Source organism: Drosophila albomicans, chromosome X (assembly GCF_009650485.2).
Source record: "Drosophila albomicans strain 15112-1751.03 chromosome X, ASM965048v2, whole genome shotgun sequence".
NCBI classification, from domain to species: domain Eukaryota; kingdom Metazoa; phylum Arthropoda; class Insecta; order Diptera; family Drosophilidae; genus Drosophila; species Drosophila albomicans.
The window spans coordinates 19,590,181-19,708,520 of NC_047627.2; the positions used below are offsets into that span (position 1 = coordinate 19,590,181).

Sequence of the window (118,340 nt, forward strand, 5' to 3'; positions counted from 1 at the left end):
TTATATACTATAAAAAACATACAAAATTATGCTTCATATATAATTCGCACTTTGGAGTTTGGCAACGAAAAGGCAGAAGAAACTGCAACTCTCTTTCTCTCTCTCTCTCTCTCGTTCCATTTGTCTCATTTATCTGTCTATCTCATTCGTTTCCATACACACACTTAAGCTTAGGACAAAGAAAATGTGTTTTCCTTAGTTGTTTATATATTTTTGGAAATTGAAATTCGCGAAAATTCTCTTTTCAATATTGTGTTCTATTATTATTTTTGTTGTTTGTTGTTTATACATTCAATATACATACATAAATAGTTATACAAATAGCTAGTTACACAGTTATCTAGGAGCTGACCCATTGAGGTCTGCCGCTTACAATTACAAATTGTTTATATCTACTAAATACATACACAGCTATTACACGCACACACACACGCGATCTGGTTCATATAAATGAAACTTTCTATTATTGTAATTATTATTATTAGAGATACTTTTGTTTGGTTGTGTTCACACTTTCGATTTCAAGTTGTTTCGAAGTTGTATTTGTTTTTGTTTTTGTGTTTTTTTTTCTTTTTACTGTTGTTGTTGTTGCGCTAGTTGCTTTGGTGTTTTGCTGTTGTTTAAGTCTCGGCTTTTTGGTAAATTATGGCCCAGGCTAATCGGCTTATAGTCGGTGAATGCCCGTGCCCAAAAAATAAACTATGCAATCGGTTTATCGTCAGATATTCTTTTTTTTTCATAGGCACAATGACTGACGTTCTCTCAAAATACTAATTATATATTAAATGAATTATTTACTTGCAGAATTCATTGCGTATGCTTAATAATACGTTAATTTCTTTGGTAGTTTTCAAATAGTTTTTTGGTTGTGTTGTGTGCACTGGAATATAATTATTACAGACTATAAATTTTGTAAATCATTTTTTGTTTTTTTTGATTATTTTTTTAACTAATTTTCTTTTTTCTTATTTTTTTTGTGTTACACTTGTAATTAATTCAAGTAGTTTGACAAATATTTAAGTCATTTGAGATATTTTCAATTGGTATAAAAAATTAAACTCTCTCTTAAAAAAAAATTGATCGACTCTGCAAGAAAACAAACGACAATGCAAACATATAGCACATGACAAACTGTTAGCTCTATAAGCACTAAAGACAATCATCATCTTCCATAGAGGTGAAGCTATTCCTTTAGATATATTTTCTTTGTTTGTTTCTTGTGCTTTAGTTACTGAGATCTTTTCCGTTTCGATTCTGTTTACCAGACTTCACATTTCTTGGTCGGATTCATGCGTTTGTCGGGCTTACACTGGAATACCTCGGCGAATTCCTTCATATTCGACAGCGTGCCAATAACGCGAAATTGCGACGGTGAATGCGGATCCTTTTCCATTTGCAGCAGATTTGTCTCATCCGTTGTGCTGGAGCACCAAACCTGCAAAACATTAATTCACATTTAAATAATGATATCAAATGTTGCAACACTTTCAAGCTCACCTGGGCAAAGGACACAAAGAAGAGTTGCTCATGCGTTAAATTCAAGCCGGGCAGCCTAAGGACATCTGCATCCTTTTCGGGCTTAGTGCGCAAATAGGCATGATACGCAGCCTTCAGGCCGCCATTGTCAGCAATGTTCTCGCCTACAGAATGTACATGAAATTTCATATTAAATACTAACCTAAATAAAATCACTTCTTAAAACTAATTTCCAAACTCAAAAAAAAACCTGAATTTTGCAATTCAATTGGGTTCCAGAATGTTTGCTTTTGTTTGAGCAATTCGTTACAGAATAGTCAAAAAAGAAATATATATATATATGGTATATCTCCCAAACTTCAATACAAATCATATCATATATTTTTTCCTCTTTATCTCTCATCACTCACCCAATGTCTGTTTGCCATTCAGATTGCGTCCGTTGAGCTTAAAGCCGCTGTATTGTCGAGCTATGCACTCGGATTTCTCATTGAAACGTTCGATACTCTTGGCATCCCACCAACGATTAATATTGCCATATTTGTCATACTCCCGTCCCTGATCATCGAAGGCATGCGTCAGCTCGTGGCCCATCACAACGCCCATGGCACCGAAATTGAGACTCTTGGGATTGTTGATGTCGAAGAACGGTGTCTGCAGAATGCCGGCGGGGAAAACAATTTGATTTTTGGTCGGCGTATAATAAGCATTCACTGTTTGCGGTGTCATGCCCCAATTCGTCTTATTCACTGGCTGATCCAACTTCTTCAGATTGCTCTTCAAATTGTAAATCGCCACTTGGATGTTATTCTCGAAATACGCATCAGCTGTGATATTCAGTTCAGCATATTTCTTATCCAACTCAATCGGATCGAGTATGTAGTCGGGGAAACCGATCATATCTGAGATCTCATTGGCCTTCTCAATGGCGCGCTCACGCGTCTGCTTGTCTACCCAGCTGAGATTTTGTAAATTCATTTTAAAGGCTTCGCGTATCTCGCCGATCATTTGCTCCGCCGCTGGCTTGGATTCGCCATGGAAGGCCTGCCGCACAAATATCGCACCGACTGCAAAGCCAACCACATTGTTCGTATCGGAGACGCAATAGCGCCACACCTCCTCGCCGCCATCGGAGCCCATCAACGCCTTACGCACGCCCTTATACGCATCCCTGAAGGGCTTGGACAAGCAGCTGGTCAGCGTGCGCACTGCCTGCCACGTCAGATAGTTGTTCAGAGTGCTGTGAATGGGTAGAGTGTGGATCAATTATTAAGAAAGTTGTAATATAATAATGTAATAATAATGTAGTAATAATATACTATAATAAGTATTTAAAACTCTTAACCCGATCTCTATTCCTATCCACTCTTTAATATGTATCTTTGATTAACTAAGATTCCTAGTACATTTATTTTTCTATAACTATTTGGTGCAACCCAATGTTGGAGTACCTTAAACTTAGCCTAGTAGTTAGTATAAAAGCTAGATATTTATTGATACTATAAAAAATCACAATGAAAGACTAGCATAAAATGAACAATTTCATGTATATTACTCATTAAAACAACTTAACCCTCTCATGCCAAAGACAACTTGAGCTTGAGGCACTCTTCTCATAAATTGTTTTATCCAAAATACGAGAGGTTCTTAAGTGATTTGTCAGTTAGCAATAATCAAATATCATATGTTATTCAACAAAAACTACAGTACTTATGATTCCTGACATTTTGGTTACGATCAGATAAAAGTTCGCGAAGTTATTAGTTTAAATACTTTAAATACTTTTTTTGAGAAATCTAGTTTATTTTGTACAATATGGTATATTTTGTACCGTATGGTATATTATGAACTTATTCCTATATCAATAAACCACATATAGCACTTGGTATACTTTTAGAATTTTTGTGGTATCTCAATTTGGTGTATTTCAAGCATATTACCGCACTGTTTTGAATTAATTCAAAATAAGGGGCGGGTATTTGACAGACGAGCATACTTGTTTTTAACTTTCTTATCAAAAAATGTGAGGAAGGTAAAGAAAACTTCCCTTGTTAAAAAAGTAAGACAAAATGATAGTCAAGAAGGACCACAAAGTATTTGTACCTTACAAATGAATTCGTTTGTTTACTAACCACAAGTTTTAAGACATCTTCTACTTTAAATAAAACAATTATCTCGGCACTTACTAAACTTATCATTGTATAATAAGCAGCTAGCACTTACATTTTGCCAGCTTCCGTTTGCTGCATGCTCATTATGATGTTGGAGAGATTCTTGAGAAAGTCGGGCGCATAGACGACGACAACTTCGTCGTCGGTGACGCGTCTGTTCACCAACTGCATGGCATTATCGAAGTGATCGGTCCAGTTGAGAAACGGCGCAAGAACATTGAGTTCCTTCAGTTTCATGGGATGATACATTGCCTCCTCGTTGCGTCGATCCTCCATCGGGATGGTGATGTTGGCAAGTTTCTTCTCAAAATTGATGACGCCCTCCATCTGGGCCCGCGCATCCGTCTCATTGGCACCCAAAAGAACACAGATCTTGGTCATGTATTCGATATACTCGCTGAGCACCTTGCGATGAATATCCGTCTTATTGTTGTAATAATCTGCAGTGGGCAACGTGAGGCCACCCTGATCAATCTGTATAACGTGGCGAGTGGAGTTCTTGTCATCTTCGCCAATGGCCCAACCAAACAAACAGTTGAAATTGTATCTGCAATTGAGAGTAATATATATTAATAAAATATACAAAATCATTTATATATCCGCTCTCACTTGTTGTGCAATATTTTGAGTGCACTGCCCAGTTTCCATTTGGTCACATTGTAGCCACTCTGCGTCACATTCCAGCCTCCGATTTTGGTGAGCAAATCATTCATTGGCTTCGCGCCCAGCTTCTCCATGTGCTCATCCACATCCAAGCAGGACTCGTAGTAGACTTTTGCTTTGCGCTCTGTGTTCGATTTGAAACTCTTGGCCGGCTTGTCCAGCACATTGCGTATGATCAGCTGATTCATCTGCTCCAGCTTGCCGAAAGTACCCCACGTTGATTTGCCCTCGGGTATGGGATTGTTTTTGATCCACTGATTGCTGCAACGTAACAAACGATAACGATGTGAACAATTTGTAATAGCCAAAAGGTTAGTTACTTGCTAGTTAATAATATATTAGGTATTTGAAAAGTAAAAACATAAAAAAGTAGCAGGTGAAGTTGACTTTAGGCTAGGGAAAAGCCAATAAAATGGAACGTAAATAATATTTTCATTATAAGTAAAATGGAATTTAATTATTTTTTGTAAAATGTTAATATTGTACCCTCTATTAAACTTATAACAAGAACTCAAACTGAGGCTGATCTGATACTTCAAAGGTGCTATCTCTGATTTATTCTTACATTTTACAAAAGTTTAATTAAACTTTAATTTTGTTGGCTACTTTTTGATGGTTGCAACATAGTTTTTTTTATAGAATATTTAGTTTTTAAGAAAGCATAATTTTGCAAATATTTAAATAAAGTTAACAGATGAAATTGATTTAAAACTTGGCAAGAGCCAATAACAAATAAGAAATTCAAATCGGTATTTATTATAACTAAAACGGTATTTTACGTTTTTAATACTGTTTTTATATTATAAAAGTGCCATATATTATATAATTTTTATTATAGTTATGTAAGTGTTTAATAAAACTTAAATTTTAAACACGTTTTGATGATGGAAAAGTGTTGCAACTACTAACAATTTAGTAATGTCAAATATTTGTTTTAATTAGTCTCTTAAATTGCATTTCCTTATCTTTCCTTCAGTCTCTTTCGTTGTTATTATTAGATAGATTTATTTTCTTATTTATTTCTTACCATGCATATCCATAGAAATCATCGCAGGGATCCACAGTGACATCAATCGACCTTAGAATCTCGCTCGACGCAAATATGCAGTGCTCATTGAGGCAGGGCAACTCATTGGCCGAGAGGCAATCTGCAATGTGATTGAATTGATTAAGGTGATGCCAATTAATTTGATTGTGCGCTTACCTTTCTTGTGGGGCTGCACATGCAACACATGCTTTGTGTTGTCATTTGAGTTATTGGAGAATAAAACACAGAACTGTGTTAAAATCACGATTGCCATCACAAATGTGACAATCAGTAAGAGTTTTTCGGTTTTGTTTCGTGATCGCCAGTTCCATGTTGCCTGTAAATAACAATGAAGTATTATTACAGTGCACTAAAGAAGTAAAGACAGCATATCACATTTAAAAAGAGAATACAGCTTGCACAGAGAAAATAAATAATTATATTGTAAAAACTAGAATAAAAATTCTAAATTTAAGAACTTTTCGATCATTATAGAAAATATTGTAAGCAAAAGATCCATATTGAAAAGTTCTAAAACAGGATTGTCGATTTAAGTTTAACAAAATCTTGTTTTGAGATCGGAAAACTTTTAAAATCCAAAAATTTCTTTTATTTTCTTAAATGTTGTAATTCTCTTACTCTAAAATTATAACATAGTTTTTGATGTTATTGCGGTTAGTTCAACATTTGATATAGATTTGGAAAATTTTTGCTCTAGAATTCATTTTGACTTTAATAATTTTGAAATAAGAGTATAATCTTAAATTTCTTGAATTATCAATAATGAATTATTGCATAAGTTTAATCTTGATTTAAGAATTCATTATCTGCCTTCTATTTTGACATCAATTTAATACGATTTTGTTATTTACTCAACAAGTTATTAAACTATTTGTATTCAAAAGATACAATTTAGTTATGAAAAAATGAGGGTCAATATTTGTACTATTGTGCGTCTTAATTAATTAAAAAAAACCTAGACTACCCTTAACTAATGCCCCTAAAGTAAAAATTACTTATTTATTTATATTGCATTATAAGAACAGCACACAGACTTGATCTAGATTATATAAAGAGGTACTTACATAAAATGATTAATTTATGTATTAAGTAAAAAAAAAAGAGAATTTGCCTAAATTTAAGTTTACCTTTAATATTACAAGACAAGAATCTCATCAACGATTATTTATTTAACAAAATGAATTTCTAAATAAGCGAGTAAAAAATCATATTCTTTAATATATCAGACTATTTTATATTACAATGTCGCACTCTTTAGCACAACATCTGTAACTCAGAGTGCTGCTACGTTTTTTATCTGTATATGGTTCTGTATCTGCAACTGAGTCTGTATCTTTATCTTCATCTGCATCTCCATCTGTTTATTTTGTGCGGCTTCTGCTGCTGTAACTGTCATTGTACTCACCCGCGCCGTATGATAGCGTATCTGCATGCCTGGATGTCCCGACGCCTCGTTCAGCTGAATGCCGCCAATTGAACTTGAATCATCTTCCGTAAATTCGGTCTGTTTGTAGCGTGTCATCTGTGTGGAGAGGCAAAAGATACAGATTGAGATTCAGATTTATGATTCAATGTCAGTCGGTTAGTCGGTTACAATCTGCATTCTGTTAGTCGAGATGCGCAATGATCCAGATTAACATCTGGCAAATACATGTATCTACTTTATACGAGATACATTTTTGTATCTGTATCTACAAATGCATGTGTGTAGTTGGAGGGCGACCTTAATTAAGTCGATTATTATCAGCGTCTCAGTTTCGACTGGCCGGCTTTTGTTGTTGAGCCTTATGTGCACATAAGTAAATCGCAAGTAAGCAAAAACACCAACAAATTTCCATAACAAACAGACGCTTACATTCATTTCTCATTGCTATAGGTATACCTCAAGTATTCTTCTCAGAAAACAACAGAAAAAAATCATAAAAATCTGTTTTCTATTAGAAAAATAAATTATTCTAATTAAAATAAGTTTAAAAAGAATTTCATTAGATTTGAGTTGTGTCAAGGTTTAATTAATTCAAATATTCTCAATTGAATTTAAAACTAAAATCCAATTAGGATTAATTTTACACAATTATTATACATGGATTTCAATTATTTGGTATTTTATTATAACAATTATCTATAATCTCCCATTCTTTCAATCGTTCCCATTTTATTTTTTGCATTGCTTTTATTCACATGGCGAGTGCTGTAAGTGCCTTGCTTATTTGTTTATTGTGGATCTGATAAAAGAGTGAAAGACACAGACTTCTCCACAAAACGCACACATTCGCATATGCGGGAGAATATCAATTTGTAAGTATTATTTGGGCTTTTGTCGGCTAAAGCTTTTTGTTTTGTTTTTTTTTTTTTGAGGCCCTCCACTCGGTTGTGTCTCTTTGTTTGTCTCTCTCTCTCAGGGCCTCAGGGCTAGCGTCTCTACAGCTTGTGCTTTTTCTCACATTTTGTGTTTGCCAACCCCCCGCTCCTCTCTCTGTCTCTTTACTTATTGAATGTGCAGTCTATTCTCCATATGCCGGTCAGCTTTTTTCGGATTTCGCATTTGCTCATGTCAAATATGTGTACTTATTGTTAACGCATTGTTTTTAAAAATTGCTGATCTGCAGTTGATCAGAAAATGTACTTTTATATTATTATTATTATTATTATTATTATTATTATTATTATTATTATTATTATTATTATTATTATTATTATTATTATTATTATTATTATTATTATTATTATTATTATTATTATTATTATTATTATTATTATTATTATTATTATTATTATTATGATTATTATTATTATTATTATTATTATTATTTTTAATACGATTCTTATTATATTCTTATTGAAACCAAGGTTTTCATTACTTATATTTATAAAAACACACACACATCTTTCGTGGTCTCTTTGTTTACATAAACACCAACTTAAATTCTTCTACAGCTAGAAAATGTTTATACATTGCAGACTCATGCAAACGCAGACCAAGAAGTATGAGCAATCGAAACTTTTAATCTCAAAACTATGAAAACTCTAATAATACGCATGTGAATAATATTGCATCTTTGATTATAATTAATAAATATGTTATACATATGCGAGCATATTTCAATATATATATTTATATATGCATGTACATATATATTTATATACATATATTTATTACTGGTGCCATGTAAATTTTGTATAGAACTAGATAGAAACAGAGATATTGCTGACGATTTTATCGCTGTTTGCCCATAAAAATCTGTATGCAAACTGTGCTCGGTTTGATAAGCCAAATATCCAGACACACCCAGACATAGCCACACCACAAACACACACACCGCACACCCACAATACACACACACACAGACACACACACACCTACCGTGCGACAATCGGTGAGCCACATTTTCAGCAATTAGGCGACAGCTACAACAGAATCAACAATGAAAAACGAGCTCGATCAAAAAAAAAATATATATATATACACGATATATATATATTCTCAGTTTATAATTTTTATTTATGGCTGTTGTTGTTGTTGTTGATGATGTTTTCCTTCTTTTTTTGGGTGCAAATGTTTGGCGCGCGTTTTGCGAATTAGATCTTGGGAGTGAACTGAAACTGAAGGGAAGCGAACCAGAGATAAAGCGTTGAACACACAATATCCGATGTTCATCCCATGACCGTTGAATGTGCACTGAATGGGCGCCACGACGATACCGCGTTGTTGCTTCGATACCGATGCTGATGACGCTGATGTCGATGTCGATGCCGATGCCGATGGCGATGCCTTTGGATACTCGCAAACGAAACGAAGTCCGAAACTATAGCAATATGTATATGTATGTATGTATGTATTTATATTTATATTGTAACACATGGCACAAACACGCATACATATCATATACATATGCATGTATTTGTATATTAGCCTCCTGCTCTCGGTTTTCCCGCATTCTAATAGTTCTGCACCATAAGCAAATTAATTGACTCAATTGTGTAGCTGTGTTTGAGCTTCGGTATATACATACATACATATACATATAGATATTGTTATTATTGCTTGCGCCTCCTTGAACTTCAATAAATACTCTCGTAACGCAAAAGAATTGTCATGTCGAATGATCATCATAATATTTGATAAAGCTGCCATTATATTAATTGATGCACCGTAAATCATCTCAACTTTCAATGTGACAGTTAGTAAGCGTCTTTAGTATATACACACATACATATTTAGTATATCTATATACTATTAGCATAGGCTGGCAGTAAAAGCAGCAGGACAACAAATAATGATGTAAGCATATTCAGGCCTCTATTCAATGTACTCAATGAATAAAAATGAAATTGACTGCCCTCACATTTGCAGGCTTAAACCACAAAACATCAGCAAAATAGTTTCGATATAATATTTAAAAATGCTGGTTTATTAATTGATTCATTGATTAATAATTCAGTTATAAAATATTGTGACAAATTTAATTTATTACTAATTGAGTGATTTTTTGATGGCAGATTGATTGAGAAGTTGCTTTGAGAAGTTCATTGTGTAAAGAAGTGTGGTTGATCTGTAGATCAATTATGCATCGATTTTGGTGGTTAAATTATAATTAAGATAAAACAATAAAATAGTAAATGATAATAATATGAAAAACTAAGTATTTGATTATCCGTTTCCGAAATAAAACACACAAGATCGGATTAGTTTTAAACACACTTAGCTTGAATTACGATTGATGTAAAACAAAAAGTAAAAAACTCCAAATTCAAATGTTTCATTTTAAACTATGTGAATAGATTATTATAAATATTAATATAAATAAATATTATAGTTGTTAGATCGTAATCCAAGCCAAGTTTTTCATATTATTGTATATTTTTATTTTTGTTATATTTATTTTCATATAGACTTATAATTTAGTCGCCAAGTTGAACTATTTATATTTGTTTGCTTAAAGTGGTGCTCATCCCCACTGTCTCGCTTAGCCAGTGAGCACTGTATTTATTTTGTATTGACTTACAATATGCTTGCAATCGCCCATCGACCGCATATTTCGAGTAAAGATGAAAACTGTTGCGCAGTTCGTTTTCGTATCGTTTTTTGTTTCTGTTTTTGCGTTCTTCTTTTCGCTGCCAATTCGCTTGTGTGTTTTGTTGGCCACACGGGGTTGCAAGGGCAATAATATTTGCCCAAAAAATTTAGCGCCGACATGCAGCAGCAGAAATGTTTTGAAGCCATGTAAACACACGCGAATCATTTGCCACCCCATCCAATGTAAACAGATATTAAATCGCATTTGGCCGCCCATAAGGCATTCTTTAGACTCTCGATGGGCAAACACACACACACACACACTTAAGCTCCATCGAGTGGCATGCAACATGAAAGACAACGGAAATGAATAATTTAACTTGCAGCACTTGAATGTGATCTGCAGTTGCTCTTAAAGTAGCATTAAGTTATCAAGAAAGCGGTACAATTTGAAATCGAAAAGAGTGTCACAACAAATAGGTGGCGTATACGCAATATTTCATATAAACAAAACAACAACAATATAAACATATTGCTAGCTAGTTTCGCACATCGTTAATAGAACAAATAAGTTTCGTGTTTAATTTTATAATTTATTGGAATTCTTATACTCGATCGATAAAACTTGAGAGCTTTTACTAAAAGGCTAGAAAGTAACAAAAAACTTTTCACAAACAAACAACAATGTCATAATACTAAATAGGAAATATTATAATTCAAATAACACAATAAATATACAAATCATTTAAACATCAAAATAAACATACAAAAAACGGAAATAATGTAATTAAATCATTGTTAAAACATCAGTGTACAACATACACTATATTTGGATATTATCTTAAAGTAGATTGTAATTGAAAACATACGTAAAAAACATAAACCAAAGTGTATTATAGCTTGCAAACATTAAAAAAAAAGAAACATAAACTTGATGGCAACTTAAAAGCCTTCGAAATTATGGTTCATGTGAATAAAAATATATTAAATTATAAAGATCGATATGTTATTGTAATTTAATATTTACTTATTCACATGGAACTGAATTTAAAATGTTTTCAAATTGTTGTTTATATCTAAATTATTATAGAATAATAAGTTTAAATTTGCAATTAAAATGTTTTCCATTAATAAAAATTTACGCAGTGAATATCTGAATATAAATTTGTACTTCAATTATTAAAAAGTAATAAATTGAAATTTGTAATTAATACAAATTTAAGCGGTGAATATTTTTGAGAATACGTAAATCACGCCAATTTGTAACTCAATAGGCATTCAAATTTAATACAAAACTGCGCAGTTAAATTGTAATGAGAAAGAAATGGAAATAGAATTTGTGAAATATTGTATTTCATGAATTTGATAGCTTTCACATCAAACAAACAAATTAGCAGTCCGTCCATAGGTTGTTGGCAAACTGCGCATATTTATCAAAATAGCTGTAAGTATACACAAACTGTGGCGAGCTGCGAACGGGGATGGATGGATTTATGCTGCTAGGGATTATATAGAGGTGGGGAGGAGGAATGTGGGGAGGGGGGAGGAGAGTTTGTTGCCAGGGAATAGAAGTGAAAAATGCAATTTGCAGCACAGCAACAGCAGCTGTTCATGCGCCAAATTGCATTTGAGACAAGTTCAACTTTGGTTGCTATCGCATAATTGTAATCGAAACCGCACGCACACAAACACCCCAAACTTATGTTGCTATCTCTCTCCCATACACACACACACACACACTCTCGGTTAACTGTGGTTGGCTTATGTGACATATGTTAGACATATGTCTTGGATTCGAAATGGCTGCAGGCTCCATTTACAGTGCAGTCCAAGTTACTTGCCTACATTATATGTAGACCAAACGCACTTTATATCGTGAAGGGGAGGAGATGTGGGGGGGGGGGGGGGGGGGGGTCGAGGCTGGGAATATGAGCTGATTAAATTGCGATGCCAATTAAAAATTTCATTTACTGTAAAACTCATTTGCGATATGGGGAGAAAAGGCAACAGCAGTCGATGGCCTGCAGCATTGTTGATATCGCAGTCAACACACACACACACACGCATACGCACATAAAAGAGAGTGAGAGAGAGAGAGAGAGAAAGAAAGCGAGAGAGAGAGCGAGCGCTCTTTGCCTACCTTTGCGCTCATTTTCTTTATGCGCCTGAATAGATGCAATAAACTTTTTTCCCAGCTCGCTGTTGCTGTTTCTCGTCGTTGCTATTGTTGTTGTTTGTCGCCTCTTGTTGTTGTTCTTCAACTACTTCTTCTTCTTCTTCTATTTACTATTGTTTAATGTTGATTATTTGCTGATATACACACACATGGATTTGTGTACATTTTTTGGGAGTTTGGTTTTAACCACTTTTCCGACACTTATTTGTTGCTTTCCATTTTCATTTTCATTTTCGTGTTTATTTTGTTGTGTTTTTGTGCCAAAAGCTGGCCAAAGCACTAATTTAACCTTAGCCACATTCTTGTTTTCTATTATGTTTATAATTTAGCGAATTCGCGTTGGGATCGGAAAAACAAAAATGAAAATTAATCTATTTTCTTATTTTATTTTTGGCAACTGCTTTTTGGCTGCCGCTGTTGGCGCTTGTGCTGCAACTGAAAATTCCACCACCAGAGCCAGCAGATTCAAGCCTCCAGAAGCCAAGTTAGCAGCGGACCGAGCCGAACAATGTCACTATCAAGCCAAAAAGCAATAACACACACACACACACGCACACACACACACAAACACACTCAGATAATGACGGACTGAGTGCGACGATGCTGTGCGAAAAGCTATTGCCATCCGTTGGAAAACCGCAGCATAGAAGAACACAACAAATAAACACACGAACGTAGTAAAAGTCCAAACACACGACACTCTCTCACACACACACACACTCTGTGTCTCTCTCTCTCACACACACACACACCCCTTGACTTTGTTCTGGGAATCGCGCTTGAGGGGGATAAACTTTTCTAGTGGAGTGCTCAAATCGTCACTGCGTTTCTATTGCGCAGCTGCAGTAAAGTGGCAACGCTTAACAGCGCTGCCATATCTATGCTAACAATCTCAACGCCAGATGGCGCCACAGTATTAATTTGCATTTCTTACCCATTTTATTACATTCCTGTGGAAGTAGGCAAATTCGAATGGGAAAATTAAGTCTTCCATAAAGGAAATTCAAGTTACAAAATTTATAAAATATTGTTTCATTTATATATTTAAGTATATTTAAATAAAATATGACATGTTAATGATCTTTAAACGATTTTTAAAGAAATACTTTTGAATATAGAAACAACGCCGACTGTAATCGAGTCTTATTTATTTTTGCTGACAATCAGGTATATACATATATATTTATTTTTGGTATAAAAAATGTTGTATAGTTTTAAAATATGGTTTTCCTGAAAATGAATGTAATACTATGTCAATATACCAAATAAAGCCTTTGGTATATTTTGTATATTTTATGAATTAGGCTATAAATCAAGTGGACACTTAAAAATTGGAATGTTTTCAATTTATTATATACTTAAGTTTATTGCAAAGCGTCGAACAGAACAAGTTCCTAAAATCAATCTTAGTTCTAAATATATGTTAGTGGTAATCCAAAGCTTTATGAATAAGCTTCACTTATTTTTAAAATTGTTTTAGTTCATGTCTTTTCACTGTAAAGTCTATCGCACATATTTTTATTATTTATTTATATTCAATCAGAATCAATCAAATATATAATTTCTATTAATTATAATATTCTTTCTTACATTTTTAAGCAAAATTAATCTTAAATATTCTACAAAGAGTTCATAAGAACATTCAAATAGACACTCAAAAATACTGAAATATTTCCAATAATCTCCATTAAAAGTAAAACTAAATTTATGTGTTCAATATTAAATGAAAAAGTCGATCAGCATAAATTTTAATAGATGCATTTCTCATCCTCATTGTTCGTTGTAATTTTGACAAAACAGAATAATTTTTGTAGTAAATGCAAAAATGTTGTTTAATATTAAGTAAAATCAATATCGTTGGAAAAACACTTCAACACATATTGTAACTTACGTTCGTAGGCAGGTAAATAATAGTCGACCTATTTATTACGCATCTACGAAAACAGCTCAAATGCTGTCATACAATAAACAAATGCATACACATATGTAAATATGGTCGCGACTGTGGCGAAGAAAGCAAACAACATTTTCGTGACCCGTCGACAATTGTTGCATGTGAGTAAAGCCGCAAATATTTGGCTTTTGCTTCGCCTACAACAACGCGAATGCATTGTCTGAGTCTCAGACTCAATTTCGATTTCGATTTGTTGAGTGTGTTGAGCCCAGTCATAAACGAAAAGTGTTAAAAAGTGTTACCCAAAATAAAAGTAAAAGTAATGCTTAATATCAGCTGCCAAAATTAACTCGTATATGAATTTCAAGTAGAGGATCAGAACCCAAACTCGAGAAGTCTCTACAGACGCCTGTTCGAACGCTTCGTCATGCATATCATTAATGAGCCAACAAATTAACGTGTTCTATACCGGAAAAAAACGCTTGTGCTTCTTCACGTAAATTCGTGCAAATTACAAAAAAACACCAACAACAACAGCAACAGTAGCGTCTTACACAAATTTGCGTGTTCTGTATTGCAATAATGCGAATCAACCTCAACAACAACAAAAAAAGTGCTTAAAACAATTTGTAAAAAATCTGATAATTAATCGTCAAGCCGCCGTTGAAATACTCTACAACTTGAATTATTTGCTAAAGCATAATATTTATTTAGATGTTAGTAGCGCACATTTGACTTGAGTAATTCAGCATTTATTCCTTAAATTTTCAATGTTGTTAAATATTTGTAAACACTTTCTTTTACTTCTAAGTTTAGCACCGCGCTTCTCACATTTGTACTTAGTAATTCATGATTTTTTCGCTTAGCTGTTAAATATTTTAACATACTTTAGTTTACTTTTTAATGCAGCATTTAAATGAGTACATTTCAGTTTAGTAATTCATATTTAAAATACTTAATAGTGCTTTACTTCCTTATTTACTTCATTTTATCAGTGATCAGCAAACAACTTTATAAAGAAGTAAAATACTGCTTTATAAACTTTAATTGGTGCTTATTGATAAAATGAAGTATTAAACCTAAAGAAGTTTCAATGCTGTTAAATATTTGTAAACACTTTCATTTACTTCAAAGTTTAGCACATAGCTCCTCACTTTTGTACTTAGTAATTCATGATTTTTCGCTTATTTGAGTATACTTTAGTTTACGTTTGCATTTAGTAATTCATAATTTAAATACTTTATGGTGCTTTACTCTACTTTACTTACTTATTTACTTCATTTTATCAGAGAACAGCAAACAAATTTGTAAAGAAGTAAAATAATGTCAAATATTTTAATGCTTTTTAAACGTTTATTGCTGTTTATTGATAAAATAAAGTATAAGTATAATTAGTTGATTCTATTTTTATACCCGCTACCCATAGGGTAAAAGGGTATTATAACTTTGTGCCGGCAGGAAATGTATGTAACAGGTAGAAGGAGGCATCTCCGACCCTTATAAAGTATATATATTCTTGATCAGCATCAACAGCCGAGACGATCTAGCCATGTCCGTCTGTCCGTCTGTGTGTCTGTCCGTCTGTCCGTATGAACACCTAGATCTCAGAGACTATAAGATATAGAGCTATAATTTTTTTTCGACAGCATTTGTTATGTTTGCACGCAGATCAAGTTTGTTTCAAATTTTTGCCACGCCCACTTCCGCCCCCGCAAATCAAAAAAATCGTATAGCAAGCGTAATTTTGAAGCTAGAATTTTTTGTATATACTATAATTACTATAGTAGTTATGATTCCTGAAAATTTGGTTGCGATCAGATAAAAATTGTCGAAGTTATTAAGGAAATACTTTTGTATGGGCAAAAACGCCTACTTACTTGGGTCTGAGTTGTTTTAGCTGACAATCTGGTATATTGTGCCGTCTATGGTATATTCGATATACCAAACATGTCATTTGGTATATTTTTAGTATTTTTGTAGTATTTTCGCTATATTTTGAAAATGATACCGCAATATTTTGCCTTTATTAAAAATGGGTAGCGGGTATCTCACAGTCGAGCACACTCGACTGTAACTTTCTTACTTGTTTTATATTTTCCCTAACTTTTTATTGAAGTTTGTTAACAAACTCCACGAGATTTATCAAATACCCAAAGTAAGGGCGCCATGAGCAGGTAAACAATTAAAAGCAACAAAAGTAATGATGACTCGCTGACAACAACAAACTCAACAGATCGAGCAAGAGAGAGAAAGAGAAAGAGAGAGAGTGCGAAGAAGCGAGAGAGCACCAAGTCGAGATTTGTGGGGGGAGGGGAGAACTCAGGGCTGACTGTTGTGGGAACCAGTTTAAAACCGTTGACGTGATGCCGCCAGCGAATTAGTTGCAGCTAGTCGGCCAAACCTTAAACATGTCTCAAAGCGATCGTCGGAATTGTGTTGTTGTGATTTGCCTTTTGGCCACACTCTCCCTGGGTGAGTGAGCTCCTTGGATTACCAGTGAACAAACAAAAAAACAAACCGAAATAGCAACAAAAAGAAAACAAACGAAATTCAAACAAAATGCACATTATGTATCCGCAGTGTATGCCCAGGGCACTTGGGGCGGCGGCAACGCAGCCGGCGCTGGCGCCTGGTCCAATTCACAGCCCGGCGGAGCAGCTGGAATGCATCCACCCGGCAGCCTCGGTGGCCAGGATCCACAGATAAGCTACGGCTATGCGGGCGTCGATTCCCGAGGCGGGGCCTACGGCGGAGCTGCCGGCAATGGGGGATACTATGTGAGCGGCACCGACGAGCATGGACGTCCCTTCTCCTACAACGGCGGCGTCGGAGCTGGCGGACAACCGTTGCCCGGACAGCCAGGATATCGCAACTATGGATACTATAACGGATCTGGCGCTTTAGCCGCATCTCTGAGCATGGCTCTGGCCATGGCTTTGCTTGCCTCCAGATCATAGAGTGCATTCTCTATAAGCATCAACAATCATTCTATTTTTTTTTTTAGTGTTTATAAGTTTAATTTATACAAATGAGATACCAAAATTTATTGTGAGTTCTGCAGCAATAAAAACTGAGTTTGTATTAGGCGCTAAGCAAATCGCAAGTTGATTTTATTTGAGCTGCTGCATCATCATTTTTTTTTTTTAATACGCAATAGAAGCGTTGGGCTTTTAGAATTCAATTTGTAATGAAGCCAGGCGCGTGTAATTACAAAGTAATTAATGAAACTGCGAAACTCACTTGGAAGCAAACCTCACGACTATTTTTTTTATTTTGAATACATTAAATTGCAAATCTCTGGGAAGCATATTGCGTTTCTACATTTCCATTAATTCCGAAATGAGTGGCCATTAATTAACGTCAATTTACGAGCACTGCAATAACAATGTGAAACAATTAATGAATAAGAGAATATTTCTACCAGATCATTTGATAAACTCACTAAAATCAAGCTTGAACTTGAACTCTCTACAAAATATAAATTCAGTATTCGCAAACATATAAAAAGTTAACTCGATCACAAGAAAAAAACAATATTGTATTTAAAATATGAAAAAATATTAATGAAATTAAACTAAATACATCAATATTTTTAATATATATGAACAAAAATGGAAGTTAAAACATTAACAAAAATATTTGAATATATAAAACAACTTCTAAAATTTACGTACCATCAAATCGAAATTAAAGCAATAAAAATAATATTTTAAATACATAATAAATCTGCTAAAATATTTGTAAAAAAAAAATGTACATTAAATTAAAATTAAAACCATTACAAAAATATTTCTAATGTATGACACAGCAAAAAAAAATGAAAATTTAATAAAGCACAATTACATTCATCTGAAAATCAATAACAAATTTAAATATAAATAAATAAATGTGTTACATTAAATTGAAGTTAAAACAATGATAAAATATTTGTTATATATAATACAGCATATATACAATAAAAACAATAAAATAAATAGTATTTTTATAATATAATAAGCATTTAAAATAATTTTCAAATAAATTTGCCACATTACAAATAACATACATACAATACATACAATAAAGCTTTTCAAATATATAAATAAATGTGTTCAATTACAATGAAAACAATAATATTTTTAATGAATAATAAAGCATGTAAAGCTCCTAAAATATTTTTTTAAAACGCTCATATATCGAATTGAATTAACATCTTTAAGTAAATGTATTTATGACAGCACTAATCTTTAAATAGAGTAAATATATATGCATAATTAATAAAAACACCAAATTCTTCAGAAATTTGTATTTCATCTCTTTCTAGCTTCTGTTTTCATGCTCGCATTTAAACGCTTTCTTGCCACTTTCCTTTGCAACCGTTCTGTTTCGTTTTAGAACCTGTTTCCTTTTCCAGTTAGCACATTACTCAAATTTCTTCATAAACAAGTTAAAAGCCGCTACAAGTACTGTTTAACAGTTTCGTTTCTAAGCTTTCCTCTTTATTACACTGACTTAAAATCGCTTTAAAACTTCCCATTTAACCTTGAATATTTAGTGAATTTCACCTGCATAGCTTCAACATTTTGCTGAGTTATAAATAGTTTGTAACGCAGTTATTTCCCACGCAGTTGCACAACATAATCGACTGTCAACCACATAAGCGGGTTCGTCATGAGCAACGCCCATTTACAATTGTTATTAGCCCAAAACATGGAAAACATAAAAAAACAAAACAAAAAAAAAAACTAAAAACATTCTAATGTGGCCCAAAGCGTAACTTGTAAACTGTAGCAAACACCTGTAGATTGAGCACGAGCTATATCATCTGACTCACTTGGTTCAGGTTATGAGCTCATCGTAACGAAAATGAAAACAAACGCCCAAAAAATTACTGATACGTTGATTCTCCGTCAGATACACGAGAGCATTTATTTATTCAGATACTAATTGGTGGGCACATCTACTACTCACCTCAATGCGAATACGTAAATGAATCCAAATACGTATGCGAATACGAATACGAATACGACACTGAGTGCTCTAAGTGATTCTGCATACAGTGGGGCAAAACGTTCAAACAACATATAAATAAATAATATTCATATGCACATAGCTGCTAACTTATTGCCTGATCTAATTGGGTTCTCCCAAACTTTTGTGTTTGCTAAAATAGATTAATTATAGATTAATACAACTAGAATTTCTAGAACTTTAATATTAATATTCAATACTTTATCATTTTTATTTTTATACCCGCTACCCATAAGGTAGAAGGGTATTATAACTTTGTGCCGGCAGGAAATGTATGTAACAGGTAGAAGGAGGCATCTCCGACCCTTATAAAGTATATATATTCTAGATCAGCATCAACAGCCGAGACGATCTAGCCATGTCCGTCTGTGTGTCTATCCGTATGAACACCTAGATCTCAGAGACTATAAGAGATAGAGCTATAATTTTTTTTCGACAGCATTTATTATGTTTGCACGCAGATCAAGTTTGTTAAATTTTTGCCACGCCCACTTCCGCCCCCGCAAATCAAAAAAATCGAATAACAATCGTAATTTAAATGCTAGAGTTGAGAATTTTGGTATATATAATAATAATTCTATGAATTGTGATTCCTGAAAATTTGCTTACGATCAGATAAAAATTGAAGTTATCAAAGAAATACTTATTAAGTGTCTTAGTTGCTTTGGCTGACAATCTGGTATATTGTGCCGTCTATGGTATATTTTGAATGCGGTACAATATCGATATACCATATATACCATTTGGTATATTTTTAGTATTTTTGTAGTATATTTAGTATATTTTGAGAATGATACCGCAAAATATATTGCTTTTTTTCAAAATGGGTAGCGGGTATGTCACAGTCGAGCACACTCGACTGTAGCTTTGTTACTTGTTTTTTATTCGTTAGCTTCCCTTCAATAAAATTAAAGTACCCCCGCAATTTATAATTTACAATTTACATTCTATAATTTAAATGTTTAATTACACCTCATTAGTTTTCATTATTTTAGTATAAAAGTTCAACTAAATGCACTTTTTTGTCGACTGTTTAAAGTGTATTAACAACAACACGAATAATATATTAAGCTTGATTGGCAGGACGTTTCTATAGCTAAAAATTCGAGCTTACTTATCTAGTTCATTCCGTTTGCACTCTATTTGCATTGCTGTAACGAGTATCATAAATAAAGACTCAAAAGTGCGAGGCTAGTTAGCCAATAAAATAAACAAAGGTTCTAAAAAAACATTGAAATAAATTTTTATTATCATTCATTTCAAATTTATGAAATTTTATTTTAATGTTTAGTGTTAGCAGCTTGAAATGTAATTTTATTCAAATTTGTAATAATATCTCTAAATACCTGAAATGATTTTTTATTTTTTATTGATTTTGATTTATAAAGTAGATAAACCAGTACTGCAATAAAGTGCTATAACAACATATTTTAGGGGAAATAAATAATTTTATTTTAGAGACCACTGTGCGTACTTGCATAGTACTTGACAAAGCCTGTCGGAGGTAATTGGCCTGCTGTTGTTTGTTGTGAGAACATGAAAATGAATTGTTGACTTTCTTTAAATATGAATAAGTAATTTGCCTAAGCATGAGAACATGCCACCAAGTAGCAACAACAACAACAACAACAACAGCAAACAACAAATGCTGATGCGATTAACTTAATTGCGGTCGCAGCTAATTTCAGTTAAGAGACTCGCAAAAGATTTTGTGGTTTCGCTATGCGTCAGTCGACCCGAGCTCATCAATGTCAAGTTATGCCCCGCCCCGCTCCGCCCCAGCACAGGCCCGCCCCCGCTACTCCATAGATACATACGTGCAACAAGTTCAGATCTACGTGTATTGGATGTTTATCAAGCCTTCAAGCTAGACCGCCGCGGAACTTTGTTGTGGGCGTGCGTGACTGACGATGTGTTAATTCACTTGCAGCTGGAACTCCAACTGCGACTGCGATTGCGACTGCGGTTGTGGCCAAATACAAATAGATTCCCTAGGTCGTGTGAACTTGACTTGGCTGCCAACTGCACTCAAGGTTGTGTGTGTTTCATGTCTATCACATCGAAACAGATTACGAGCGCTACTCGAAATTGCTGCTAATCAATTTGCCAACGCGATTGAGATAAACACTTCAAACTGATTTAATTCGAAATTCATTGCATAAATAATTGAAATTACTATTAGATCATGTTTTGTATCATGAATGCAAAATAAACGACGCGTCGCTCAAATTTGCATTGCACACGCTGTAAAATTTTATGAATTCAACAAAGTTCATTTAGCTATTAAATTTGCAATTAATTATTCATTATTGTTGGCATTAACTTGGGTTCCTCTCTTTCTCTCTTACCCACAATCATCTCACCTTTTTGTTGTAACTTGTTTAACGAAATGTGGAATACAGCGAACAGATGATGAACGATATTATACAACTTAATGTTTAGAGTCCTGTTAATAAAAAACTATTATAAAGAGCCCTTTATTTCCACAGGTTTGAAATCTATGGATTGGCGACAAAAAAAAAAGATATGAAGTTAGCAAATTCAAAACATGTCAAATTTTAGCTTCAGAGCAAAGGGAAAGTCGTTTATAAAGGCTAAATTCTGATTGTATCGAATAGTAACAAAACGATTTGAATCTTATTTTCGCCAGTTGATAACCCTTTTAAAAGTAAATTGATTGAATTTAAGCTCGGACAAGAAATTCTGCCACAAATCCAGTAACTTATTTGCTAATTTAGTGGCGCCATCTATCGTTCATTCGGTATCACAAAATATTCATTTTTTGTGGCATACTTCAAGGCTGGCATAATTTACATCTTCGGTCTTTCCGCTTGCTGCTCACTTCTGTTCACCTGGTATTTCAACTACTTCACGTGTCAGTTTCTAAGCAAAAATATTTCCGATGGTTGTACAAGTTGCTTAGTAGCGCCATCTATGGACAAGTTGCGCTCTCTAGTATTGTGTACTTGGGCAAAAAAATACAATTATTTGTCTAATAAACAATATTTTGATTTTTATTGACCATTTTGCGTGTTATGATTTTTGTTAATTGCTAAATGTGTTACTTTTCGCTTTTCAGCATATGTAAAAACATTTCATTGCTGAAGACATTACCGAAAAAAAAAAACATTGTTGTGTGTGATTTAAACAGAAGATCGCTTTTGAACTCATTGTGTTAAATTGGGTAATTTGGGGTGAGTTTCAAGATACCCCGTCGTAAATGGGCAGCATAAAAATTCAACTTGATTACATACATAATATAATAATTATACAATAATATAGAATTTGCAGCAGTATATATACTTTCTATATACTAGAATATGCATTTAACTACTATTTTCTTTTCTTTCTTTTTTTTTGTTTTGTTTCATGTTGGGGGAAATTGGAAACAAATTACACAGAAAATTTTTGAACATTTATTCTTCGTTAATGTTAATGACAATGGAAAAGGGGAGAGTAAAGGAGAGGGGCGGGGCGGGGTGCGGGCTGTTTGTGGGGAAACAAACATTTGATTTTAGTTTCATTTTGGCTACATGCTAGTACAATTAATTAATTGATAACATTCGTTTCAAAAACCATAAAATTTTGTTCATTTACTCATTTGTTGTTGTTACGTTACATTTTGTAGATTGGTATTTTCTTTGTTTTTTTATTTATTTTTCATATTACTTTTGTTCAGGCATCCTTTGTGTGTGTGTGTGTGTGAGTGTGTGTTGTAGTGTATATTTTGTATGTTGAATGTATCCAGCTTGTAGCGTTCGTTATTCATTTGCAGATCAAACGAAACATTATCAAAAAAAAAAAAAAAAAAATACATCTGACTATTATACAAATATATGTATGTGTTTTTTTACTCTTTTACTGTTTACTGTTGTTGTTGTTGTTGTTGTTCCATCGTCTATAGAAATATATATGTGTATGTGTATATAGTGTTGTATATGTATGCATATGTATTGTAGACTTGTCCAGCATGCTACTCTGGCCCAATATATGTTGCAAGTGTTTCTCTGTGTGTGTGTGTGTCTGTATAGTATATACATATATACCTATGTATATATGGGGTATACGATGTCGTACAAATATAATTCGTGATTTATTATTTTACTTGTATTTTATATCTTTTCTTATTTTTGTTTTTGGCTAGTTTCTTGCTCTCTGTATACCACCTCTCAATGTTGTAATTGAATTGTTTTTATCCTGCATCTGTGTTTGCGCATACATTCCCGTTTATCCCCCAAATCCCCCCCACCGACAAACCTATCGCATTACCCATTACCATTCCCTATATATGGTCCGAGTTGTAAACTGTCTTTTTATTTCGTTTTTTTTTTGATTTTGATATATAAGTTTTGTTTGTATTTTTGGTATACATGTTTCATATGTTTCTGCTATGCTCCCTATATACTTACTTATGTATACTTTATATGTACGTATGTATGTATGTATGTGTGTGTGTATTTGTATGTGTGAGTGTGTGTGGGTGAACGTGTTTAATTTGCTTCTTCTTCGGATGTTCCTCTTTCACACATACACACACACTCGATTATTCGAGTATTCGCTTCACTACGCTCTCTAACGCTCTACATATAGCACTTGACACGCCTACTTTAGCCCCCTACATGCTTATATGTAATATGTACGTGTATATGTTTGCTTGTCTTTTTTTTATTTTTTATTATGCTTCCTACTAAGTTTCTTGGCACACCTTCAACTAGCTCAAATCGTATACAATCGAAATAAAATAAGCAGCCCAAAAGTATGCAACACAATTTTACATAAAAAAAATTCCAGTTATGAGAAGACTTCGTTGATATTCCTGAACAGTATCAATTTAGCAATTTAACACGATCTATGAAATATTATTAAAAAAAAAAGGATTTATATTTCTGAACTGCAATCATTATTCAACCTATAATTAAATTTACTGGAAGTTTCAAAATTTATAACATTTCTTGTGATATTTGTGTTTGGCTCAAAGTTAAAAAAATATAAGAGAAAAATCTTTTTTGTTTTCTCTTTACCAAACAAAATAAATCAACTAAAAAAAAGAGTCTGTAAGAGTGTTCGATTAAAATGGATTTTTATTATGGGCTTTTCTTTTAATATCATAAAAAAAGAATTTAGTAAAAAATAATAATGATCATATTAATAATAATAATAATAATAATAATAATATATATAATATATAGATAATACACTGTATATATGTATGTGTTGGTTGTGTTCTGTGTGTGTGTGTGTGTGTTTTTGTTTTGTGTTTTTAAATTAAGTGCATAAATTAATTTGTATTTGGTATAAAACAAATGATTCTCAATTGCTTACTAACTAAAAACGCTAAGCATTACAATTAAATAATATAGTTAAAGTACTTCTTGTTAATGTATGTGACTTGTAGTTGTTGTTGTTTTGTTTTCTTTTGTTTTTCTCTCGATTGTTTATTAAGGATTTTTGTTATGCAACTTAAAGATAGTGCTTCAATTATGTTAAGAATATATATGTATATATATTTATATTTATATATGTATTTATACATAATTATATATATAAAAAAAACTGTTTAGTATATGTACTTAATTTGGTCTAAATCATATGTGTGTATAAAAAAAAACTATGAATAATTTGTTGCAGAAATCAAATTTCTCAAAGTATTTTGCTCAACATAAACTAAAAAAAAAAAAAAACAGGAAAAAAATTAAATATATTTTGCAAACATGCTTAAGGTTTTTCTTCTTTTCTCTTTCTCTCTTCTTTCTCTTTCTCTATTCCGTTCTATTATTTCTTTCTTTTTTTCACTTGCGTGGTTTTTCTTTTACTTTTATTTATTTTTTTTGCTTACAAAAACTAACAACAAAAAAACCAACAGCGCGTAGAATTGTGTTAAGTTTTTTCTTTTTCTCTTCTATTTTTCCTCCTCCTCTTTCTTTTTCCCTCTCTTTCTGTGGATTTTAACAACGATTTGTTGATTCTCCAATTTTAGCAGAGCGTGTGCGCAAAGTTGATTTGCCTGAGCATTAATTTTGTGGAGTAGTATTCAGTTGAAATTGAAATTCAAATTGAAGTTGAAATGAAATCGAATTGAAACTAAGAATAACAAACAAAAAAAAAAAGGTAGAATAAAATAATTGAGAGATGAAACTTAAGATTGTTGACTAAACTCAATAATAAATACATTTAACTTAATAACAAATTATGCGTGTGTGTGTGTGTGTGTGTTGGGGTGTATTTTTTGTTTTTGTTGTTTTTTTTGGGTGTGCGTTGGGCGCATAATAAATAATAAATTATGTAAATTACAATTACATATACAATGTAAATCCGTTTCTTGCATTTCCTTAACTATCATTTCGCATTTTCTTTTGCCCTCTTCCCATTTTGGTCGTGTGTGTGTGAGTGTGTGTTTGTGTGTGTAGGTGTTGCTTTTGTCTTTGTTGGTTTAGCATCGATTGATCTAATCCTCTGTCGCCTCTTAAAAGCTAATGAAGCATACGTATCCTAAGTTTTCCATTTTGTTTTTCTGCTTCCACTTTTCTTGCCTCGTCATCGTCTTCGTCATGACCGTCATCATCATCTCTTGTTATCTCTATCTCCAGTTGCATTTCCGTTCCCATTCCCATTCCTATACCCAATCCAATTTCTTTGTGCTGTTGCTGCGGTTGTTGTTGTTGCGATTGTTGTTTGGCTCGGCGCTAGCTGCACACGAGCGCATTCTTTTGGGGCAACTTGAGCAGGCGACGCGTCCGGAACTCGTAGGCACGACGACAGAACATCACCAGCTCCGGATTAGTGTGATCGGGCACGGTGCGCACCGTGTAACAATTTGCCGTATTGCTGCGACGCGGCACAATGCTCACATCCTCCACATCCTCTTCGGCCGCTCGCAGACGTCGACGATATCTAGATTGAAAGTACATTTTAGATTTGATATGCATTCCATTTTTAATTTGCAATCTTCACTCACCTGCAGTACTCGCTAAAGGTCAGCACGTAGCACTTATCCTCGATGCAGGCCACCGAATTGTGATCCCGATGCCGTGAGGCGTACACCTCATCGGGGCAATCGTTACGCTGTCGTCCCTGATCCGTGTGCTCTGGTCGATAGTACCACAGCAGCGACATCATCATCTCGCCTGCAAAATGGAGATGGCATGATTAGAAAATACTTATAAAAACTTTATAACAATTTAAGCAATGATTTAAACTAACGGCTTAGTAACAATTGAAATACTTAAAACTATTAACTTACTATCAAATAATAAAAAACAAAGCTTAGATATATTTCAATAAGTTACTCTTTATGCCTAAAAAAAAGTTCTACACTAAAACGAATAACACTAATCTGAGCTGAAAGCCTTCCATCTTTTCCTTTCTGTACCTTAAATTACAACTATAAGAATGCAGCAAATATGTACTATATGTATGTAAAATCAATAAATTGAACTTGCAAGACAAATCAACAAATATACAACAAAGATTAGGCACCCTACAGAATAGCGAATACAACAAATTTATTTAGTTTTAAGTTTCATAAAACTTGGTCTAATAAATATACGAATTTTAAATATTCATAACAACAATTTCAGCATAATAAAGTGTTTCAGCTGACTACAATAATGACAATACTGGAAAATCTGCGTAAACAAAATATGTTGAACCCGAAATATTTGTATTTGTTCTAAGAAACTATTATTGTTAATAATTATACAAAACAATATAATAACTAAAAGAAGGGAGTGCTAGCAACTAAGGCCATCAACTCGACAGTTGTTCTAAGAAACTATCACTGACCAATACAATATAAATATAAGATTTTGAATTAGAATTTAGAGAGCCTAGTTTGCATAGGTTCTGGCAGAACAGCAAAAAGAATTGACTTATTATCTGGGAGCTTAGCACTAAATTTAAAATCCCTAAAATAGTCAGTCGAGTCGCAATCGCACGATGTTGTTCAATTTTTGATTTCTTCTTTTCAATATACTTTAGTTAACTGTGCTTGGCAAATTATCAAATATTTGCATGTGTTTTCATATTATTTATAATACAACCTCAACAATTTCTTAAATTGCCGAAATTTAAGTCGTTCCCGGAAGGGTTAATAAGCAGATAAGCGGACAGACAGACAATAGTAAATTTTGCTGCTGTAGAGCAGCTTTTAACTTTAGCTTTTAAAATAGATTTGCTGATGATGTGATGTGTGGCACAGTACAGTACACGGCAGCTTACCATCCTCGGGATTCTGCCAGAGATGCGCCACCTTGGCGACATAGGGCAGCTCGTTGTCCTCGTTCGCCTTGAGCAGCACACAATCGCGGGTCCTGATGATGTCGCCCTCAACATGTCGCATCGCTGGATAACAAGTGCGCAACACCAAAGGATCATCGCTCTAAAATAGAGAGAGAGAGAGAGTAAAGCAATTAGTATGCAAAATTCAAATTCAAATTGACATTGGGATGAACTTACATTGAGAAAGACGGCGCCTTGGAACGCTTTGCCCTCCCACATCCAGCCGTTGTTCCACTTTGGCACCACATTGGCCCGTGTTGCCGGCGGCTGCGTCTCGTCTAGCTCGTTGCTGACGCCTCCGGGTCGCTGTCGCTGCTTCTTGCGATTGCCAAATTTGCAACGCGAACGCGCGCGTTTTGTGTGCGTTGTTGCATGCGCTTGGCGTGCTGTTGTTGCTGTTGCTGTTGCAGCTGTTGATGTGGGCGTTGGCGTGGTTGTGGGCATGGTCGCATTTGTTAACATGCACTCGAGCGGCGTTTGAGGCACCAGGAACTTGTGTTGCTCATCGGAATGTTGCTGAGGCGGCGTGTTTGCTGCTGTGGTTGCTGCTGTTGCGGTTGCTGCTGCTGTTGCAGTTCTCGTTGTTGTTGTTGCATCAGCTACTGGCACTGTGGGCGTGGCACTGCCTTTTTGCGCCTGCAAATCGGCCGTTTGATACTCATTGTTGTTGGTCTCAGCAGCAGTTATTGTTGCTGTCGCTGCTGTGCTGGTAGCAACTGTTGTTGCTGCTGCTGTTGCTGCTGCAGACTTGCGGCCCTTGGCTGTTGTAGGTTTGCTCTTCGCCTTGACCTTTGCTGGCTGCTTACGCGCCTTCTTGGCCGGCGGCGCTTCCGCGCCAGCTGAGGTAGTAGACTGTTGCTGTTGTTGCTGCTGAGTGGTTGCTGCTGCTGTTGCTGTTGCCTGCAGCGTTGCTAACGTCACGCTTGCCAGCGGCTTTTTCGTCTCCGACTTGGAACGTTTCTCGGCCAGCGGCAACGTTGCTGTCGTCGTCACCGCCAACAACGGCGATGGTGTTGCTGGCGCATAAAGTTGCTTGTTGGCTGCGCCGCTGCTGCCGCTGACATTGCCACTGCTGCTGCTGCTGGTGCTGTTCAATTCGGGATCACTGAAGTAGCCACGCGTCAGCTGCGTGTCCAGACTGCCCAGCAGATGCAGCGATGCAATCGCCTGCTTACGTGGTCGCACACGCTTCGGCGACGCACTCGGCGAACAGCCGCTGGGCAGCCCCAATGTCGAGGTTGATTGCTCGCAGATGTCGCTGGTGCCAATGGCCACCGTTGCCATCGTTGTTGCCATCGTCTGTTGTGCCGCATGTGTTGCCTGCTGCTGTTGTTGCTGCTGTTGCTGTTGTTGCAAGTGTTGCTCGCGTCGCTGTGCGCGTAGTCGCTGCTGTTGTCGCTGTGTTAGCACCAATTGGCGACGCTTCACATACTTGGCTTGCGTGCGTCCGTAGCGACGCACAAATTTGCGACCTGGACACAAATAATTCTTTGGCTCCGCCTGCTTGATGAGACTCTTGTAGCTGTGCGTTTTGCTTTTGGTTGCTCCCGTTGCCGTCGCTGTTGCTGCTGTTGTCGACGTTGACGACAGCAAATTGAGACGCTGCTTAACAATGCCATTGCTGTTGGTGTTGTTGCCATTGCTGTTGTCGTCGGTCGCATTGCTGTTGCTGCTGGCAACTGTTGCTTCCAGCTCCGCTTCGGGTTCGGTTTTGATTGTTGGCTTCAGATCGTGCAGCTTGCTGATATGTGTGTTGCATGTTGCTGTTGTCTCAGCTACTGCTGCTGCTGCCGCTATGGCTGCTGTTGCTACCGCTGCTGTGGCTGTTGCTGCTGCTGTTGCATCTTCGTGCTCGATTTTGATTTTGGTCTCTGGTTTTGTTTCCGTTTCCGCTTTGATTTCCGCTTTAAGTACAAAAGGCAATTGTGGCTCTGCTTCTGCTTGCTTCGTCAGTTGCAATTGCAGCTGCAACAGTTGCTGCTGCTGCTGTTGTTGCTGCTGCTGCTGCTGCTGGGCTGCATAGACCATCTCTCTGGCCATGCTTTTGCCAATACGCGCTTTACGTGGCATCACGCTTGCCACCATCGGCGGCGGCGGCGTGCTGCCCGTTAAATCATACGATTCAATATCTTTGGCAACGCGTTGCTCTCGCTCCGCTTCCAGATCCAGAGGTTCTGTGTCCTGCTCCTCCAGCAACTTGTCATCGCTGGCGCAATAGCTTTCGGGCGGCGTTGGCGGCGGCATCACGTGTGCCTCGTATTGCATTTTGGTCGTGTGATTGTTGCTGTTGCCATTGCCATTGCCGTTGCCGTTGTCGACGTCGCTCGACGTTTTCAGCTCGGTTTTCACCAGCATTTGGCACTGTGTGCCAATGTTGTTCGTTGCCGTTGGTGTTGTTGTTGTGCCAGCTGTTGCCGTTGTTGTTGTTGTTTTTGTTGTTGTCGCCAGTGTGGCGAACGTTGTTGTTGTGTTGCTTGCAACACGCATATTCATGTTGCTGTTATTCACCTTTGTGTTGTTGTTATCAGTGTCGTTGTTGTTGTTTATGATATTATTGTTGTTGTTGGTGCCATTTTTAACTGGGCCCCTACTGGTAGTCAGCGTTGTTGATGTCGTCGACGATGTTGCTGCTGCTGTTGTTGTTGCTGTTGCTGCTGTAATGTGGCTGGTGGCTGTCAATGTGTTGCTGCTCTCGCTGCTCGTATTGCTGCCAAACACAGGCATGTTGCTGCTGTTGCTGCTGCTGCTGTTGCTCGTAGTACTCAGCATCAAACTGTTGCTCGTCTTGTGTGAGAAACTGTTGCTGTTGTTGCTGTTGCTGCTGTTGCTGCTGCTGTTGCTACCAATATGAGGCCCAGTATGGACGTTTTTTGGACACGACTGTTGCATTGGACATGGGCACTGTGGCGGATATTCTGGAAAACAAACCAAAAATGTGAAAGAATATTTAATAACTTGTTGCAATTCGATGATTGAAATGTGTACGAGTATTTTCAGTCACGCGATTAGATTATACTCTATACGTCTAGATCCGATCCGATATTCGGAAAGTTATCTTAACAAACAAACCAAAAACCAACTGGCGTGATACTTTCTAATCACTTAAAGCCGCGCGTATCTTAATCAAATTCTCAAATAATACTGTTGCTGTCTTACTTTATTATATATAATATTTTTATTCCTTTTAAGTCAAAAAGGGAAATAAGCACTTTAAAGCTATAAATTTGGAATTACCAAATCTGCATACTTCTGAAGAATCAGAGTTTAAGTGAAATATTTTTAATATGTTCGAAATTACTCGTCAATCGATGTCTCTATTCAACTGAAGTGCTCACTTATTCAAATGCTTATCGCTGGCAAATAATAAAGTTTATGCGCCACAATCATGAAACTTGCTATCAACAACTCAGTGCATAGAATAAACACACACACAAACAAATAAATAAAGCACAAATGTGGCGCTAAGATAAGTTCAATATTTGCAATATAAAAAAAAATGGTTTGTTAATATTTGGAAATTTACTTCAGTTGCAACAAAATTACAAATACCGTTAGATGCCTAATTGCTTAAACTAAAAGCTATAGTCGAGTTTCAATAAAAGCGAAACAGTGTGGTATTTTTTTAAATATACCAACAAATTACTAGCATATAAAAATAACTATATTTGGTGTATCGATAAACTACTACATTCAAAATATACAATGTCAAGTTAATATTCCTTAAAAATAATTCAATATACAAAAGGCTATATTTGGTATATCAATAAACTACTATATTTTAAATATACCGCAGTAAATCTACCTAAAGAATACTAAAATATACTAAAAATTTATTTGGTATATCTATATATTATCTACTATATACTACTACATTCAAAATATAGCATGCCAAATTAATCTTTCTAAAAATACTAAATTATACCAAAGGCATAATTTGGTATATTGATAAACTACCACATTCAAAGAATACCACAGCATATCAATGTACCTAAAAAATATTAAATTATACGAATGTCATTATTTGGTATATCGATATACCTAACTGTAAATTAATATTCCTACTAAATACTAAAATGTACTTATAGCTATATTTGGTATATCGATATACTACTACATTAAAAATATACCATCCCAAATTAATCTTTCTAAAAATACTAAATTATATATTCAAAATATACCACAGCATATCAATGTACCTAAAAATGTCATTATTTGGTATATCGATATACTGTACTGTCAAATAATATTGCTACAAAATACTAAAATGTACCCTATAGCCAATATTTGGTATATCGATATACTACGACATTCAAAATATACTGTACCAAATTAATACTTAAAATATACCAAAGTCTATATTTAGTATATCAATATACTACCAATCTCAAAATATACCATAGGATAAAAATATACCAGATTGTCAACTTTTCAACTTAAAACATTTACTGGCTAGTGTGTGCATGAGACATGGATCCGACTGGGGGAGTAAGAACCATACTTTTGCTTACCCATATAAGGGTAAATTAATATTCCTACAAAATACTAAAATGTACCAATAGCTATATTTGGTATATCGATATTATTCGATTCATAATATACCATAACAAATTAATCCACCTAAACAATACCTAAAATATACCAAAATCTATATTTAGTATATCAATATACTACCAATCTCAAAATATACCATAGGATAAAAAATATACCAGATTGTCAACTTATCAACTTAAAACATTTACTGGCTAGTGTGTGCATGAGACATGGATCCGACTGGGGGAGTAAGAACCATACTTTTGTTTACCCATATAAGGGTAAATTAATATTCCTACAAAATACTAAAATGTACCAATAGCTATATTTGGTATATGGATATACTACTGCATTCATAATATACCATACCAAATTAATCCACGTAAATAATATTAAAATATACCAAAGTCTATATTTAGTATATCAATATACTACCAATCTCAAAATATATTGTACCATAGGATAAAAAATACTATATACCAGATTGTGAACTAAAGCGAAACGAATTTATATACAAACTTTTCAACTTAAAACATTTACTGGCTAGTGTGTGCATGAGACATGGATCCGACTGGGGGAGTAAGAACCATACTTTTGCTTACCCATATAAGGGTAAATTAATATTCCTACAAAATACTAAAATGTACCAATAGCTATATTTGGTATATCGATATTATTCGATTCATAATATACCATAACAAATTAATCCACCTAAACAATACCTAAAATATACCAAAATCTATATTTAGTATATCAATATACTACCAATCTCAAAATATACCATAGGATAAAAAATATACCAGATTGTCAACTTTACAACTTAAAACATTTACTGGCTAGTGTGTGCATGAGACATGGATCCGACTGGGGGAGTAAGAACCATACTTTTGCTTACCCATATAAGGACCCTGCAGTCCTCGCGTGTAGCACTGTCCGGCGGCACTGCCGCCCCCCGGACTGTAGCCGGCGTAGTAGCTGGGCGGTCCGGGATAATGCTCCAGATGCTGGGGCTGTGGCTGATGCGCTGGCACCAATTGTGTGCCCGCTGGCGCTGATGTTGCCCCAGCTGCGGCTGCTGCTGCTGCTGCGGCGGCAGCGGCTGCCGCGGCGGCTGCAACCGAAACGGGTTGCTGCTGCTGCGATTGCTGTTGTGCTGGCACACCGCTGCCTGGTTGCTGCTGCGATGATGGCGGCTGTTGTTGCTGCTGCTGTGGCGGCGGCTGTTGATCGTAGAGATCGGGTGGCGGCGGATGGCCGGGCGGTGGCGCAGCGTGCTGATAGTAGGGATAGCGACGATAGGCGCCCGGCGGTGGCGGCGGCGGCGGATGGGCAGCCGGATGGCCTTGTGGCGGCGGCGGTCCGCTCTGATACACCTTGCTGGAGAAATAGGGCTGATAGGCGGGCGGCGAATAGCACATGACCTCGCCCGGATACGGTGTATAATAGTTGGGCGGATACGCTGTCGAATAGTGCATCTGTGCTGCATGCATCGAGCGTGGATACGGCACGCCCGGATGTGCGGCTGCCGCAGCTGCTGCAGCTGCAGCCACAGCGCTGGCACCGGAATAAGCTTGTTGCTGCTGCTGTTGCTGTTGTGCTGCCGCTGCTGCTGCTGCTGCCGCTGTGGCTGGATCAACTTCAGCGCTGGCTGCTGCTGCGACGTCTGTGGCAGCGTCTTCAGCTAGCTTCTTAATTGGCTGCTGCTGTTGCTGTTGTTGTTGCGCTGCTGCTGCGGCTGCTGCGGCCGCTGCTGCTGCTGCTGCTGCCGCGGCTGCTGCGGCGGCTGAACCTGCTGGCGGTGGCGGCGGTGGCGCAATAACATGCGGCGAGATCAGCGGACCCGCCGGCTGATAATAGCCTGCAATTAGACAAATCACAAAAAGGATCAACGATTAATATTGTGCTTGCAACTTCTTCAGTAAATTTCAGGTTTTTTTTTTCATTTTTGTGGTTGCTTGTGCCAAGTGAAATGCGGCAACGAAGCATAAAGTGAAAGTTGGTTGGTTGGTTGGTTGGCCAAAAAAAAATAAAATACAAAAAATGTATGTAAGACACCGAAAAAAAAAACCAGTTGAGCGAGCCGCAGCAAGCAGCTGGTCGTGCAACAATCTCAGCCTATCAAACCCTGCGCGAGGCAACCCCCCAAAAAAAGCTCTCCCCTCTGCCCTCGCCACCCGCTTGTGGTTTACCTCGTCCAAGCATGTGGGCCGCATACAGAATGTCGCGAAAATGATGCGCCGCATGTTGTTGCAAGAATGTAAACGACTCGGCAATGTTTGCCGCCAGCGCCTCAGCAGCAGCTGCCTCATCCATGTTCGCCGGCAATGTGGGCATTGCAGCCAGCGGCGATAACGACGATGACGATGAGGAGGATGATGATGATGATGAGGACGATGATGATAATAATGATGAGGCGGATAATGTTGAACGTTCCGTTTCGCAGGTGCCGCTGCTGCTGGTGCTGCCAACACTTGAGCAACGCTGCTGCAGATATTGTTGCTGCTGCTGCTGCTGCTGGTGTTGCTGGTGTTGCTGCTGTGTAATTGTTGGCGGCGAGTGGCGCTGCGTTTTCAGCAATTCACCCGACAGCAGCGTCGGCAGCGACGTCGTCTTTTTTGTGGTTTCTTTTAGGCGCATCGCGTGTATGTGTTTTTTTTTTCTTTTTTTTTTGGTTCTCTTACTTTAATGTTGTATTAAAAATATAGTTTTTTTTTATATGTATATACATATATAATGTTATTTCTTATGTTATGTGTATATATTCCTTGTATATAAGTGTGTATATTTGTTGTATATATGTTTGTTTGTTTTTTTTTTGTTTTTTTTGTAGATTATGTCAACAGGGAAGTTTCATTGTTAAGGCAACTCTTTTTTAGTATATTATTATGTTTTTTACACTCTTTCATTTTTAATTTGATTATAGCATGTTTCTCATTTCATTTCATTTATTCCATTTGCTGCAAAGTAAACAATTTTCGATAAGTTGAGATGTCACACACACACAGACGACGAGAGCCGCTCGTAAAAGTTGCAACATGCTTGTAAAATATTTTCATTTTCGTTTCGAGTTTTTTTTTTTTTTTTTTTTTTTGTTGGTTGTTGTTTGTTTGTTGTCGTAACGCGTTTCACGCGCGTTTCGCGCGCGGTTTTCAATGTGGTTTTGTAGCGTTTTTAAAGCCCGTTTCTCTCGCGAATTTTTGCTGTTGACCTTTTGTTAAAGTGTTTGTTGTTATGTATGTGTGTGCTATGTTGTATATACAAAACCCTCCCGCCGCCGCACCTTCCCCACTCCCGTCAACGTCTTTGTCAACATTGGCAAAATGAATTTTCCGCAACTGGTAAACGAGTGTAAAAGTCACCTGGTTGTCAAATATTTGATCAGCTCACAAAAAGGAAAGAATGCTGTCGATGCTGCCGCTGCTGCTGCACAAAAGACATGGAGCACAAACAGCAAGGGAACAAAAGGGGGCGACAGAGTGTCGGTCAAAGGTTTGGCAAATACATGGAAAGCATATCGGAAAACCACTTGCCGACAGGTGGCGCTACAGTGATGGAGGGGGACAGCAACTGTAATGCAAGTCCTCCTGCATAAATACAGCTACGTACATACATACATACATACGTACACGAGTGTATAGATGTGTGCGTGTGTGTATGTATGTATTTGTGCCATTGACTGGCTTCGCACTCGTCCAACAGCAACAAACAGCTGTCGACTTTTCAGCTCAACCAACTCACTGTTCTCTCTCACTCTCTTTCTCTTTCGTTCGCTCACATGCTGCTGCTCTCTGCATGGAAAAATCGAGAAGTCAAAAACGCACAAGCAGAGAGTGGGGGCAGAACTCCTCCACAAAACAAAAACAACAAAAAGAAACAACAACGTGTCTGTGTTGAAGCGTGTGAACATTGACGCCAAACGCACATCGAACAGTGGATCATTTTCGTTATTAAACACAACAATAATTTTGTATTTAAGAATTCGAAAACATTCATATTTAAACATAAAATAATTTTATTTTAATTAGCATGCTTTTTTTTAGTTAGACAAATTCAGCAAATTTATATCAATTTTAAAACTGATCAATTTAAAATATGCCATCCAAGTATCAACCTTTTGCAGTTCGATTTTTTAAATTTTATAGAATCAAAACATAAAAAAATATACATATGTGCTTATGTATAAAATGTCAAGCTTTTTTAAATTGAAGCAAGTAAGCTAAATATGTAAATGTAGTAACAAAAAAAAGAACCTTGTTTATCAGCATAACAAAAAATTCAACAACATTTTATTGGCGTCCCCTTTTTAACAACATTATTTATCAGCAATAGTTTTCAATCAACTATGTTATTTTTTTGTATTTCGTTCTACATTTACAAGTGCTAAATTTTAACGCGCATATAAAAAATGTATTTATAATTTATATTCTGCGTAGTTTCTCAAGAGTGCTTTTCAAAATTTCACTTATTCAGCAAAGTTTATGTCAATTTTGAGAATACACTTATTTATAATGTTTATCAGCAATAGTTTGCAATCAACTAGTTTCTTTTTTTTTATTGTTGATTTCGTTCGCGATTTAAAAACTGTCGAGTTCAGCATTAAATATTCCAATAAAAGCACATTTCCCATAAAATTTGTCAACATTTAAAACAAAGTTTAACCAACTTGTGAGTGACCAATAAAAATGAGAAAAAAGTTGGCACTGTTTTATTTAATTTATAATTCTTTATCAATTAATCTGTTTGGTATGCAGATTTCATAATTGTTTGCAAAGTGCGTAATAATTATTCCAAGTACTATTATCAAACATTTGCGAATAAATTACTTGGATATCTTAACAGTTGTAGATAAGCTTAGTGTGTTCTATGTTCTGCCAATGACTGCATTTCAATAGAATGTCGAGACACTGTGCAATGGCATGCCTAGCAGCACGTAGACAAGCGCAGACGAAAGAAGCCAGCAACAACAACAACAAGCAGAATAGGAAGAGGAAGAAGAAGTGAGTGCAATGATGACAGCAACAAAAACGTACGCTCACAATTCCTTACTCTCTCGCTTTCTCTCTGACTCTCCGCTCTCCGCTCTCTTTGCTCTGACGTCACCGAACCGATGACATTCGAAATGACAATGATGCTGGCTGGCTGGCTCTGCTGTTGATGCTAATGATGACGTTCTGTCATCAGCGTGTGTTTTATAGACAGAAAAGCTTTTGACGTTTCGAAGCGCATTTACTTAGTTCGCCAAACTCAGTCAAAGGGCAGAGAATGGGAAAGTGTGTGTGTGAGAGAGAGAGAGTAGAATAACTGTAACAGACAAGGAGAGAACATTTTGGTGGTGGTGGTGATGGTGGTGGATAGGGTGAGCTTGTCCTCTGTGGTGGGTTGCTGTTGGGCTGTTAGCTGTTGGGTTGTTGCTGAGTGTTGCTGTCAGGTGTTATTATTTAATGTCGGCGCCTGTCAAATGCAACAAAATTGTATAAGACGCATATAGACAAACAATTTGTCAGAGCTTGCACTTGACCTACAATGCGAACAGACTTCTATGTTTGTGTGTGTGTGTGTGTGTGTGTGTGTGTGTGTGTGTGTGTGTGCGTAGGCAAGAGAAATAGCCAGCAGAGCAGAAGTGAAAGAGTACTACGTGTGGTATACTTGATGTTGTGCGTTGACAACTAGTCGTATGTATAATCGTTGAAGTTTTATCCCTTCTTTTTGTATTTAATCAAATTGAGTGGCAACATTATGGCAAATGCTTCAGCGAACGATTTTAATTTAATTGAAGTCTATTTTATTCACCATACGCTATTTTGCATATAATCGATTCTTGGCTATTAAAAGGTTTGCCAATGCAAATGCAATTTGCATTCGCCAGTGTTGCGCAACGTTTCATAATAAATGTGATTGGATGAGCCTAAAGTGAAGAATTTAAATTTAAATCAAATTTAATTTAAATTTGTTCTTAAATACTGAGCTCTAAATTATTAACTCTTAACAACTTGATTTGCATTTTATGATTATAGTATGGAATTTCTCAGATAGTCCTTAAAGAAGTGTTGTGAAATATTTAAATAATTTCTAGCCATGGCTTAAGCATTTTGTTTTTCCAACATCACTTTATTCAAATCTAGCGAATACTGTGAAACTTTGTTTTAAGATACAGTATTAAATAATTATTGAATATTTTCTAAGTCCTTGAATTGTATTTTTGTCGATTTCAAAAGTGAATTTTATCAATTTTTAAATCACTTTAAATTTAACTTTCATTGTAAATCATTGAGCTAAGTTTTCTAGACACTTTCATTTTTCTAATATCACTTAAAATTCAACTTTTTAAATCATTGTTTCAAATAAAATTTGTATAGCATGAAAATGTACTTAATTTTCATATAATTTCATAGCAGTAAATGATTTCATTTCCAAAAATTTTGGCTTTAAAATGTAGTCAACTATATAAATCAAAGTTTAATATAAAATAAATTTTTCATTTTTATCGTTCTCAAAAGTAAAAGATTTCTTTTTCCAAAAATTTAAGTTTAAAATCGATTTGATATTTATAGTTGACTATATAACATTTTATTTGAAAGATATTTCTATTAAGGAACAATGCGTGCCTATCAATAATATAACTAAAAACGTTTTCCACAATGCATTTAATAAAAATAATTTAATAATGAATAAAAATAATAATAATCTCCTTAGCCATATTCTCGGTTACTCCAATAATTCACCCAGATCGAGCTACATAATTAAATTGCAGTTGAGTGTGAATAATTGCTGCGAAAACACTCTGTAGCATTTTGTAAAGATGTGCTTGCTCGATTCTAATGTGCCTAGTTAGTTATCGCTAATGGGCCGATTATGAATCACGTGAGAACAACACTGCATAACAACAGCAACAACAACAAGAGTAAAAATGCAAACTGAAAGCAAACAACAACGACGACGACACGTAAAGACACCTTCTGGGGATGGGGATGGGGGGGGGGGGGGGGGGCGGGATTAGACCGCTGAAAACTGGATGCGGATCGGGGTGACCATGGGGCAATTAGCAGGCGACGACGGTGGCGACGACGACGGAGGAGGCGGAGGCGACTTCGGTGGCTGTGCCAATTAAGAGTTGTGATGAGACGACGGCAAAAATAAAGGACCCGACGTTGTGTTGGCATAACAACCAAAGTGAATAATTACGCACAATTAAATGCACGCAACAACAACGTGACACGCCTCCTCCACCCAGGTACACGCCCCTCGCCCTTTTGCACATGTTGCTGCCTAATCCCACGCACCTGTTGCATCAATGGGCAACGCTGCAACTTGGCAGCGATTCAGCAACTTGGCAACTGCAACTTGAGCGTGTGAAAGTCGCCGCCATCTCTGGTTGCATCCGCACTGCGTTCCTGCAGCGTGTGGCATCAGCGTGTGGCAGCCCAACAACAGCAGCAACAACAACAGCAGCCAGCCACAACTTTCTCCTTTCACAACGAAAAAAAACATGGACAAGCCAATGGAATTTATAGCATGCATCGATCGGTTGGGTGAAAGGTAAAAAGGGGGTCGCCATCGACTTCGTCTTCGACTGCGACTTCGATTGCGACTGCAACTCCAATTACATTTCGGGCAACACGAAAATCGAATACTCATCCCGTTTGAGTGGCCCACAGCAACAACAAATTATGAGCACAACAACCGAAAGCCGACAATCAATGGGATAAAAGATTCCTCTCTCTCTCTCTCTGCCCGAAAACGATTCGAATATAATTTTTGTGATAAAAAAAAACAAAAACTAAAAATGAAGAAAACTCTTTTTTCATTTCCGATTGAATGCAAGTCTCAATTGTTGTCAGCATTGCATTTATCTGATCAACTACTCGATAAGAAATTATTGAAATGGTTTGAAAAACACAGCAAACAATTTGCTTTGTCATCGATAATTATATGGAAATTATGTTGCATTCAAAATTAATTACATATTTTTGCTTAGTATTTAACTAATTTATTGAATAAATATTTGTTTTCCGCTAACTACGATCAACTAATTAATAGTACAATTTTTTTTGGAAAATCGCAGCGAACAATTTTGTTTGCCTTCGATAATTATATTAAAAATTTGATTATAAAAATCATTTCATATTTTTGCTAACTAAATTTGTAGTTCCTTCTAGTGTTTAACTAATTTATTGAATAAATATTTGTATTCCGCTAACTACTATCATTTAATTGATAACACAATTTGCTTTGAAAAACGTAGCAGAGAATTTTCTTTGCCATCGATAATTATATTGAAAATTTTATTATAAAAATCATTACATATTTTTGCTAACTAAATTTGTAGTTCCTTTTAGTATTTAACTAATTTATTGAATAAATATTAGTATTCCACTAACTACTATCAGTTAATTGATAGCACAATTTGGTTTGAAAATCGCAGCGAACAATTTTCTTTGCCATCGATAATTATATTAAAAATTTGATTATAAAAATCATTTCATATTTTTGCTAACTAAATTTGTAGTTTTCTAATTTTTATTTAACTAATTTATTGAATAAGTATTTCTTTATTTTGTGTTTCTTGTCAAAACTTTTTCGTCTAATTTATTGAATAAATATTTCTATTCCGCTATCTACGATCAACTAATTGATAACACAATTTTGTGTGTAATTTGTAGTTTTATAGTTTTTATTTAACTAATTTATTGAATAAGTATTTCTTTATTTTGTGTTTCTTGTCAAAACTTCTGCGTCTAATTTATTGCACAAATATTTGTATTGCGCTAGCTGAATTTGAAATTTATTTATAGTATATATTCAATTAATGTAATGAAGAAATATTTTTATTTGTGTTTCCTTTATGAACTTCTTCGACTAATTTATTTAATAAACATTTCTTTATTGACGTGGAACAATAATTAAATCAATCATTTACTAAATTCAAATTTTCCTAACTAAATTATAGTAACATCAACGTTCACTAAATTTGTCTATAATTTTGGAATAATTGTAAAAGTTTCAATCTCAGTTCCTTACTCAATTGAGGCTGTTTAAATAAAGTAAGAATGCCATTAAAAAGCTAAAACAATTCAACTAAGTTGATGCGCCCTTTTCAAGCATATTTTGCGATAAATACAATTAACAGCAAATAATCCTTTAAGCCAGTTTTGCTGGTTGCTTTGCAAGCAGACTGAACTGAACTGAACTGAACTCATTCCCATTCCCATTCCCATTCGCAATGCTATTCACATTTAAATTCGCATTGTATTGTTGGAAGGCACTTTTAAGTAGGTATTAACAGCAGTTGGCATTGCGAATTTCTTAAGCAAATTAGGCACTAATACAGAAACAACAATACGAACAACATTCAGCGCAATTCATAAAGAAGATAAATGAACGGAAGCCGCAGTCAACAAGACCCGACCAAAAAACAAAAAAAAAAAAAAAAAAAAAGGCAGAAAAAACAAAAGGAAAAACTTCTTTCTACCACCGCGCAGTGAAAAGTGGCAACAGCAGGCAGAGCTCTCGCACTTCACCTTGCCACCAGATGAGTCCTCATCTCCCTCTTCTCTCTCTCTCTCTCTTTCGGACTCTGTGGTCGTTGGCGTGCAGTCAACAGTAAAAGTCAAATATTGTAATTATGCAAAATACATAATTTACTTTGAATTAACAGCTGAAAACGAAGGAAGCAGCAAGAAAAAAAAAACACAAGAGGAGAATGAGAAGACAGAACGAAGAACCGCCGCATAAAATGATATTGAAATTGCCCAAGAGATAAGACTCTGTGGCAGCAGCAACAGCAGCAGCAACAGCATGGGCACAAGCAGCAATCGAGGCGTTGCCAAAATGCCGCTCGAGAAACTGAAATAAAATTCAATTAAATTGCAAGCGGGCCGCAACGCTTCGTCGGTCAACAGGTAACAGGTACAAAAGGTGAACGGCGTCGTCTGCTTTAGTTTTGCGGTTTTTTCTTCTTTTTTTTTTGTTGTCTTCTCTCTGTGTTGTGGCACCTGCCACAAGCCACAAACAGTCGAGAGTCGCAGTCGGAGTCGAGAGTCGAAGACAAGAGTCGGAGTCAGCTGTGCCGGCTGAAACATGTGCGAGGATCGGGCGGGCATTGCCCAGAGCCAAATATATCAGCCACAGCAACAACAACAGCAACAGCAACAACAAGAGCAACATCATCAGACAGCTGCGATTGCGAGAAAGGAAAACAAAACAAAAGTGGTAGAAGGGGCGTGTCTCGCTTCATTATTCACTTGCCCCAAAAATACAAAAATGTGAATGACTTAAGTACAAGTGGCACATCAACAACACCAACAACAACAACAACAACAACAACAGCAGCAGCAACAAATGTCATACAAGCAATGCGTTTGATAATGCCAAATGCAAAGCGAATTAATCTGCTATCATTTGGCTAATTTTGCTCATCATTTTTGTAACAACTTCACAATAAATATGGGTTTGTATTCTATACTTTACTTTAGAGATAAGATAGTACCTAAAAGTTTATGCTTACTATATATTGGAACTAATCTTCTACTCCTAGTACTTAATCCCATATTAAATAAGATAAAATCAAATAAATTGAGCATAAAACTTGGCAGAATTCTTTAAAGTTCCAAGCAAAGTAAACACTTTAATTTTATTAAACAAAATTATAGTTTCTTTTATGAAATTCTTTAGCCAATTTAGTATGCTCAATATATAATAATCAATTTTTACCTTATACCAATAAATATTCATACATAATACATTTTATTGGTATATTTATTGATATTTAATCTATTACATTAAATTTGCTATAAACTCACATTTTTTGTGAAGCAGCAAATTTGTTCAAATTCAATGAAATTCACTTTTAAAAATTGAAAGAGAAGTTTGCCTAAGAATCTTGCTATAACATCAGCTCATTCGAAATTATTGATAAGAGCGTTATATTTCATCACAAAAATAATCAAGAAGAATTTCGGATTTGAATGAAATCTGCATTAGAAACATTTAATCGCAAATCGAACAACATCTTAGAATGAAGCTTAAATTATTGATTGATACTTTGTTACAACAGAAATGAGTACTGAAAAGTTTGTGAAATCGAAGAACGAAAAGATCATTAAATAAATGTGTGTATTTAAAAGAAATTATTCATCTATTAAAGTCAAAAGTTCAATAAGTAGATTGACAGACATAAAACATTGAATGGGAAAATTGAGTAATTAGTTAATTAGTGCATTCGATTGTAGAGTTAAGATAAGAAATTTGTCAAGCATAATTAAAAAGCAGTTTGGTTTTATAACAGCAATTGAATGTTGATTCAATACATATTATACAGCAATTATGTTTTTGAAAAGTTGCACTCAAAGGGCACTTTTAATGCCACATGAATGTGGCAATCTGTTTCCTCTTCAGGTGCTCCTTCGACCTGCCCCTGCATGACAGCAAATTAAATGATTGCGCTGCAAATCGAAGACAGGTGCAAAATTGTTGCCAAAAAAAAAAGAAAAGAAAAAATGAGTAGAGAAGGCAGCGAGAGGAAAAAAAGAAACAATTTGCCAAATGAATGCGGCGGTGATAAATGATGAGGAAATAAGCGACTTGTGGGCGTGTGAGCGTAAGTACAAAGGACGAACAGTTGGAGCAATGAATGAATGAATGCGTGAATGAATGAGTGAATGAGTGAGTGAATGAATATAGTTTAAAACGAGACAACAACAACGTGATTATGTTAAATTGAAAGAAACAACAACAAGAACAATCAGTAGAAGAACACAGAGAGACAGAAGACGAGCAAAACATTTGAAACGTTGACCAAAATACTCACACAGCAGCCGTCTCTCTCTCTCTCTCTCTCTCTCTCTCGCGTCTTCTCTGTCTCTTTCTATCACACGCCTACACTCCCACTCTTTCTCTTTCCCTGCTCTCTCTCTGTCAATGAGATTTTTGTTGCTCGCACTCGCGAATTTTGTTTAATTTGATTTGATTTGATTTTTTTGTTCACTTTTTTGTTTGTTTAAAATTTAGTTTGATTTTGGTTTTATAATTTTTTTAGCTGCTAAAAGTATTTGAACGATTGAGTATGAGTATGAGTGTCTATGTGTGTGAATATGTGTGCGACTTTTAGGCCAAGTAAAAACCGCATGCAAAAAGACAAAAACAATAAACACAAAACACAAAACACAAAACAACAACCAAATTGTTGCCCATTTCGATGCGCGCTTTTTTATTGCCTTTTGTCTCTTTTTTTCCATTTTGGTTTTAACAATTTTTTGTTTTTTTTTAGTTTCTGCTGTCGCTTGGTTTTGTTGCTAGTATTTATTATTGCTGCCCGTTTATGGCTCATATTTATTCATTAGCTTTGCCGTCGCTTTAAGTTATTTAATGTGCTCTGAACTATGCCAAAAAATAAAAAAAAAACAAAAACGACAAAAAAAAGAACAGCAACAAAAACACGAATTCACAAAAATTAAATAAATACCAAAGAAAACAAAAAGACAAATACAAAATAAAAGGTGTCGCCGGCTCGCATGAACTAAAAAGCCAAAACGAAAAAAAAAAAAAACAAAAAAAAAAAAGCTGCAGCACTCAAATTCAAAATCAACTGCCTGCCAATCAAATTAACACATTCCAATTAGCATTTTGCACGCAACACACACACACAGACACACAGACATACATTTATATTCAGCCTCTTTCTCTGTTCACTACACAAAAAAGGTTTTGCCACTGATGCAAAGTAATCGATCGTGTTATCACAAATTATCGATCATTTATTGTACAGTTACTTTTCGCAGATGATCCATTTTTTTGCATTTGCATTTATGATTCACAGATTCTTGACATTTTACTGAATTCCAAATTCCATTTGATACGGTCCAAAATGTACTTTCTTTCTTCTTCAATGTAATCGATAGTATTCAATAGTATATAAAGGAAAGGAAAGGTTTAACTTAGCTACAGATTAACTTAAAAAAGTTAACACTATTAAGCTGACTACAAATTTGCAAAAAGTTCTACTTGAGGATAATGATAGCAGCGTGTTCTTTTATTAAATGTTATCGATAGTATTCGATAATATTTGATGAGCTTGGAGCTTCAACTTAACTGCCGCTTAACCTAAATTGTTAACATTCATTAGATGAAATAAATTTGGAATGAATTCGAGTTCCGTTCAAATATAGTACAGTTTATTATTAGCGGAATGCATTTATGATTCACAGACTCTTGACATTTTACTGAATTCCAAATTCCATTTGATACTGTACAAAATATACTTTCTCTCTTCTTCAATGTAATCGATAGTATTCAATAGTATTTAATGGAAAGAAAGCTTTAACGTAGCTGAAGCTTAACTTAAAAATGTTAACACTATTTAGCTGACAAATTCGCAATGAATTCGAATTCCGTTCAATTGAGGATAACAGCAGCGTGTTCTTTTAGTAAATGTTATCGATAGTATTCGATAATATTTGATGAGCTTAGAGCTTCAACTTAACTGCCGCTTAACCTAAATTGTTAACATTCATTAGATGAAATAAATTTGGAATGAAATCGAGTTCCGTTCAAATATAGTAAAGTTTATTATTAGCGGAATGCATTTATGATTCATAGATTCTTGACATTTTACTAAATTCCAAATTCCATTTGATACTGTACAAAATGTACTTCAATGTAATCGATAGTCTTCAATATTATTTAATGGAAAGGAAGCTTTAACGTAGCTGAAGCTTAACTTAAAAATGTTAACACTATTTAGCTGACAAATTTGCAATGAATTCGAATTCCGATGAACTAAAGTTCCACATTGAGGATAACAGCAGCGTGTTCTTTTATTAAATGTTATCGATAGTATTCGATAATATTTGATGAGCTTGGAGCTTCAATTTATCTGCCGCTTAATTTAAATTGTTAACATTCATTAGATGAAATAAATTTGGAAGGAATTCGAGTTCCATTCAACTAAAGTTTATTATTGGCGGAATGTTTTTTCATCGCACTTAAATCATATCGATTGTATTTAGTTTTCATTCACTCCATCTCAATTTGATCGATAGTTTTTGATAGTATTTTAAGAGTTCTATGTTTCAAACGTATTTTCTGCTTCACATCAAGTTTGTAACACTCATAAAAAAAGTATAAATTTGCAATGAATTTGAATTTTGTTAAACTAATCTTCGAGGATATACTGTTAGTAAAAAGTAATTTCTATACATGCAAATGTTATCGATAGTATTTCATGAATTTTAAGTTTGAACTTGTTTTTTCAGCTTATGCAGAAATTTGCATCACTTATTTGGGAAAAACTAAATTTGCAATTCGAATTGCGTTGAACTAAAGTCGCATTTTGGGGAACACCCTATAAACACACACACACACACACACACACATAGACACACGTAGATTATTGCGGCAATAACATAGTAACTATTTATGGTCATGTATACATAATAGTTGTGCACTTTAAATCTGTTGTTGACTTTATGTTTTGGCTGTGGTTCAGTTTGTCGTTGAATTTTTATGAAATATTCGCAAGGTTATTCCACACGCGATTTTAATGACTCGCGCTGGGGGCATAAGTATTTGCTTAGGTGTTTTATGAGCCACCAAAACCAGCAGCAGCAGCAACAACATTAACAACACCAACAACACAAACAACAACAACAACGCCAAGAACAAGCGTAAAAACAAAACTAATAAACATAAAAGCAACAAAATACAAAAATTGGAGGAAAAACCTCGAGTAAAAACTATGTGAAAATTACTAGAAAAATATTTAATAAAAATTAGGAAAATAATGATAATAAAACAAAAGAAAAGGAATTGGCAAAAAAACAAAAAAAAACAAGTACAAACATTTAAAAAAGGGCAATCCAAAGTTAATCCACATGGTAAAATGTTCGTGCATTGTTGGGCGTGGCAAATTTTTGTTTTTGTGTTGTTGTTGTTGTTGTTATTGTAGTTGTTGCCGCTGTTGTTGTTGTTGCTGTTGCTGTTTGTTGCACACGTTTTGTCGTTGTTGTCGTTTTAAGTTTGCTTTTGGTTTTGTTTTGTTTAGCTGTAGTTGATGTTGTTATTATTGTTATTATCACATTGTTGTTTTGTTGATTGTTTTGCTAGCTGTTAAGTGTAGTTGTTATTATCATTGTTGTTGTTGCTATTGTTGTTGTTATCGTCACTTGAGCCCTTAGAGAACTCGACTAGGCATCCAAAATAAACCCCAAGCAAGCATTTAAACAATAAACAAACTCTGAGCAGCGCATGCAGGCAATCAAGACGACAGGCAACAGGCATCAATCCATAAGATACTTTTACAACTTGGAAGCAGCAGCAGCAGCAGCAACAACAACAAATAAAACTTCAAATTGAAAATGACGCCGTTGCCGTCATGTCTGGCAGTGTGGCGACAATTTGTGCATAAATCAAATTAGGCTGTCAATCTGACGTTGCTTCTGCTTCTGCTTCCACTTCGAATGTATCTGTATCTGTATCTGTATCTGTATCTGTATCTCTGGCTTGTAGCTTGTATCTTGTGTGCGTAAATGTATCTTCGAAATAACTTCATTAGCATTTCAGCTGACTTACTGACTGACGTGCAGTAGTTTTATTTTGTTTTTATACACTTGTAATAAACGCGACTCAACGCTACAGTCAAAACACGCAGCGACAAACTTGAAAGCTAGAGCTACAAGTAATTATCGATTTATTATCGATAGCATTTTATTGGTAGGCAACTCACTGGTGCAAATTTTAAGCATCAAATTGATCGAAAATATATCGCTAGCATTTCGATAACATGTCGATTATTTATCGATAACATGTATACACATTTCTGTGAAATTTTTAAAACACATCGAAGTTATCGAAACATAATAAATCGATTTATTATCGACATATCAATTTATCGATATAAAACATAAAAGATTATTTGGGCTTATTTCTAACAATTTGTGAAACAATGAATTGATCGATAACACATCTATGTATTATCGATTGCATAATTATACAAAATTCTGTGCCCCCATTAATCGATAATATATCGCTGCAATTCTGATGTGTGTATATAGAAGATATTTATAATACAAATTCAAATTTTACTATCGATAAATTCTCGATAGTAGTGATTATATTGTTTTTCACACAACAAATATACTTGTTAAAAGCTGTTTGTCTGTTCCCCCAGTAATCGACAATATATCGCTGCCATACTGATATGTGTACATAGAAGATATTTACAATACGAAATCATATTTTACTATCGATAAATTCTCGATAGTATTGATTATATTGTTTTTCACACAACAGGCAACAAATATACTTGTTAAAAGCTGCCCTCAGTAATCGATAATAAATCGCTGCCATACTCATATGTGTATATAGAAGATATAGACAATACGAAATCATATTTTACTATCGATAAATTCTGGATAGTCTCAGTTCCCCACAACAGGCAACAAGTATACTTGTTACAAGCTGCCTGCTCATTGCCCATCGACTGCTTCAGCTAATGGTTCACTGTGTGACAACTTCACCGTACACACATATATCGACTTCTAAGTGGCATTTTAGCCAGACATTAGGCGCTGGCGAAATTTACGATGATATTTCTCAATAGCACTTCACATTTTTTCCCCATTTTTTTTTTTGGTTTTCAGCTTTTTTGAAGATAGCAGCGAGCAAACGCTGCTGAGAGCTGAGAAGCGGCCGCTCACTTAAAGCGAGTTACTTTCTATGGGCTGAGGCAAAGAAGAAGAAGAAGAAGAAGAGGTTACGAGGCCAGGAGGCGGGAGGCGAACGAGGAGACGGAAAAACATGTTTGGGTCGCCGTTCGACTCTTTTCTGTTTCTGTTTGTTGTTGTTGCTTCTGGTATTTTTTCGTTGTTGTTGTTGCTTTTGCGCTGGCTTCCGGTTTCGCAGCGAGTGCCGGCGAGTGGTTCATTATATTGTGGCTCATAGACTAAAGTAGCATTTGACGAATGCGACGACGACGCTGTCGCCGTCGCAGACTGTAAACGAATTAACATATGGAACTATGCGATAAAGCGTGGACTTGCTTCGATAGCACTCGCAATGCGATACACTCCAAAAAAACGAAAACAAAAACAATATAATAAAATACACAAAAGAGCTAAACGTGTTCTAAGCGGATTGGCTATTTCAGTTACAGCTGACTGTCAACTATACAGCTGAATGCTAGCAAAGCGACAATTTATGTTAACAGCAAGAAAACTTAACAGTTCTTTGTAATGTTAACTGTAATTGAAAGCTAAAACTATTTGCAAATCAAATATATTTAGTAGTAAACACATTCACAGTAAGTTAACTAAATATACGAATGTTACGAGAAATAAAGTGAAAAAGCTAAACAGTACGAAACTATTTAGAATCTCTTACATTTGCATAGTTTCAAATAGTTAACAGATGTAAGCTACATAACACTTAACAGCTGCTTATAAGTGGGTAGTAACAGAAACAGGTAATGTTAATCACATAAAAGTTTAACAGAGGTATGTAATGTTACACAATTAACCGCTGCTTGTAAATTTAACATTGTTAACAGTGCAACAGCTTAACAGTTGTCTGTAACGAAACAAGCTACAATTATTTGTGGCTGATTTGTAGATTACGCACTTAACAGCACACTTGTGGACATGTGCATGTTAGGAAAAGTAACAGATAATTTGAACAGCATAAATATTCAACAGAGGTCTGTAATGAATTGCAAGCAAATACATTTACAAGTTACAGCTGCTTTTAAATTTAACATTTGAATGTTAAGAAAAGTCACAAGTTATGTTAACAGCGCAACAGTTTAACAGTTGTCTGTAATGAAACAAGCTACAATTATATTTAACCAAGTTTGTATATTACGCACTTAACAGCACACGTGATAACATATATATTCAACACAGGTCTGTAATGAATTGCAAGCAAATAATATAATCAAAAATGAGTACAAATTACAGCTGCTTGTAAATGTAACATTTGAATGTTAAGAAAAGTCACAAGTTATGTTAACAGCGCAACAGTTTAACAGTTGTCTGTAAGGATACCAAACAAGAAACTATTTTTAAACAGTTACTCACTTAACAGCACACTTGATAACATTTGTTACCAATTATATTATATTTTGATAGTGAATACAAATTACAGCTGTGTGTAAATGCAGCATTTGAATGTTAAATAAAGCAACAAGATGACAAGGAAATTATTTGTTAACAGTTACAGACTTAACAGCACACTTGATAACATTTGCTACCAATTATATTTTGATAGTAAAATGTGTATACAAGTTACAACTGCTTTTAAATGTAACATTTCAATGTTAGGAAAAGCCACAAGATATGTTAACAGCGCAACAGTTTAACAGTTATTAGTAAGGATACCAAACTACGAAACTATTTTTTAACAGTTACTCACTTAACAGCACACTTGATAACATTTGCTACCAATTATATTTTGATAGTAAAAAATGAATACAAGTTACAGATGCGTGTAAATTTCACATTTGAATGTTAAGAAAAGCAACAAGATGACAAGGAAATCGTTTGTTAACAGTTACAGACTTAACAGCACACTTGATAACATTAGCATGTTAGCATAAGCAACAGGTAATGTTAACAGTTGCCTGGCGTGTTAAAAACGATCGCGAGAAACGATTAACAGGAAATTATAACGCTTTGTTATTCGCGCAGTGTAATGCTCATAATAAGCAACGCTGGCGACGACGCGCTGCTATGCGAAGGTCACACACCATCGGCAACAGCAACAACAACAACAGCAGCAACAGCAGCAGCAACTGTTGTTGCCGTGTCTGCCCAGTTGTCGATAGTTGGGGGGAGGGAGAAGGGAGGGAACGTGGGCGGAGTTGAGCGATGAAGGCGCTAAACAAAATGTGAAGCCGGAGAATGCGAGAGTTGATTTGCATTCCATTGTGGAAAATTTGTCATCAGCCAAAGAGAGAGAGAAAGATACACTCAACGAGAGCGAGAGAACGTATGAAAGAAAGATAAAGGCAGCAGAGAAAGGAGTGGGAGTCCAAACAGAAGAAAATAGGGAGGCAAGTGAATGTTAAGTCGAAGCATTCACAAGTACTCACAACACAAGTGAATACACATGCGAGTATTCACGCGTTGAGTGCGCACATAATCCATGATAATTCACTTGCAACAGCTTCGAGTTATTCGAGTACCCAAAAAACAGTCAAATATTCACAATATTCACAGTTTAACAAATGCCGCCATCGACTTGTGTCAATTCAAGTGTCTCTCAAGAGAGACTTCGAATTCGAATTGAATACTGAACTCAACTCTGAGCTCAGCGCATGATTTATTCAACTGTGAATAAATATTCATTCGATTTTTCACTCAGATATGATCAAATAATACGTTTATTATTCAATTAGTCCTTGCTATGGATGTTTATTTGTATTTATCCAATCACATCGAATCACATCGAATCACATTCACTTTGCATACGCATTCTCAACAATTAATTTGGTGGCAACAGTTTGAACACATTTCATTAACAATGAGAACTAACATAAATATTTTGGTGTATATTCTAAAATAGATAATATGTCGGTATATTGTTGCTTCAATCGAGCAAATTTTATTCTGAGACACATTTTGAAAAAAATTAACTAAATGTAATGTATTTAAGTTAAATACAAAAATAAAATATACAAATTTAGTTTTTAATTTCATTAAAAATATCACTCGAATTTAAATCACTTTAAATACCCTATTCAATATATATAAATATTTAGAAATATTTACTAAAAATCAGAAAATATTTATAAAAGCAAATGCCTAAAAATTGTATTTAAATTGAATTAATTTTTTTAGTACTCTTAACTCATTTCTTCGTACTCTTAAAAATATTTAGAAATGTTTACTGAAAACCAGCAAATGTTACTTTAAGTATTGAAATTTTGAAATATTTCCTAAAAATCAGAAAATATTTATAAGAGCAAATATTCAATGTCTTTAAAATTGTTACTTTAATTGAATTCATTTGCTAGTATCCTCAAAAATAATTAAAAATATTTTTAAAAAGAGTCGTAAATGTTACTTTAAGTATTGAAATAATATTGTCATTTTAAATACTCTAAAATTTCCTAAAAATCAAAAAAAAATATTTATAAGAGTAAAGTATTCAATGCCTTTAAAAATTTTACTTAAATTGAATTCATTTCTTAGTACCATCAAAAATAATTAAAAATATTTATTAAAAGAATCGTAAATGTTGCTTTAAATATTGTCATTTTAAATACCCTAAAATTGAAATAATATTGCCATTTTAAATACCCTAAAATTTAAATAATCGACCTATATAAATATGGGTAATTCCATGACGGATTAAAATTGTTTCAGTTGATGTTATTTTCACTATAAAGAGTCTCGCACGGGACAAATTCCGTCATGGAATTACCCATGTTTTAAAATATTTACCAAAAATCAGAAAACTTAAAGAAATATTTAATTTCTTAAGAATTTGACATTCTTATCAGAATGTTTGGCTCTCAATTTATTATTATTTTTTTTTTATTGAAATAACGAACTCAATTCCTTATTGAAATGCGATGAACCAGAGCGACTAAGTGAACATTTTGTATAGATTTCTTATTCCAAAAATGATTTTAATTGCAAAATATTGAAAAACATTTAAAAATTCTAAATTTGAAATTCTTACAACTTTGATGATTTCTTGAACTCACAAAAAGAGTAAAAAAAAATGAACTATCCACATTTTGAGCAGCGTATTCGCAACTGGTTAACAACATGTACTTGTAATAGTACTATTCATAACGCTTTCAATATCGCCAATATCGGCAGCCAGCGTGTGTATCTCTCTCTCTCGATAAATCGAAGTGCGAGCAGGCCACAAGCTTTGGAGCTTACCAATGGCTTTAACGACTCCCGATAATATCTAAATATATGCCCACATGCCCCTATAAAGAGTTAACGATTTTATACTCTCGACTGAGACATACTTATGTCTGTAGTTGTGGGGGTGACAGAGGGAAGAATGGAGGGGTAAACTGACATTGCCGTGCAATTGCAATTGCGCAGCTAAAAACAAAAAGGAAAACACAACAGCACAAAATTGCAAGCAGCAACGGTTTAATTGCATTTCCAGCATTGCCACAGATATGTCGGAGTCGGATCTGAATGGCTGCATGTTTATTTATGAGTCGATGCGATTCGATTCGACTCGACTCGACTTCGAGTATATACATGTATGTATATATATGTATATCGACGGGGGCCACTCAGAGAGTGTGTGTGTTGCGTTTGCGATTTGCGTTTTGGCTGGCAAAATGCAAATTTGTTTGCCAACAGTTTTCCCATAGAGCGCAAAGCACTAAAAACAAAAACAAGAATGCAAAAATGAAAAAAAAAAAAAACAACACGGAGTCGCAGACAAAAACAAAACAACATTTATAAGTCGGCCTAGGGGCTGAGCCACAAGACAAGCGCAACTAGCAACAACTACGACAACAACAACAACAACAACAACAACTGTTTGTCGCTCAAGGACATTTTCAAAGTACGTCGCAAAATGTGAGCGAGGCGAAGAAAACGAGTTTCAAATGCCATCCATCGAAAAGAAATGCAAAAGAAGCCCAAGCAAAACCCTAAACACCAGCTGACAGCTGACTCTATGAGTGTATTTGAGTGTGTCAGTGTGTGAGTGTGTGAGTGTATTTGAGTGTATGAGTGTATTCGAATAACAATACAATAACGCAATGCCGCGTTCAACGGGACAACCCTTAATTTCAATACGTTTCCCAAAAACTTGCCAAAAAAAAAAAAACAAACAAGAGAAAACGAAGTGGAATAAAACTGATGAACCTTCTTCTTCTTCTTCTTGCTACCCAAAACGTGAACCTAAAAAGCCAAAATTGAAAAGCCAACTTTGTGACAAGGGATGAGCACGATTCACAAATTTTTTCAGCTCTTGCATTTCTACATATGCTGATTAGTTGATACCCTGTAATAAGTGATATCTAGAGCAAAACTATTGTTGGAGAATATTCAAATTATGGAACTACGTTTTCCATAAATTTTCGATCATAGCAAAGTCAAACAATTTATAATAAAGCGAATGAGAAATAAAGATAACATAATTATTGAAGAAGTAATTTGAATTTTCTTTAATATCGAATTTAAATTCCTATTGCAGTAAAATAATATTAGCATTGTTTATCAACCCTTTATTTTGAATTCTATTTATTTATAGAAATAATTTAACTACTTACTATAAATAAATAACAATAATAGCATTGATTTAGCATAATTTATCATACATTTTTTGAATTATAAAGTTCTAATTTGAGTTAGATGATTTGTAGCCGATTTATTGAGATTTTGAACATGATTTAAAGAATTTTCTAAACTGTTTTAATATTTATTTGCAAAGAATCTAACAATGTTCATATATAGTAAACACCAATAATAGTGAACTATTATAAACGTAGTTCAAAATAGAAGAATGATAGAACCCATTAAAATCATTTTAAATTAAGAAACGAATTTCTTAAGAAATTCAAAAGTTTTCTGATAGCAACAATGTTATTCTTAATTTTTGGCTCTAAGAAGCTTGGGCTTTCTTAAACTGGATCAAATACTAGAGATTATAGATGAATTTCATATTCAATATTGTAGATTAAGTATTTAAAGTTTTGTTTATAGTTTCTATTCAAAAAGATTCTGGAGGTAGTCACTCTTCATAATGGTAAATTAAATGGGCTTCAAAAGAACTTAAATTTTTTATACAGAACTTTCATAGTAATCATCTGAATATCATAATAGATATCGAAAATTATGTATTTAACTGTTTTTTATGGTTTCCAAACGAAAGATTCTAGAAAGATTCTTCATAATGAGAAAATAAATGTATGTTAAAAGAAAATAGATTCTTTATATACAAAACTAATCATCTAAATTTAATATTAAGTTAGGTTAACTATGCATTTAATTTATATTTTAACATTTATTCGAATTATTCTAGAAGACACTCTGAATTTCATATTAAATATAATTCCCAAACGGAAGATTCCAGAAGAAGACACTCTATTCATAAAAGGAAATTAAATTCGCTTTAAAAGAAAATAAATTCTTTAGACAGTACTTTAATAGTAATCATCTGAATTTCATAATAGATTTAATTAACTGTTTCTTATAGTTTCCAAACGAAAGATTCTATAAGAAGATTCTTCTAAATTGCATATTAAATATGATGAATTCTATATTTGTCTTCTATTTTAACTTATATTCGAAGTATTCTAGAAAACACTCTGAATTTCATATTAAATATAGTTTCCAAACGAAAGATTCTAGAAGACACTCTCTTCATAAAGGGAAATTAAATGCGCGTTAAAAGAAAATAAATTCTTCATCAAGTATTTTAATTTACTCTCCATATTGACGGGATAGCCTTAACTTTTTTGGGGATATGTTACTCAATCAACACAGGGAACAACAGCAGCAGCAATAATAATAGCAATAATAATCATAAGCGCTATTATCATCATCATCATCATCATCATCGTCATCATCATCATCAGTCGTAGTAAGCATAATGATGATATCAACAATGTGCGCTGCGTCATAGGTCGCAGAAAACACACACAAACAACGGTGGATGATGAGGGAAGCAACAGCTTTTGGCTGCTTCTCGATTACGCATACGCCGCATGTAAGCGACAACAACAACAACAACAAACCGAATGAGAACAGCAACAAGAAGAAGAAGAAGAAGAAGCAAGGCAAGCAGGTAGCAAGGAACGAAGGCAACGGTAAACGGTAAACGGCTGCCTGCCAAGCATATTAGCGGCCGGCTTAAGTGCAATCCATTCATGAGCGGGCAACTGAAACGGATAAGCGGCGTGCGAGCGAGATGGCATGCGGATGACAGCAAGAATGGGAACAGAAACGTGAATGGGAATGGGGAATGAGAACAGCAGCAAAGGATGAGAACGCTCTGTTGCTGTTGTTGCTTGTGTTTTCCTTGCTGACCCTACAAAGTGTTTTACGCTCTCTCTCTCGCTCGCTTGTAAGTATCTGTGTGTGTGTGTTTTCTTCTTCTTTTCTTTTGCTTCGCTGTGCACGTCCTGCGCGCGTGCACAGGCAACAACAACAACAACAAGAAGAAGAAGAGCAACAACAACAACAACTGAACAACTGAAGTGAGTGGCAACAACTGCTGCCGCTGCTTATTGACATTGGAGGCTTCGTGGCTCGAGTAACACCCGGCGCAGATGCTAAATAAGAAGCAGGAATTAAAGTGCAAAGGTGTACGCCGACAACAACAACAACAACAACAGCAACAGTGTGAGACAGAGAGAGGGAGAGAGAGAGAAGTGAAGTACGAGTTGTGTTGAGCGTATTTGTGTGCTGAGTACTTAGCGAACTAACAATGCCAGGATACGAGTCAATATACACACACTGGCGAATGCATTATGAAATATCCTCACACACACACACACACACACACTATAAGGAAACATTAAAACATTAGAAACTGCGTCACAAAGTTCGACTGCGTTAATTATTAACCAGACAGCAAATTTGCATAGAGATCAACGTTCTCCTGATCCTCTTTTAAACATACGAAACTAAGCTGTAAGTCAACTACAGTGCACTCTCGAATTACGCAACATTTGCATAAGAAAAAGTGCAGCCTAGTAATTTATATATAAACAAATTTGCATACTATATGCCAACTAAAGATATGATGTCGTCATGAATACAGTTCAACGGCGATAAGAAAGCGTTCTTCAAAGTTTTATCAAGCTATCTTGAAAAAATGAGAGAATACTTTGCATAGCAACAGACTATATTGATATCTTTAATCTATTTTCTTTCTTTGCTATACCAAAAACCTCACTTTTATAGGCAAAAGTGTTTTATTTTTATATATTTTGAATATATTTCAAGAAAATTTATTTAATGTCTAAAGAATATTATAATTCTTATATATTTTTAATTGATTTGAAGATTATTTATTTTGTGTCTAAATATAATAAAAAAAAAAAAAAAAAAATAATAATATAACTCATATCTATACATTTATTAGATTAAATGAAATATTCCAAAAATTCTTCCCTACAAAATTTAATTGCAAAGTGAATTCTAGAAAATTCTTCTTACGAAAACCGTATTATTTATTATATTTATTCCTTTTTCCATAACATTTCAATTCAAATTTCATTTTAGTTTTGTGTGAGTAAAGAAAAAGATTTGAAAATAATAATTTGCTTTTCTTTTAAACATGTGAGAAGTTTGTTAAAGTTGTTTACAAAAATACTTCATTCAAATGCAAAGTGATTATTAGAAAGAATGCTCTAGAAAAATCTAGGAATGAAAGATGTAATATATGCTTGAAAGTCTTTATTTATTCCTTATTCCATTAAATTTCAATTTAAATGTTACTATTGTTTTTTGCGAGTATATAAAAAGAATTGCTTTAATTGAAATTCTTTTAGTAATGCTCGATATTAAAGTAAATGAAGAACTTCTGTACAAAATATTTGATTTAATTTCAAAGTGATAATCTCTGTAAAATTCTGCGTAATATTTAACAATATTTATACCTTATACTATGTATTATCTTTTGTGTAAATCATTTCAATTTGTAGTTCTTAAATTGATGGCAAAAGAAACTAAAAGAACAGCTGAAAAAGTGCATAAGAAGTGCGCATTAATTGTTAACCGCATATTTGTTTATGATGTCAACATTGTTTTGGCCTAAAAGAAAATGTTCTTACACAGTTTGTTTTTTTGTTTTGTTATGAAATATGAAGCATTCACATTCACGTTTTGATGTGATAAACAAAAAGCGCACTTGTTGCTTGTTGCTGCATATAAACAATCGACGACGAAAAAGTCATATGATCTAATTGGAAATACCCCGAGAATATATACGTAACATACATATACATATATTCATATTCTCATATGAATCGATCGACTATTAAAACAGCAGTTTTTCCGCGTATGTAATTTGAAATTGGGCAACTAAAAGTTCTGCGGAAAATCGATGGATTGCCAAAAGGCTCAGTGACAAAAACAACAACAACAACAACAAAAACGAAATCAATTCCAACTAAATGTGGCTTAGATTGTTTAAACAATATGCATAAATAAATTGCATGAACTTTTAGGTCTAAATTAAACCAAAAACAACAAAAAAAAAAACTCTATTCAAATTTCGCCGACGTTTTGGAATTTGCTGTTTGCTGATATCTCGGCAAATTTAGCGGGAAAAAAACTATATGAAAAAGAGAGAGAAAAACAACAAAAACAAATCAACTGAAATTCCATTCATTATCAGAAGGCGCGCACACAAATACATTAACATATATACATATATATATATACGTATTTATGTACATTAATAATTCGTAAGTCTGGCTGTCAGATTTCGAGTAATTTCTCGTTGAAATTGTTGTTGTTGTTGTTGTTGTGGTTTTGTGTCGTTTGTCGTTGCTTAGTTGCTGCTCTCGTTGCTCGTGTTGCACGTTGTTTGCTGCAACAACAACAACAACAACAAACTTGTTGCTTCTTTCACGTTGTTGTTGTTGTTGTTGTTGCAGCCAGCGAATAAAATTGCCAAATAAGCGATGAACATTTTTTATCAGCCACAAAACTTGTTGCTCCGCATATGAGAGTGTGAATTCTTGCAAGTGTGTATGTGTTTGTGTGTGTATGACTTTATGCATGTGCAGCTGAGTGTGTGTGTGTGTGTGTGTAGGCTTACTTTTAATTATTAATTATTTGTGTATTTTGTTTTTCTGTTAGATTTTCGCCGTCGCCGTCGTTGTTGTTGTTTATTTGTATTAATGCACAATTGCTTGGGGCATTTTCAAATTTCCATTTGCTTTCGCATTTGTTGCGCACTTTTCACCAAGACCAAAAAAAAAGCACAAAACACACACAAAACAAAAACAAACTTTTTTCTTCTTCTCACTGCTATTTTTTGTTGTTGTTGTTGAAATTTTTTTTCGTTTTATTCGCGATCGAAATGAATTTGCACGTCAAAGTCGAAACAACTACATATGCACACACACACACATATGTGCATGTGCTCGCGAGCGTGTGTGTGTGTGTGTGTGAGTGTAGTCTCTCCTATGTGTGTGAGTGTGTGTGCGACGGGGCGTATGAGCAACGGCCGAGGCGAAAACTTTGCCACTTTGTTGCGTTGCCGTTTTGTTGTCTGCGCAAAAACACATAAAAACCAAAAACAGCAGAAAAACACAAATCAAATGAAACGAAAACAAAACAGCAACAAAAACAAAAACACAAACACAAAAAAAAAAAACGTAAACGCAAAGCCAAAAGCAAAACGTCAAAGTAACGCGCAAAACTTTACTTTATTTTACTTTACACACACAACTGACGTTCGTTCGTCGTTCGCTGCTGCTGTTGCTGCTGCGACCGCGGCGGCGTCGTCCGTCGTCGTCGTCGCGTTTTAATGCGGTCTCCGCGCGTTGTAAGCGAGTCGACAGGTAAAGCAGCACTGAATTCGTTCGCGTTGAGCACACCAACTAAAAAACGCCGCGACACAATGTCAAGCATGTGAGTAGGAGAGTAGGAGAGTAGGAGAGCGAGAGCGCTCGCATTCGCGTTCGCTCTCTCACCAGCCTCTCTCTTGGTAGCCTTTTACACTCAGAGAGGGTGAGAGCGCAACAGCAGCATTGTTGTTGTTGCCTTTTGCAATACCATTTACATTGTGTGGTCCACTGCTAGTCGACATCGTTGTCGCCGCCGTCGCCGTCGTCGGGCAGGCAACTGTAAATATTGCTGGCGTTATGCAACAACAGCGACAAACGAATGATTCTGATTGGTCGCAGGATGTCCAGCCGAATGCCAAAACGAATGCCGAACGTAACATCGGCTCGCGAGCCGAGCTCACACACTCGCGCTCTCACACCACACCACACCACACACTCACCCGAAAGCAATGCTGACCGCTCTCGTTTGGTCAAGCAATTGAGCGTAAAAAGAGCGACTGAGACTGAGACTAAAGCCAGTGTTTGTTGCTGCTGCTGTGGCGAAGCTCTCTTTGTTTTTTTGTTGTTGTTTTTCTTATGTTTTGTCGCTCGCGGTTGCCAAGAGGAAGGAAACGTTTCACTCGCAGTCGCCTTGTGACATGGCAACTTAAATGTCATCGTTATCGTGATCACTATCAGCAACGATTGAGAGAGTAACGGAAAGAGAGAGGAGGTGGAGGGAGAAAGAGAGAGTTTTTGATCGCCACCAAAAGGATTTTGGAAAAGCTTTAAAAACTTCAGAAGCTTTTGTGCTAATTCACTTCATATTAATGAAAATAAGTTAAGATTTCAATTCTCTGAATTTCAAAATTTAATTATTTTTAATTTCGACTTATTTATTTCATTTTAAAATAGTTTTTAAATATAAAGCTTTGTGCTAATTCGCTACATATTGTACACTTCAAATTATTGATGAAATTAAGTTAAGATTTCAATTCTCTGAATTTCAAAAATTACTTATTTTTAATCACAACTTATTTATTTTCTTTTAAGTTTTCTTCAAATTCAAAACAAATCAAAAATAAAATAATACTTAAATATAAAGTTTTCCCAAATTAACATTACGTTCAACACAAAGTCTTTCCAAATTGCGATTGTCTAACGTATTGTCATGAATTACGCATTTGTATAAAAACCAACAGAAATAAATAGCTAATTCCCAATTTCAATTTTCAGTTCGTACAATCAATTGACTTAAATTAAATGTTTATTTCAATTGTTGATTACGCTTCATTTTCGTGAAATTTTAATAATTCGCTAGTTATGGTTTTTTCTTTTTTATTTACAAAAAAAACATTATTAATTTTCAAATGTCATTATATGTTAAACACCTAACTCATTTCACACTCTATGTTTTTATTTGTAGAATTTTAAATTTGATGACAATTATAGATAAATTATCAATACTTTGATATTAATATTCTTGCATGTATGGAATTAGTCATATATGACAGATCATTTCCTTTGTGCAATTCTTGATTTCATCACTGCTATGAGAGCACGATAAAATAGTTTCACAATTCAAGTAAATGCAGAAAACAGTCATTTTAATCGTTCTATTTCAGTAAAGAATCGAAATAAACTACAAAGAGCTCAACAACAAAACGTTTTACATACTATATACATACTGTATATATATTTGCTATTTTCGCATGCAAATTGTGAGCGTGTTTCTCTGAGCACAAGTATTTCCATTTAAAGAGCTGACTTTTTAACTAGCCATAAAATTGCTGGATAATTGCATTTAATTTCGCAATTCGCCAAAATACGTTTCAAAATGATGCACAATGAGTTATTTAACTTTAGGTGAAATACCATTTCACAAAAATCTCTAAAAACGTATCTGTTTAATATCACACACACACACACACACAGGCGACAAAAACAACAAAACAAACAACAAGAAAAATCCAGACAGCAATTAGCGATAAAGCATTCAAATTGTTTTTTTGAGTTTTCACCGATTGTTTTGCTTCTTGTTTATTATTTTGTTTGTGTTTTTTTTTTCTTTTATTTATTTTTTATTTGCCAGCTTTGTCACAAAAGCAGCACAAAATATTTGATTGTTGTTGATAGTGATAAACTGTGAATCTGTTGCTTTTGCTTTGCTTTAGTTTTGGTTTTGGTTGCTTTAGTTTTTGGTTGTCTCCCTTTCTTTCTATTATTTTTGTTCCCCATTTGTGTTTTTTTTTTGCACATTTTGTTGATAAGATAAGACGCGAGAAGCCATATACAAAATACGAAATAAAAAGCAGAGTAGAGAGCTGTATATAAAGTGCAAAATTGAGCGCTCGTGTCACATTTTGCCCCTTTTGATAAGGTGACAGAAAGGAAGGAAGGCGAAAGGTGGCTTAACTTATATAGTACATATGAGTCATGCATATGGCAAAGTCCATTAAAGGTGAATCATTCATGCCTCTCCCCTCCTCCCTCTTGGTGATTGAATAGCGCCCTTGACCCGCCATCGCCATCGCCATCGTCGCATTGCATTTGCCAGATACATTTTCGGGCTCGCTTGTATCTTTGTGTATCTCGGACATTAAGGGCAGCTCCATACAAAATGTATGGTGAAAGTCGTCGCCTGTGAAAATGCTGCTGGCCCCAACTTGGTTTTCCGCTTGTAATTTGCCAAAAGGGGGGAAAAGCGAGCCAACAAGAGAAACAGCAAAAGAGAGAAAGAGAGAGAGAGAGAGAGAGGCAGGGGCAGGGGAAACTAACTCGTACATCAGCGCATGCTGCTTATGTTTAATTTCTTTTCTATTTTCTATTATTTTTTTTTTTGTACAAAAGTTTTTTTTTTTTTTTTTGAAGTTTCGTTGTTAGTTTGGCGCACGTTTTGTGCGCCAAATTTCTTCGTGCTCTTGACCATGCTAGCACAGCAAACTTGTTTGAAAGCCTACACGCGACAGTTACCCCTCTTTCCCCTCCTCCCCGTTCACCGTTTCCCCTTCCGCCTTCCGCTCGCCTCGAAAGTGTCGCCGTCCTCACAACAATAAATGTTGCCAGCCAGCCACAAGCTACAACTATGCATAGAGAGTCACAAATACAGACACAGATACAGATACAGATACATTTACACTCGCATTCGCAGATGCAGATACAGTTGCAAGCACAACGAATTCAATGGACAATGGATACTTTGCGAACTGCAATTGAAATTGGACTTGAACGCTCTGAAGACAAAGAAATACTGAGAGAGAGAAAAGAGATTTTTATAACAACTCTAACCTAGAGTATTATCATTTTCTGACTGAAGAGGAAGACTACAAAAACTAGAGGCAACAAATTTTGTGATAATATTCAGTATTTAAAAACGTTACAATACATTTTGAAATATAGTAAATTATTCTCCAATTGATACTAACAAGTTTAAAAAGTTAATTGTGAAACAATTTGATGAACATTTTTAATTTGAAATGTAGTAGCTTAAAAACCTACGATTACATAATAACTAAAGTGTATTAAGCTGCACTTATTTCATATAGAATATAACATATTTCAAAAATAACGGTCTGGTCACACTAAATGTTTTAGTTTGTAGATAATTTTAGGAATATTTTTATAAGTAGAAAGATTAAAATTGAGTTGTCAGCTACATTAAAGTTTAGATTTCTCTTGTTATAAAACAAAAAATGTGTGTTAAATTATACTTACTATAAATAAAATCTATAAAAATAAATTGCTCTGGTCACACTAAATATTTCTGTATTCTATAAAAGACTATTCAATAAACAATTTTAGCTGAACGTGTAAAATTCAATTGAAATTTTTTAGACTTAACGATGTACTTTAAAACATTGACTATGGAAATGGATTAAATGTAAAAAAAAGCATTGGTCACACTAATTATTTTTGCCTTGTATTAAAAGTTAGTTATTTGCTTAAACTTAATTGAATTTAATCCACAGCAAAATAGAAAAGCTGCTGGTAAAACTTCGACTATTGAATTGAACATTTTGTAAAAAGACTTTGGTCACACTAAAAATGTGCAGCAGAAGTAACTCACAGTCGAGCATGCTCAGCTGTAACTTTCCACAGCAAAATAGAAAAGTTACTTGTAAAGCTTCGACTATTGAATTGAACATTTTGTAAGAAAAAATGTGACTTTGGTCACACTAAAAATGTGCAGCAGGAGTAATTCACAGTCGAGTATGCTCAGTTGAAACTTTCTACAGCAATATAGAAAAGCTGCTGGTAAAACTTCGACTATTGAATTGAACATTTTGTAAAAAGACTTTGGTCACACTAAAAATGTGCAGCAGAAGTAACTCACAGTCGAGCATGCTCAGCTGTAACTTTCCACAGCAAAATAGAAAAGTTACTTGTAAAGCTTCGACTATTGAATTGAACATTTTGTAAGAAAAAATGTGACTTTGGTCACACTAAAAATGTGCAGCAGTAGTAACTCACAGTCGAGCATGCTCAGCTGTAACTTTCTTAGTGTTTTTGGCCCACATGTGTCTAGAAGAAAGGCAACAAGGAGAACGGAAATCAAAATTTGAGCGCACACGAAGCGCACAACAACTTGAGAGCAGCAAAAGCACAAGATAAACGCCTGGCGAAAGGCAGACAGAGAAAGAGAGAGAGAGAGAGAAAGAGAGCGAAAATGGGAGAGGAGTAATAATGTCAAAATGGTCACGCTTACTTGCACATGGGCAGAAAATTGTGACCGTCACAAAAGTAGGAGAGAAGAAAGATGAAGATGAAGAAGCGACGCGACGCGTCGTGAGAACGAAAGCCTCTTTCAGGGACACAAAGAGCAGCGAATGAAGTCAAGAAGCGTCCAAGCGTGCAACGGCTGCCGATGACGATCACACTGAGTGTGAATGCGAATGTGAGTGCAAGGGAGAGGCAGAGAGAGAGAGAGAGAGAGAGAGAGAGAGAGAGAGAAAGGAGAGAGAGAGAGCCAGGAGTGAGGTAATGAATGATTAAGTGTTGTGATAATCAAAACTGTAGACAACTGCAACGAGACTGAAAAACTCGTATGTTCACTCATTCTTTCATTCACTTATTCACTCCACACCAAAAAATGAATGAATGACAAGTTCCTACAAAAAAAAAAATACATTAAACTTATTTGAACACTGCTGCACAAGTTAATTGCTTGATGACCAAATTTTATTACACTTCCAAGTGTGAAAAGATAAAACAAAGAACAAAGGTAACATTTTTGATTAAAGAATTGATTGCATTGAAAAAGATACGAAAAAGTATAAAAAAAATACATTTTTATTTCGAACAAAATAATATTAATATGCGTGTTATGTAATTGCAATTTCAGCAGAACAAATCAACAAAAAAGTAAAAAAATAGAATATATGAATATATACATATATACATATATGAAATCAATAAAATTTGAAAAGATATTCTATGGAATTGTGTATATAAAAATTAAGTAAATTCTATGCACTTTAAGCAATTTGAATTGCAGAAGAAAGATGAGGAAAACATTAAAAAAAGAAGAAAACTTTTAAAAGGATAACAGCATAAAAATATTCAATAACATTTAAAATATTCAAAAGGAAACAATTTGATCTTGAAATAATAAAATGAACTTTAAATGACAGTCTCTTTAAAATACTGAAATAAATTTTATTGAATATACTAAAAATTACAAAGAACTTTTATTTCGTGTCTCAACTCTTCAGTTTGCGAATTAAACCGATTGCAACTAACCTTATCACCTTATAGTAAGCCGAACAATGGGAAACTTTTCTTTTCTGTTCATGCAATCATTACAGTCACACTTATTCAGCTAATACAGTGAAGCATCGCTTGAAGTAACTATTATATTAAATTTAACAAATTGTTATTCAAAGCATAAATAAGATTAAGTAAACTTTATGCAATGGTCGACTGTAAATTTCACAGAAATTGAATAACAAACTGATTAAGCTGATATTATTTAATCAACAGCTGTCAAAGCGACACGTACTTTATGGTATATTAATTGTTGTATTTGTTTTCATTTTGATAACATGGCAATTAATCAGTTTGCAGCGAAGTGAAGTGAAATCAAGTTTGCATTTCAGTCTGTTGCAGTTGCAGTTAATAATTTAAAGGGCAGCCAGAAGCAACCTTGACACACTAAAGCAGCTGCAAGGACTTGCAACAAGGACATAGCTCGTGCTCCCCTTCCTGTCTCTCTCTCTCTCTCTCTCTCTCTCTTCGAGCTGAACTCATTTGCCTAATAGAACAATTATCGACGCCCACTTCAAAAAAGGCGTTGCATAAACATCACACGCGCTCACGATGATTACGATGCTGTTGCCTATGATGATGATGATGATGACGGTAATGATGATGGGCAGCAGCACAGCAATAACCACAACAAGCAACGCGCAACGTTGCAACAACAGGTTACTTCAAACAGCAGCAGCAACAGAGACAGAGACAAAAGCCAGAGGCGGCGTGGCAACATCATCAAATGGGCATCGAGAAATCATGCCATTATTTAAATGGATACAAACGTGGAATCAATATCAATATGTTAATACGATTCTTTATGGTAATTGACACCCCTCACCCCTCCCCCTTCTCTATCGTTCCGACTACGCCCCTGCTGTTAAGCTTAATGCGTGGCCACAAGCATTAAGGTGAAAGGAAAACACGTTCCGTTTCAGGCTTTTGCTCATCAGCATTAAACCACATACCGAACGAATACTACTTCTTTTGCATATACATATTATATATATATGTATGTATATGTTATGTGTACAAATTGGGAAGTCGTCGAACATGACACGGAACATAACAACAATGCTGAAAGTGCTCAGGAATTAAGCTTTAGAATTTATGGTTTGCCGCATGGCTTAAAACCAAAAACCAAAAACACGAAAACTCTATTTAAATACAGTTAAGACTATTTGTTGTACATATCCTGACAGAGCGTAACATAAATTGTTGTTTACATTTAATCAATGGTTTTTGTTTAATTAGGAAACTGTTTAAATGGCGATTTTTTGCAATCGTCGAATCTTTATTTAAATATTTGTATTTAAGGAAATTTTCATACTATGTTTAATCGATTTAGTTCAAATTATTATCATCAATCAATAAAATTATTATTATGATTATAAAGTTTAAATATAAATTCCTATTCTTATTTTATTATTGTTTGCTTTATTTCATTTTCAGCTAGCTTTAAATGCCAATTTAATTATAAATATTTAAATTTAAATGATTTTTCATTCCAATTTTAATGCAATGTTCAGCTGGGAATTTTGAAATTCAGTCCCTGAGCATTTATAATTTTATCGGAACAACAAACTTTAGCAACAAATATGTTAGTTTACTAATTCAGTAAAAAATACTGTTTTTATATTTATTGAAGATTATTTGTTTTATTTTAATACTTCTATTTACTAATATTTTATTCCAGCAACAAAAACATTATATGATTACTGCCCTCAAAAAAAAACCACATAAAATTCACATTTACAGTGCTTAATAAAAGGCATTTAGAAGTCTATTTAATTAATTCGTTGCATTACAAGTGGCAATAATATAAATACACAAGTAAGAAAGCTACAGTCGAGTGTACTCGATATATTTCGCGGTATTATTCTCAAAATATACCAAATATACTGCAAAAATACTAAAAATATACCAAATGGTATATTTGGTACATGGATATAGTACCGCATTTAAAATATACCATAGACGGTACAATATACCAGATTGTCAGCCAAAGCAACTAAGACCCCTAGTAAGTAGGCCTTTTTGCCCATACAAAAGTATTTCTTTAATAACTTCGACAATTTTTATCTGATCGCAACCAAATTTTCAGGAATCATAAATACTATAGTTATTATTGTACGAGTATATACCAAAATTCCAAAACCAAAACTCTAGCTTTAAAATTACGCTTGTTATTCGATTTTTTTGATTTGCGAGGGCGGAAGGGGGCGTGGCAAAAATTTAAAACAAACTTGATCTGCGTGCAAACATAACAAATGCTGTCGAAAAAAAATTATAGCTCTATCTCTTATAGTCTCTGAGATCCAGTGTTTCATACGGACGGACGGACAGACACACAGACGGACAGACGGACATGGCTAGATCGTTTCGGCTGTTGATGCTGATCAAGAATATATATACTTTATAGGGTCGGAGATGCCTCATTCTACCTGTTACATACATTTCCTGCCGGCACAAAGTTATAATACCCTTCTACCCTATGGGTAGCGGGTATAAAAATGTGTTGTCTGAAGAAAATGTAAACAAATACATTAAATTACAGCCTGAAAGCCTTTGTTGCTCTGGCTTATCTCATTGCAATAGGGAATTGTATTCGTTATTACAATAAAATAATAACTTTTAATTACAAATTAAATGTAAAGTAAATATTAAATATTAACTCTCAAAAAAATACATAAATAAAATTAATATTTACATTAGTATACAAATGCCGTTTTCCAGTTTATTATTGTTTTGCTTTGAAAGTTGTAATGAAATAAATAATATTTTTTACCTAATTAACATATAGTTTTTATATTAATATGTTCAGTCACATATATGTAAATGTATTTCATATTAGTATTTTATGCTTTCAAAAGTATGAAACATGAATTCGCTACACAATCCACGAATATTTTTCTTTTTTAAATGAATAAGAAATAGGAAATTAAGGTATCACGATGACAAAATATATATATTTATATATACTTATATAAAATAAAGTATAAAGTAAACTTCAATCCTTCAATCCTTATTCCCAACTCTACACAAATCTTGATACAAATCTGTTGTAATTCATATAATCTGCACAGTCTTGAAACAGTTTGAAGAAATCAAATTGAAAACCACAGCGATGCATACACTGAATGTAAGAATGTGACATCAATTTGCATACATATAAAGTACTTTAGGTTATGCTGTGTTTATTGCACAACGCGAAAATTGCAAAAACAAAAAAAAAAAAGTCAGTTTTGAAAGGTGAATTTCGCTGGCTCGCTGGCTCAAAGCATTTGCCTTAACAAGCTGCATATGACAATGGCTCTTAATGGCTGCCAGAAGTGGGATAATGGCGGCGAAGATGAGCTTAGCGGAGAGAGGGGAAGGAAAAGGAGAAGAGATGCCAACAGATGCCACATGCCAAAAAAAAACACACACACACAGAAAAGGGAAGCGAGGAAAGCGTGGAAAATGCGGCGCATTGCATTGCAATGAGAAGGAAAAACAAAAAAAAGAAGAAAAAGAAAGAAAGCAAACGCAAATAACGCGACAAGGACGATGCATGAAAATGGCAACGAGGCCATCGGGGCTCAAAAATGTCAAGGCCCTTGGGTTCGGTAGTCCTGGCAACCCTTTTGCCAAACGCCAACAAGGACAATGACAATCCAGTTAACAGTCTCTGGCAACAAACAACAACAAAATGAGGGGAAAAACCGATTGGCGTTGTCATTTTATACTTGGCTAAAAAAAAACCGAAATTCATTGAATAACAAATTCAAATTCATCAGATTTGCATATTAAAAACACACAAAATGTTTTAAACGCCGCTTGAAATGTGATTCCTCCAAATAAAATCAAATCGAGAGAAAACATTAAAAGTATTTCTCTTTATTTTTTTGTTTCTTAATAATTTTAAAAAGCTGCGCAATGAAATTCGAGCCACATTTTGGAAATTCGATATAAACTAGCGACATCCAAATGCGATATTAATGCGTTTAAATTGAGCTTTCAAATCGAAAAGTAGCTGCCATAAAGCATAACTACTTTCGCTTTGTTTTCAAATAAGAAATTAAAAGAAATTCACAGTATAAAGTATATATTTTAAAGTATACAAAATAACAATGAAATATTGTTTAATATTTTGTGGCTTTGCTATTGAAAAAGTTCTCAAAAGTTCAATTTAAATGTGGTTAATTCATTTTTCTACAATTTGTACTATCCTAATTGAATATATGTTATTAACCAAGATATACAGAATTATCAAAAAATATAGAAAATAATTAAAAAATAGTCATAAATTATTTGCGCCTCACTCACAAAAATGAAATTTAAACAGTTCTAAAAACTTCCATTAAACACAATAAAACACTATTGTATTTGAATGTTAAATATGTATGCAAATAAAGATCAATTATTACATTTTAAAATACAAATCTTATATGATCATTTTCCACAATTTTTACTCTAACATTGCTAATATAAAATATTATGAGTTTGTATTTTAAAACCCAAAAGAAATTTGTGAAATTATTGCTCAAAACATAAAGAATTATTAAATACAATAAAATAGTATAAAAAAACACCAATTACCAATTCTTCTAGGATCAAAAGATAATTGATTTAACGCAAGCTGGTCACACTAAAAGTGTTTTGCTCTTCTCTTTTAAGTTTTCCTCATTACTTTGAATGAATTGTTTTAAACAAGTGAATATCAATCGAAGATTTTATAGCTTATTTAATTATGATACCTAGGCGACATTTTTATAAAAAATTGCAATACAATTTTTTATTATTAGAGGCTTTACTCACAAAAAGAAAGTGCACATAATTTGATTAATTTGCATTTAAATATAGTAAACATCATTTTATATGTTGAATATGTAAGCAAACACATGTAGATCAATTAAAATTATTTAAAAATATATATTTTTAAAATTTTTAAATATACAATACTATATAACATTTGCAGTTTGTTGAGAATTTAATGAGTTAGAACTCAGTTTGAACTCGTTGCGAACCAGTTGCGAAAGCTCAGCTCAAAAGCAACATGGCAAATTATTGAATTATTTGCAGAACTTTTTGCAATTGATTTGGAAAATGAGCAGTGGAAAATGTGTAGCGGGAAAACTGTGTGTGTGTGTGTGTGTGTGTGGATTAAGCCTCATTGTTGTTGTTGCTTTTGTTGTTGCAGCTGCCGCTTAATCGTGTTCCAGCAAAACACTTTGGCCAATCTTCATCGCAATGTTCGTCTAGATTCTAGAATATTTACACGCCAATCAATGCTCGAAACCCTCTCCTTTCCCCTCTTCCCCTCTCACTCTCCTAAACCCATTTAGCTAGCTGGACATGGATGAATGTTGGTTGCCTGCCTGCAGCATTTGCTTTGCGTGTCAAATCAGATTTTGTAATTTTGTGTTGTTGCTGCTGCTGCCACACACAAAACGCTTTGTACACAATTCTTTTTGGCGGCTGCTCTGCCTTCAACCTGTTCACTTTGACGCCTCACTGGGGTGTGCGGAAGAGGGAGGGGGCAGAGAGAGGGGAGTGTGAATGTGAGTGCGAGTCTGAATGCCATTGCGATGTTTATCGAGAGCAATAATGTAAATGCTGGTAGCACTCGCAAATGGCCTGTTAATTGCTCACGGTTGCTGCACACACACACACACACAGGCATAGCCAAAAAGTGGGTGTGGCGCAGAAAACGCTAAACAATCGCGCCACACACAAGTAGAAGCCACAATTTGCAAACACAGCTGAATAGCTGAATGAATGAATGAATGCAAATCCATTCGCCTCGTTGTCGACGGAATCAAACAGGTGCACAGCACACAAAATGGCCAACGCAGGAAACGGAAACGGAAAGAAGAGGAAAGGCGAAACGTAAACGAAAACGAAAACGACGCAGCAGCAGCTTCTGCTACTCACCGCTAGCGGCGCCAGTGCCATAAACCACAAAATTGAAACGTGCGTGCAGCGAAATTGCGTTTGCAGGGGCTAACCGAGCATACACAGCACACACACACACATAGGCAACCCTAACACACCAATACACACACACACACACACACATTTGCCTGACCCAATTAATGCAGTGCGTGTCCTTGGTGTCCCGTTGGAACGTTGACCAAAGGTCAGCTGCCATTTTACTGCCTTTGCCTGCGTTTAACCCACACAACAACAACAACAACATCATCATCATCATCATCATCAACATCATCAACATAGTGCCGCATGAAGGCTGTTTGGTGGGCGGTGGGCGGTGGGTGAATCTTGGTTGTCGTTTGGCTGCCAGACACGTTCCTAAATGGATGATGGATGCAAATTCGATTTCATTGTTTTTGCATGCATCCAATCGAGCAGCGTCTCTCTCTCTCTCTCTCTCTCTCTCTCTTTTACACTCTCTCTCTCTTTTTGCAAATGCAGACTTTGAGAGGATTGCTTCCCAATTGCATTTTGTGGGTCGAGTACGTTAATGATTGCATTGCAATCGAATGCGTACGAGCAAAAGTGCAATCCAAAATATAGCAACGAGTAAAGTGAAGTAAAGGAATTAAAGATTACAATAAAATAGAATAGGCGACCAAAGAAAACTTGTAAAACAACAAAAAATTTATTAAAAACTTAAAAATTTCAATTAGATGATAAATAATCTAAATAGCTACAATTTTCTATAAAATATAAATAAAAATAAAATAGAATTAAAATATAAATAAAAATAAAATAGAATTAAAATATAAATAAAAATAAATATATAATAAAAATAAAATAAAAATAAAATAAAAATAAAATAAAATAAAAATAAAATAAAAATAAAATAAAAATAAAATAAAATAAAAATAAAAATAAAAATAAAATAAAAATAAAATAAAAATAAAATAAAATAAAATAAAATAAAAATAAAAATAAAGTAAAATAAAATAAAAATAAAATAAAAATAAAATAAAAATAAAACAAAAATAAAAAAAATAAAATAAAAATAAAATAAAATAAAAATTAAAAAAAATAGAAACAAAATAAAAGTAAAATGAAAACAAAATAGAACTGGTCACAAGTCAAATTTTTTAGTACAAAAATTAAGAAAAAATTAGAAAATAATTCAATTAAACATCTAATTTATTTCAATAAAAAAAATAATGAAAATATACTAAATAAAAGAAAGTGCAAATAAACGAAATACAAAAAAGGAAATTAAATTAGGTGTCAAATAAAAGTGATAAATAAAATAAAGTAAAATCAAACGAAATGAAAGAAATATAAAAATACCTCATTATTATTTATATTACAATTTCCAGTGAACACAATTCGAAGTTAATGTCTTCAAATACAAAATATAAACATTAATAGAAAAACTTTGTCATAAAGAAGTGTTAAAAAACTGGTAAGTAAAATGGAATAAAATTAAAGTATAAACAAAAAGAACTATTTTATAAAAAAAAAAATAAAAACATTTTCTATGTGGTCAATTATAGAAACTAAAATATAGTGAAATGTAAACAATAAAACGAAAAATAAATAATTATTTAGTAAACAAATAAATTTTCCCTTTACTTAACTACTTTAAAACTAAAAATTATGCACTAAATAAGTTTAGCGCATTTCAGACCATAAGAAGAAGGGAATTATCCTCAATTCATCACAACAAACCAAACAAAAATTCTCGCCAATATTAAAAAAAAAAACTGATTGCTATTAAAAATAATTGGTTTTGCGAATATTTCCATTGTATTTTACATAAGCTACACATTACTATTCTCCAGTCAATCAATATTAATTGGAATTAATCACATCCTCTAGGAGTAAGCATAGAATAACATTAACAATTACCATTTCAAATAATTGTTCTTTGTTATAAGAAAAGTCAGTCTTAGTAATTTTTATAGTCAACATATTTCTTATGGAGAAAACACTTTGAAAATGAGCAAATCTTGCGAAATGCACGCCAAATAAGCTGTCAATAGTAATAGTAGATATTTAGCAGTGCTGCCCACTTGCTGCTGCAGCGCTGCCACTTTGCAGTTGAGTGTGAATTTTGTTGTTCAATGCTTTTAGCATGTGCATGATAAATACGCATAAAGAATTTGAAATTGCGCATTGCTAAATTATGATTATCTTCTCTATTTATGCAACTGCATCAAATCGCAATGGTGTTTGGGTGTGTGTGTGTGTGTGTGTATTTATCTGTCAGTGTGGAGAACTTAATAAACTGCCAGAGCTAATCATTGTGTCAGTTGCTAAACTCGACATGGGACATGGGACACACATAGGAGAGATGGGAGATGGAAGATGGGAGCAGGTCACGTACGGCTGTTGGCCAAGCTATCATGTCTACTAAATTTCTCCCCAGCTGCATGGATAAATCCCCCTCTCCCCCCCTCTCCTCTCACCCTTTTTCTCTCGCTCTGTCTCGCTTGCACTGACACACTGCAAATCCACACTCACTTTTTATGTGTCACGTTGAGTTATTTTCAACGCGAATTTTCGAAATTTATTTGTCGAACATTGGCTACGCCAGAGGGATCTCATGTGTGTGTGTGTGTGTGTGTGTGTGTGTGTGCAGGGAACAGGGAGGAAGGTTAAGTGGGCAGCAGAGAGCGTGGCGAGGAAGTGCGGGAGAGCAAGAGGGGAGATCATTTCGGTTTTTGTATTTTTCAATATGCATTCCCCTCATTCGCATGCACATTCTTCTGACGCAGCTTTTCTGTTGTCCCCCTTCCCCACCCTCTCTCTCTCTTTCGCTCTTGCATACGCGTTTCTTTTTATTATTATTTGCTGCTGCTGTTGCTTTGTCGTTGTTTTTTTTTTTTCATTTTATTCTGATGCTGATTTTGAATTTGCTTTTTGTTTTTGTTTGCTCGGTTTTCTTTTTTATTTTGGACATTGCCAGCGATGGCATTTTTGTGGCCTAAATGCAGGCGACTGTTGGCATGGTAAAAGGGGTGAAAGGGGGGAGGGGGAAGGGGAGGCATCGGCTGCAATGTGTCAGCGCCAGTTGCCTCAATGAATCTGTTTACATTTTCCACTCGATTGTCGCCGTCTCGCTTGCACTGCAGGACATCATCCAAACGGTTCGATGTTCAGCTCAGCAGCACATGCCACATAAATGTTGCACGTTCATTGCTGGTGTATGTGTGTGTGTGTGGCTTCTGCTGATAGCTGATAACAGTTAGCAGCTAACGGCTACAAAAAAAATGAAGCAAAGCAAAGCAAAGCAAAGAGAGAAACAGGCAAAAGCCACCGCCCACTGGCTAAACTTTTTTCTTTTTTTGCACACTTGCAAGCGATTCTCTAACACACACACACACACACGTGCTTGACCGAAAAGCACCGTTAAACGGTGACAGACTCAGCACAAAAAGCAGTTGCAAGCAACCAACAACAATGTCAAACAAAAACTCGAACGAGTTGCCTTCGCTGCCGCTGCCGCTGCCGCAGTCGACGTCGACGTCGCCACCACGACAGCAACTTCTAATAAAAACCGGGACAGCAACAACGCAAAAAGCAACGCAGCAGGAAAATCGTTCAAGAAAATTCCTATAAGAAATTAGCAAACAAAAAAAAAACAACAAGGCAACGAAAAAAACACCAGAAGTTTAAGAAGAAGAAGCACAAGCAGAAAGCAAAGGAACAACAACAAAAACTAAAACAAACGACGACGTCAGCGATGCGATTTTCTGCCGTTAGCTTTTTATGCGGCGCACAGAGCAAAGCTCCCAGAGAAAACTGCAAGATAAAGAGAGCGCACAAAATTGCAAACTATACTGTGTGCAATAAGACTGCGAGAGAGCGCCGCATTGAGAGCAGCAGCAGCAGCAGCAGCAGCAGAACAAGCACAAGCACAAGACACAGTGAGAGAGCACGCGGTCTAAAGAGCGCAGCTAAAGGCGCGACTTGACTCGCTGTCGTCGTCGGTGTCGACGTCGCTGCTGCTGCTGCTGCTGCTGCTGCTGTTGACGTTGACGTTGCAGCCGCTGCCCAAAGAAGACAACTGCAGTGCACACAAGTCAAAATAACAACCGACAAAGGCGTCGCTAACGATTTCGATGCCTGGTTAAATGAAATTGAATAGTTTTGAATTACAACTTGCAATTTTCATGTGATGCACTTATTATTTTTATTAGATTAATGTAAAAACATTTCATTAATTATAATGAAATGTAAGTTTAAAAACTGTAGAAATATTAAAAAAAAAATAAGAATATATAAAAAGCGTAATAAAAAAATAATATTTCAATGTGTAAATAAAAATAAAAATAATATCAAGATCATGGTTTTTTAATTGATTTTTTTGCTAGTATAATAATTAATAAATTTATTATAATATAATTAATAAAAAAATCAAAAATCTTAGTATTAATTATTTATTTCTTCTTAATTCTTTCAGCCAGAAACTAAGTTTTGCAAACCTACGATTGCTTTTAGAAATTGATACGAAAAAGTAATAATAATATATTATATTTTTACATACATACGTACAAATGTTAGGAGAATATATCCTTAAACCACAGTACATTACATATTTGTATTGATTTCTTGGAAAAAATGTGATAATGATTATATCTAATGCTCGAACTTGTGTCAAACAAGAACAACAACACTTATAAGTTTAAATTAGCACTTAAATTTGATGATTATATTCTCATGTTATAAGGTTAAACTTTATAATACTCCGATTCTTTTTCGATTTCCTTGGAATCTTTTGAAACACATTAAATTCGTCACTTGAAAAAAAAATATGTAAAACAAAGTGATGATTTCACAAATTCTTAAAACGTTTGTCACATTTTTGTCGCCTGCACTTGAACACGAAGAGCACTTTTCAGTCAGCAAACGCTGTAACGTCGCCAGCCGGATGCTTTGCTAGTAGCTTTTTTCTCAATCAAATAAAAGCAACAGCAAAAAATAAAAATGAGAAATAACAAAACAAATGAATGCAAAGCGAGAGACAGTGTGCTATAGATAGAGAGAGCGAGAGAGAGACAGGGAGAGAGAGAGAAAAGTGGTTGGCGGCGCAGTTAAAAAATTGCGTTGTTCATAAATCAGATGCAATTAAAATTAACTGGAAAATGCAATGCTAATTAGATCTGCGGTCTGCGACGGCGACGTCAGCTTGTGTCTCAATATTTTGCAAGTGGCAAGTTTTGCTAACCGCGCCTGGACCTTGTGCATAGCACATTTGCTGGCAAAAGCCAAACAACAACACGGAACACGGAACCGGCAACCGGCAACTTGAGCGCAACAAAAAAATGAAAAAAAAAGAAGCGAAACAGACACAATTGGGCGGGGCGACGCGGCGTATGCGAAATACGAAATGTAAAATGCGATATACAACACTAAAAAAAAAATAGAAAACAAACAAACAATGCGTCATTTGTTTAATAACAATAATAGCAAGAAGAATTGCAATAACAATAACAACAACAACAACAACAACGAGTCGACAATAATTGCCAGTTGTTGTTCACGAGACACGACAACAGCAAAAAAAAACAACAACAAAAAAAAGACAAACACAATTATTATCTATCAACACAGCACGCGCGATTCACATTACGTATACGCAATACGATTCACACGACAAAAGCGTCGTCGCCCACTTCACATCATCATTAACATCATCATCATGATGTTCGTATTCTAACCACAAAACGTCGTCGGCATTCTCGTTGTCGTCGTCGTTACGTTAACGTTACGTTGTCGTCCCGACGTCTAAATGAGCACTAAAAACGTAACTCGCCGTCAGACGCCGGCCAGCCGGCAAAGTCAAAGCGCAAAAACGAAAAAAAAGAATAACACACGAAAAAAAAGTAAACTAAAATACAAAAAGAATAACAACAACGAGAAGAAGCAGAAGAAGAAGCACATTGTATAACGCTATCCTTACACTCGCTCTCGCTCTCGCTCTCACTCTCTTAGGAAGCGTTGGCTCTCTCAGTTTGTGTTGCCATCTCGCTCGCACTCCGCTCTCGCAGAGCAAAGTGTTATCAGCAGTTTGTAACAGAGACGCAGCAGCCAAAGTAGCAGTAAATGCATCTGCTGCAGGACAAAAGCAAAGCTACTCTCTTCACACACACACACACATACGAATATATATACATATATGTATGCGTGTGTGTGTGTGTGTGTGTTGGCTGAAACATGGATGAACGAACGTCAAATAGAACATGTGCTAATGAATTATCAACTGTCAGCATAGCGTAAAGTGCAAACACTCACGCGGACAACGAAGGATGAATGAATGGATGAGCACAACAACAACGACAACACAAAAAAATGCAAGCAATATATGTTTGCCTATGTATTGGTGTGTGTGTGTGTGTGTGTGGATGTAGGACAATCCAAGTGGTAGCCTACTTAATAGAGACAGTTTTAGACACTGTGCAATCAACGACGGGCGAATGAATAACAGCTTAATGAATGAGTGCAGTCAAACTGAACGAACGAACGAATGAATGACTGGGCAAACTTATTGTGAATCATCGCATAAGCCGATTGTCCACCCCACACTTCTCAACTAACACCTACCTCCCCTCCACTCCTCTCATCAAAAGTCAAGCAGGACCAACGCTGATAAAAATTTCAATTCAATATAAAAGCTTAGAAATTAAAGTGGAAAAAAAATATTTAAACAAATGTCAAGAAAAATATATATAAAAAATATATATGAGATAAGCTCATTCAATATATAATATATATTTAATTCAATTAGAGTGCAGAAAACACAATTGCAATAAATTGAATAACGAAATTATTACTACAAAATAAAAAAAAAATATTTGCTAAGAAATTAAAGCGGAAAAAAATGTTTAAATAAATGGCAAATAAAGAAATTTTGATAAGCTTATTCAATTTAATTCAAACTGACTGTAAGAAATGCTATTGTAATAAAATTTAATAAATAAATCATTATAAAAAAATAATAAAAATAGTTGCCTAGAAATTAAAGTATAAGAATAACATATAATTTAATAAGATTTTTGCATTTAAATTATTGTATTCTCATATAAATTCAAGTATTTTCATTATTAGAAAAAAAATCATAAATTCAATTTGAACTCATACAAAATAGAATCAAAATTCAAGATAGAAGAAAGAAGAAAACAAATTGTTTTCCCTATAATACTCCATATATTTAACAATATAAATAAATCACTAAATCAAAAAAATTCAATGCAAAGTATTTGTTAAAAAATCTAGACAAAATTCTATTCAAAATTATTATTTAAAAATTTTTAAATTCTACATATCAATCAGTATTAAATACATACATTTAAATTGAAAAATGAATGAAATGAAAAATAAACTGTTTGAAGAAATCTAATCGAAAATAAAATTGCAGAAATCATTTAAAGACATTTTAGAACGCAAAATTTTGAATTGGAAAATTTGGTTTTTCTGAACACAGTTCTTAAATGTCAAAATTTAAAAATGCTATACAAAGTATTTCTAGATAAAATTGTATCACTAATTAAGTAATTTATTAAATTTCGTAAAGCATTTAAATACGTTTACATTTGCAATCTATTTTAGAATTTAAATTTTCATATTTTAATTCCTATTAAATACTTTAAAAGTGAAAAATCTTTTGCTGAACCAAATTCTATAAATAAAATTGTCCATTGATAACTTTCACAAAATATTTTTTAACAAATCTAGACAAAAAGCGATCATAAATAATTTAAGATATTTACATATATCAAATATTTTAGAATTCCAGTGTTAAATACTTTTAAATTACAAAATATTTTGCGAAAATACTTTCAATCTTTGGCAAAATAAATCAATTAATCAATCACCAAATATATTGCAACTGCAGCAATAAATTGAAAACTAAAGTTTGTCATAGAGAAGAATTGACGACACAAAAAAACGAATATATGCGATGTGATATGATTTAGTCAAAGTTATCGATAAACAGGGCAGAGGATGTGTCGGTCTATTGTTAACCTTGGGGCGGAATTGCCATTACTTATCCCATTCACAAGCACACACACACACACACACACACCGCACTCACACACACATAAATACACAAGCATATGCAGCCTCAGCAGCCACAGAAAGTTATGTAGCACACTTTCAGGCGCTTTGCGAACGCAACTTTCTGAAACATGCATTTGTGTTGAGTCTCTCTGTGTGTGTGTGTGTGTGTGTGTGTTTGGCACGCCTGTCTGCGTCTGCATATATACAGATACATATATATGTGTGTGTATATATATACATATATTTATAGCAAAAGGTAAATGACATCAATGGAGGTTGGCTGGCTGCTCAGTCGCTGAAACTGAAGTTGAAGCTGAAGCTGACGTTGACGCTGCTCCTGACTCGACTCGCCTCGACTCGACGACTGCCGACGGCGGCGACAGCGGCAGCGGCAGCGGCAGCGAGTGCATCATGTTTACTGTTATTTTTTTGTTTTTTTTTTTTGTGTTGTATTTGGCTTGCTTGCATTCTCTTCTGCTGGTCTCGGTCTCGGTTTCCGTTTGCTGCTTGCCTGCTTACAGTTTCCGGCTTTGGCCCAACACTCGCACACACACACATACACAAAGCAAAGAGTTTTCCATGCGCGCGCCTAAATGTATGCAATCTTTTTTTCACAAAGTAAAACACATCTTGAAGCTGAAGCACAAGGCTCTTTAATAACTAATCAGAGACCAAAATGTGGGCAAAATGTCTGCTGGGCATTTGCCAAGTTATTGGGGATGCGTTGAAAAGTTTTCGGTTTGCGGGAAATGCGAGGAAAGAGAGGTAAAGGGAGAGGGAAAAGGAGGGATAGAAACTAGAAATTGCCGCTCATTGTTTGCTGATAACTGAAATCAAAGCACGGCGTGTGGCAAGTGGTAAGTGGAAAGTGGCAGGCGTTGCACTGTTCAGGTTACTTTGGCTGTGGCTCTGACTCTTGCTCTGGCCGTATGCCAGAAATTGGAAATCATTACGTTATGCACGATGGATCACCCCGAACACACAGATGCTCTTTTCAAATCAATGAAAATTATTTAATGGTAGATTTCAACACTCCCGCAAATCATTGGATAAGTTTTGTACAAATAAATTCATTCCCAATATACTTCAAAAATATATTTGAATTTTATAAAAATAAGTCAGTTAGGTATTCAAAATAATGATAGAGTTTTAACTATATAATTTATCTCAGTAGTTCTTCTCCAGAATATTATTAAAAAAGTTACAACAGAAATCTTGATCTTCACTATTCAAAATATTCCTAAATTATTATTGTTTAGCAATGAAATGCAACAAACTCAAATATTATACACAAAAATAGCTTTTTAAAGCTATTGTGCACTTAAATGCAAATTGCTTTTCAGATAACTGCCTAGTTTATGGAATGCAAAATTCTTTTCGATTTAATCAAATCAAATACAATAACTTTCTATATATAAATTGATATTAGTGTTATTGCATTGATTTATCAAATAATTATATCTTCAGCTCTGAACTTTGAAATAGCAGCGCGTCAGAAACAAAAATGTATAACGGCTGTTTTTATTTATTATTGTTAGTTGATCGCTAGAGATAAGTAACAAGCTAAAACCCCAATAGAATTGTTCTCATTTACTAACACAAAAGATTTAATTTCATTTTTCGGATAACTTACTAATTTAATATAGCTATAAAATGTTTAATTTTATTTGCATTTTTGGATAATTGCCTAATTTAATATAGCTATTAAATATTTAATTATATTCTTACGTTCTGCAGTTGTTCAGAAATACAAAATTACGCATTTCAACAACACTATCAAGATAACTGCTTAAGTTTTTATTATGAAATTTCCAACTGATTTACTTTAATTGCATTTTAAGGATAATTGCCTAATGTTTTATTAATCTTAGATATTAATAACACTAGCTTCTGACAACGTTTGATAGATGCACAAAAATAAAGTATACGCAATGCAACATGACATTTAAGATGCCTATTTAAATATTACAAAAAGCATCTGCCGGATAACTGCCTAACTTAGATTTCTCATTGGAAATTAATGTATCACATTTCGCACGTTCAGAGGGTGCTTAAAAATAAAGTATACGCACTGAAAATATAAAATGTTCAACAATGAAACTCTCACATATTTAAGCCACTTATATTGTACATTATTCGGATAACTGCCAAATTTGATGTTGCAAATAAATTAAACGCATTGGGATTTTATCAACCTTTTGTATATGCCCAAAAATAAAGTATATGCAATGCAACATGACATTCAAGATAACAGTCTATTTACATATTACGAATAGCATTATTCGGATAACTGCCTATCTTGGGTTATTCATTGAATATTGTATCAGATTTCGCACGTTCAGGGGGAGCTTTAAAATAAAGTACATGCACTGAAAATATAAAATTTTGTGCAATGAAACTCTCTCAGATTTAATCAACAATTATTCGGATAACTGCCAAATTTGATGTTGCAAATAAATTAAACGCATTGGGATTTTATCAACCTTTTGTATATGCCCAAAAATAAAGTATATGCAATGCAACATGACATTCAAGATAACAGTCTATTTACATATTACGAACAGCATTTATCGGATAACTGCCTATCTTAGGTTATTCATAGGATATTGTATCAGATTTCGCACGTTCAGGGGGAGCTTTAAAATAAAGTAATAAAGCACTGAAAATATAACATTTTGTACAATGAAACTCTCTCAGATTTAATCAACAATTATTCGGATAACTGCCAAATTTGATGTTGCAAATAAATGAGGCGCATTAGGCAGCCATTAATTTTCATTAACCCGAGTTCCCACCTTAATCCCTCAGCTGATAGATCCATTCGACAAAAATACTCTACGCTTATTAGGAGGAATCACAACAAAAGCCCAAAAATCAATTTCGTTGGCCAAACTCAAAAAGTGGAGAAAGTTTATTATGCAAAATACTTTGGTCGCTAACTTACCGCTGGGATCATGATGCGGCTGCTGCTGCGACTGTTGTTGCTGTTGTTGCTGCTGCTGCTGCTGATGATGATGATGATGCGGATTCGGAGCACAAAACGCACTCGAACCGCCCCCCAAAGTGGGCGGTGGCCCAGCAGCCGGAGGCGGTGGATAAGCGCTCGCCCGATACGATGGCGGTGGCGAGCCGACATCACAGCGATCCGGCGGCACCGGGGGCGGACCAACGGGCGGCGGCGGGGGACCGCCATAGTGATGAGCCTGCGGCGGTGGTCCGCCATAATGATGCGGTGGCGGCGGCGGTGGCGGCAGGCCGCCATGATACTCGGCAGCCTGCTGATAGTGATGAGCGTGCGCCGCATGCGCCGCATGAGCAGCCGCATATTGATGCTGATGATGCATGTGCAAGACGCCGCCGCCAGAGGGCGCCAGCTGATGCGCATGATAAGCGGCGGCAGCGGCCGCTGCTGCTGCGGCTGCCGCTGCATACGACGGCGGCGGTGGCCCATGATGATCCGGCGGAGCGTGCTCCGTGTGCAGCCCCAGATCGGGGGCGTGGTACATCCCCGCACTGAGCGGCTCGCCGGGCAGCAGAACGTGCGGCGCCGGCGGTTGCACGGGCAGCGGTGGCGAGCTGTGAGCTGCGAAAACACAAAGAAATTAAACAGAATTGTAGGAAAGGCAGTTAGTGAAAATGTCGAATATAAAAAATATAAAATTTCAAAGATATAAATTTAAATAGAATATATAATATAACATAACTAACTTTTAAATATCACAAATAAGTGTTTCAATAATTTATTTAAATCAAATTTTTCAACAAATATATAAATATAATTGGGTAATTCTCTGACTTATGTAATTTGTCTTGTCTTTAAAGTGAAAAAACATAAACTAAAACAATGTTAAAAATAAGTGAAGGGTATTCTTAAAGGTTTAGATTAGCACTATATTTTGAGTTAAGATTGATTTTAGCAAATTTTTCTGATTTACAAAAAATATATATACAAGAACAGAAAACAAAACAGAAAAAAACATTCCAAAACCATTCTTAGCTCTAATTAAAGTACTAATCTAGAGAATAACCTTGTCTTATTTTTTGAAAATTGTTTCAGTTTATGTTGTTTTTTTTTTCACTGTAAAGACAGGACAAATTCCGTTAGAGAATTACCCATTTATATTTACATATATTTGTTGACAAATTTGATTAAATTGAGTTATTGAAACTGTTATTTCTGATAGTCAAAAATTAGTTGTGCTATATATTCCATTTAAATTGCTATCTTTAAAATGTTAAGTATAGTTGACAACTTTTATTTAAATGGCATATTGAAGCAATTATTTCTGAAATTTAAACCTCCTTTTTCTTTGAATTTTGACGATTTGTATTTAAATGAATTATTAAAACAATAATTTCTGGTACTTAAAAATTAGTTGTGTTATATTTTAAATTTATATATTTGAAATTATATGTAATATTGACAATTTTGATTTAAATGAATCATTGAAACAATTTTGTCTGATAGCTAAAAGTTAGTTGCGAAAATTGTAACTTTGACAACCTCTACAAAATAGTAAAATACTTTCTTTAGGAGAACGCAATTTTCATCATTGCTATATGTATGTTCTTTATTTATATTTTTTTTTATTTTATTTACCCCCTAACGATTTAATGTTGAAATTAACAAACTTCGCTTAGTGGCCTCAAGTGACACCGTGAAAAGAGGCGATTATCAATATAACTTTTCTGTTTGCAATGCAACTTTTGTTAGGTTTATTGATCAATGTGGCCATTAAGCGAGAAAACAGCAAGTTTTTTCTTGTAATATGAATGTGGCTTTATAGATTAATTTGGCCGTTAAGTGAATAATATATGCCACTAACCGAAGTTTTGATTGTAATTACAATGTGGCCATTAAGCGGATCACATACAGCGGCCGTTAAGCGAGCTATGAACGTATAAGTATCACATTTTGTCTACAACTCTTCAAAAATAATGCAATAAACATATCGAATATATATCGATACCTGTTCTAATCTTTGTACTACTCACTTTTATTAGGGTTATTGATAAATATGGCCGATAAATGAATAACTAAGCGAATTTTTGATTGTAATTACAATGTGGCCATTAAGCGAGCTATGAATTGTATGTATTGAATGCAATGTCTCCTCATTAAAAATAATAAATATAAATAAGGAAATATAATCGATAACTTTAGTAAAGTTCTCAAAACGTACAACTCACTTTTATTACGCTTCTTGATTGATGTGGCCGTTAAGTGAATAATATATGCCACTAAGCGAATTTTTGATTGTGATTACAATGTGGCCATTAAGTGAGCTTTGAGTACAATTTTAGTAAAATTATCGATTATATTTCATTAAAAAAATGAATATAAATAATGAGATATAATCGATAACTTTACATACAATTGCAATATCTCCTCATTAAAAATAATGAATATAAATAATAATAATAATCGATAACTTTACGCGCAACTCACTTTTATTACGTTTGCTGATTGATGTGGCCGTTAAGTGAATAATACATGTAACTTTTGATGAAAATTATAATGCAATAAACATATAGAACATATATTCGATAATTGTTCAAAAGTTTTCAGAATGCGTGAGTTGTGCATTCAGAAAACTTATTAGGTTTATTGTCGAATGTGGCCATTAAGCGAGATATAAGTTATATGCATTGAATTTAAATTAAATATTATATTTTCAATAATGAATATATTATTATATTATATATTATATGAATATATTATATTATTATTCAATAATGAATAACATATTCGATAATTTCAACTCACCTTCACTAAGTCCTGAACTGGCTCCCGGTGGCAACATGCTCGACAGGGCGCTGAGCGGCGTGTAGGATTTCGGAGGTTCCACCGAGCCGGGACGCAAGAGACGCTCCTCGGTGACGCTGGACTGGACACGATACTGCATCTTGCAGTAGGCCTCCTGGGCGGCACCGTTGCTGGCATTCACATAGACACCGGTGATGGTTACGTCGGTGTCCTGGACGATGACGACACTCGAGGAGGTTGGGCGACTGCAGTCCTTGGCATCCTTGGCGCTGCTCGAATCGCCGCGATATCCGGTCGTCGTGATTGTGGTGTCCGTGTTCGTCTCCTTGGTCTCCTTGGAGTACTTGGAATCGTTGCTCTCCTCGATCATGTTGCTCTGCGGCTTCGCAGCGGCCTCACGTTGCTCTTTCAGCTCCTTGCTCTCGCGTTCCCTCTCGCGTTCCCTTTCTCGTTCCCTTTCCCGTTCCCGTTCGCGTTCCCGTTCACGCTCCTTGCTCGAGCCATCCTTGGGCTCCTTTTTGATGTGGAGTTCGGCTTGCTGCTTGGCCGCCTTGGCTGCGGTTGTTTTGCTGATCGCCTTGGCCGTCTCCAGCTCGTCGTAGCTCTCGAAGCTGCTGCAATCGCTGGCCAAATTCTTGTCCAGATGTCGCTCCACCTCGTAGGTGGCCGCAACAATGGCGCTGGCATTCAGGCTGGCCATGCGCTTGCGTGCCAGAATGCCTTTGTAGTCGCCAATTAGTTCCTCGGTGAAGGCGCTTTTACGTTTCTTCGGAAGCTGTTTGGGTGTCGCCTTCACCTTGTCCTTATCCTTCTCTTTATCCTTCTCCTTGTCCTTGTCTTTATCCTTCTCCCTGCTCTTGTCCTTGTCCTTATCTCTGTCTTTGTCTTTGTCCTTCTTCTCGGGCGGTTCCTTGTCGTGTTCGTCATCGTCGTCGGTGTCCTCGACCAGCGTTGCTTTCTTTTGCGCCTTCGGACCACGTTTCGTTTCCGTTTCCTGCTTCTTGGCCGGTGTTTTCTTCTGCAGCTTCTTCTTCTTCTGCTGCACAATACGCTGCAGCTGCAGCTCCTCCGCCTCGCTGTCGCTGTCGAATTCCCAATGCTTGCCCACACCACGTCCGCCGGTCACGTTCCTCAACTCGCGACGCGGCTCCAACTCTTTCACCGGCGGCGTCTCGTTGCGTTCGTTGCGCTCCTTCTCCTTCTCCCTCTCCTTTTCCACATCCTTTTCCTTCTCTTTATCGCGCTCTTTTTCCTTGTCCTTCTCTTTGTCTTTATCCTTTTCCCTGTCCTTTTCGGGTGGCTGCAACTCCGACTTGTTGTTGTCATCGTCGCTGCCATCGAGCGTTCGTATTCGAGGCGGTTGTTGCGTTGCCTTCGACAATCCCAACTCGTGTGCGGTCCGCGATTCATTCTCATAGAGGCACTGCACCTTGGCCAGGGCATTCAGCGATGCCATGCGATGCCGCTTGGCCCCGTAGCTGCTCAGCTTCTTCTCGAACTCCGAGTCGCTGCTCTCCGTATGCGAACTGTCGCTCGGCGGCGGTTGCAACACTTTTGATTTCCCGCCCGCTGGCTTCTTTTTGCCCGCTGTTGTTGTGGTTGTTGTTGTTGTTGGTGCAGCAGTTGCTACTGTTGTGTGGCTGCTAGTTGTTGTTGTACAAGTTGCTGTTACTGATGTGGTTGCTGCTGTTGTTGCCGTTGCTGTTGTGGGTGTTGGTGTTTGCAGCTTGCGTTTTGTTTGCTTCTTGTTTGCACCTTTAGCGGTTGTTGTAGTTGTTGTTGTTGTTGTGGTTGCTGGCGTCTCACTTGCAACACTTGCTGCGGCAGCAGTCTCTTCTTTTGTTGCTGCTGCTGTTGTTGTTAATGTTCCTGCTGTGGTTGTCGCTGTTGTTGTGGCTGCTGTTGTTGTGGCTGCTGCTGTTGTTGCCACAACTGTTGCTGTTGTTGTGGTTGCTGCTGTTGCAGCTACTGTTGTTGCTGTCTCCTCTTTGATCTCCTTTTTATCCAACAACTTTTGCTGCTGCTTCAGCAACTCGAGCAGCTTCAGCGGCTTGTTGTCCTCATCGGAAAACTCACGCAACTCCTTCAGCGTTGGCAGCACCATTTTGATGGGCTCCTCATCGTCGGAGCCCGATTTGAAATCGTAAATATCCTTGGCCGCATTTAGCGCACTTAACGAACTTTTACTGCAGGCCTGCTGCAGTCGCGCTTTGCTCGCTGTTGTTTTACTGTACTTGATCTTTGGCCGCTGCTTCGTTGTTGCTGCTGTTGCTGTTGCTGTTGTTGCTGTTGGTGTTGCTGATGTGGCTGCTGTTGTTTCCACTGGCGTCGATGTGCAGCCAATCTCTTCAAGTTCCATTTGCACTGATTCCGTATTCGAATCGAGTTGCGCACGCGTTTTATTTGCTTCTTTTACTGCCCCAGAAGTTGTTGTGGTTGCTGATGTGGTTGCTGTTGTGGCTGCTGTTGCAGTTGCTGCTGCTGTTGCACTTGCAGTTGCTGAACTGGCTGCTGCTGCTGTTGGTGTTGTTGCTGCTGTCTTTTTGCTCGCTTTGCTGCTGCTTTGACGCGCTGTTGTCGCCTTCTCCTTTTTCGTTTCAGTTGTTGTCGGCTTCTTGTTCGAGGCTTTGCTCACTTTACTGGGCGGCGTCGTCGTCTGTGGCTGTGGCGCCTCTAATTTGGCCTTTTTCGCCGTGGAGTGCTTGCTGCTGGTCTTGAGAGATTCTTGATCCTTGCCCTCGCCTAATACTGTCTCCTTTACTTTGTCCTTGTCCTTGTCCTTTTCTTTGTCTTTGTCCTTTTCTTTGACTGTCTCTTTGTCTTTGCTATTATCCTTCTCCTTGTCTAGGTCCTTTTCCTTTTCCTTCTCCTTTTCCTTTTCTTTTTCCTTTTCTTTTTCTTTCTCCTTCTCCCTTTCTTTTTCCTTTTCCTTCTCCTTTTCTTTCTCTTTCTCTCTCTCATGCTCACGCTTTCGCTCCTTTTCCTTCTCCTTCTCCGCCTTGCTGCTATCGTGCTCCACTCGCTGTCGCTTCACATTTATCGGCTTGCCGGGATTGAGGCTGGCAATCACTTTCACCGCAGCTGCACGGGATTTGGTCTTCACATTCTCCGATATGGAGGACTTGAGACCTTCGCTCATGCGCTCCTCGCCGCTGGGCAGCAGATTGTCGAAGCCATGGATCTTGATGTCCAGACTCTTGAGCATTTTGTTGATGGCCCGCGCTTTGCCATCTTCCTGACGCTCCTCGGCCGTTAGCTTAAGCTGCGACGAGCTACTCGCTTTATCCGACTTATCCGATTTATCCGTGCTGCCAGCTGTGGTTGCTGCCCGCTTTGTCGCTGCCTCCGATTTGCCACTCGGCTTTTTATTGTCGTCGGCATCATCTGTTGTCAACTTCTGCTGCTTGCCGCCGTGACGCTTCTTCGACACTGATGTCGACGTCGACGTCGAGGATGTCGTCGTGGAAGCACCTGACGTCGTCGTCGTCGACGCTGCTGTCGCTGGAGACGTTGCTGTTGGCGTTGACGTTGACGTCGCCGTCGCGCTTGCGGTTGCCGTCGATGTGGAGCGCTGCTGTCGCTCGGCGACGCTCGAACGCTTCTTTGGACCCATCGCTGTGCGCTGGCCAAGCAAGAGACTGCATGGGATGAGATGGGAGATGGGAAAAATGCTTTGACTTAGACAAAGTTGAATAAGCAAAAGAGTAAGAAAGCTTCAGTCGAGTGTGTTCGACTGTGAGATACCCGCTACCCATTTTGATTAAAAGTGGTATTATTCTCAAAACAAAAATACTAAAAATATACGAAATGGTATTTGGGTATATCGATATAGTACCACATTCAAAATAAAAGACCCCTAGTAAGTAGGCGTTTTTGCCCATACAAAATCGCTTTAAAATTACGCTTGATATTCAATTTATGGGGGCGGAAGTGGGCGTGGTAAAAATTTGAAACAAACTTGATCTGAGTGCAAACATAATAAGTGCTGTTGACAAAAATTATAGCTCTATCTCTTATAGTCTCTGAGATCTAGGTGTTCATACGGACGGACGGACAGACAGACGGACATGGCTAGATCGTCTCGATTGTTGACACTGATCAAGAATATATATACTTTATAGGGTGTCACATACATTTCCTGCCGGCACAAAGTTATAATACCCTTCTAACCTATGGGTAGCGGGTATAAAAAGTTGCCCTCAAGCTTTGACTGTATTAGACCCTTTAGGGGATTACTTTCAATCTTTGCAACTCTAATTCGTTTCGTGTATGCATAATACATTGCAGCTTGCAGCAGCGGGCATTTCTATTAAGCGGATCCCTTTTAGGTGGACACTGTTTGAGCGATAATTAAGCGAACCCCCTTTAAGCGGACACTTTTTGAGCGATGCTTCGGCGGACGCTCCTTGTGGCGTACACTTTTTGTGCTCTTTTCGGTGATTGAAATCTTTTAAGCAACACCCTCTTGGCCGGACGCGGACACTATTTATTAAATAATTATGTATGTGAAAGAAGTCTGTGGTCGCTTGTCGGTAAAAATGAACCCAATGATATGTTTTAAATGTACAATAGAAACAAATATTAAAGAAAACTATTGTATTATTTATAGTGACTTTTCTTTGTTTTAGGGACTTCAACTAAACATTGGTCAGAAAATTGTAATTTTATGAAAGTAGTTATAATTTGCGAGCGTCTAACTTATTGTGTAAAATAGCTTTAAGCTTAAGTTAGTTTATCTTTTTAATAATAATACATTAAAATTTAGAATACGATCTCTTATTCAAAGGTTTATTTTAGAGGGGACAAAACAATCTCACTACTTTTAATGTTTTCTATAATCAGAAATCGTGTTTAATCTAGCATATAAAACACCCTTTTAGTGAATGCCTAAAGAAATAATCCTACAGAATTATGAATAGTTATCCAGTGTCAACTTAATATTATTTAAAAAGCAAAGGAATTAAGTCAATAAGCACTATTTAAATATGAATTCTTGATTTAAATATGGTTTTTTTTTTTTTTTTTTTTGTATAACAGAGTCTTTGTGTGTGTATGTAAATATATGTACATATGTATGTCAAAGCGAGCAGCTGGATAAGGCAAATTTCCACTTCACTTTTGTTTTACTTTACTTTTTCTCAGTTGCCTTGTCTCGCTTTTTGTTCAAGTGGCGGCACGTGACGAGCAATAAGAATTTTAGTTGAAGAAGTTTCTTCACAGTGTTTTCTCTTCTTTTACTCTTCGTCAAATCTCTTCTCACACCATTAAATCCTGGAGCAGCGACTTTAACAGTTGTGTGAAATTTCACGAAACTGTCGCTCTTTAAAGGGTGTGGCAATATGTTCCAAGATTAGATCTGGCATTTTGCTAATTTTATTATGATTTTTTTGTATTGGAGAGCATATTGAAACATTGATTTGCTAATAATGATGAATTCGAGAGCAATTCTAAATTCGATTATAAAGTAAAGTCTTCATAAAATGCATAAATCATTTGAATAATTTTCTATTTGACGGTTTTCCACTTGATGCGAATAATTTCTTTGGCATTACGTAAAGTATAACAGATTGCTGTTGGCTTAATAAAACATCGATCGACAATAATGTTGTCGGTATCAAAAAGCTGAGGAAATTATATGGTAGCAGTTTCTACAAAGTAGACCCACTAATTCTACCTTTATTACCATTTCGTTATTATTTCAAAATAAAAAAAAAATAAATAAAAGACCCACTATATATAACGCATTATACAGATAATGCAAGGTAATTCGTATCAAAATCGTACTATCTGAAATGTTTTAAAAACAAAAATATGAGTCTATAGTAAAAGGTATTTCTTCATAAAATCTTCAAACTATAAAATTTTTTTTTTTAAGTTGAACAATGGAATTATTCTTCTTTAAATCCTTACTGAAATATTAAAATATACGTACAATACGATTTGAATATCTATTTCAGTAGAAATTGACAATACAGTGAAAATTACCTTAATAAACAGCTCTATTACCGTTAGACACCCCCCTTGGGCGGACACTTTTACCCATGACGTTTCTAGCTAAACAATCTGACTAAACCCTCTCTTTGAAGCACGTAAATTTTAAGCAAGGAAAATTGCATTTCAAAATATGGAAAAAAAACATTTTTTGTCGTATGCTGATTAATTTTATTTTGAAATAAAGAAATTAGAGGTAAGCTTCTCATAGTGGACATTACTATTAAACGGACCCCATTTCAAGCAAACTAGTTGCAGTTTTCATACAGAGATTTTAGCTGCTCTCACACTCACACTCTCTCGCTCTCTCTATCTCTTTCACATTCCCCGCATCACAAGGATCGCAATGCAACAACCACTTTTCAAAACTTAAATGCAAACAAACAAAATGCAAATTCAAATACAAATACAGCTGCAAAATGTAAACACACACACATTCGCACATTTGTTTGGGATGTATTAGTGAGTCAAAGTCGAGCTCCAAATTCAAGTAGCAGCTTAAAAACTTAGTATATTTACCTCACTCTCTTGCCCCGCTCTCTCTTTGGCTTTGGCACTCGCTCGCTCTCTAGCGCGCGCTCTCACTCTCTCGCTCGCTCGCTCTCTCAGTTTAGGTGGCTTTAGGTGAGCTGGGAATACCAGTAACAGTTCAAGCCAAAGCCATTGCTGGGCATTGGCAGCAGCGGCGCCATGCTGTGCTCTTTCTTATTAGGATTCAATTTTGTTAATGCTTCTTTCACTTATTTGTTTTTTATTGTTTATTATTTAATGTCTGTATTTTGTTTTTTGGGGGGGGAGGAGTGAGGCGGTGTTCGTTATCGTTGTTGTTGCGCCTTTTTAGCCTATTGAAAATATAAAATTCTGTTGTTGATTGCTGTTGTCAACATAAACAAAACGGCAAACACACGCATCTTAAGCAGATTTCGTCGAATTATTTATGCATTGCATTTTATGCAAATGCGCCAACACTCACGTACACACACACACACACACACACACATTTACATGCATACACATACACTTCAGTTGTAAGCCAAAAAGTTACAAGACACATTTGTTTACGTTCGCTCAAACGCGACGATATGGCAACGCTCTTCTTCGTAGTTTTGCTCACGTATACATACACACACTCATATACGCACACACTTGGAAACATTGCTAAATCAACATCAACAATCGAAAAATCAAATATGAAAACACAACATTGCGCTTGGCAATTTTCAACTCATTTATTAAATGTAGTGTTAGTTTCATTTTGTATTTTCCCTTGCAATATATCATTACAGCAGCAGCAACAACAACAACACGCACGCACACACACACACACACACACACACGACCACCATTGGGGAGAACGCCCGCCCGCTGGTGAGAGATGACAATATTGATGCAGTTGTTGGCTCTTATTGGAAATAGTCGAAAATTGCATCGCAGACCTAGCTGCTGGCCATTCAAATATTCAGCAATTATGGCAAATGAAAGAACAATAAAAAAAACAACAAAATAATGGATTAACAGCAGAGCAGTAGCAGCTGCTGCTGCTGCTGGTGTTGCTTAGTTTTTAGGCACACGCACACGCAGCGAAAAAAATCGTTTCAACACGGACGCTCGACACACACGCTCACGAGCATCTTATCAGACTGGCGCTCTCCATGAGACACAGGGTGGCCGCGAGTGTCACTTCAAAATATACTATTTAATGTCACCAAATATACCGAAAAATGTATATAATATACAATTATTGGTCATACTCTTGGCGCTGTTCCTGTTAAGTTCACAGTGTAAACATATAAAAGTAGTATTCCTAAACCGTTTCGTTTAAAAATAAATAATTAAAAAAAGAGTCAACAAAACTTTATAAATAAGTTATGGAATTAGGGCTAACAAATTTGTGTATACCGTGCAGTAACAGTAAACAAATTTCAATGAATTGATGAGTCTTATTTTACATTAACATTAAAGAATTATCATCAGAAATTGAAAAATATATTATACACACTATAAATATTGCTATAAAGCTATGAAATAAAAATAAAATAATGTATTCTAATAATAATATTTAAATAATTCGAATTTTTTAAAAATTACTCAATTCAAAATATAAATAATGGTAAAGAATATGTATATTTTTTAAGTTTCTAACAACAAATAATAATTAGAAAAAAAATAATAATATTAATTTTTGTATTATTATTATTATCTGAAGTTAATTTAAAAAATTCGTTTCCAATTTTTTTATTTAGGTCTTTAATTAGCTTTGTGGTTATTTAAATAAAATGAGGATAAGTTAAAATAAAAATCCTTAGTAGAATGGAATTTTATATTATATTAAATTTACAACATATTTGGAAATTGGAATTTAAGAGTTTAATCCATATTACAAAAACTCATCTTTTATTGTGATAATTAATTCAAATTTATTAAACTATTTTCAACACAAACATTAGAATATGATATTTAAAGTAGAAATAATAGTTCAATTTGTTTTTGAAATTTGTAATATTCTGTAAAAATTTAATCTTTAAAAGAAATGCAATAATGATTTAGTATAAATGAAACAACTCAGAATATTTAAAGCTTGGTTGTATAGTTAAATCAGTTTTTATTGATAATCAAAGTAAGGCAACAATCTTTGAATAACAAGTTTTAAGTCCGCCTTTGATGGACCTGGGATATAGCAATGTGTAATGTATTTTTTAATTGTTTTTATTATTTTTTGGGTAACCCATAGACAAGGGATGGCAATTTTTCAATTTGCCAATTGTACAATATGGGTGAAGCCTCTTTGTAGCTCTCTCCTTGAGGTATATTTTGACTGGATGTGATTAAGATTACGTTGAAACCTGTGGAATATACGGCGTAATATTTGTGCCCACGCACATGGTGAGCTTATCGAGGGCATCGAAAGCGCAAATCAATTCCTTATTCTGACCAAATACGACACGGAAATTATTACAGATGACCGAAGCAACACGGAGTCCCTCACAATAGATGTTCGGATCCTGTTTATCAAACACTTCGCTATCCTCCATCGTTTCCGAAATCTTCTCCTCAGGCTCATCCTTGTGGAAACGGCCATCCAAGAATTGTGCGCTCACAAATGGCTCGACGGCCGTGATGAATATGCCGATTAGGAAGGTGCCATCGTTCTCAAATCTCTTCAGACTATGCAGCACATGTTTCAGAAAATAGATTTCAGCTGTCGTTGGCAGCATGGCAAATGTGGCGACGGGTTGATCCGACTCCCCGCAACTACTGGCGACCATTTCGGCAGCACAATTTCGCACCAGATCGGACTCATCCACCAGCAGCTGGAGCACCAGTCGGACATAGTTGCCCACAATTTGGACATTGCCCGTGGGGAACAATTGTCGAATGTGTATCCCAATGCGATCGGTCAGTTGGGCAGCCTTATAGCGGAGATATGGCTTCTGCTTGGGATCACTGATGTCCAGTGCATAGTGTAAAATGTTTAGCCAAAATTGCTGATACTCTTCCCCCTCCAGCGTTCGTATATTCTCCAACATCACCTGACGCGTCACGCACAACATCAAACCGGGTTCAATGTCGCAGTTGCGACGCTCCAACAGCTCAGTGATTGGCAGCTCCAGTTCGTCGCCCAATAGCGAGAGCAACGTGTAAACTGTGCTCCCCAATTGCGGACAATGTCCGCGCTCCGTCACCACATCGTTGGCCAGCTGCAGCACAAAGTCGATGAGCTCGCGACGCTGACGCAATTGCCCGATAAGCACATTGAGTCCGACACGCACCTTGAGTCCGAGTGCCTTGCAATAGGCCACAACATCGGGATCGAATTGAAAGTTCTTCAACTCAAAGCTTTCGATTATACCGCGTGTACAGAGCACATTGTTCGCCTGATCGAAGAGTAGATGCAAAAACAGATCGATGGCGAACTGTTGCATCTCTGGACGTTGCTGCTCCTTGGGCTTGATCAGCGCCTTAACCATGTGCTCGAGTATGACGTTCGCATTCTGTGTGATCCGATGCAAATGGAGGCCATAGACCTCAAAGAACTTCGGTGATATCGTGTAACTATTGCAGCGTTCATAAACTGTTCCATGATCCAGTGCGTAAATGCGCTGCAGCAGTGCCAACAATTTCTCATTGATGGCCATCCCATCGCTGGCATCCTGTAGTATGGCAATCAGCACATTCAAGGCGGCGTTGAACAGATAAATATCCTCATCGAATACGGTGAGCGCCAATTGGGCAACTGTGTGCAGCATGGCGGACATCAGTTTAGTGTCCTTCCAGTGCACAATCCAATACAGTTCCAGCAACTGCAGCAGATGGCCATGAAGTGCATTCAAGTCCTTGGCATAGAGTGTCGTGTGCTGTGGAAGTGAAAAAAATAAGATATTAGTAAGGTGCTGGAATTAGAAATGTACCCCGAAAATTGCAAGTGAAAAACTCCTACAAAGAAAGCTAAATTACGTTGACAAAAACCTTGCAGAATTTTAAGCAATTTATGCAAAAAGCATCTTCTTTGTATTTGAACTGACTTTTTAAAAAGAATTCCCTTTTCAGCGATTCTCAAATTGTTAAGCTAATCAGTTGTTAATCTTAGCTGCTTCTTTTTAAATAAAAAACAAACATATAAACTATAAAATCCTATAGCAAAGTATTGTTTCCGTTGTCGAATTATAATGTAAAAAGTGTTCCTTATTGCAAAATACATTTTAGAAGATAAACACATAAACGAAGTCAAGTTTGTGTAGATATGGATGCTGAACATAAGTTTAAATATCATCATAGGAAAAACCTTACTTCATTTATAAGATTCATTTGTTGATTGAACTAACATTGCCGAACCCAAACGGTAAGAGCTAGGAGGCTGATACATAGTGAGTTCTTTAAAATTCCTACTTTATCTTATAATAAATATAAACAAAATAAGTAATTTGGCAATAAAGATAGAACAATAAAGACATTGTTGCTACACAAGCTCAGAAAAATTGCATACTAAACTAACATTGCGCAGCCCGAACGGTAATAGCTGGGAGGCTGAAAACTATTTTACACAACTTGAACGTGAATTCTTTAAGATTTTGCACTTAACTTTTAAATAAACATTGCTTTGGAAATTGACACGTTAATTGACGGTATACATATATGAAGAGAGTCCTAGAATAAACGTTGATGCGAGACAAGCTCATAAAAATGGCATAATAAACTAACATTTTATAGCGGTACAAGCTGGGAGGCTGAAACCTAGTTAACATAATTTAAACGAGAATTCTTTAAGATTTCCTACTTAAATTTGAAATAAACATTGCTTTGGAAGTTGGCAATATAAAGTAACAAACGGTACGAGCTGAGAGGCTGAAATCTTTAAACGTGAATTCTTTAAGATTCCTTTCTCTAACTCCAAAAAAAACTGCTGTGAATGAAGACATTAGAATACTTAAATATTAACAGAAAATGTTATATGGAGTCATGCATACAAAATAAACTCACAAAAATTGCATAATGAACTAAAACTTCACAATAATAAGAAGGCTGAAACCTAATTTGCGTAATTTCATTGCGAGTTCTTAAAAATTGATTGCTCTACATTGCGTTGAAAGCAAGCAATAGAATTATTGTAATAAAATAAATGAAAATAGTTAGAGACAGACATGGAATATATACAAAAGATGCCATGAAATAGAAAGAGACATAGTAGAGAGAAAGAGAAGGAGACAGCGTCTTACCGGCTTGTGCTTGAAATGCTTCAAGTTGAGCACCATAAGAATATGCGCAATTCGCTCCTTGGCCGTCTTGATGCTGGTAAAATTGGCCAACACCTGGCTGGCTCTCACACGTGTCATATAATCGTGCACACAACAGATGCGCTGCAGGAAGGGCACAAATTCATTAAGCTGCAAACAAAAGTCGGAATACATATTTGTAGAAAATTGAAATATACACAAGATAAACGAAGCACTTACATTCAGCGTATTCTCGATGCCCTCCAGCGCCGAGGGATAGAGTCGACTAAGGAACTGCAGCATGGCCTCCAGCTGGACAGTTTGACCGCCAGTCGATTGGACGAATTGCCGCGATGCCGCCTGACCCAGCACCGTGTGAAAGTAATCGAAGAGCGCCGGATAGCGAGTGAAGAAAATGCGTCCAGTCATGCGATTGCGCAAATGCAAATCGCCAACTTCGTTGCGTGCCCGCTCCACGCCAAAGATGCGCACAATCAGAGCGGACAGCAGCAACGTGGCGCAATTGCGTTCGGCCCATTCGCTGGCCACGAGACTCTCCAACGCACATCTGACGCCGCGGCCAATGAACTCGCCCACCAGCTCCGACAATTCGCTGCAACGGAACAGCGCACGCATAATGTTCAGCGCATGACTGCGAGCCGTGGACGCAGCGGAGCCGGATTCACGGCGTTCACACACCTCGAGAAGGAGTTTCATGCTACGACTGAAGGTGTTGTGCGTGCCCAGCTTCAGTTCGGTGCAGATCAGTGCCTGCAGCATGTAGGGAACGCCAGCGCTGCGTCGTGTGGGGCAAATCTTGTTGCCGCCGGCGCCTTCGCTGCCCGCCACCAAGGCCATTGCCTCGTCCAGCCATTGTTGTGGCAGCTGATTCAATGCCGGCTCATCGCTGTGCCAGAAGCGGCGACAGAGTAGCGTGAATCCCACATAGGCCTGCTCGAAGGCGCCGCGATGCTTGATCTCCGAGAGCAGCAGCAGAAAGTGTTCGCCAATTTGTGCCACCTGCTGTTGGCTGAGCAGATGTTGTGGTTGCTTCTGTTGCTGCTGCTCCTGCTGCAGTGGCGCATTGTGCACGAGTTCGCCGGTGATCAGTGACACCTCCTTGATGCTACGCCAGGCGCACAACAGCACCAGCTGTGAGGTCAACGTGTGAGCAGCGGCAGCAGCCTCTGCAGCTGCCTTTGCTTGCTCTGCGTCTTCCACTTGTTGCTGCTCCTCCTCTGCTTGTTGCTCCTCCTCCTCTGCTGCTTCCTCCTCCTCCTCAGCAGTCTCTGCAGTTGGCACATGTCCCTCGGGTGACTCGCTCGCCACGACAGTCAGCATCAGTTCGCTGACTTCCATGCTGGCCTCGAGCAACTCGTTGATATATTGACGCCACAACGCCTCCTCGGCCAGCTCCGTCAGCTTCAACTGCTGCAGCAAATGCCGGCTGGCAAAGAGCAGTCCATACATCGGATTGTGTCGCGCCGCCTGCGTCAGATCCACCTCAGCCATCGCAATGCCTGCGCGCAACTCGCGCAGACACCATTGCAACACCAGATAGTAACGTGGCTGCACCTCGGGCAATTCGCGAACGTGCTGCAACAGCTCCTCGGGCAACTCCACAGCCACTTGTTGGGCCTGGCAATAGACCTGCAGCTGATATGCACCCGTCACCGAATCGGGCGGACGTTGCGACACCAAATGTTGCATTATGTCCAACGGTTTCAGTTGTATGCATGGCTGCAATTTGGCCAAAATCCCGGCAGCCAACAACTTGTTGTGCTCGTAGCTGTCGCGCAGACAATGCTCCAGATAGGTCAACGCAATCGATGGCAATTGATAGAATTTTCGCAGACGCAGACGTTCGAGCATATCCAGTAGATCGCCAATCAATTGCATCGATATCCAACGTCGTCCGTAGTTGGCAGTGGGAAATAGATTCAGCGAGAGAAGAGTTAGTAAATCGTTGACGAACTTGCTGAGCATATGAGTGTGTGGCTGTTGCTGCAGCTGCTCCGCACCGCCCTTCTCCTTCAGCTGCTGCGCCAGATTCAATTCGAGCCGCTTGAAACCCTTCTGCAGCAGACCGCGTGCAATTTGCCGGACGTGAGCGTTCGGCGTGTTGCAATTGTGATGCAGAAAACACATGATGGCATCGATCTCGAATTGTGTAAACGGTTCACTAAGACGCGGCGTCTCCACCACAAATGCCAAGGCCATCAGACGTGTGTTATCGTTGAAGCCCATCATTGCCTGATTGATCTGTATCGAGAGTTCACCGAGCAGCTGCTTGACCGCTTGCTGTTGGCCATGACGACGTGCTGTCGACATCGCTGCCAGTTTAGTGCTGAGCGTCAGATTCTTGTACTGACACAGTTCGCCGAGCACTTGACCGTCCAGCTCCACGGTGCTCTTGATGAGGCGTTCAATTACCGCAAGACGTTCGTTATACGGTTGAGCCTGACGCAGCAGCGTCACGACCCAAATGTTGTACCAGTCCTTGAAGTTCTCCTCCTTGTGGGCGACCGTCATCATAGCTACAAGAGAGATGCATTCGAAGAATCAAAGTACAAATGATGTTTGCTTACATGTTGATGATGTTACTTACACTTGTACAATGCGTTGACATTGTCATCGAGTCCCAGGTAGAAGACAAAGATCTTTTGAAACACGGCTGGGCAATGGAATAGCACATCTCTGGTGCCCATTATCTCCACCAGCTGCTGCACAATGAGGCACAACGAGGTCAGCGGTATATGCTCGCGTCCCAGCTGCGCGAACACCTGTTGCTTGATGCTCGTCTGTCCCGTTGCCTTGGCATGGATCAGCACCTGTTGCAACAGACTGGCGGCCATGTGGCGTATGGACTCCACGCTGCTGCCAATGTGCTGCAGAGCAAATTTCAACAGCTGCACGAGTATCAGATTGTAGAAGACCAGCGGACGATCCTGCAGCACAATGCCCGACAAAGATTTCGAATAGGTGTGCAAATGTTTGGACATATAGACGAGCAGATTGGTCACATCACCGGCTGCATTGACCTGATCGATGATGCTCTTCAAAATCTCCAATGCCTGCACAGCACGCTCGACATAATCGGTCTTCTGCAGCACCAGCAATGAGGCCGCTTTGATGGGCAGCTCCTCAAAAGCGCTGATCACATGACAACTGCGCATATACTCATCGAAATCGTTGAAGAATCGCGCATTGTGTCCAATGGCTAAGCCGGCAATGGAACGAACATCCCACGGAGTGTCCAAGTGACGTGCCACGCTTGCGGCCAGCTCGCTAATGAGACGCAACGGTTCGCACTGCTGTGGCACAAGAAACTGTTTGAGGTCCACCATAAAGTTGACATAGAATCGCAACAGATTCTGTATAAACAAATAGAATTCGTTGCGTCGCGTTGGCGACAACTCTACAGTTGCCTCGCTGCAGAAAAGAACATGTTATATATTACCTTATCTATGATATATGAACATATTTTTGTCAATCATACCTAATCGAAGTCCAGTAGCGTCCCAAGACGCGGGGCAGCAAGGGAATAAACGCGTGAATCTCCTTGGCCAATGCATCGCGGCCAAAGGCAAAACTATGCAGACAAGCTCCAACAGAGACAAGGACATCATTCAGCATATCAATGTTTATATTGCTGTCAGCAATTTGCTCCGCCAGCTGCTGCAGTGCATCGCGTAGCACTCGTAGCATGGCATCCTTGGTGTGTGTGGCATTATTGCGTTTGTTCACCTCGTTGCTCGAGAACAGTCTGCAATGCAAAATGCAAATTCAAATTGCAGTCAATCGATAACTTTGGGCGATAACTTTGTGCGCTCACCTGTTTAGAATGCCACGCACTGGATGCTTTAGGGGACAAACAAATAGCAAATCGGCAAGAAATGCAAATGCTTCAGCATTCCCAAAGATCACCTTGACTACCGTAATCTGCTCGTTGCATGTGGTGGCTGCCGCAAATTGCTGCACATAATCCTCCTGAGCTGCGGCGCAACACACAATTGGAAATTTATAAAATTCGATAACAACACAATAATATTGTTTGAGGTACTTACAATTTTGCCATTTTATTGGCATGCGCACGGGCGCCGAACGCATTTCAGCAAAACGTTTTGGATGTGCGCATAATTTAAGCGCAGTTACGCGCAAACTCAAGTCATTCATTTTATTTCGGCAAGTTCCAAATTAAAATAACAAAAAGCCGGCTCACTAGCCGCGTGTTGACAACTTTTCACATATGTGTATGATAACGATAGACCTTGCGAAAAGTATCGGTACCTGCGATAGCGCAAATTTATCGTACAATCGATAGGATTAGCCATGGTACGCTGCTAACATACAAAAAGCGTGCGAAAAAAGCAATTCAAAATATGGCGCTGATAATACAATTTCAGGAAACAATTTAAATATTCCAAAATGCAGAGACCCTATGCTTATATCATATTTAAAAAAAAATAAAAACAAAGTCTTGTTTTAATTTAACGTATGTAATCAGCGCATTTACGTCTTGTGTGTTGTTCCGTTATTTATTACAAACAATATACAGACAGATGAAAAAAATGCAATTGATGCGCGTCGCTGCTGCTGCTGTTGGTATTTACAGACGGCGACCACGACGACCGCCCTTCCTGCGTGTGGAATCGGATGGAATAGGGGTCACATCCTCGATGCGACCGATTTTCATCGATGAACGAGCCAAAGCGCGCAGAGCAGATTGGGCACCGGGTCCGGGTGTCTTGGTCTTGTTGCCACCAGTGGCACGCAACTTGATGTGCAGAGCCGTAATGCCGAGCACCTTGCACCTCTCAGCAACATCCTGTAATGGATAGCACGAAGAAAATGTTTACATCAATGTTTGTTTATCGATAACAATGCCACTGAAGTCGTACCTGAGCAGCCAACATGGCGGCGTAGGGAGAAGCCTCATCACGATCAGCCTTGACCTTCATGCCGCCGGTGACACGTGCGATGGTTTCACGACCGGACAGATCGGTAACATGCACGAAAGTATCGTTGAAGCTGGCATAGATGTGTGCAACGCCGAAAACGTTCTCGCCGTCACGAACCTGGGGTCCGAGCGAGACCTGCACTTCCTCCTTCTGAACTTTAGCCTTTCTGGGTGCCATGATGCTCTAGCTGTTTATTGACGATCAGCAAACTGTGTGAATAAGAAAGAAATGCGTTGTTCAAACAATTTGTTTTCCACATTATGCTACTGCACATGGCAGCTTCGTACAAATACACGCACACAACACACATACACACACACACACTTGCAAAAAAACAAAACAAAATAAAAGAGGTGTGCACTGCTCACAAACAGAAAATTATGCTGCAATTGCAATATATATACAATTTGCTTAATGCATTTTATGCGTTTCATGTTTTTGTTTTGGTTTTTTTGGCGTAAAAACGTATTTTTATTTCAAAAATCACAAGAGACTGTCAAAACACGAACCAATTGCGTGAACCGGATATTAAAAAAGAAGGCTATGTAGCAGCTGTCAGAGGAGGGTTGCCACTCCTATTCACAATAGTTACACGAGCTGTCATGTTAAGCCCATGGCTGCAATACAGGGCTGCAGAATTCGTTGCACGGCTATCGATAATAAATTTATTTGAAAATTTTGTAGTAAACAATAATAAATTTTCTTTGTGCAATCCAATAAACTTTATACCCTATGTCTATCTACTTTACACTGATTATTATTATAAATTATGTGCTTATAAAATAATTTTTTTTAGCACATCTTAAATATTGTTTTTTAAGCAAACAAAAACTGATTAAGGAAATTGTTGTAGTAGTAGGTTAAAGTTAAAGTTTTTTAAACTTATATGTGCAATATGTAATTACATGAATATTATTAGTGTTGCATTGCCGTTTTTATGATGCAATATGAGCCACGTAACAATTCCCTAGTTATCGATATATTCCAGCAGTCAGAATTGCGCTGAATTCGAATTGACTTCTTAGATCGAAATCTTTATTAAAATGTAATCCGAACTAAATAAAGTTAATATATAGGAAAGCTACTTTTTTAAGAATTATAAATTCACAATTAATTTAAAGGACTAATTGCAATAGTACTATAATTAATTATATTGCAAAACAAAAACATCGATGTTTTTCCTTGTAAAATAATCGATTCATCGATGTGTGAGGATGCCACTGTGCCAGTACTCACTAGTCACAAGACAAGAAGCGAGCACCACAACAACGCAGCAATCTAACAACCTGAGAACCTAACAAACTAACAACCAAACAAGGAATCATGTCGTGGGTCTCCGACTATCAATATACGTGGCTGCAGAAGCTAGCACTCAATGCCCTGCAAATCTCCGGCCACATACCCCATCACATTGCCTTCGTAATGGACGGCAACCGGAGATTCGCACGCTCCAAGCAATTGGATAAGATCGAGGGCCATTCACGGGGCTTTGCCAAGCTGGCGGATGTGCTGCGATGGTGCTTGGACATGGGCATACGTGAGGTGACCACGTTTGCCTTTAGCATTGAGAACTTTAAACGTTCCCGCGATGAGGTCGAGGGTCTCTTCAACTTGGCACGCGATAAATTTGCCAAACTACTGGCGGAGATCGAGCGACTGGATGAGCATGGCATACGGATACGTGTGCTGGGCAACATTGAGTTACTGCCAGCAGATTTGCAGCGTTTGATTGCCAGCGCCATGTTACGTACGGAACACAATGATAAACTCTTCCTGAATGTCGCCTTTGCCTACACATCGCGGGATGAGATTACACAGGCGGTGGAGTCAGTGTTGCAGGCAGAGGAGAATCCCGATGGTGAGGATGCGCTGCTACCCACCGATATAAATGAGCGCCTGTTGGAGGCATGTCTCTATACTCGGCATTCGCCACCGCCGGATTTGGTGTTTCGGACCTCGGGCGAGACGCGACTCAGTGACTTTATGATGTGGCAGGTAAAGAAGTTGGCAAAAGCATCTTCTTTAACATATCCTCATTGTTATTTCTCTCTTGCTCGCTTCAGATCAAATCTTCCGTGCTCTACTTTACCCAAGTGCTGTGGCCACAGATCACCATTTGGAACTTTATGGCCGGCATCATTGCCTATCAGCGGGATCGGAGTCGCATCGAGGACTTTAGAAGTGAGCAGCGTTTGCACAGCGCTCAATTGGCCAAATCCAGTGATTTCTATAGTCTGCGCGTACAAAAGTTTCTGCACAAATTGGATGCGAATCGGCGAAAATTACTTATTGCCTTGGCCTCCAATTGATTGATTGAGATTGATGTCAAGCCAACTGTTAATAATTGCATGTTCAATGTTGTGATAGGGAAAATAAATTAAATGTATGTAAATAATGCCATCAATCATCAGCATTAGATCGCTTTTATTCTATAGCAGTACATTCCGTCCGGCTTTCTGTCTGTCCGCTTGTATTCACAGTTACATATAACTTGTCAATCGTTCTACTCTTTGCTATCTTAAGAGTCTAATTTGTAGATTTTTCACACCATTCCATAATAAAACAAAAAAACTCGCCTTAAAAAGTGTTTTGGAATGATTCCCAAAAAGCTTCTATTATTAATTTTCTTTCTTTAATTTATTTTACCAATCTCCTAGTGACACGTCAATCAGACTTTGTACATCATTAACTATAAAGATAATTTAAAAAATTAATCGAATTGAGATGGAAAGTAAATTCCCCAACTAAATTAAAAAATTAAAGTTAAATCTAAAACTCGAAAAAAATAACAAAATATACAAATTTTTTTAAAGAAATTGTTAATACAAAAAATAAAAAAAAAATGGAAATATCATTTAATAATAATTTAATACGTAATTTTTTATTTTTTTTTTTTATTAGCATACGATTTTTAAAAACATATTTTAATTATATTTTTGAATATCACATTCTAATAATATCATTATGGTATAGGGTTGCCAGCTCAATAAGAGAACACAATCGTAGTCAAGAGTTGTTAAAATAATACGATAATAGCCTCTTTCCACCTCACTCAGTTTTTCTACGTTTTTTAAAGTCCCGTTTCGGGGTTTCCATCTGCACGAACCGAAAAATATGGGCAACGGTAAATTTCTCAATATGGCCGCTCTGAAATATCAGCTGTTCAAATGTAAACACGAGTTGGCGAACATTTCAAAAAAAGCACGCGCATTTGAAAATGGAAAATTTTATTAAATTGCAGAATTTTTATGAGGATTTTAACGAAGTGGAGGGAAAATTAGCGAAGTATAGAGTATAAGCTATTGCTGGCAGCAATGTAATATTTACATAAATACATTTATTTTTTAGCAACGGCATGGGTGTTTTTAGGAGCGTGATGTTCCTGGAAACAACGAATCATTTTTTGAAGATAATTTTCGAATTAATAGGGAGGAGTTTGGCATCCTTGTGGAGCGCCTTTATGCATTGGCCAAAAAAGGCACTACATTTCTCCTCCCATAACTCGAACAACATAGCCTTGTGGATGCCACTCCACGATATTGACGGCTTTCGAGTTTTTTGGCTCATCTAAAATAGAAAAAATTTGCTTTAAAAAGCAAAATAAAATTTTTATTTTTCTATTTTCATACCTCGGCGCACTTTAATGTCAGCTGTTTTGTTAGTGGTGAGCTCTTTTTCGTTGTCATATCGATCAAAATATCGCATAATTACCCAAAAAGTGCGTTCGCTATTTCTACGTAGCTCGCGAACGTAGAAAAACCGACGTTTTTTTCTTATGGGGTTTTTACATGGGGCGAACGTAACATTCGGCCTGAACGTGAAAAAACCAAAGAAAACCAAAGAAAACCGTGCGGTGGAAAGAGGCTATTACACAAAGTGTGACTGTCTGTGATATATAATTAATAGTTTAATTTTAAAATACCGAAATTGCAAGCAAAGGTTAATTTATGACCCATTCTCCAATGCTTATTGCTGTCACTTGACAAATTTTCCAAGCAAGTTCAGATATATTTGTTTCTTATGTAAAAACTGAAATCATATAAATTATATTAGCCGGTCTCCCAACACAAGAAGAATATTCAAAATGTTGCGCCATGTGTCACGCAGCACTAATCGAATAATGTGACCGTACTTGCGATTCGGAAGCGGTATATTTCAGCTTTGTTCTGTATATTTCGTGTTGCAAATACGGTATATTTTGGAATTGAACGTGCGGTCACGCTGCTCTCTTCTCACATTGGTGGGTAATTGCTGAAATTACCATCTGCAAAACTTTTTTTGTTGTAAAAATATATATACAAATACACAAGAAAAGTAATAGAAAATAGTTTTTCATAAAATAGTGTAAAACAAAGTACACTTTTAGTTAGCTTTAAAGTTAGTTTTCAGTGTTAAAAGCAATTAATTTGAAGCTCTAGCTCTAGTTTTTCTTACACTAGGCGTGACGACGAAAAATCGACAAAAAGAAAAAAAGCAGAAAAAAAAAACAAATTTCACTCGAAATCCGCAAATAAGATTTACACACGCGACCGCATCAAATTCGACACAAAATCAAAAAAAAAAAAAGAAAACCGACAAATATTTTGTGAAACGTTTCAAAAAGTAGCTCAAAATTATACAAAGTCAACAACTAACACGAAAATAAAGGGGTAAGTAAATGTGCTACAATACATACATATGTACTTTCATACGAACGTACATATCTATAACGTGTGTGTGTGTATGTTCGCGTTGAGTGTGTGCGTGTGTGTGTTTGCTTGTATCGTTCTGCATGTTGCTCTCTTTCTGTTCTTTTTTTTTTTTACTTCCCTTTTGCTTGGCCCGCTGGCGATGCTGTATTGATTTTTTTGCGCGAACTCTGTGCCGCTTGCTGCCGCGCTAGAAAGAGAGAGAGAGAGGACATGCGAGAGCGCACGCTAGTGTGAGATAGTGCAAGAGCTAGAGAGAGAGAGAGGGGCTGCACCCGCTGTTATGGTACATTTTATATGCACTTTATGGAATAGAAAGAATTAAGCAATAGAAATTGTACACACACAGACAGCCAGACTGCATGTGTGTGCATATGTGTGAGCATTGCGGCGTGCGTAACTGAACAAATCAACGCTCAATTGCAATTTTCAACGCGAAACCAAAAAGATTTGCGCTTATTTATCAACACACACACACACACATGCACCGTCCAGTCTCCATGAGGTGCGGCAACGCTCTCGCTCTTCTTCACACTCTCTCGCTCTCTTTATCGCACCGGCTCCCGAATGGCCTGCGACCCGCATTGCGGTCTCGCTTCATGTCAAAACTATAAAAATAATCACAAAAAAAAAGTAAAAAAAAAAAAAAACAAGAAAATCGTATTGCTTAGAAATAATTTATCTCCAGTTCATGTCACGTGCTCAAAAAAAAAGAAAAACATCTCTGCAAGTAAATTACACAATTCTAATAAGAAAACGAAAAAAAAAACCAATAGCAGTGTATTAACCCTATAAAGTGTGCAAAATTGAATTGGTTTATTTAATTGCTGCACAGGGTATTTCCTAGTCGATCATACGTATGTTGTAAAGTGTAATAAATTGCATTTTTGCCGGCAGGGTATTTTTTAGTAGACGTTCAACTATTTCAAGGCAAATATTTTTTGTATATTGTGTAATTATTTATTTATGCAGAGTATTTTCTAGTTAAAATTCAATGGTTTACTTGATATTTGATTTTGTATGCAGTGCATTAGTGAATTACTAATAGTTAAAAACACTACTTTTTATTAAGTTTTAGTTTAAAGTCGACTCAGACAGCAAACTTAAGGTGCAGGATATTTTCTAGTCGAGCTAACATGTGTTCAAACTAGACTGTTACGTCTATGCTAATGCTAAACTGTTAAACATTCAAAGCTATGTTAATGTTAAACTTTAGAATGTTATGTTAAACTGCTGTTAATGTTAAAGTGCAATGTTCCACAACATGTTTTCAATAATCGATTCGCTCTTCATTTCTATTTGTCATCCCATTTAGGCGGACTTTGAAGGCAAATCCCGCTATCAACTACACATAGACAGAGGAGTGTGTGTGATAGAGAGAGACAGACAGACAGCAAGAGCGAGTGAGAGAACGAAACGCGAAGCATAAGAATGTACGCTGGAGCATATGCACCCAACGCCGGCGGCGTGCAACAACAGCACACGGGCGGCTATTATGGCAACGGTGGTGGCGGCGCAGCTGCTGGCGGCGGCAATGGACCACGTCACGAACGTCCCTATTATCCGCGCAACAATTTCGCCGGCGCCGCTGGGAATGCGGCCTCATTGAATGGCGCTGGCGGCGGTGCCGCTGCCGCTGCAGCCGCTGGTGGCATGCACTTTGGCCAGCCATACGGTGTGATGACCTACGGCATACAGAACAGCATCAGCATGGGCGCTGGCGGTAATCCGTATCGTGGCGGTGGCGGCGCCAATGCTGCCATGCAAAACGGCGCCTTTGCTGGCGCCAATGGCATCGCCTTCCAGGGTGGACCCCGGGCCAAGAATCCCAATTACGCTCAACGCTATCAGAAGCCACACAATGGCATGGGCAACGGCGGCGGTGGCTATCAAGGCGGTGGCAGTGCCAACTACAATGCGGCCGCATTGGGCATGCTCTCCAAAGAGGAACGCGCCGAATTGCAACGCGAGAAGGCCAAGAATCCGGGACGCAATCTGGTCAAGCCGCATTGGGAGAACTTGCCGCCATTCCAAAAGGATTTCTACATTATGCATCCCAATATGCAGAATCGCAGCGAACAGGCTGTCGCCGAGATGCGCCACGAACTCGAGATTACGGTGTCGGGCAACGAGCTGCCACATCCGGTGGCCAATTTCGAGGAATGCTCGTTGCCGCCGCACATCATCGACGAGATGAAGCGTCAGGGTTTCACCAAACCCACCGCCATCCAATCCCAGGGCTGGCCAATTGCGTTGAGCGGACGCGATCTTGTGGGCATCGCCCAAACCGGATCGGGCAAGACATTGGCCTACATGCTGCCCGCCATTGTGCACATTGGCAACCAGCCGCCGATAATGCGCGGCGATGGACCCATCGCCTTGGTGTTGGCGCCCACACGTGAGCTGGCCCAACAGATTCAGTCGGTGGTGCGGGATTATGGGCATTTGTGCAAGCCCGAGATACGTCACACTTGCATCTTTGGCGGGTCATCGAAGGTGCCGCAAGCACGCGACTTGGAGCGTGGCGTCGAGGTCATAATTGCCACACCGGGACGTCTGATTGATTTCCTCGAGAATCGCAATACGAATTTGCAGCGTTGCACATATCTCGTCTTGGATGAGGCCGATCGCATGCTCGACATGGGCTTTGAGCCGCAAATACGCAAGATTATCGAACAGATTCGTCCGGATCGTCAGGTTGTCATGTGGTCGGCCACATGGCCCAAGGAGGTGCAGGCACTGGCTGGCGATTTCCTCAACGATTACATACAGATCAACATTGGCTCGATGAATCTGTCGGCCAATCACAATATCCGACAGATTGTCGAGATTTGCAATGAGAACGAGAAGCCGCAGCGCATGGTGCGATTGCTCAAGGAGATTGCGCCGACCACGAACAATGCGGCCAACAATGGCAACAAAATTATCATATTTGTGGAAACCAAAATTAAGGTAAGCCATGAATGAGTTGTATAATGGATGAATTTCGAGAATGTAGATAGATAAAAGACTTCCAAATTTATATTATTATCTACATCGTTTGTTCTCCTCTTTACACTCTACTCTAGGTGGAGGACATCCTGCAGATAATTCGCAGCGAGGGCTACACAGCCACCTCCATACACGGCGACAAGTCGCAGAGTGAACGCGATTCGGTGCTGAAGGATTTCCGGAATGGTAAATCAAACATTTTGATTGCCACCGATGTGGCATCGCGTGGCCTCGATGTGGAGGATCTGCAGTATGTGATTAACTACGATTATCCAAATTCATCCGAGAACTATGTGCATCGCATTGGACGCACCGGACGCTGCCAGCAACTGGGCACCGCCTACACATTCTTCACCCCCGACAATGCCAAGCAGGCCCGTGAATTGATCTCCGTGCTCGAGGAGGCTGGCCAGACGCCATCGCAGGCGCTGCTCGATTTGGCCCGTGCCATGCCCAATTCGGCGAACTATCGCGGCAACAAGCGTTGGAATAACAATGGCGGCAACGGTGGCGGCAATGCCTCCGGTGTCTATCAGCAGCGCAGCAATCCGCTCAACTATCAGGCCGGCGGCAATGGCAATGTTGGCGGCAACAATGGCTACAACAATCGCGCCAACTATCAGCAGCAATACGCTGCTGGCGGCAACAGTTATCAGCCCAATGGCGGCGCCGGCGGCGGCGGTGTTGGCAATTGGAATCGTGGCGGCGGCGCTGGCGCTGCACTCAATCAACAAACGGGTCCCGATGGCGGCAATCGCAACGGCAATGCCACCTATCGCCCTCGGGCTCCCTTCAACAATGGCGGACCACGTGCCATCATGGGACACAATGGCGCAGGCGGCGCTGCTGGCGGTGCGGCTGGTGCCCACAATGCTGGGCAACCGCATTTGGGTCAACAGGGCGGCGCATTCATGCAACCGAACTATCGTGGACGGCAATTTGTGCCACCGAATGCAGCAGCCGCTGGCAGTGGAATGCCACGTTTCCAGCAGTATCCCAAGCGTGACTATCAACAGCAGCAGCAGCAGCAACAACAGCAGCAGCAACAGCCACAACAGCAGCAACAACAGCCGCCGCAACACTACACACAACAGCAGCAGCAGCAACAACAGCAGCAGCAGCAGCAACAGAAGCCAAAGCATGCGATGGTGGGCGATGATAAGACTTTCAAAGAGTATGCACCGACTGTGGTCAGCACACCGCTTGTCCACTACACGCCAGCCAATTCGCCACCGATTGCCGCCGTCGCGGCAGCCGCAGCTGTGGCTGGCGGTGCTGGTCGGGCACCGGTTGCCGCCGCACCAGGTGCTGCCTATATGTATGATGCGGCCGGTGTGTTGACCACAACGGCGGCACCCGGCACCAATCCGTATGCCAGCCAATTCAATATGCCGCCCGCCTATTATGCGGCTCAGCATCATCAATTTGCACCCGCTGTGGCTGGTCCTGGACCCGGTGCTGCCATCGAGCAGGCAGGACAGCATTAAGTGCTGCAAAGAAAGAGAGGAACTTACTGCAACCAACTATACTAAACAACAACAAACAACAGCAAAGAGAAGCAAGCACTACTCCACCCAGACAAAAACACACAAGAAAACCATACACACACAAACATTTTGACACGAATGAAATGTAGTAAACATTGAATCAAACGAGTTTACACATTTGCCGCATACGCTAAACAAACAAAAGAAATCGAACACAAAAATAACAAAAATGAAACCCTGCAATTTGTCTATTAAACCAATGAATGCCAGGTGTATGGGGTAAATGATGTAAGCTAGTGTGATTCTTGGTCGATCGGATCCGGATTCCAACATCAAACAACAACAACAACAATCAGAGCGTCTCAACAAGAACAGAACAACGCAACAACAAATGGCAACTATTAACGATGATAAAAACAAATGAAAGATTGAGAAAAAAAAGAGAACATTTTTTGCACAAGTTTAACTCCGTTTTTATTTATATCTCGATGTGGATATATGCACGCATAGTTTCTCATTTATATCTATGATTTTTCTGCTACACAAAACACACACACACATATACCAACACACATTATGCACTCATATATTATTAACACATGGACAAATTTGAGTTATGCGCTTGGCGGCTGCAGCAGCAACAACAACAAAAACAAAACGGCAATTTAACAACAAATCGTTAGGGTAAGCAACAACAAATTGCAAATTTTCTTTTATGTGATTCGATTTTGTTTCTCTTTCTATTTGGCTTTCGCAACGTAGGAAAAAATCGATTCCCGACAACTGCAGTCGACAACAAACACAACAACATCTCGCTGGGTAAATGAAACAACATGAAAACAACAAGAACAACAACAACCACTACGACTATAACTAGCAACAGGCAACATCAACTAACTACAGTTACACATTATTAACTAATATATATATATATATATATATCTACATAGTTGTTAAGCATTCTTTAGCGCGAACAGAAATCGCATGTTCTTCGAATGTTTACAACTTAGTTCTTCTTAGTTTCTAATCGATTCAATATTATTTTTTTTCGAGTGCTAAATATTATCTTAATATAAACACAAACACACACGCAGAGGCACACACACTGATCCTATAGATATTTCGAGACAATTTTGTTAAAATTACGTTTAAGTGCTATACAAACACACACCGTACACACTGCGTATACATAATAATAACAAAGCAACAACTACGAAATCAAATATATTCAGCAATTTGTTAAACACACATCTACACACAGAGTCCCACAAACACACACATATACACACACACACACACACGTACAAAATTGTAAGAAAAATGAGAAAAGAAATTTTGTAAAACCTTTTCACTAACTTGGTTGGTATGAAATTAACGGTTTGCTTGTATAATATATTCAACAAATTATAAACGTGAACAAACAATTCCATAATAACAAAACTAAACTAAATAATATTTATAAACTGAATAATATACAAAAACACGCACACACACACAAATACACAGACACACACACACAATCATACACTGAGAGAAAAATGCAGCTAATCGTGAAAGTGAACAAAAATTGCTAAATACCAAAACGAACTGAAAAACAAAATCAAGTTGAAGTAAAACTGCAAACACTAAACACTAAAAAAAAAACACACAAAACAAAAATATTTAGAAATTTGTAAACTTCAAAAAATGAAAAGTATCATCGCCCCTCCCTCCTTCAGCGGGGTGTGGGGGGTTATGAAAACAAAAAGCAGCGCTGCTTTGGTAGAAGTATGTAAAAACGAATCTGAAGAAAACCATGAAATATGTATTGGAACAAAACAAACGAAACACTTTAAAGTTCGAGTAATATATATATATATCGTATATATAGTTTATTATCATTATTTTTGTTTGTTTTTTTTTTTTTTATATAATTTTCTTATCTTGCATATCTTGAAGTTGAAACGCAATCTAATTTATTTATCTATATGTCTATTCAAAAACATATAAATATATAATTATGTGCATTTTTTTTTTTTTTTTTTGAGTAGCTAATTTCCTGTAGGCTTTAATGGAAACTCTAATAAGTACATGCAAAACATTTTTGATCTATGTATAACTCTTTGATATATAATTCACATTCGCAAAACAGAAAAAAAAAACAAAAACATGATGTATTTTTCAAAAGTGCAAATACTGGAAAAAATCAAATTTAACACAAATTTAATTTAACGAAAATTAAAAGAAGTAAAACGGAAGAACAAAAAAAAAAAGAAAAAACGCCACATTCATCCATAAAAACAAAAAAGATAATTGAAAGTGCAAAGCAGAACAGAACACAGCAAACAAAATACAACAACAAGAAAAAAACAAGAAAAGGAGAAGAAAAACTAAAACAACACACACACACACACACAAAGAAAGAAAACAATAATAATGATAATACAGTTAAAGAGCAATGCATATATATGCATATACATGTCTGTATATGGATATATATGTATGTTTATTATAGAGAAGAACAAGAACCAGAACAACAATAACAACATATATATACATATAACAAATTATTTGTTTTGTTGAGTGTCGTAGCAGAGGTTTCACATTCTTTCATTTTGTCGTAATCATCATCCAAAACATCATCGAACATCGATCATCGATCATCGATCATCACATTCTTCACATACATAAGGGATAAAACATCGGATAAAGCCTCCTCTCTGGCCTCGCTCATTCCTACACACAATATAAGATTATTAGTTAGTAACAAAAAAAAACGTTGTTGCCCAGTGTTGAGAATAGGATTTGATTTCGCTTGTTTCTCTTAACAATAAAAAACAAAAACTAAACTGATAACTGAAAGCAAATACCATATTTAGAGTTAGACAATTTTCTAAGTTCATCCTCAAAACGGAAAATTAGTACAAAGCCATTTAGCAAAAGAATGAAAAGAGAATAGAAAAGAAAAAATAACAGTAAAAAGAGACAGAACAAAAGGGGGTAAGAAAGAATCAAGCAAACAAGAAAAGAATTGAGAAAACGTAGAATATGTTTAGCAACAGCAATTTACAATTATATTATGGAAAGATTAGAACAAGAAGGGTAAAAAAAAAAAAAAAAACAAAACACTTGTATATATTTCTATATGTACTACACCACATGGATCTCCTTGTAACAAAAACTACATTTAACGATAGATGACGGTGAAGAAGAAGAAGCAGAGAAAGAATAAAATACATATACAAACAAGAAAAGAATAGAAAAGAAAAGAAATGAATAGAAAAGAAAAGAAGTGAAAGAAGAGACATTGTTTATGATTATTGTTTTGTTTTGTTTTGATTTGGTTTTCTGTTTGTTAATCTCTCATACGCTTAAATTAATATATATATATATATTTTTTTTTTGTTTTAGAAACTGAAAACTGAATACTATATTATTTTTTATATGTATATGTATACACAATGTTACTATGTGAAAAAATGAACCCAGACATTGCTGGCGTCGGCGGTTCGGCGGATTATATCTTCAGTTATTACATCGATCAGTCAGTCAGTCAATCAATCAGTAAGTCAGTCATATTCACCACCCACCGCCCCGCCCGCTGTCTAGGCATTTTTTTATGCAACCGAATTGTGATGATGTGATAGACTTATAAAAAATACTAATTAATAACCAATTTAAAGAAAACGAAAAATGAAAAAAATACATGAAATTATGTAACAGCCGATTATATATATATATATATATATACGTACATATATGCATGTTTACATGTATGTATGTCTATCAATATATATATATATATAAATATGTTATGTATATTTGTATTATTGTCGTGTATATGTATATATATACTACTATCTCTCTCTCTCTCAATATATATATATATATGCATATATATATATATGTAGACAATGTCTGATGCCAAAATTGCGATGATATATGGCTATAAAGAAAATATGTATTATGGATGACATGAGGCACACATTCTTTTTTTTAAGAAATAAAACCTATAGAACGCGATATTTGTATTGTATTACCTATAAGTTGTTGTGAACAAAACAAAGACAGACACAAAAGTAACACGAACACATACACACACACACAGACAGTTATACGAAAAAAATGAAAAATGCAAAAAAAGAGAAAAACAAATTGAAACTGAAAACTGAAACTGAAACTGATAAAATTTAAGCGTAACTAACTGAAAAGATGCAACGAAAAAAAAAACCTAAAACAAAAACAACAAAAAAAAAACTACAAAAAAATTGAAAAACAAGTTTTATGAAATTATTCAGTGCAATTTGTATAAAGTTGAGGCAAACTTCTTTTTGCCATCCTTTATTCAGTATCTCTCTCGATTTCTCAACAACAACACCAAAAACAACAAAACTGTGTCTGTCTCAGTAACTTTCTCTCTCACACACACTCTCTCTTTATCTATATACAGATATATTTATATATATGTATATATTTTTACAAATATATATATGTACATACATATATACAACGATGATATATAGAACAACAAACGTATATATTTTTGAAAGTATGAAAAAATGCAACTTTTGAAAAATCCAAAAGCAAAAACGAAAAAGTAAAAAAAAATACGTTAACAAGACAAAATGTAATACGCAACGTAACGCAACGTAACGTAACGTATCGTAATGCAACGTTAACGTAATGTAAGACAAAACGTTTCGTTTCGTGTTTGTTGTTTTTTTTTTTTTTTTTTTTTTTAGAATATAATAATAATGAACAACAACAAACAAAGAAATATAAAACGCGCAACACAAGCAGCAAAAGCCAAAAACCAAAAAAAAAGAAACGAAAACAACAAAGAAAAACAAAAGAACGAAAACGAAACACGAAACAAAGTGAGAAATGCCGTTATCCAATTTAAAATTTAAAATATATATATATATTTTTTGATATGAATGAATTTTTCTGTAAATGTTTTTTGTGTGTATTACTTTGCTTCAAGCGTATATCTTATGTTTAAAATCATTCATTTTGTTTATATACATATATATATACCTCTATACCAGATATGTATACATATATATGAAGAATATATTATACATATATACATGCCAGATGTATGTATATGTATAGAATCTATTAACTACCATACAATACAATACAATACAATACATTATTTTACATACTACATACATTTATCAAAAGCCAGTCGCTGGTTACGTAACGAAAATGAAAATGAAAACGAAGAAGAAGAAGACGAAGTGAGTGACGACAAAATGCATTTAACAAATATTACAGTGCTGGCCGCAATTACGTTGACAGCGCGTCGAGTCCGCACAATTGCCAAAATGCACACACACATACACATACACAAACAAACACACACACACACACATACAGATACACATAGCATACTTTTAAGCGCCAAAGTTAGAAGCAGCAAACAAAACAAAACAAAAAAAAATGAGATGATGAGAACAGTTTACACATAGAAAAATTGGCAAATTTACAAAAAAAAAATAAAAATGCTGAACAAGACAATTTGTTTACACAAAATTAAGAAATACGTTATGATTAAAAATATACAAAAAATAAAAAAAATAAATGCAGCATTGTAAGTGATAAGCAAAATTTTTTGGATATTTTGGCCTCCAGTCTACTAGCTAAAATGGAATGCAAAAAAAAAAACGAAGAAGAGGAAGCAGAAGAAGACGAAGAAGTAGAAGAAAACAAAATAAATAAGAACACAGAATGAAAGGAGAATTGTTAGAGAAAGCGCGCATTGAGAAAGCGACAAACCCCATTGTGATACAGTTACATAATAATACAAATTAAAAAAAAAAAACAAAAAGGAATGTGTAGAAATACGTAGATACATACGTTAAATGTTAGCATTGCTCGTAAACAATGAAATACATATGCATACATACATTGATGTACATACATATGTACATACATACATCTGCATATGCATATGCATTTATCTAGGGTATACACAATATACATCGGCAATGACATTTGACGATAACAATAATTTGACAAGAATTTATTTATTGTCAATGCTTGTATTTCGACAACAAACAAAATGTGCAACTAACTAACAATGATAATGAAAACCAACAACAAACAAAACAAACAAACATACAAAAAAAAAAACAAGCAAACGAATACATAATGCATAATATTAAAAAGCAAGCCAACAATTTATACAAACTAGTTTTTAAATGCTCACATTAACACACACACACACACACACACACCAAAACTAATACACACACACACACACACACATACAACCCCAATCACATGTATAAGCTATTTGGTTAATTTGAAACGGGAAACAAACCAATGAATAACAAAACACATACACACACACACACACATAAGAAATTGTCTTAATTTTTTATATTTATTGTGTTAGCAAAGCAAAAACTAAATGAAACAACAAAAACAAAAACAAATATGCAAATTCTAGCCATTTCGAATGAGCGTGCATTTAGACATACAAATACATACATACAATACACACACACACACACATGTAATATACATATATATATATAAATAATTATATATATATATATTTGAAAATGTATGCGCAAGGATCCATGAATTGTTTGATTTTAAGACAAGATGAATTTGAATTTTTTTTTTTAAACACGAAGAAAATCGTCGAAAGAAAAGTGCGAAAACAAATTGCAGTGGACAAAATCTGAAAATTGAATAAATTGAAATCAATTTAATGACAACTTACTAATTTAAATTTAAAAAAAAATGAAAAAACAACAAAAATGTTTAGAGCTTAAGTCAAGAACCCAACAAGAAGCACACACATTCAAACCTTATTATAATATGAAATATATATACATATATATATTTAAATAAATAAATATACATACATATACATATGTATATGTATATAAAATACAATTACAAATTATGTATTCTACACACATACATATATATATATACAATACATATACACGAGCATGTGTATGTTTAATTCAAGAAATTCGATTCGATTTCGAAACTCGAAATCGTCTTCATCATATGCAACAAGTAATTGAAGTAAAAACTAAATGTAATCAATTTATCTTATGTATATTAAGCAACCACACACCTCTCCCCCCCTCTCCAAAAACAAACCCCTTTTCAGACCCAACCCTACCCAAAAAAAAAAAGATTAAAAAAAACAGCACCCCTAGCCCTTAATATTATTAGTAATGGTCTGAAGAAAATGTTCGAGGAATCATAACTTTATTGGGCAAAAAACACCTAAAAAATAAAATAATAATTAATTAATTACATACAACACACAAATACA

The 118,340-nt window shown here is 36.3% G+C and overlaps 7 protein-coding genes across 12 annotated transcripts; 3 read left to right on the top strand and 4 right to left on the bottom strand.

The window, feature by feature from the left end:
* Positions 1–962: 962 nt before the first annotated feature.
* On the bottom strand, positions 963–12,968 carry LOC117573596 (neprilysin-3). Of its 2 annotated transcripts, none has more exons than XM_034256902.2 (9): positions 12,516–12,968; positions 6,764–6,880; positions 5,515–5,674; positions 5,338–5,458; positions 4,257–4,571; positions 3,700–4,194; positions 1,887–2,716; positions 1,498–1,640; positions 963–1,435 (listed from the first exon to the last, which is right to left on the bottom strand). In XM_034256902.2, the coding sequence occupies exons 1-9, from the start codon at positions 12,525–12,527 to the stop codon at positions 1,259–1,261; spliced, it is 2,370 nt and encodes a 789-aa protein (XP_034112793.1). In that variant the 5' UTR covers positions 12,528–12,968; the 3' UTR covers positions 963–1,258. The 2 variants fall into 2 exon arrangements, with proteins under 2 accessions (XP_034112793.1, XP_034112785.1); XM_034256894.2 differs by lacking the exon at positions 12,516–12,968 and adding an exon at positions 8,723–8,830.
* Positions 12,969–16,751: 3,783 nt separating this feature from the next.
* On the top strand, positions 16,752–17,975 carry LOC117577851 (uncharacterized). The gene is made up of 2 exons (XM_034262794.2): positions 16,752–16,917; positions 17,026–17,975. The coding sequence occupies exons 1-2, from the start codon at positions 16,854–16,856 to the stop codon at positions 17,400–17,402; spliced, it is 441 nt and encodes a 146-aa protein (XP_034118685.1). The 5' UTR covers positions 16,752–16,853; the 3' UTR covers positions 17,403–17,975.
* A 5,616-nt stretch (positions 17,976–23,591) lies between these two features.
* On the bottom strand, positions 23,592–92,868 carry LOC117578090 (protein split ends). 4 transcript variants are annotated; one of them, XM_052002701.1, is made up of 9 exons: positions 92,793–92,868; positions 91,737–92,059; positions 85,227–88,864; positions 82,404–83,042; positions 33,158–34,120; positions 27,910–30,647; positions 27,673–27,832; positions 26,411–26,579; positions 23,592–26,346 (listed from the first exon to the last, which is right to left on the bottom strand). In XM_052002701.1, the coding sequence occupies exons 3-9, from the start codon at positions 88,837–88,839 to the stop codon at positions 26,139–26,141; spliced, it is 8,490 nt and encodes a 2,829-aa protein (XP_051858661.1). In that variant the 5' UTR covers positions 88,840–88,864; positions 91,737–92,059; positions 92,793–92,868; the 3' UTR covers positions 23,592–26,138. The 4 variants fall into 4 exon arrangements, with proteins under 4 accessions (XP_051858661.1, XP_034119147.1, XP_034119148.1 ...); XM_034263256.2 differs by lacking the exons at positions 82,404–83,042; positions 85,227–88,864; positions 91,737–92,059; positions 92,793–92,868 and adding exons at positions 34,452–35,219; positions 59,648–59,760; XM_034263257.2 differs by lacking the exons at positions 82,404–83,042; positions 85,227–88,864; positions 91,737–92,059; positions 92,793–92,868 and adding an exon at positions 47,098–47,204.
* Positions 92,869–93,799: 931 nt separating this feature from the next.
* LOC117573676 (thyroid adenoma-associated protein homolog) lies at positions 93,800–101,204 on the bottom strand. Of its 2 annotated transcripts, none has more exons than XM_034257020.2 (7): positions 100,996–101,204; positions 100,764–100,923; positions 100,428–100,694; positions 99,537–100,360; positions 97,169–99,465; positions 96,932–97,099; positions 93,800–95,551 (listed from the first exon to the last, which is right to left on the bottom strand). In XM_034257020.2, exons 1-7 carry the CDS (start codon positions 101,102–101,104, stop codon positions 94,049–94,051), a joined length of 5,328 nt encoding a protein of 1,775 aa, XP_034112911.1. In that variant the 5' UTR covers positions 101,105–101,204; the 3' UTR covers positions 93,800–94,048. The 2 variants fall into 2 exon arrangements, with proteins under 2 accessions (XP_034112911.1, XP_034112900.1); XM_034257009.2 differs by having other exon boundaries at positions 93,800–95,572.
* A 204-nt stretch (positions 101,205–101,408) lies between these two features.
* Positions 101,409–102,421, bottom strand: LOC117577604 (40S ribosomal protein S14a-like). The gene is made up of 3 exons (XM_034262450.2): positions 102,399–102,421; positions 101,830–102,098; positions 101,409–101,756 (listed from the first exon to the last, which is right to left on the bottom strand). Exons 2-3 carry the CDS (start codon positions 102,064–102,066, stop codon positions 101,538–101,540), a joined length of 456 nt encoding a protein of 151 aa, XP_034118341.1. The 5' UTR covers positions 102,067–102,098; positions 102,399–102,421; the 3' UTR covers positions 101,409–101,537.
* A 689-nt stretch (positions 102,422–103,110) lies between these two features.
* LOC117578074 (dehydrodolichyl diphosphate synthase complex subunit DHDDS) lies at positions 103,111–104,293 on the top strand. Its single transcript, XM_034263219.2, has 2 exons — positions 103,111–103,884; positions 103,953–104,293. Exons 1-2 carry the CDS (start codon positions 103,213–103,215, stop codon positions 104,196–104,198), a joined length of 918 nt encoding a protein of 305 aa, XP_034119110.1. The 5' UTR covers positions 103,111–103,212; the 3' UTR covers positions 104,199–104,293.
* A 3,579-nt stretch (positions 104,294–107,872) lies between these two features.
* On the top strand, positions 107,873–113,314 carry LOC117578073 (uncharacterized). Its single transcript, XM_034263217.2, has 3 exons — positions 107,873–109,529; positions 109,646–111,739; positions 111,818–113,314. Exons 1-2 carry the CDS (start codon positions 108,009–108,011, stop codon positions 111,053–111,055), a joined length of 2,931 nt encoding a protein of 976 aa, XP_034119108.1. The 5' UTR covers positions 107,873–108,008; the 3' UTR covers positions 111,056–111,739; positions 111,818–113,314.
* Positions 113,315–118,340: the final 5,026 nt, after the last annotated feature.

Coding starts and splice junctions, on each gene's coding strand:
- LOC117578074 (XM_034263219.2), top strand. CDS start 103,213: ATGTCGTGGGTCTCCGACTATCAATATACGTGGCTGCAGAAGCTAGCA. Junction 103,885..103,952: donor GTGACTTTATGATGTGGCAG/GTAAAGAAGTTG, acceptor TGCTCGCTTCAG/ATCAAATCTTCCGTGCTCTA.
- LOC117573596 (XM_034256894.2), bottom strand. CDS start 8,746: ATGTGGCTCACCGATTGTCGCACG. Junction 5,675..6,763: donor TACGCTATCATACGGCGCGG/GTGAGTACAATG, acceptor TGTTATTTACAG/GCAACATGGAACTGGCGATC. Junction 1,436..1,497: donor TCTTTGTGTCCTTTGCCCAG/GTGAGCTTGAAA, acceptor AATGTTTTGCAG/GTTTGGTGCTCCAGCACAAC.
- LOC117573676 (XM_034257009.2), bottom strand. CDS start 101,104: ATGAATGACTTGAGTTTGCGCGTAACTGCGCTTAAATTATGCGCACAT. Junction 100,695..100,763: donor GTGCGTGGCATTCTAAACAG/GTGAGCGCACAA, acceptor TTTGCATTGCAG/ACTGTTCTCGAGCAACGAGG. Junction 100,361..100,427: donor CGCTACTGGACTTCGATTAG/GTATGATTGACA, acceptor TCTTTTCTGCAG/CGAGGCAACTGTAGAGTTGT.
- LOC117577604 (XM_034262450.2), bottom strand. CDS start 102,066: ATGGCACCCAGAAAGGCTAAAGTTCAGAAGGAGGAAGTGCAGGTCTCG. Junction 101,757..101,829: donor CCGCCATGTTGGCTGCTCAG/GTACGACTTCAG, acceptor TATCCATTACAG/GATGTTGCTGAGAGGTGCAA.
- LOC117578073 (XM_034263217.2), top strand. CDS start 108,009: ATGTACGCTGGAGCATATGCACCCAACGCCGGCGGCGTGCAACAACAG. Junction 109,530..109,645: donor TTGTGGAAACCAAAATTAAG/GTAAGCCATGAA, acceptor ACTCTACTCTAG/GTGGAGGACATCCTGCAGAT.
- LOC117578090 (XM_052002701.1), bottom strand. CDS start 88,839: ATGGGTCCAAAGAAGCGTTCGAGCGTCGCCGAGCGACAGCAGCGCTCC. Junction 83,043..85,226: donor CAGTTCAGGACTTAGTGAAG/GTGAGTTGAAAT, acceptor GTGTTTTCGCAG/CTCACAGCTCGCCACCGCTG. Junction 27,833..27,909: donor AAGGCGCCGTCTTTCTCAAT/GTAAGTTCATCC, acceptor TCTCTATTTTAG/AGCGATGATCCTTTGGTGTT.
- LOC117577851 (XM_034262794.2), top strand. CDS start 16,854: ATGTCTCAAAGCGATCGTCGGAATTGTGTTGTTGTGATTTGCCTTTTG. Junction 16,918..17,025: donor TTTGGCCACACTCTCCCTGG/GTGAGTGAGCTC, acceptor ATGTATCCGCAG/TGTATGCCCAGGGCACTTGG.